Below are 144,179 nucleotides of genomic sequence, written 5' to 3' on the forward strand. Positions count from 1 at the left end.
CCCCACCCCCCTCGGCCATGATTTAAGATATGTTGCACAAGTAATTGTGATAATGTTGTTTATGTGCTGATCAAACTTGAGGGTAAGATTGAACGTAAAGCCAAGAGTTTTGGCAGCTAAACTTGGAGAGATAACGCAGTTGTCAAGTTTTTTTGTGAGTTAATCAAACTGGTTTCTATGTCCATTAAGGCCAATGACCTACATCTCAGTATTTTCAGAATTTAGGAGCACGAAATCAGTGACATCCAGGAATTCACTGCAGACTATTTGAGTATATAAAGAGAAAAGCTGATGGCCAGAAACAGAGCCCTGCCTTAATCATAATTTCACCTCAGAAAATATTGGTATAATAATATTATAGGAGACACACTTAGTTTATTTCAGGTAAGGAAGTAAGAGCCATGACAGAGATGCCAAATAATTTTTTGGAGTAGGTCTAACCTGTGATTAATGGTATCAAATCGTGCACTGACATCCAATAATATAAGCGCCAAGGTGGAATTTAAATCAATTGTGCGCACAATATAATTAACAAATTTAGTGAGTGTGGTTTCAGTCAAATGACAGGCTTGAAAGCGGATTAAAAATTCTATTATGCAGATTTTTTTATTAGAAAGTTGCTGATATAGAACTATTACTTTTGAAAAGAAAGTTAGAGACTGTTTGGTATTTATACAGAGATACTACGTAGATCAAGGTGCGGTTTCTGAAGTATAGGTTTGTTATAGCGGTCTTAAAGCCAGTGGGGAAAGTTCCTGTCGTTAGTGACAAATAAACAATATTCAGCATAGTAGATCCCTCTTAGAAGGGGCTCAAAAGGGACAGTTAACTGGAAATCAGCATATGAATAACCAATTCTTCGGAGGGAGCTGGAGATGAAGAACCCATTTTATATCTAGTTTTATCTTTTTTATACAGAAAACTTCTAGAACTGTAGAGGCTTTTCTGCCTGTTGTGACTCAGGCTTGAAGGGAATGATGGATTATGTACTGTGTATTCAGTAATTATGCAGTCCGGCTAAATTGTTTGTCATTCATATAAATGTTGCTTTCCGACCCACTTCTTGGTTAACATGTTTCTCCTGTACATATTTTTATGGGCACAGACATTTTCTTTGGCACTGGATAAGTATAATGTTTTTGGATTGTGTGTGTTTTTATTCAGGAAATAACTACTCATTTGTTCGCCCTCAGAGATTAGTCTGTTTTGCTATTTGTCTGACGGACACAAGATCTCCGTCTGATTCTCAGGCTCATATAGAGCTCAGCTGAGTGTTTTCATTCCAGGAAGTCAGCTTATGTATTGGTGAATAGTTAGTACAGAGATAGATGAGCAATGACATAGAGGGACTGACCGCTGACGAATAGACAACATACAGTATTTTTTCTTCTGGTCTGCGCCTGGCTGCAGCAGGGGTGCAGTCTGGTTTTTACTCTGTGTTTATGATTTTGGCTGTGTGTTTGTGTCTGGACAACAGCATGGCCCAAAGGCTTTGAGTGTGATAGAGAGGTTAACCAAAGGATAGCCAGGGGCCGGAGTCTGGGTTTGTGGATCGGAGTGTTTTGATGGTTTGTGTTATCTGGACTGAAGAGCCCAAAAGCTCACGAGATGCAGCCAGGGCCCTTCGGGGGCAGAGAGATATGTGAGGCCTGTTACCCTATGTACTTTAGGTGACAAGGGGAAGTGTCATCGACAGTTAAAACGTGGTTGGGAGTTCCAGAAGAACATAAACACTCAAGAAAACATTAGCAAAAGCTGTACTGGAATTAAGACAAGTCTGTTTTCACTCTGTGAAATAAGTAGGAGCAGATACGATTTGACATGCAGTGGGTGTGAATATGCATAGGAAGGCAAGGTCATCATATTGTCTGAATTAAAGGTATAATGAGTTGTGTGTGTGAAGGTTTCCAGAAAGAATCTTGGAACAAGTTGAGAATGCCATCCGCGGTCCATGCATCTGTTTCTATTGGTCCAAATGGGGTGCTAATGCAACAGGAAGGTCATGGCTAGATGGAACACCTTTAGACTATTAAAACATGCTATTGTCCAGACAGTGTTGAGTCACTGGTGGTTGATTTGAAAGTTAACACTAACCATTCCTCGTGAGTCAAACAGATATGGCTTTGCTTGGGTGCATTCTATGTTAATCGTGTGATAGATTTCTTGGGAAAGCCTGTAAAATGTCTGGTAGTTTGTGCATTTTTTGTGTGATTCAGCATGGCTCATGGCGATGACAAGTCAGCATTTGTTTTTGATGCTCCATTTGACTGAGAAAGGCACAGTTTATGCAGGTTCTGCTTTGTGCTCTGAATAAGTGAACAGTGGGAGGGTGGGAACGAAGAACTCTCAGGGTTATTGAGAAGTGGGGACATCTGGTGTGGTTGTTTACTTACCCAGTGAGGAAGTGACAAAAATGGCTTCTTTCATCCGCTTTATTGGCATATTTGTTCCATCAATATATTAATCCCATTCTTCAAACATTTTACCACTTTTTCCCATTCAAATTGTTTTTCTAATAATAGATGGAGCCTGATTATGATGGTGTACATACAGTACATGCAACAACAGCAGATAGTGTCAGTCTTTTGGTACAGTTGAGCACAGGGCCACAGGCTATTGACTTTTAATGAATCACTTCACATTAGCGATGAGTCATGGAACTGAAACATCTTCCGAAATAATTATGTGGAAAAGACTTAACTACTGCTGTCTGCTGCATGGTCGACAGCAAAATAATGTGGTGAAGTTGTGGAGTTCACATGGGTCATGGGTGTGCCTTTATCTTCCATGACCCTGATTCCCTTAAGATATCTTGTCAACAAGTGAGAAAAGATTTTCCTCATTTAGTCATTACCAAATGCTCACCAAAGCCTTATCGCATTCTCTGTCGCCGAACTTTGAAGAAATAGTTGAATATTTTTAGAAATATGCTATCTTTACAACATGATGCCACTTTCATGGCTATACACTAAGTATGGAGCCAGAGATGGGACACAATAAACGTAGCTAAGCATAACTGGAAGCAGGGGAAAACAGCAAGCCTGCAGTTCTTCAAAATTCAAAGATACTGCTTATAGCATTATTTTCAATTGTGCACAAAGAGAAATGTAAAAGCATGAATTGGTTGTTTAAGTTTGACTTTTAACTAAATGCATACTAGGTCATTTCCAGCAAAAACTTGGCAAAGGGGTCAAAAGCATTGATTAAAGGTCATAAGCAGGTAGTGTTAATAACTGCTGACCTAATGTTTAAGGCTCTGATACACTACAAAAGCTAACAGACACAGACACACACACACACACACACACACACACACACACACACACACACACACACACACACACACACACACACACACACACACACACACACACAGAGATCTGTTTATACTACATGGTTTGTTTGTATAGGCGTTTCCCCACATGTGCGCACATAGTTCACACATTTTGGTCTACACATGGGGACATCTGCGCAGACCTAGAGGACATCGGGAGACAACAGAATTGAGTATAATTTTAGCTTAACCTTTACCTAAAATAGTTATTTTAGATGCCTTACCTACTGTTATCTCAGTTTGGTCCCAGACCTCTGAATTTTCACCCATGGACTGATTTTTTTCTCTAGCTTTTCAGTTGGCTATGATTGTTAACCCATTTTAATCTTTTCAAATAGGTGAAAACGGCATTTGTGTGATAGGCCCATTTCACTGCAGACATTTTGAGTTGTAATAACTGGAAAAGCACAGATGGAACTAAAAATATTAATGATGGTCCTCCTGTTCCATTAATTTGTCCTAATAAGCCATGTCGGTGAGTCAGCATGCACAGATCCTGGGCCCTGACACTTACACACTAAATAGATTACAGCCATTATTAATGCTAACTTTTTTATATACCTGTTACTTTGCTGTAATGGCATGTCAGAATGTCTGCTGTGAAAAGGCATTAAGACACATCATCCTGTAGTGGTGGAAAACCTGATGATGTGCACTTTTCATAATGATTGTGACTGGGTCTCCTCCCAGAATTATACATCTAGAATAACAAAGAAGACAAAGAAGAGTAAATAGACTCTTCAGAGTGGTTATTCAAATCTAATTAGCACAGCATCGGCAGAGTGACAAACACATGCAATAGTTTAACAGTGATCTTTTTTTCTTTCTTTTTTTGGTGTGTGTTCCATGAACCATGAACTCTGAGAGTCCCCCAGCTCTCACATTGACTGTTTGGATTCAGTGTAACACTATTTGACCTTCACAATGCAGCCACACTCTGGCAGGGCTTTCCCTGCTGAATGCATTGAGAAATATTTACCTTCACACTCTAACATGCTGGGGTGGTCCCAGAATGCAAGGTTAATGGACATAAGTTGCAAATGCTCAAGTGTAAACTCACAATCAGATGTGTGATATCAAATTTAAATTTCACACAAACTTTTCATACAAGTGTGCACTGTTTTCCCTTCCCCTGTGTAGATAGTTATAATTCAAATGGAAACTTTGGTATGTGACAATATGTGGCACAGATGTTTAAGATCTCCTTTCGAACAAGAAAAAAAAAGTATTATGTCGTACTGTGTGAGTGTTTGGCTTGTATGTCTGGGAATGTCTTTACTCTTTTATTGTACTTTTGTGATTTATTCTTCATGCAGGATAATCATTTTCATACATGGCCAATCTATACATGATTGCAGCTTGTAAGGGTGTACAAACGGGTACTGTTGAAAGGAGTTAGTATTTTTGCTATTATCTTAAGCAAAGACAGTATGACCTCGCAGAGGCTCAATGTTTTTCAAATGGACAATCAAATCATAGCCTGGGTAGTAACGTGTGAACTTTCTATTTTGTGTTATCAAATAGCACATGCGTGCTTTCATGAGTTCTTTGCTGCCAGAATGACCATAAAAGTCTTAAGTTGTATGTCTAGTTATGGTGCACATAATGGATAGATGGGTTGAGGCTTGTGATTTCTTCAGGAGATAAACTGGCGGTGGGTTTACTTGGTTCATGTCTTTGTGTATGCACATTTGGATGTCTGGCTTTGATCTTTTCAAAAACCTTTGTGAATGCCTCCTCATTGACCATTTGGTTTTAGTAAGCGTCCTGCGTTGGTGGATGATCAACTCTTTGGTGAGACTGATGTGGGGTGATGGAGCTGTGTGCGTCATGGGAACGAACGTGGTGTGTGTCACTGGCAAAAAGAGAGTCTGTTATTCTCTGCAGGGTTTTTGAGCTCACCTACACCCACTGTATTTTCTGTTCACCCAATGTGAATAGAAAATACACACAGATACACTCATGGCTGGTAAAAATAAGCAATCTTGCAAGTTCCCAGAGACACAACACACTTCAATTCCTTACACACAGTCCTCTTTTCCTGCTAACTTCTATTGTTCTTTGGCTCTCTTTATTTCTCTTTTCTAACTCTGGTCAGGTTGAGGCCACATGTGCATTGGCGGGGCTTTGAACCCGTGTAGGATTAAGTATGTCTGTCTGGCAGTGTTCAACTGAAAACAGGGCATGGCAGGGCATTTCTTTACTCCAAAGCTGTTTCAGATCCAAAATATCCATGCAAATAAAAATATCTTCACCAAAAACAAGAAGTTTTCATACAATGAAGAATTAAATCAACTGTGGAGTTTTTTTTTTTGGTGTTTATGAAATAGCAGTATATGTTTCCAATCATCCCAGATATTCCAATCGTGCTGTTAAACATTTTGAATTACAAACAGCGCTGCATATACTGTCTTTGAGGTATTGTTGTGCACTTTTTCAAATATTGCAATATGTATATGTATTATGTTTTATTTTTGTCTTCAGGAAGCACAATATGAGACTAATACCATCTGCCATACAAGCTGAATTCCAATTTGTCCATGACTCATCAATTCTGAGAGGCTTTTAATTTAGGTGTTATCTGAGGTGTTGCAAATGTATTCATTTCAACAGATATATGGTGCACACAAACCTGATAGTTGGTGTATTTATAACACCATAACATTTTTGCATACAAACAACGCCTTATAGATCTCAGTTTGTGTTTCTTCAGCAACAGATGAAAAAGGTCTACCATTTCATATCACTTTATATGACAATTTCACCTTGCACTGGTTTTCATTTTGAATTTTGAATTGAAAAAATAACTACTCTTTTTAGACTACGATTGACATTTTATGAACTGTATTTACTAGTATCTATTCTCTCTTTTTCTGTTCATAGGTGGCATTTACTTTAACACAAAGGCTGCATTACAAATGACAACATCGAAGGTAAGTACAACACACACCTGATCTAAACCTTCTCAGTTTTTAGCTGTTGGTGACTCACAAAGAATCCGTATATGTCACATGACAATACGAGAAATACAGTCATATGAAAAAGTTTGGGAACCCCTCTCAGCCGGCATTATAATTGACTCTGCTTTCACAAAAAAATATATAAAAGTGGTATGTCTTTAATTTACCAGGAACAGCTAAGTACTGGGATGTTTTCCAAACAAAGATTTTTTGAAAAGCATTATTTGGTTGTATGAAATAAAATAAAATGTGAAAAACTGGCTGTGCAAAAATATGGGTACCCTTGTGGTTTTGTTGATTTTAATGCCTGTAACAGCATGTAAAACTGATGACTTTAAACACAAAGTTGGTTGGATTATGTTGTTAAGCCTTGAACCTCATAGAAATGTCTGTTTAATCATGAGAACATGGATTTTAGGTGCCTAAATGCAAGTTGCACTTCTCTTTGACTCTCTGCTGAAGTGAGACAGAATGGGATCATCAAAACAGCTCCCAAAAGATCTTAAAAACAAAGATTATTCATTGTCATGGTTTAGGGGAAGGCTACAAGAAGCTTTCCCAAAGGTTTCAATTGTCAATTTCTACTGTAAGGAACGTTGTCAGGGAATGGAAGGACACAGGCACAGTTGCAGTTAAACCCAGGTCTAGCAGACCAAGAAAAGTACAAGAGCGGCATATGCGGCGGATTGTGAGAATGGTTGCACACAACCCAAAGATCACCTCCAAAGACCTGCAAGAACATCTGGCTGCAGATTGTGTATCTGTACATGGTTCTACAATTCAGTGCAATTTGCACCAAAACATCTGTATGGCCGGGTGATGAGAAGGAAGCCCTTTCTGCGCCCACGCCACAGATACAGTTGCATGGAGTATTTAAAAGCTCATTTAGACAAGCCAGCTTCATATTGGAAGAAAATGCTTTGGACTGATGAGACAAAAATTAAGTTATTTGGTCTTTATAAAAAACAGATGTTTTGGTGCAAATTGCGCTGAATTGTTGAACGATGTACAGATACACAATCTGCAGCCAGATGTTCTTGCAGGTCTTTGGAGGTGATCTGTGGGTTGTGTGCAACCATTCTCACAATCCTCCACCTATGCCGCTCCTGTTTTTTTCTTGGTCTGCCATGCCTGGGTTTAACTGCCACTATGCCTGTGTCCTTCCATTTCCTGACAACGTTCCCTACAGTCGAAATTGACAATTGAAACCTTTGGGAAAGCTTCTTGTAGCCTTCCCCTAAACCATGACAATGAACAATCTTTGTTTTTAAGATCTTTTGGGAGCTGTTTTGATGATCCCATTCTGTCTCACTTCAGCAGAGAGTCAAAGAGAAGTGCAACTTGCATTTAGGCACCTAAAATCCATGTTCTCATGATTAAACAGACATTTCTATGAGGTTCAAGGCTTAACAACATAATCCAACCAACTTTGTGTTTAAAGTCATCAGTTTTACATGCTGTTACAGGCATTAAAATCAACAAAACCACAAGGGTACCCATATTTTTGCACAGCCAGTTTTTCACATTTTATTTTATTTCATACAACCAAATAATGCTTTTCAAAAAATCTTTGTTTGGAAAACATCCCAGTACTTAGCTGTTCCTGGTAAATTAAAGACATACCACTTTTGTATTTTTTTTGTGAAAGCAGAGTCAATTATAATGCCGGCTGAGAGGGGTTCCCAAACTTTTTCATATGACTGTAGTTTGACACAGTCCCCTGTAGTGTATGTGTTGTTAGTCCGCATCTTTTTGTCCACCTCTCCCACACGTTAACGCCCATCCCTGACCGAAGCCAATAGGGGATAATGCATGGTTGACACTTTGCCACTCCCTGTGAGATGTAAATCTTTTTTTTCTCTGCTGACCACCATGCTCCCAGGAAAAGACAACAGTCTTCCAAATGACACGGTTGTAGACTTCCGATTACAGCCCTGTCACTTACTCTACCGATGTGTAAACACATGATGGAAATACAGACAGAGTGACTGAGTCACTAAGCGAAATAGGGAGAGAGGTGCTAGGGGTGCGTGGGCTTCTTTTTTATTTGCCTCCAGATATCACACTTGGTCAGAGGGGCTAACATAAAAGCTGGTAAGTTAGTTAGTCAGAATTGTTAAGGTGTCTCATTACACAAGCGCTTTGGCTTTCATGGGGCATTCATTGAACAAAACAATAAATCTATAGTTTCATTATCATTGCATTGTTTCTTCTTACTTTGTGTCTTGAAAAATAAAGCAGCAGCTGTAAACTGTAAACTTTTTGATCCCTGTGTCACGTCGACAAATTGTATCCTTCTTTAATGCACCACAGTAACTCCTTCATTTTTAAATAGTACATTTCTGATTAATGGCTATTCCGATTATCATTACAATAGGTTTTCAGCCAATCACAGCATCTTTGTGATTCTGTGAGAAGACAGTCCTAGCGCTGGCTCTTTCTTGGCCTCCTGACCAAAAGTGTGATAATTTTAGACTCAAGTCTCTCACATGGTCTGGAGCGAGGACGGCATTTGGAAATAAACTTGGAATTTAACTTAATTGCAGTTTACAGATTTAGGAGGGGCAGCATTCTCTTCTTTATTTTCTTGCATAAATAGAGAGTGACTGTAGGCCAAAGACATGAGGGTTCAAAGCCACAAAGGAGGTTAAAGAACGTCAGAGGCAGTGAGGACACTTTTGAGCCTGGCTCCTTTGCTCTCTCAAAGGCTTAGCCTGGCTCTGCCCCTAATGTGAGATCCCTTTCCCCACTCACCATATCAATCAAATGTATTATTGCACCCAGGTTTTAAAGTCTCTGCAGTAACATTGGACTGTTCGTTTTTTAACTACTTTAGGCACAGCCAAGTCACAGTGTTTGCTTGTTTCAGCTGCAGATTTATATTTTAGGAGAAGCAAGGAGGATTCAGTTGAGAATTTTTCCCCATTTTTGTTCAGCTGCATCTCTAAACAGTAAATTATTCATCCTCTGAGATCCTCTAACTTTGACAGCTTCTCTGCACACACACATTTGGGTCCAGATATTTCCCATTACCTCATTACCATAATGCGTAATTGCTCCCGGTCACGTCTCGTTATCTTTTTTTCAAACTAATCCTTTCTATTTTGCTTAAACTGGCTTCCTTCAATCATCAAGGTACCTGTTAAATTAGTGATAAAATGTTAATAAGATAGTGATAGACCAACATATAATTTGGGGCTATGCTTAATGCTGTAACAGCACAATGTGATGTATTGCTTTTGAAAATGATGTAATGGAATTGTTGCCGGGATTCAGCAAACAGGCGGAGGGAGGGGATATAATGGATGAGTTTCAGGTGTGGTACCAGGGGACAGGACATAAACTGTGAACCAGTTCAACAGATTAAGAGTCTCCTCGCTCCCTCTCTTGCTGCGTGGTCTCTGGTTTTGAATGATTGAGTATCTGGGCCTCCCTCATGGTCATGGTTGATGGGATGACAGAGTTTAAAGGTATGCATGTATAATAAATACCTTTACATATGCAAACACATATACAAATACATATGCTCATATGCATGTATGCATGCGCACATGCACAGTGCATGTTATAGGGGATGTCTAGTGCAGCTAAGATAAAAGCCATATTCTGGAGACATGTGATGAGAAAAATGGCTGTATTAGCGGGCGCCCTGTGGGAAAGTATGCCATCCAAACTGCAGAATGTGCACATTAGCTCCAGACCTGAAAACAAAGTCACTTCAAAGAAGAAGAAGATCAAACTCATGAAAACAACTTGGACATGAGGGATACATCACTGGAGAAAAGGGGGCAGTTAGATGGGTATGTGGGTGATGAAGGGGCTCGCTGGGAAGAATAAGTACAATTCAAGGAATGAGACCATGGGTCCTGAGATAAGATGAGCATGTAAGCTTTTGAGTTGTCCCAAAGGATAAGCGTTAAAAAGTGTGTGTGATTTGGGGCTGAGTGATTCAGGGAGGAAATGGTGAGTGACTGGGGCCCCCTGGAAAAATGTGTTTATTAGAAAAACAGGAAGAAAGGGAGGAAGGATGGAAAGAATGAAAAATCAGTAGAAGTTACTCACTTCACTGAAGACAATTTCAGGTCAGATAAAAATGTTTCATTGTAAAAGTTCATCATAGGATTAGTTGATATGTTTGATGGATTTGTCTATAAATCATTGGTGGATGGGAATTATTAATGTAATATTGTGCAAATGAAGGTGTGAAAGGTGTGAAAAGTCATTCTTACTGTCATAACATTTGCATACATTGCTAAGTGCCCAAACAATGGCATTTAAGTCACTCTGTGTATCTACAACTCTCCCCTGCTGACACTCAAAATTATGGGATGCATGAGAAAAAAACAGCTAATGCGGCTTAGCTTCACAAGAAAAAAGAGCTATAGATAATTACTTTTTCCTCCATGGACAAGGCAGATAACACAACTACATTCATGTTCATCTTATTATTAATAAGGTGAACTAATACATTCACTGGCTATATCAAGATAACAATATAGTTTCCACAGCAATCTACCCTGGTAAAAAGTCGACAAGGGTTGTGACACAAAATACCCAGGGTAAAACCTAGAGTTGCCTCGCTGTGCCCAAATCCTGTTAATAACATAACATTTTTGTCAGTATTGTGACACATTAAAAAAAAATAAGCAATTCACATTGGAGTTTATTCAAAACACAGTGGCCAATCTGTTCAGTAGTTCATAAATGTTATTAGTTTGAGATAAGTTTGGGCTATTAAGATTAGCAATATTTAAAATTACACTCTTCTTTTTTTCTACACCTATCATTAGGCTTTTGAAACACTTATTCCTGTCAGTTCAAATACTAAACCTAACCCCCTATCTTTGACATCGGTGACTGTGATCTAAGCGCCTGACAATCCAGCACATCATCATCACATCACTGTTTGTAGACAAATTGGGGAGTGTGTCTAACAGAGGTGACCCCTCCGGCTCTGTCCTCACCCTTAACCTTAACCTTAACCTTACCCAAAACCCCAACCGTCTTCAAAATACTTCCACTGCATTAGTCAGAGCAGAACGTTAACTCATGCATAGCTCTACACCAAGGGTTTACCTTTAGCTATAAACTTAAGCAGGTAAATTATATGTCTCCAAAATGACAGTCTTTATGCAGCTTTGATTTTACGAACTGCAAGGTGACCACAGTGAGTAATAGAACAATGCGAGCTGCATTCTCCTGAACTGAATGAAGCCTTGGCTTCAAAGTTTAGAACTTTTGAAGATGGATATAATGACTACCTAGAAATACTCAAAATTATTGTCTCTGTGTTCATAACATAACATTTTTGTCAGTATTGTGACACATTTAAAAAAAAAGCAATGCACATTGGAGTTTATTCAAAACACAGTGGCCAATCTATTCAGTAGTTCATAAATGTTATTAGTTTGAGATAAGTTTGGGCTATTAAGATTAGCAATATTTAAAATGACACTCTTCTTTTTTTCTACTTACACCTATCATTAGGCTTTTGAAACACTTATTCCTGGCAGTTCAAATACTAAACCTAACCCCATATCTTTGACATCAGTGACTGTGGTCTAAGTGCCTGTCAATCCAGCATGTCTTCTGTGGTGTTTAATGTTTTGGAGTCTGTCTGTTTAAGGTGTCAGTGTGAATAGTTGGAGAACACTTTCAAGAGGGAGTGGTGTGAGCCTGTTGGCCTTCCCTCCATTCCTTGAGAGCATGCTGGGTGATTGACCGGCAAGAGTGATTCCGCAGGTTACGAGGCGTGCATACCTGAAGGGTAGGACCCAGGTTCATGACTGAACATGCAGGGTTACACACCAATCTAATGTTTGCTGTTGACAGACATGTGCTTCATTAGTGTAGGAAGGGTGTGTATTCTTCATACCCTGATCACACTGTGGAGTTCGTAAAAATCCATGTCTAATCCATCAGTTACACTTTCCCTTTTCTGGACTTCGGCACAGAGATGATTGCATCACATCTGTTTAATCATGAAAAAGTGTTTTTATTTTTTTTTATTCACATAATCGTCAAAATATTTGATGTGGGGAATTTTGTCATTAATTAAAAAGCTTTCACGGTAGGGGAGACCGGGGTAAGTAGGCTAGTAGTAACTTTTTACTCTAGTGAGAATTGCTCATCACCTAAACATATTTCAACAGTCATTTCTACATTAAATTGAAGCTTAAGGTGTTGGCTTGAAATGTGAACCCCTCACTTTTTCTAACTTATTGTAATAAAGAAGAAATTTACCATCAAAGACACTCTAACACATTGTGACAACCAACCCCATCAAGGGGTCGGTTGTCACACACTATGGGGTTGTTTGTCACAATGTTATCTTTATGGGAAAATCTTAAAGAGAAGGCAAGAAAGCAGAACTACATTTGAAAGTTTAATTTCATTGTCAAGTTGAAAAATAGGCCTACATAACTTTATGCATCTTAACACAAAATGAGCAAGGAATTAACAAAAAGGAAATCCATATTAAGACCAACCTACTGTATGTAACAACATAAAGAACAAAACAAATAGGTCTAACAATAATAGCCTACTCAACTAGGATACACACATTCACTATCTGAGTTACAGTGATGGCAAATGTAGGGTCTGCTCACTCTAACTAAGCAGAGATTGTGTGCCCACTGGTTGCACATTTTATTTATTTTTTATTTAACCTTTATTTAACCAGGAAAAAAACCTATTGAGATTAAAAATCTCTTTTCAAAGGTGACCTGGCCAAGACAGGCAGCAGCACAATAAACCACAGTTACAGACAAACAGTTACAGACAAACACACAGGGACAAAATTAAAATAGCGCTAAAAATACAGGTGAAACTCGAAAAATTTGAATATTGTGCAAAAGTTAATTTATTTCAGTAATTCAACCTAAATGGTGAAACTAATATATTATATAGACTCATTCATTCAAAGTGAGATATTTCAAGCCTTTATTTGTTATAATTGTGATCATTATGGCTTACAGCTTATGAAAACCCCAAATTCAAAATCTCAGAAAATTAGAATATTACAGCAAGAAAAAAGTAATTCAGCATCTCCACAAAGCTTGTCAACAGACAGGAGCATGTAGTGCTCTAAAATCTCCTGGTAGACAGCTGTGGTGACTTTGGACTTGATAACACAGTGGACCAACACCATCATTTCTGTATTTAAAAACCTTTTTTTATTGATTTTATGTAATATTCTAATTTTCTGAGATTTTGAATTTGGGTTTTTTATAAACTGTAAGCCATAATAATCACAATTATAACAAATAAAGGCTTCACATATCTCACTTTGCATGTAATGAATCTGTATAAGATATTATTTTTGCCTTAAAGTTGAATTACTGAAATAAATGAACTTTTGCACGATATTCAAATTTTTCGAGTTTCACCTGTACATACAACACTTCTCCCTTACCTCCCCTGAACGGGTGCTGGAGAACGTTTCCATACAAACCAAACACAAACTATCCTCTTCATCTGTTGACGATTCCTCCTCCTGTCTCTTTCTCTTCTGTTTCTTCTTCCCCAGCTGGGGTGGAGTGCACTGGGGTGCAGTAGCCTTGGCAACTGGTCTAGTTTGGGATGCACTGGGTTGTTTTGATTTTGTTGCCCTTTTTCTCTTTTGCATGCTAGCTGCCTTTCCTGCTCAATTCTCTCCTTCTCTGGGGTGTCAGTGAGGATACAGCTTGACATTTTCTTTTGTTATTGGGTTCCTTTCCTGGCTGCACCCTTTGGATAACATGTGACAACCAACCCCTCAAAAAATGTGACGACCAACCCCAACTGGAATTTGTTGCTAGCATCAAGGCCAACAACCATCTGACAACTAATTAGCTTGCTAAAAACAATCTAAACTATAGCTTACCCTTCACACTTTTTTAGGGTAACAAGTGTTTTGTTATAAACCCATTGTGTAAAAGCCTAGAAGAAAAATACTGAGGAGCTAAATATTTTCAATTTGACATGAAAAACAATAACAGTCCTCTCACCTCAAATGCAGCAGTCTAACTCCAAGGAAGACTATGTAGGTGACCTCTGATCCCAGTTGTGGATATTTACAATACCAAAATTTAACAGACAGCGCCTTCTGGTTCCGAGATATAACGATTGTGACAACCTACCCGTGTGACAAATTACCCCGTTCTACCCTATGTTGTGAAATAAGACACAAAGAGATGGTTTTCCAGAGTTACAGTAATGAAGGAGGGCTTTGACGTCTCATTACTTGTTAACATGACTAGTTAACTGTGTTATCAGCAGTAAGGTATTGGTCTTAAGGGTGGTGTCGCGTGTTGTGGTGGCTCGGCCTTCTGCGATGACTGACTCCACAGTTGCTGTGGTGCTGGCAGTCGGAGTGGCTGACATTTTCAGTGTGTCAGTGAGTAGGAAACATGGGTATGTGTAGGATTATGTATTGGTACGTTTGTGTGCATCTATGTGTACTGGTATGGTGTACAGTTATGCAAGTGTTCTTGTCTACGTTTGTGTGTATCTATGTGTATTGGTATGGTGTACAGATATGCAAGTGTTGATACATAGAATTGATATCATGAAAATGAGAAATGAGTCTGAAGGAAACATGTAGTTTTGAGTTTTGATTTTGATTTATGACCTGTTAATATTGTTTAAAGAAATGGGGTGGGATTGAACAAGTTTTTACTTCTTCCCACCCCTTTTTTCAAATATGTTGTGGCATTTTTATAGAGTGCTTGGCGGCCTTATCAGTGCAGGAGTCACTAGGGCTGACTCCTGTTGATGCATTTTTATTATTGTATTGTTGTTGCATATTTGAAATAAATCATTCATTCATTCATTCAAATAGGATTGGCATCTGTAAATAATTTGTTAAAGGATTAATTAGCGTTAAAGTTTTGAGGTTTTAAATATTCCATTCTAAGCATGAATATGTAAAACTATTTTCCGATTGTTCTCCGAACTCTGCCTTTAGGCCTTTAACATCTAACACTGTAATTTATTAGATTAAAAAAAGGCATGTCTATTTTAAAAGCTTTGTTATGTATACAGTATGTGCTAAATTTGAAACAGAAGTTTCCTCTGCTGAATTTTTTTATTTACCACGCATCTTCAAGATCTGACAATCTGCTGACACCAGCGGGTCTCAACAGAGCACAGGCATCTGGTCCATCCCACCAGGATCTTCTTCAAGTCCCGTTCAGGTAGAAACCAGACCAGAGCTTCCCTGCTTTGCTTAGATCTAGCATAAATGTTGAAACACATGAGCATCGTTAAGGATGCCCTGGTGGCTTTTTTTTCTGTGTAACTTTTTCCATAAGCTCACTGAATGCAAGAATTTGATTTATTTTAAACCTTAGGGAAACCAAGCCAGTGTTTTTTTTTCTTTACATTCTTGAAATACATCTTTATGAGGTTATTATTCTGACATACGTGAACATAAATCCAGCCTTGTGCTTGTGTTTTTGCAGTAGTCTCACAGGCTACACATGTTTTGAACACTGTTTGTAGACAAATTGGGGAGTGTGTCTAACAGAGGTGACCCCTCCGGCTCTGTCCTCACCCTTAACCTTAACCTTACCCAAAACCCCAACAGTCTACAAAATACTTCCACTGCATTAGTCAGAGCAGAACGTTAACTCATGCATAGCTCTACACCAAGGGTTTACCTTTAGCTATAAACTTAAGCAGGTAAATTATATGTCTCCAAAATGACAGTCTTTATGCAGCTTTGATTTTACAAACTGCAAGGTGACCACAGTGAGTAATAGAACAATGCGAGCTGCATTCTCCTGAACTGAATGTAGCCTTGGCTTCAAAGTTTAGAACTTTTGAAGATGGATATAATGACTACCTAGACATTCTGTAAATTATTGTCTGTGCCATTTTGTTTAGATATTTGAATGAATGTCGTAGCCTATGCTACAGTATATACAGCCCTCAAGCTTAGTCACTTGATGTTAGTGACTCAAAGTCAATATTAGCCCTTGCAAGACAGTCATTGTAGATCTCATTATAGTACATATACACCACAGGACTTTGTCTCTGAGTTCGTCCAAATGATTTATTCTGTCTTCCGTGACCTGAAAGTAGTTTAATTGTTTTATAGAATAATTTTTTTATCAACATTGCTTTTCTTTAGCTATGGTTACATTTTATTATCGCGACAGCTTTAATATAAAGCTGTGGATGCGGTTTAGACAAACATCATAGTGTTTCTGATCAATAGAAGCCTGTCTGATTTGTATTAGACATGAAGTAAATGTTCGTGGTTTCTCACTATTTGTTTGCAGTGAATACAGAGATACTTCAGGCCTTTGAAATGATGTATTGTTGGCATAAAATGAAAATTGATTTATATCTGTTTTCAGTTAAATTAAAAGCACAGACATTTACAATCAGGAAAAAAAAATCCTTTGTTGTTATTATTCTAATTAAACCACATTAAAGGAATGTGTCAACTGAATTATATTTTGCACGTGTGTCCACAAGAACTTGACATTTTCAACCTTGAATCCCTGCTGTGAAATCCTCTCTTTATTATTAATTTGTTTATGACTAAGGTCATTTGTGTTGGAAACAATTTAGTTTTATTGTGTTAAGTCAAGTGTGTAAAATAATTGACTGTACCTGATTACATACACGATGATAACAACCTGATATTGAACTAAGAAAATGACCCAGCATTGACTTTGTACCTTGCTGAGACTTACCTTTTAATTACCTTTTATCTGGGAATATGTTTGCCCCAAAGCCAAATCTTTATTCCTAAGCAATTGCTTTAGGAGACTCGGTTCCAATTTAATTTTACGGTCATATTTAATTTGAAAATGTTGTTTCCATTCACTATCACCACTTATACTGACAGTAACCATGACTTCCAAACCCTCTTCTTATGATTCCCCTTCCCTTGTTTTTTTTTTGCTGTCACTCATTTCCTCAGATGGCATGATATTAATGATACCATCAATCCCAAGATAGGGCTTGTTGATGTATCCCTCTTTGCTCAGAGCTATACACCCATATTGCTTTCAGAGAGAAGTGAGATCATAATCACCTTCTGCACGTATTCAAGGACATACATGGAGACACACAGCCACAGCTGGAGTATTCGCACACACCTATAGGTACAGTTATTAACACTGGCCCATTGTCTACACCTCCAATATTGAGCAAATGAATGAGAAATGTGTTAAGGCAAAGCCCCATGATCTGTCAAACAAAGCATTCGCATGTCATGTCCATCCCTCGCACTCTTCACTATATCCCCTCGAGTGCAGTGAAAACATTACATTATGTAACCCACAATAAGCTAAAGACAGTCTTCTTTTAAGGAGAAATCTGAACTCAAGATGAAATAATGAATGTTCTGAACTAGATCAAGGGAGGCTATTTACCAAGGACCTCGAAAGCCGAATAAATGATCTTTTTATGAAAACTCCGGGAAACAACAGCCAGTTTTCTTTCGCGCCCCCGTTTACGGTTACAGAGTTATCATTGACCAATTTAATCATAAACAGTCTTTTTGCTGCTCTATAGTAGGGGAGACTGGGGCTAGTAGGCACACTTTTTACTCTAGTGAGACTTGCTCATCACCTAAACGTCTTTCAATAGTCATCCCTACATTACATTGAAGCTTAAGGTGTTGGCTTGAAATGTGTACCCCTCACTTTTTCTAACTTATTGTAATAAAGAATAAATTAATCATCAAATCCTTACACATTGTGACAACCAACCCGAACAAGGGGTCGTTTGTCATACAATATGGTAGTTTGGGATGCACTGGGTTGTTTTGATTTTGTAGCCCTTTTTTCTTTTGCATCGTAGCTGCCTTTTCCTGCTCTATTCTTTCCTTCTCTGGGGTGTCAGTGAGGAATGCAGCTTGACAATTTCTTTCGTTATTGGTTTCCTTTTCTGGCTGCAGCCTTTGGATAACATGTGACAACCAACCCCCCAAAAAATGTGACGACCAACCCCAACTTGAATTTCTTGCTAGCATCAATGCCAACAACTATAGCTTACCCTTCACACTGTTTTAGGGTAACAAGTGTTTAAAAGCCTAGAATAAAAATACTGAGGAGCTAAATATTTTCAATTTGACATGTAAAACACAAACAGTCCTCTCACCTCAAATTCAGCAGTCTAACTCCAAGGAAGACTATGTAAGTGACCTCTGATCCCAATTCTGGATATTTACGTACCAAAATTTCACAGACAGCGCCTTCTGGTTCTGAGATATAACGATTGTGACCAGCCCGTGTGACATATAACCCTGTTCTCCCCTTATTTTCCCCCACAATTAAATAACTATTATAAAAAGTCTAACTGAAGACCAGAAGGGAGGTGCTTCACAAAAAAAAGCCAAGTATAAACCCCCCCCCCCCCCCTCCGCTGTATTATCTGTTGTGTTGTGTATGTCTACAGTATTTTGTATTGAATTCAGTGCCATTATATAACCCCAGATGGTTCTCTGGTGCCTCTGCTCATCTGTAACATGTTCATGGGTCCAGCCGGCATACACACCAGAGCAAGCCAGCGGGCCTTTCATCTTTCTCCCCTCCCTGGCCTCAAAAGGGTAAGGCTTCTCAAGCTTGACCAGCCTGGATGCAGCCAGCTGGATCTCCTCCAGGTCTGATGAGGAATAGTATACTGCTGATCTAATTCAATACATTAAGCAAACAATATGTCACCCCAAGGGACATGCTGTGGCACTTGTGGAGGCTTCTCAGGTAGAGGCAATAATCCAGGAGTAACTCCTTGCAGGTCCAGGTGTTGTCTGCCTCTGTAGGCCCCCCATACGAAAGGAATGCCATAGCCTGCCAGCTCCAGACAGCCTTTCACATTTTGAATCCCTTTAACTCCCCCCCTCTTAAGGCAGATGAGTCCTTTTATCTTTGCCATATGCTGTACAGTGGAAAGTGCATGCTCAGGGGCCGTATTCACAAAACATTTTAAGGCTAAGAGTAGGTCCTAACGTGCTGATTTAGGAGTAACTCTTAAAAATAAGGGGCGTTTCACTCCTAATCTTAGGACTCCTAACTTTTTAAGATAAGTGTAATTCACAAAGCATTTTAGCGCTAAAACTAGCACCTAAATCTATAATAATAATAATAATAATTGATAGGTTTTATATAGCACTTTATTGCCTAGGCACTCAAAGGGTTCCTGGTTCAATTCGTTCACACACAGTCATACCGGTCGTGGTAAACTACGAGAGTAGCCACAGCTGCCCTGGGGCAGACTGACGGAAGCGTGGCTGCCATTCAGCGCCAACGGCCCCTCCGACCACCACCTCAAACATACAGCAATCATACACATTCACACAAGGCAAGGTGGGTGAAGTGTCTTGCCCAAGGACACAACAACCATGACACAGGTGGCCGGCCAACCCTTGGATCGTTGACTCCTAGCTTTTATGAAAAGCTAGGAGTCCTCGAGAGGTGTCCTAAGTCACTAAGAGTAATCACAAACAATCATTTGATGGTGTTTTGGAGAGATTTAATGCTAGTGAGCTTTATAAAATGTATACCTTAATAGCTGTAAGGGTTTAATGATCTTAGTAAAGCTATATTTAGAAAGTATAGACACATTTATATTTATTATATTTATATAAAAAAATATTTATTAAGTTCCTTTTCCTGCAGTTGCTTTGGGTTTACGATGCACTGAAAGTTCCTGTTGGCGTTAGGGTTTAATTTCCTACTAGAGGCCTATATGTGGCGCTTCGTACAATCTCCTCCGTTCCACAGGTCCGCTACTGTATAGTTGCGCGTCTCGCCTTTTTCCTTCCTCATGCACCTTACGATTTCGCCGGCTGTTGTTTCACATTTATCAATTGTGAATTTCCTGGTTTGTCGCTGTCTGACTATTGCTGCATAGTCCGCCGTTGAGAGAAATACAGTGAGAGTGCATGGCATGCAGCTGTTTGATGAGGATATTTTTTCCGATTCAAATCATTGTAAAATTTAAAATTAATAGATCTATGTGGTAGCCTGGTGCTACCAGACCATTGTACTTCATTTCATTTGGGGAAAATTAAATTTGGCCGGAAGTAAGTAGGCGGGCGGAGCCAGGCTACCTATGTGGCGCTATTGTAGATCAATTGTAAACGAATGTGTGGGAAACCCTGCAGTATCTTGGTTTCATGTTAAATCAGTGTCACTTGTCATTAATCGTAGGCTATATAAAAACTAGTGCTGTCAGTTTAACGCGTTATTAACGGCGTTAACGCAAACCCATTTTAACGGCGTCAATTTTTTTTCGCGCGATTAACGCTCGTCATTGCCTAAGAAACGTGGTTTTTTCACATGCTGTTGCATCAACTAGTAATGTTAGAACAACTGAAACACCACAAACTATACATATGGCTCGCATTTAAGTTACTGTCAATTCAAACGGAACATGTCCTACAGCAGGGCTATTCAATAGGCATCCGGCCCGCGAAGGAATATTTACTGGCCCCCGCCTTGACTACCGACCGACCCAAAAAATAATATATATATTAGGGCTGTCGAGCGATTAAAAAAATTAATCTAATTAATTACAGGCTCTGTGATTAATTAATCTAAATTAATCGCATACTTTTATGACACTTTTATACCTGTTTATAAACAGCTGTATGGCCTGCTACAGTTTGATTTTCTCTCTCTCTCTCTCTCTCTCTCTCTCTCTCTCTCTCTCTCTCTCTCTCTCTCGTAACTTCTGTCTCCACAACAGACAGCGCTGCACTGCCACATATGCCTATGACGATTCATTCACCATCGTCGTACTCATAGGCAAAAATATTGACACACACACATACACACACACACGGGGCGGGCGGCGGGAGACGAGACAGCTAGCAAACAAAATTGAGACACACAGAGGAAGATTGAGAGATAGGCTACTGTTTTGAACCTATATTGTTGCACCACTAAATCAATAATGCCCAGACACTGCGGAGAATAAAGTAAGATGTCTTCCTACCTTCATGCTTATTTTCCATAGAGCCCTCGGCCCCGCCCTTTCCTCTGCTTCTCTCTCCCTTTCACCCGTGCGGGCTGTAAGCTACAGGTGCAGCTCGGTGCAGCTCACCGAGCTGCGCACCACTTTTGCACCGGGTCAAAGGGCATTATAGAAGTGCGATTAATCTGCGTTAATTTTTTTAATCGCGTTAATTTTTCTGTGATTAATTAATCGAAATTAACGCGTTAATTTGACAGCCCTAATATATATATATTATTATTTTTTGTGTACTGCACAATTAATGTACTAGCACGCGCAATGTGTGCTTGTGCATGGTCATAACTGCGCGAAAGGCCGCGATCTGCAGTAAATAAATGTGCACATGTGTCTCCAAGCGTTTCTCTATCAGCTGCTCTGTGTATGCAGCTTTGCGCGCACGACTACGGCATGTACGCGGGAGAGTTAAACGAGCAGAAACAAACCGACATTGAACTGGTGGCGATAATAAACGCAGTGCGGTTCTATGGGGATATTTAGCTGAACAGAAAGAAGTGCTCTGCAAAGCTAGATCAGTTTAAGACTCCACATCACCGTGGCAACACAACCTATCTATCAGCTCAGACAGCGCAGAGAAAAGTTTGATGAATGCATGAGAGTGATGGCCCAGCCAAGTTTCAGTGAGTTTACAGAAGTGCCACACTGTTACTGTCTTTGAAATGCATTTAGTCATTTTAAGGGGAAAACACATTGTATTTATTATTTCAACTATTGAGTTATTTGTAAAACAGCATGCTAGTGTAGGCCAACAAGATTTATTTTCTGAATTTTCAATGCTGCTTTATTTTTATGTTTTAAATTGGGAAATACATGTTCCAAAACGACCAATAAACTCTGTATTTAAAAAGAAATCAAGCAAGTAGGCTCAAAATAACCATTAATGAAGTATAGGAATTTCTGATTTTCACCATCACCACTGCATTTGTTTTAACTGAATTAATTTTTTAAGCTCTTTTATTGTAATTTTTTATTTCTTTTGATCTTTTTTATCTTGCTAGGATTTTGTGTTTCTCTGTTTTATTCTGTCACTCTGTTGTTATTGTTGTTGTTGTGTTGTGTGCGCTCGTCGGCGTTGTAAATGAGGGGAACCTCAATGCCTTTCGAGTTTGAATAAATAAAGGTTTCAATCAATTCAATCAATAGGCTATCGCATCACAGTAGGCCTATTGTCCACAATAATCGGACAACAGCCCCTCATCCAAAAAGGAACTTTAAAAAGTTGAATTTGCACTTTGATGTGCATACACATGTTAAGTGTATGGTCCATTATTTGTATTTAGTGTGTCTGCATAATATTGCACCAGTAGAAGTTTTCTTTGCTTTGTACTGTCTGCATGTTTGCACAAAATTTGTACCTTCACATAGCAAACAAAATTGCACAACTGTAAAGTCAGTGTCTGTTGTTTTTTTGTATTCAAATAAGCAGTTGTTTATTTCTGTACTGTGCATTGGCATCTTTGAGCAAAATACAGCCAAAATGTTCACGCGCCGCGCCTCCCATGACCCTGGACAGTGACCACCTTGACTAAGACATTTTCTGGGGGAAACACTGTAAGCTGTTGCACTTAGAGTAGCCTAAATTTATTTCTATGTTTTTTGATAAGCTGTTGCACTCTTAAGGCCAGGACACACCAGTCCGACTCGTTCCGACTACCCAAAAAATGGAGTCGCCGTTTCAGGAAGCTCCAGTCTTCCCGTTGCGGCCAAAAAACACACCGAGGCGACTGCTTATTTTCCGTACGCTCTGCGCTTGCGCGGGACGTAATGTCTCCACAACAGCAGGCGGCGCTAATCTGTATTGTGGCCCGAAAAAATACGAAAGCTGGAAATGATGGGACAGCTCTCTAGAGCATAAACATAGATAGAAATACGTATTTATATTTATGGACCATAAGAGCACAATTTTTAGCAGAGAGTGTCGAGCATGGTGTCGAGCAGTCAACAAGGGTTGATGCATGTGAGTACTCTCAAAACGAAACGAACAAACACATTAAAACGATGGCTAGCTGTTGTTAGCTGTTTGTGCTACCCGCCTCACTTCCGGGCTTCACTGATTCGCTAGCCCTCCACCAATCAAATTGCTCCAAATGAAAGACAGTCGGCCGCCGATTGAACATGCCTTAGACTGTCCACAATAAAAGGCCACCCTGAAATGTGCAGTTTTGTCTCACAGCAAAATGCCACAGATGCCACAAGCATTGAGGGAGCGTGCAATTGGCATGCTGACAGCAGGAATGTCATCCAGATCTGTTGCTCGTGCATTGAATTTTCATTTCTCCACCATAAGCCGTCTCCAGCAACTTCGCACAGCCATTGAAGAGGAGTGGACCAACATTCCACAGGCCACAATTGACAATCTGATAAACTCTATGCGAAGAAGATGTGTTGCACTGCATGAGGCAAATGGTGGTCACACCAGATACTGACTGGTTCTGAGTCCCCAGACCCCCAATAAAGCAAAAAAATGCACATTTCAGAGTGGCCTTTTACTGTGGACAGTCTAAGGCACACCTGTGCACTAATCATGATGTCAGATCAGCATCTTGATGTGGCACACCTGTGAGGTGGGATGGATTATCTCAGCAAAGCAGAAGTGCTCACTATCACACATTTAGACAGATTTGTGAACAATGTTTGAGAGAAATGGTACAATTGTGTATCTGGAATGAATTTTAGATCTTTAAGTCCATCTCATGAAAAATGGGAGCAAAAACAAAAGTGTTGCGTTTATATTTTTGTTGAGTGTATGTGTCCATATGTCTGCATAAGGATACCATATGGATATATTTTTGTGAATGTGAGTGCATATTTGCACAAATCTGTGTTTGTAATCCAGGGGGTAAAGGTCTATAAAATATTGTGTTGGCTTTACTCTGCTATGCTCTTGTTGTGAGTCTCAGTGCGAGGAGGTTGGCTTGACTCTCTTGTTTTGGATAATTGTATGCTGCTGAGGTCTGTGGTCCCTTACTCTGTCTCCCTGTGGCCTATGGCAAGAGCCATATTTAGGTTGCACGTCCTCCTCATCCTATCCTGTCTCATCACCATCCTGTCTGACACCCCCACAACACAGTAGGGGGCAGGTAAAGGGACAGTAACTGGTACAGTGGCCAGAATGTAGGTGCCCGAATCTGTGCGAAGTTACTATAAGACTTATCTGAACTTCTCAGTAGTGTCAGAAGTAGTGTTTTGGACCTGTTTTGTGGACTTAAAGTTGCATGATTTGGGTACATAAATGTTTTTTGGGGATTTAATGCAACCAAAAATATTTGAAACCATGCTAGCTGTACTAGTGTAATTAAATTTTTTTTTGCAGGTTGTGTTGTATTTCTCTGTGTTCTAGGACTTTGCAGTGTGTTTGTGAAATGAGAGTAAGTCATACTTTAGATGGTGCAACTGCAGTGGGACTTACACTCTTTGCCATGTACTTTTTAAGTATCTCTATTTAGAATTTCATGAAGTGGGATTGTTTCTTTTGGAATATTTAAGATACAATAAGTAAACTAGAGTTAGCGTAGCAGTTTTGAATCTAACCTTGAAGCATAAGCATATGCTAAAGTTGCACTTTCATCTGTTGCTGTGTGTAATCCCTTGAATCCCTTGAAGGACTCACCAAACTTACCCATTTCTTCACTCCACCGTTCTACTCTATCAACAAAGAATAACAGTGAAAATATTTCTAACCACTTTTATTTTTCAACCTTCTTTTAATCCGTATACAATTTCCCAATTTGTAGGCCTTCTGACTGACTTCTCCCACATGGAGTGTGTTAAATGATACAGATATAACATACTCCATACCCCCTGCACAAAATGTATCCTAAGTGGATGCATGGCACTCCACCCTGAGCGGTAAGGGTCTCTTACATCAACCAACTAAAATGAGAGAAAAGTGTCAGGTGCTTCTGATTGCAATGGTAACCATAATATAGGCCATGGTTACCATTGTGATCAGATGCACCTAATCAGAGGCACCTGAAACAAAGCTTTAGGTTGACTATTTTTAATCGTTAACTTCTATGTCTATCATAAATATAATGAGCATAGGTGTGTATTTCGAAAGGTCTGTGCGAGATTAAGCCCAAAGTGCAAAATGGCTTAACCATAAGTATCATGCATAAAAATCTGTAAGTGGTACAGTACATAGAATCTTGCGAAGCAGCTCTTAGGTGTGAGCTGTCGTCTGATCATGCATGGTTCTCAAACCACTGCCTGCGTCAACTCGCCTATCTCCTGCGGCGAATGATAGTAGGAGCAGGTGATGTTGCATACAAAGGGCCCATGGGAGAGCTCTATCTCCAACTCTCGTTTTATTTTCTCTCACTCGCTCGCTCCTTCTCTCTAACACGAGCACTTTCTCTCTCCAACTCTCCTTCACCTTAAGTTCAGTTAAGTCACACCAGCTAAGAATGTATCACTGTTGGGCTTCAATTCCAGTCATAGTCTGAAGAAATCACTCATGTAGAGCACACATGCATGTTTATAGCTAGAGGGCTACTCTTTTACTTTACCTGTAGACTCTTTATCAGGGGAGGTGTCATGATTCTGTGACCTATCTTTTATTTTGCTTTCTTTATGTGAACCCTGTTATGTTTAGTTGTTTGAGTATATCCTATATGACAGTAATGGGATAAGTTAATCGCTTTAAATGGTTCACTGAGAATATGGGGCCCATTATAAGGTCAGAATCATTATGACATCTTCCCAATTTCATCCACAGATGCACCTGCCGTGTTATCTAGACTGAAGAATGAAGGATGACAGGGCATCAGTATTTGACCGGGCGAGATGCTGCCAGACAGTTAGGTGCTCCAGACACCATTATGGATCTGGATATAACATGGGTGTTCTGGGCACTGCACGGGGAGGAGACTTTCAGAGGAAAGTGACTAAAGGATCAAATGTGACTCACGGGGAGGTTATTCCTTTTATACAGAAGCCAGAAATCCTTGTTTTGAGATTAAACATTTAACCCACATTTCAAGGCACCAACCAAGCTAAATAATTTTCCGGTGATTTCACTTCATTGCCTTTTAAAGGAATGTATTTCTGCACTGTGCCAATGAAGAGCAATCTTACTGGTGATAAATAAATAATTAACATTGAAAGTTTCCAAACCTCAACTCCTTTATTTTCCAGTCATCACCGTCATCTTTTATATTTCTGGCCCATGCCCCCCTGCAGATGCTCGTAAACCCCACTCTTGACTGGAATTGGGATGCAAAGTTTCCAATGAGTGTGTGTGTGGACCCCATTCATCATGGTCCTCTTCAACAACATTTCCCCTTACTTCAAGTCTTCTGGGATCACATCCAGAAACATCCTGTCTGTTGGAAATTATGTACAGCAATTCATAGGCCTCAGAGGATAAATCATAAAGACTATATTAGCTCTTTGACCCATCTTTCCCCAGCTCAAGTTTTGGATAAATGTGAAATGTTTTTGTGAAAAGCTTTAGGGTCTTTCTGCTAATTAGCCTAAGTGGGCGTGCAAACACACTAAACTGCGGTTATAACAGCGGTATGGTCACATTGATCAACACTGGTGATACTTAAACCATAAAGAAATGAAAGCCAGTACCTTACATATGATATTTGAACATCAGTCAGAACACAGGCCCTGATTGGCCAGCTCATTCTTTGACTAGGCCCCTCCCTACTGAGATGGGGGAAAGTCCAGGCTGATTTGCAGGAGAGAAAAAACTGTGAAGCTCACAAGATCAGGCTGGTCTCACCAGGCTATCACAAACTATCATTGGAACAGACTACTAGTCAGGCTCATATTTTTTTTTACGCTTTTTTGGGCATCCTATGAGAGCCAATTAAGTTCTGCTATTGATTAAGATTCACATACACATTCTTATACATAGCATACTGATATGTGCATATGCGGGTATGCAAGAAAACAGACAGTCACACATTACCATCAAGACTGACGGACACAGCCATATGCTGTACATGCACATATTTTGGATACTGGCCTAAATATTTGTACAGTTCATTAGGATCCACCTCTTTCTTTTGAAATTCTGCTGAATGAGGGAGAGAGAAATGGATATGTTTTAAACTAAGGCTGTTGGGGGTTGAGGGATGACCAGCAGAGAGAGAAGAAGTCGTGCCAAATTCTCAAAAAACGACACTATGACTCATAGGTCAGACCTCCGTATCTGTAAACAGGATTTTTCTCATAATTTGAGCGCTGAATCACATACTGCACTCATGCACTCTCCCCTGCTTCCCTGTTATAATCTCCGTCATTTTGTTTCAAGTTGTACTGATCTCCAAGGGAGTAGGGCAAAGATGGGCAGCGTGTCAGAAATGAATAAAGGGGGAGTGCTTGTGAAAAAAGTGAGGGATGTTGAGGATGTGGCTGATGAGAATTAGTTGAGTTATCTCATGTGTGGAGATGAATCTGGGTGGTGAGTGTAATGATGACCCTTTTTTATGTAATGTGGTCTCCCAGGGTAAAACTCCCATGAGGCTGGGATGTGTTGTGAAAGCTGTTGCTTGTCAAGGTCATGGTTATGGTTTCAGCACTGTTCTGGTTTATCTCTTGATCAGGTGAAAAGATGACTGTAGAGCTGGACTGGATATACTCTCCTCCTCCTCCTCTTGACCCTTTTGTCACTGTTTTTCTCATCAAGTTTAAGTTACATGCAGTAATAAAGGAAGTAAATATGTTATTGTATAAGTTGAACAATCAATCCAAAGCTTAGCAACACTTCTCTCTGCACTCTCTGCCTTTCTTTCCAAGAGGTCATGACCCCTGAGGAGACTCCCAGCAGGTTTGCGTTTTAACTGACACACTCTCCACCCTTTTAAGCATAGTACATTCCTCTCATTCTGGAAAGACAGTGTCAATGCTATTAAAACCTTGTGAAAGTGAAAAGCGTGCACGCGCGTGTGTGTGTGTGTGTGTGTGTGTGTGTGTGTGTGTGTGTGTGTGGGGGTGTGTGTGTGTGTGGGTGTGTGTGTCTGTCCATAATACACAATGCCACATACACTCAGGCATTTGTGAACCAACTGAATCACCTTTTAAACACCTTCAGTAGACCCTAGATTCATGGTTTCAGTTGTACAGTTCCTGAACTGAAAGCAGACTACAATTGAAACTGTATAGACTTCAAACTCCAAAAGATTTCCTTATTTTGCCGTACAGACACACACACACACGCATGCACGCACGCACGCGCACGCACACACACACACACACACACACACACACACACACACACACACACACACACACACACACACACACACTTTCTTGGAAAATAGCAGGTGTGTCTCCCTCATCTTACAGCTGCACACCAGAGCATGGGATGAGTTAGAGCTCTATGGACCAAAAGACATACTGTAAACAGTGTGTGTGTGTGTGTGTGTGTGTGTGTGTGTGTGTGTGTGTGTGTGTGTGTGTGTGTGTGTGCGTGCGTGCGTGCGTGCGTGCGTGCGTGCGTGCGTGCGTGCGTGCGTGCGTGCGTGCGTGCGTGCGTGCGTGCGTGCGTGCGTGCGTGCGTGCGTGTGTGTGAGTGAGATTTTTACAGGTTAGATATTTATAACAGACTGCAGCAGGGAGAGAGGGAACTAACTAGAGAAGAATATGTTTTGCAAGTTGAAGAAGTAGAAAGAGTATAAAGCAAGCGATTTCAAAAGAGAGAGATGTTGGTTTACTGATTGGCAGAACCTCAAGAAAGCAAAAGTGGTTTTCGGAAAACTTTAAAAGCTGTGGGGGGAAAGGAATGGAGGGGAAAAGAGCCTGGTAAAAACAAAATCTGTGGAAACAGCGCAGTGGTGAGAAAGTAAAAATTTTAGTGGAGAGAAGTGTTCTAATCTTTTCTCTCCTGGGGGCGTTTTTGGAAGCCTCGCTCATCAGTCTGGGCAGGACTCGGTTGTCCCTCTATCCCTCCCTCCCTTCTCCCTTCATTTTCCCTCTGCCTGAGTTCACTGCAGTAGAGCGTAACTAGAGCCACGCGATGACTACAGGTTGAGAAGTGAGTGAGGGAAAAGGAGACAGAGAGGAGAGACTGACACACACCACACACATTGGAGTTTGGAGTCACTGTGCAGCCCACCGAGGTGAGGTGACGGACGATATCTTGCCAGTTTGGGAGCCTGCCATGTGCCTGAGTGTGTGCATGCGTGTGTTTGTGTGCATACATGTCAACATGTCTGGATGTAAACATGTCTTTAGGTGAGAGTGTAGGGGAGAACGGGGTAAGTAGGCACACTTTTTACTCTAGTGAGAATTGCTCATCACCTAACATCTTTCAATAGTCATTCCTACATTAAATTGAAGCTTAAGGTGTTGGCTTGAAATGTGTACCCCTCACTTTTTCTATCTTATTGTAATAAAGAATAAATTAATCATCAAAGACACCCTTACACATTGTGACAACCAACCCCATCAAGGGGTCAGTTGTCACACACTATGGGGTTGTTTGCCACAATGTTATCTTAATGGGAATAATCTTAAAAAGAAGGCCAGAAAGCAGAACTAAATTTGAAAGTTTAATTGCATTGTCAAGTTTACAAATAGGCCTACATAACTAATTGTAACCTTGGCAGCTGGTCTAGTTTGGGATGCACTGGGTTGTTTTGATTTTGTTGCTTTTTTTTCTTTTGCATGCTAGCTGCTTTTTCCTGCTCTATTCTCTCCTTCTCTGGGGTGTCAGTGAGGATACAGCTTGACAATTTATTTCGTTAGTGGGTTCCTTTTCTGGCTGCAGCCTTTGGATAACATGTGACAACCAACCCCCAAAAAAATGTGACGAGCAACCCCAACTGGAATTTCTTGCTAGCATCAAGGCAAACAACCATCTGTCAACTAATTAGCTTGCTAACCACAATCTAAACTATAGTTTACCCTTCACACTTTTTATGGGTAACAAATGTTTTGTTATAAACCCATTGTGTAAAAGCCTAGAAGAAAAATACTGAGGAGCTAAATATTTTCAATTTGACATGAAAAACACAAACAGTCCTCTCACCTCAAATTTAGCAGTCTAAGTAAGACTGTAGGTGACCTCTGATCCTAATTCTGGATATTTACTTATCAAAATTTCACAGACAGCACCTTCTGGTTCCGAGATATAACAATTGTGACAACCAACCCGTGTGACATATTACCCCGGTCTCCCCTACCCATGATTAGGTTTGAATTAGAACATTGTGTAAGCGGCTGCATGCAGTGGATCTGTTTGAGCAGAGGGTTTTTTCTTTGAATCCACCTCAGGGAAGCTTTTAATTTTTCTGTGTAAACCATCATCATGTCAGGGGATCAGGCTTTGAAGCATGTGTGACAGGTTGTCCTTTCCAAGTTCCCAGTTTGCTGTGTGTGTGTGTGTCTGTGTGTGTGTATATGAATCACCATGTCAAGCGGAGCAAGAGACACATTGTGAAAGTCACTGCACTCAGGTGCACATGTGAAAATGTTCATGTGTGTTTGTTTCTCTTGGGTTCGGTTTTGATTCCTGGTTCCTGAGAGATCAATGAAATACAACAAATTGTTAAGCTGTGTGGACACCTAGTGAAGGACAGTCAAGGATGTAAAGAGTCAAGAGCTCATCTGGCCACAATATGGGATGCCTGCACAAAGTGCACATTTTGCTGTCACATTTAGAAAAGCTGGATTCCTTTGGTAAAACGATTTGTATTTTCCAACAGACATCAGATGTTATGACACAGATGAGAAGCAGAAAACAGATGTAGTGAATTGATTGAAGAGCGTCTCTGTAGAATTTGCTAGGCATGCATGCATAATATGATATACTGATCAAATGCCAAGAAGTACTGTAGCTGTGGCGGTGGCAATATATTGTGCCCATACCTGCATTTTATAATATTGTTTTAAAGAAAAAATCTAATCTCTCTTCATTGTTTCAAGTTTTTTATTATGGTTGTCTTCCTTTGCTTCCAGCCCACTGCTGACAGCTCAGAGTTATAAAAGCTACTAGGGTGTGGCTGAGGTACCTAAAGGGTGGGCGTCAGGTAGAGCAGATATAGGTCACTGTGGAATGCTTTAGATTCCTCCGCAGCTAGAAGCTTCTGCAGTGGAATACACAGAGCCGCCAATCCCAATGCCCCCACCCCGACCTCTGTTCCCTCGTCTCCCACCAGGCACTGCACTTCCCCTCCCCTGGATCCAGCCCGGCAAGTGGAACCTGCTCAGTCATGCCAGTCTGCTTTCCTTGTGCCATCCTACCACACACATTTAAAAGGATGGAAAAATCATCCTCAAAGCTTCCAGGTGTGGCATTCCCCCTGCGAGTGTAATGTTGTATAAACCAGCATGACTGATTTAGGGAGACAACAATATGTCAGTTTAGTGATGAACAACAACAGTCAAACAGCTGCCTATGTGACGTGTCTGTACATTAATAATTTGTGTCAGTTTCCGTGATAATTGGTGTGTGTTTGTGACAGATTGGCAGAAGCAGGGTTATATACTGTACTCATTTTGACTGACTTGATGATATGACATTGGCAGCGCAATTCAAACACCTCAGTACAAAACAAGCTTTTTCTAGATTTGCCCATCAGTCAGCAATCTGAATCATTTGCCCATTATCAAGGGATTATCTCCTTTTCCCTTGAGACCTTTATAGGTGAATTGATTGATTTATGAGATTGGAGGCGGCAGTGAGGTCAGGATTCCAGGTGTATAACTTTGCGAGCTGAAGGTGCCAGACGCAGATTCCACTGAGAACAATAGAACGAGCGATGGTAGACATAAAGCAAGTGTATGCTGGAACGCTGGCAGAGAGAAAAAGAGCAAGTTTAATGTGTCACTGATAGGCAAGGGAATAAAAACATCAGGCAGTTAGCCAAGGGGAGAGGGAATGATGTAAAGAGAAGGGTGTGACAGAAGAGGGAGACAGCAAAGAAGTGAGAGAAAGTCTCATGTCATCTGTATGACGGCAGTGTTGGCCTGGTGCATATAGGGCCATTCAAACGTCCAATAAATGCTGCTGGAATGAAAAGCATGTCATATTGCTGACTCTTTACCTCATTTTACCTCTCCCCTTCCTGTTCCTGCCACTCTTATCCCATACACCCTCCCCCTGGCCTCTGTGGGTCTGGTCTGGCAATGGTTTTCATCAGTCAATTACAACCTCTAAAGCGGGCCACTTTTTAGAACCACTCTTCCTATTTTTGCTCCTTTTTTCTTTCAAAGGAGGACTCATTGTCACTCTGCTTGCTACCGTTCCTCAATGTTATGAGCTCAATGTTCTCTTCGAACTAGACTAGGCGTCAATCGTGCTTGGGCACGATACAAATGAGTGCACCCTATGACAACCCTTTGTCAAACTGCCAAATTTAATTTGATGTGTTTTTAATTTAAAAGGCAAGTCAATTTCAGAAAATATGTTCCAAGTAAATCACCAACTCCTTGCATTTGTGTGTGCATGTTTAGGGTAGATGAATGTGCAGGGGAAGATACAAAGTGCATTCTCACATGGAGGAAAAGCCAACACATTCAAGGGCCTCTCTTTCTCCCCATGCATTTATCAATTAATGAAACAATAGGATACCCAAATATTCCTTCAGGGAATACAATTGTCAAACATTTAAATAAACCTCAGCTAAAAATACATTAACCCTCAGCACATTTTTCAAAATACAAAGAGGGTATTTCACAAGATTCTGAAGGACTTTCTAGATGTTGTCAAAGTGCATTAATGAGGAAATCGGAATAAATGAAAGAAAATACCAATTAAATTCTTGCTGATTAGTTTCTCACTGCCAGTTATGGTAATCCATTTAGCAGACCAGGGGCCGTATTCACAAAACATTTTAAGGCTAAGAGTAGGTCCTAACGTGCTGATTTAGGGGTAACTCTCAAAAATAAGGGGCGTTTCACTCCTAATTTTAGGACTCCTAACTTTTTAACATAAGTGTAATTCACAAAGCATTTTAGCGCTAAAACTAGCTTCTAAATCTATGAAAAGCTAGGAGTAAGTCACTAAGAGTAAATCACAGACACTCATTTGATGGCATTTTGGAGAGATTTAATGCTAGTGAGCTTTACAAAAGGTACCTTAATAGCTGTAAGGGTTTAATGATCTTAGTAAAGCTATGTTTATAAAGTATAGACACATTTATATTTATTATATTTATATAAAAAATTATGTATTAAGTTCCTTTTCCTGCAGTTGCTTTGGGTTTACGATGCACTGAAAGTTACTGTTGGTGTCACGTTTGGGTTTAATTTGTTACTAGAGTAGGCCCATATGTGGCGCTTCCATCTCCTCCATTCCACAGGTCCGCTACTGTATAGTTGCGTGTCTCGCCTTTTTCCTTCCGCATGCACTTTACGATTTTGCAAGTTGTTGTTTCTAAATTGCGAATTTCCTGGTTTGTCACTGTCTGACTATTGCGGCATAGTCCGCCGTTGAGGGAAATACAGTGAGAGTGCATGGCGTGCAGCTGTTAAATGAGGATATTTTTTCCGATTCAAATCATTGTAACATTTTAAATTAATAGACCTATGTGGCGCTATTTTAGGTTAATTGTGAACGAATGTGTGGGAAACCCTGCAGTATCTTGGTTTCATGTTAAATCAGTGTCACTTGTCATTAATTGTATATAAAAACTCTTCACTTTAATACAGCGACACGATATGGATATCTCCCACAGTGTTTCTATCATAAACTCACTCTTAGCTCTCATTCCCTCTCAGCCAATCACTGTGGGCATAAAAGGTATGAACATGACATCATCCATAGCAACAGGGTCAACACCGCCCTCTATTCTTTGCTTAGGAGTCCCTCCCATTCCTTAGTAAAAGTTGATCTTATCAGCTTTGTGAATAGGTTTTAAGAAATTACTCCTTACTAAGAACTTTTAGTGCTCCTTAGGAGTACTCTTAGCGCTAAGATAAAATGTTTTGTGAATACGGCCCCAGGTGCCATTATGCATGTAAAGGTATAGGCACTTACCTTTTACAGTGTGAGCAATTCAATACAAAATACCATGAAATACAGTAGCAAAAGCAGTGAAATATTACATTAATTAAAATGTTCACTAATAAGTAAATAGCCAGTGTGTTTAACTGTTTCAAAACATTGGCCTGGAATAACAGCCTGAGTGTGTGTGTGGTGGAGTCAGGGTTTGTAGAATAAACAGCTGTTGGCAATCAAGCTCACTGGGTGTAAAGCAGGGGGCATTGGGCAGCAGGTTGTGTGTTCACTGTGGCAAGGCTCGCTCTGACACAGATGTTGGAAGACACTCGGGCCTGTGGATGTTTGTTCCTGTTTCCCTCATTGACGGACATTAGAGCATTATGCTCGGGTCTAACAAATAAAGTGCTAATCTTGTAAATTGCAGGAAATAAGAAACAACTGGCATCAGAGCCCACAGACATAGCTGTGAGCTAAATAATTATCATTAAACACCACAAAGTCTCACATAGACCCAGGCCAAGCATTTCCTCCCAGATAAGTGTTTCCTCTCCTCAGCTAGAGCTAAAAAATCTCAACCCTTTTACTTTGCTTAGATTGTGACCACCGAACCCATTCAACAAGTCAATTATATCTACTTAAATAGCCTACTATTTAATTTACTTTAAATGTCAACCTCATCTTTTATCAGTTGGTATTTTGTAGTAGTTGGGTTACAGCTACTACTAATGTGTATGAGGAAAGTTGTTTTTTTCTATCTGGCCGGGGTTTCATTCCATTTCCTGTTATGTGCTCTTACTCATCTCATCATTAATCTCCAACAGCAATCTTTGTTTTGAATGTTTTAAGTTGTGCTCAGTGCTTCTGGAGAATGCTTGTCGTCAAAATCACTTTTTGTCAAAATCAGCAAATATATCCTCACAATCTGCTACCTGTCCTTACTGTGTGCACACTGAAAGAAAATCCAGTGTTAAAAATACACAGCCTAAGCTCTTTAAACAGTTATGCAAACACATTGTATGTAAACAAAGGGGGCCCACCTTATAAATGATGATGATTAAGGTTCAATTTTATTTGTTAGCAATTATATATAGCAATATAGGAAATCAACTTGTTTCATACACACACTCAATACTGAGTATACAGTATAACCTTGACCTTTAGGCCTAAGGCACACATCTATCAGTTACAGCCTGTAGCCTGTAATTCACCAATGGGCGCTGACATAATAACCTCCTAACAACAGCAGTGACTTTTAGTTTTGAAGGCACATAACTTACTTACAGACTCAAATTCCTGCCCGCCGATCCGCCTCTTGTATCAGTTTTGTGTTTGTTATTTTGGTGATAAAAATTATACAATCCCAACCCAGTTCAGTGCAAAGAACAAGCTGGACTCCTGGGGCCGTATTCACAAAACATTTTAAGGCTAAGAGTAGGTCCTAACGTGCTGATTTAGGAGTAGGCCTAACTCTCAAAAGTAAGGGGCGTTTCACTCCTAATTTTAGGACTCCTAACTTCTTAAGATAAGTGTAATTCACAAAGCATTTTAGCGCTAAAACTAGCTCCTAAATCTATGAAAAGCTAGGAGTCCTCGAGAGAGTAAGAGTAATTCACAGACAACCATTTGATGGCATTTTGGAGAGATTTAATGCTAGTGAGCTGTACAAAAGGTACCTTAATAGCTGTAAGGGGTTAATGATCTTAGTAAAGCTATATTTAGAAAGTATAGACACATTTATATTCATTACATTTATATAGAAAAATATTTATTAAGTTCCTTTTCCTGCAGTTGCTTTGGGTTTACGATGCACTGAAAGTTACTGTTGGTGTCACGTTTGGGTTTAATTTGTTACTATAGTAGGCCTATATCTTCGCAGCATCTCCTCCGTTCCACAGGTCCGCTACTGTATAGTTGCGCGTCTCACCTTTTTCCTTCCGCATGCACTTTACGATTTTGCCGGCTGTTGTTTCTAAATGGTGAATTTCCTGGTTCGTCGCTGTCTGGCTAGTGCTGCATAGTCCGCCATTGAAACAAATACAGTGAGAGTGCATGGCGTGCAGCTGTTCAATGAGGATATTTTTTCCGATTCAAATCATTGTAAAATTTAAAATGAATAGACCTATGTGGCGCTATTGTAGGCTAACTTTTAGTGCTCCTTAGTAGGCCTTTCACAACAAAAAGAACCATGAGCCAGTTCCGGGCTGGTGCTGGGGCCAGTTCAAAACTGGTTCCAGCCTTATCCCAGTTATGAACCGGTTGGTTTCACAACGACCAGAGCCAGCCATGGAGCTGGCAAGAGAGCAACGTCATGACGTCACTGTAAACGTGTGTGTACGTCGCCCGACGCCGCTGCTCTGGTACGTCTTTTACGTACGTCTCGTAGTAGCGGTGTTTTTAAATATGGCGGGCATGAGGTTTGAGTTGGTCTGGTTAGTCAGGATAATCCCTCCCCCGGCCGCTGGCGCAAGCAGTTCTTACCTCAAACCCTGCTCAATCCTGGGGTTTGAGTTGAACCGGTTTTTACAGCCCGGAGCCGGCTCTCTGGCGTTGTGAAACCAAAACACTGGCTCTAGCTCCGAACTAGCCCGGAACTATTTTGCGGCGGTGTGAAAGGCAAAGGCCAGGAGTACTCTTAGTGCTAAGATAAAATGTTTTGTGAATATGGCCCCTGATTTCATCCATCACCTCACCTGATTTAGATGCAGTCCCATTGAGATTGTAAAGTCTCCCAGCAGGGAGGGCAAGCAAGGTTGCCAAAGGGGATAATGCCAGTGTTAACCCACACCAGGAGAAAAGCACACTCACACAGCACAGACACATAATCACCAACTATACGTGCACAGGCACAGGTTTTCAATCTTAGCCCTGCATTTGGTCTAAATTTAAGCTCGAAGGAGAGGGAAAACAACGTTGACCCTTTTATGATAATTCATTTGAATAGGGGCAACAGAAAGACTAAAAAAGAACATGCAGCATACACATTACCATCATCAGCAACAAACATGACTTAAGTTTCCCTCCATGTATGAGTGCATGTGTAAATATGTGGGTGTGTGTGGATATGTGGTTGCATGGCTTTGTCTGTGTGTCTGTGCTAACATGCATGTGTGTGTCACAATAGAAAAAGTCTTAATTTATTGTGGTCACGGCTCTGTGGTCTCATGGACTAGATGGCCTCAAATGTCACACCCACACACACACACCTCGAGGTGACTCCCCATGGCACCGGGCCCAGTGTGTCACAAAACCACACAGTTGTACATTCCCAGACTCTGAGAGTCGGATTAGATTAGCTAAATGGAACACTTGCATCTCTAGGCGATGGCTGTGTGTTTGTCTGATTGCATCTGTGTTTATCTGTGTCTGCACATAAACATGGTGTGTGAGACTCATGCCAGCTCAAGGTGTGTGGGAAGGAACAATCACCACTGGCTGCATTTTATTAGATTATATGAATGTTATCCAGTGTGCTCATACAAGTCAGTGTTTAATGGCATGCCCATTATAGCTGTTATATCATTTGATGCCTTTGCATTGAATGGCTTCTCTGACTGGCAGTATATTATGTATGTCTCAGTGCTACCTTTCTTTACACACTTTACATTTTTAGGGACACTATTAACTTGTCACACAATTAAAAGTCCGACCACTCATTGTTTTATAAGAACAGACTTTTTTAAAGCAAATTTCAGCTCTAAATGCACACCTGTACATTATTGGAGTGGTTTCATGTCTTCCCTACTGTGAGATGGTGCCAGATTATCGGGCCTTGGCATATGATGTGAAGAAAATAGTCTGCAGCCTGAGTTTTATTTTTCAGGACCATCTTGCCTGATGCAAGAGTTTTGATAAAATAATGAAACAGATGGAGAATGGCATCACAGACGAAGTTCTTCTTTGTGTCACTGCTTGTTGTTGCTGCATATTGATCATGGAGGTGAATGTTAGTATACTATACTCAAAAAACACATCATACAGAAAGAACGACTGGCTGCAGGGTTTAGGTCTAGAGCATTTTATGAGTTTCTGTGCTTGCATGTGTGTTACCCATGTGAATGCAGATAGAGAGCCTGAAGGCCACAGACGGCAATGTGTGTGTTGTTGTAGCTCAGATAGTGTAAGACAGTGTGGCTGGTAAGGTGGCGTTGAAAGGATAATGTGGAGGATGGTAAGAGTGGGCATATTGAGGAGGATGGTGTTGATAACCCAGTGAGTTATTGAAGTTCCCTGAATAACTGCTGTTATCTACAACTGAATATGAAAGTTGAATTCAAGTATAAAGTATGGAAGTGACAGAGAACAAATTTTGACAGATGCAGCAGAGGAAAAGAACAGTAGATAGGGACGGGTTTGGGGGATTGAGTAAGGAGTAATGTGCCGAGGCAGGAAAGAGGAGCAGGATGCCACCATCTGTTAGCCACATGCACACCCCACAGCAGTCACATAAATCTCAGCCGAGCTCAGCAATGCAAGGCTGCATTCCGCCAGGCTAAAGGCACTGGCAAGCTACCTAAACAGAAATGTGCAGTTTATGCAACATACACATCCAAGTCATACATTCAGGGCATATACCATGTCAAAAGGTGTCACGATGAAACCCAAAAGGATAGACCAGGATTGATCTAGGCGAAGTTTGAGAAAATGTAGCCTATTACAAAGCCTTTCTTCATTGGGGAATTGGGTTATTGATGGCTTGCTGAAAATGTAATTAACTTGCCTGCATGTACAGAATTGAGCAAGGCTCAGTAGAACGGTTACACCATCTACACACTCTTTTTAAGCGTGCTACTGTCACAGTTGCTTCAAGAATTATAGTTTTTAGCGTTTGGCTAGAAATCTGTAGGAAAAATACTGCAGCTAGGCAACGGTTGATTTAAAGGTTGTTTATCAAGGCAAAGTTCTTCTGTTCTTCTGGTGTGGTCTCTTGGCCCTACTATACACTAGGAACAGTGTATGTGCAAACACACGGGGCACACACATACACGTATACACACAAACACACGCAGTCACAGGTCACCAAGGTTCAAGTCGAGCTCAAGCAGGGCAATGTGTGAATAAGTTTGGTGTTTCCTTTGCTGTACAGATGGGCTAGAGACTTGCAATGGCTATCCTTCCCATCAGCCCTGTCTTTTGAAAGTTGCTATGCTACATTGCGAGTGTGTTTAGCAGCTTCCACGTCAATGTCACATCTCATGCCTTGCTCCTCTAGCCAGTGTAATATGCTATACTCCATATTACCAGCATATATAATTAATGTCATATGAGCCCACATAAGTGTTGTTTGCACAGGTAGATGAGTAATGGAAAATGTATTTTTAAGATGTTTGCTTGATAACGAATTGAACAGTTTTCGTCTCCTTATTAAGTAATATATTTATTAATTATTAATTAAGTAACTTATTGTTATCCACCATACTTCTTCTTCTTACTTCTTATTTCTTCCGCCGTTTTTCTAGCTCTATCTCCTCCCACACCGTTGCACTTAGACATGCAAAAATTTCACAGAACGTGCGCCCCAACTCCACGGGGTGTGCTGTTATTCAGTTTATTGATTTTCCACAAGGGGGTGCTGTTATTAAGCCCCGACTGAAAAAAGTTTGATAGGCCACGCCCCTCACACCATAAGTCCAATTGATTTCAAAGTGTACTTGAGGGTGCTGTACAAAAAAGCCTCTGGAACCATATAGGTCCGTCTGGAAATAATAATTAGCATAAACTGAAAAACTGATTTTTAACCACAACTTTCTCAAATCTTACAGTATTGACACCAAATTTCTCACGAAGGCTCGGGGGACTAAGATACACATGTCCATAAAATATTAGTAGGCTAGCTTTAAAAAACATGGCCGCCATTTACTTAGTTTCGGGGCTTAGCAGCTAATTGGCCATAACTCATTGACCATAGGTCCAATCATCATAAACCTTGCTGGATATGTGCAAAACAGGTGTGGTAGCATGTAACGTGAGGCTTGTCGAGATTAACCCATAAGGGGTGCCACAAATGCAAAAACAATAGCTCAGAAATGCAATGTTTGACAGGCCACGCCCCTTTCCCCCTAACTCTGATGGACTTGAAATGTATTACACACATACAGCTCATGGTGCTCTACAATAAATATTTATTTTTCCTTCTCTAATTTGCATTAACTGAAAAACACGTGACATTTACTTTATGGATTTCCAACTTAATACCACAAAATTGTGTGCACAGCCTTAGGGGACCGACATACACATGTGTATAAAGTTTTAGCGAGATAGCTCAAGAAACATAGCCGCCATTGACCAAAACGTCTTCGCGAGAGCGGCCATTTGCTGCTGATTTGCCACCACAGCAACTGTCCAATCTGCCCCAAACTTGGGACTCGTCTTCAGAAAGCGCTTCGAGCCGGGCCAACGGAGGGGGCGCCGCGGATGCAGGGCTGGCGGTCAGCGCCAGGGGGGGCCCATTCTTTTGAAATCTCTGCGGGATTTTCTAGTTGATGACTGTTATTTGTTTGGATAGACTATGGACTACAATAGTTAATTGTGCTTTAAATGAGTTGTAGTTCTTTTATCTTTCCTTCCCCTTAGCAGTTCTATAGTCTAGTTTACGTTTGGATTATAGTGAAGCGGCAGTGCTGTAGTGATCCTCTGTCCCCTGATGTGACTTACAGTTGTAAGTTTGACCTTTGATCTTCAACAGCTCTCTGAAAGCCAAGTAGCGTTGTAAAACCAGAAGTTTTCCACATTTCTTTGTACTTTGTCAACAACTATAAATAGAAAATCCTTGTCTCTGAAGACACCTCATTTTATAAATTACAGGGTTGTGGAAATGTTGTCTTTGAGGGGCAGAAGGTTCTCAACTCTTGATTGTAATGTAAAGAGGCATGTTATTCTGTGAAACATCTTGCATGTCTGAAGCTTTTATTTTTTGTACCGATTTCAAGTTGTCCAAGGATCTATAGAATGTGAAAGATATGTGGTCTTAAACAAATCTACTTTTCCATCTTACTGACACATATTTTTGGCTTTTCTGGTATGATTTCACGGAACAGTAGATCAATTGAAATCATTGCTGGTGAAGAAATGATATAATAACATAGCAGCTAGAGATGAGTCACCACTAATTTCACGTTCCCTTTCATACCCACTGTTCAATTGTACCGTTGAAGCACTGTGGGTGAAAAAGCCCAACCAATGAGAAAGCCCTGTCATGACATCACAGACATGCAGTGTGGCTGATGGCTGGATAAGAACGTTCTAGAAAAAAGATAGGAAACACTACAGCAGAAGCAGGAGTTAAACGCTTGTTTCATTAGTAGTCCAGCAATGATCAGAAGGATTGGTCGGAGTGCGATATCCAGCCAAAGTCTTGCTTATGAAGCTGGATCATAGTGACACTCTGCGGTATCCTTTAGGATAAGGAAACCATACAATAACCACAGCCCTGGAAAGTGCCAAAGCTGTACGTCCATCACCAGTCCTTCATCAGCATGCTTCTACTATGAGGCTATACAGCCAAAGTGGCTGCTTGCCTTATCCTCTGTATATAAAGTAAATGAGGTAAAGTCCTTCTATAATTGAAACCTATGGGGAACACAGGGACTATGGATCTAAGGTATTGTTCAAGAAAGTATTGGTAGACAGCTGATTAATCTCCAGTTTTCTGAACACATTAACAAAATAGCCAGCTGATGAAAGCCTCAGCATGCAAGTTAAAGCTCCCATATTATACACTTTTCGGTTCTATTATACACCATATTATATGGTCTTAGTGGTCCCTAATACGTTTTTCTTTAATTGTTTGCTGAAAAAAACTTTCAGATAATTTATTGTACTATGCTGATGTTCAGCTAATCTCACAATGGCCTATTTTTTAAAAAAGAGTTGCAGGTCCCCTCGTAAATATACAATCTTTGAGCTCCCCCCGCCCCCTGTCCGGAAGCGAAGCCAGATACGCCTCGCCCTCTGTCTGTCAGGGCCGTGGACCAATAAGAAATAGGGGTGTGGGCTGCACAGTGGAAGCTTCTGGCTTTACGGTTTGTGAGGTCAGAAAAGGGGATAATTCTGACTGGAGTGTTTTTGGGGGGAGGGGTGGGGGTTTCAGAAAAGGGGAGAGTGAGAAAAGGAGAGATTGTTATTTTTTTTTATATTTTGGCAGTCTCTAGGCACACCGTGGACGCATGGATATGTTGGAACACATTTAAAAAGTGCATTTAGCATAATATGGGACCTTTAAGTATTGGTCCAGCTGGATTTGCTCCAACAACGAAGCCAGCCGGCTGCCCGGTGTCTATTCATCTTTGGTTTAAGCTTCATCATGCTAATTTAAAGTCTGGTTTACCATCATAAGTGCATTTATAAGAAATACTGTAGCTAAATATTTCTCTCTTAATGCTGAGGATTTATAGCCCAACGTATCATTATGTTGGACTGATCATGCAGCCACATGTTCGCTCAGCAGCTGCAGGACTGGGACAGCTGTGACTTCCTGAGTCCCAACTAGTGAAACTGAACCAACCAGACTAATCCAAAGCAATCTCATTCTGATTTGAGATGATGCCGTTTACATTAAGTTGTTGAAAGGCCAGAAAATTGTCACGATCAGGGTTGTTATCTTGAAACTAATTGAGAAAAGTGCTCAAGGTTGCATTGAACATCTCTAAACATGTACTGCACAGCTGGTTGTAAATGTTCCAGGTATTTAAGGATTCAGAGCTCCTGCCTGGGTATATTTAACATATGTGACACTACTCAATGAAATTAAAATTATGAATGGTTGAGCTAGAGCACAAATCTATGTCCATAACATCTACGTATCTCTATTTTGTCCATAACATGAAATTAACAGCAAAATGAATGAAAATAAGAGCACAAAACACTTGCTTGTCCCACCTTATCCAATAAGCTTGAGTGAGTTGACACTGTTGGGCATTTAAGGGATTGATCAAAATAAATTAAATGGAAGAAACACAAGTGTCATACTGCTACTGGCTGTTCCATGTGTCCGCCTCGCAAAGCAGAAAACTTGTTCATCTTCCCTCTTTTTATGTCTCTCTTTTTCTCTTTTACTTCTTCCTTTCATCTTTAGCCAGACATTTTTGGACATGTAAGATGTAAAAGAATTTTTTTTTTAAAGAAATGCAGGAAGGCAAAGAAGAAAGAGAGGACAGTTCTAAAGGAATATGGCTCGTATTAATCTGGAAATATTGCTTTACCTCATCTGAACTAAATTACTGGCCTGAACTTGCTATCCTCAGAGAGCAGGCAGAACGCCACCGGCAGCCCAGATGGGCAAGGAACGGTCGGCAGATCTGTCACAGTGACCACGGTGAGCACATGAACCCCTGGTCTCTGCTCTGCTGCCGTCCTTTTATACAGCGGATCAAAAAGTGCTTCTTTGTTATTGTTGGGTTCAGATTTTATACTCAGGGGCAGCGTCTCTGGAAGATTATCCAGAAGCTTCGGGACTTTTTCTCTCTCTATTTCCTTGTCTCTTTGCTGCAAGTGTATTGTTATGAGAACAAAAGACTGTCTAAGCAAAGATGTGAAGGTAATAAGAGCTGATATTCTTATTGTAAAATATTGGGCATATCCTTTTTGTTTAGACAGCATTTTAACAATTCTATGGATGATTTAAGAACACTGTCATCATAATGCCTGTTTGTTGTGTGAGATCCAAGTGCATGTTGCTGGAGGTTATGAAATCTAAAGTTAGACAAGTGGAGTTGGCGTATGGTGTGGCTAAAGCTTGCCAAGGCTTGTGGTTTCCAGTGGTAAGGAGCAGAGGCAGGCACAACAAGGGACTGTAGCCTCTCTCAATGCTACCCCTCGGAATTATAAGGTGTGATTGCACATGCTATAAGTAAACACTGGTCCATGCATCTGCTCTCTCCTTCAACCATAACTGTGCAGAACTAATGTACAAATATGTCACTATGCTATACAGTATAATAAGATAAACTGAAGCCTCAGACTGACAAGAGAATAATATATGACGTAAAGTCTATGGTTAGTTGCAATGAGTCAAGGAGCGCTCTGCAGATGCAGAGAGGCTTTCTGTCTTGTGTCGCTTGATCAGAAGGAAGTGGTCAAAGGAGGGGGTGTGTATTTTGTTCTCTGCGATTTATTTCCGACAGTGATCTTCAGTGAAAGAAACGTTGAGTTTTAAGGAAAAAGCCTCATCCTTTAGTCACTAAGCCAACTACTGAACACATACAGTACATACCACACTGTATATCTGCACTTCAATCATAAGAGTGGAGAATTTAGATTACAAAACATTTTATTTGTTATCTTTGTTTTCATCAGTTTTTTACCTTAAGTGGTATTTGTTAAGTGTTTTTTGTTGGATAAATATGTAAAGCAGGATTACTTATTTAGTATCTGCCCATATAAAGTCTGATTTAATATCAATATCTACCGACATAATACAGCTGCATGGTGCATTCGTAGCCTGAAGTAATACTTAGCAAATCGATTTACCTATGTTTGACAGCTGAATAGCTCTGCATTATGACAAATAAGCCTTCATCTCAGTTTTCATTTTATGGTTTCCCATGCCTATAGTAGTTTGTATAATGTCCAAGTTTAGTATAATATCTATGGAAACAGGAGTCAGAGTTGATATGTTGTGTAAAGTTTAGCTAGGATCTAGACAGCATGATGAAAACATTGAAGGTCAAATGCAGCTCCCTCCGATAGCAGCAGGTTTGAGAAGTACGGTATCCCCAAGACAAAGGTAAAACATTTTTTCCAACTTAAGCATGTTAGGTGTGTTATATTCAGTGAGATGTCTTTAACAGTTGTTGGACTCAGAAATGGTTGCACTAACCTAAACATGAGTTTTTTGTTAAATATCCTATAAATGAAGTATTTCTTAAATCGTCTGGATGCTGTTACTGCAGACCGGATCAGGACATTTCTCCTCAATATTCTTTTAAGAACAACACACATTACATCAATAAGATACAACAAGTAATGCCTACAATATATACACATACAACATATACGCAGAAGGAGCAGTCAGGGTACAGTAGCTTGCATGTGACACCCTGTGAGGGGGCTGAATTTGTTGAAATTCAGCATTTCTGAATAGTCAATGGGTTGATATGGAGAAATAAGACAATTTTGTATCCTGAGCATTAAGACATCAGTGGTGTGTGTTGCACCTCTAGACTACTCATATAGTTGCAATGATATTTGAATATTACATCAATTATTATTTTCTAACCCTCTTTTCTTTCTGCCAAGTACAATATTGTGTTTAATGGATTTGATAATTTTATTATAAAATATTTTTATCAATAATGTTTTTTTCATGAAACTTGGTGTTGCATTTACATAAAAAAAAGTCATAGTTTTTCTACAAACTGAGCTTTTGAGGTCAGCTGGCCAGAGCAGCTCAGTAAGCGGTGTGAGTTGTGGCATTGATTGATCTATAAATGAAATAGAGCCATAGGACATCCTTCTAAGTGAACATGTGGCATAAATGTATCAGATATTTTCTTACCTCCTTATTAGAGGTCCTCCACCCAATATCCCTGGTGGCAGTCTCACTGACAAAATGACTAGACACAGACGGTGTCTTGACGCATGTCATTGCAGGATGACATGTGAACTCATCAGGATATGTTACTGTTAAGTTTCCTAGCATCAATGATCATCACTTGTTAAGAAAAGAAAATAGTTTCACATTCACCCCCCAGATTGGCAAATTTCCAGTATTGTACTTCTGCTGTCACTATAGCCTGTTGCCCAGTGTGTGCTAAAGCATCAATTGACCCAGCAAGATGCCACAGATGTGTGTGACATATTGTACTGTCTGTATCTACAAACAAGCCTGCCTGATATACTCAAAAGCAGGCCCATCCTTGTCTTGTAGAAAAGATGGATTATGGTTGGTGACTCAGGTGTTTCAGTTGGCTTGCATATAGGTGACCTCTGACCTCAGGTGACTTATCCCCATGGGAGAGGGAAATGTGCTTGTGAGAGGCCCATCCGTGGGCGGCAGAGTGGTTTTATACACAGACTGGCATTATCTGAATCTCCTGCTCCACTCAAAGGACAGGGCCACTAAATATACCCTGTCGGGCCTTCCCAGGCTCCTCTGGGCTGAGGAGATGCGGCCGCTGCTTGGGCCGAAGGCCAATGACATGGCTGCCGACCTCCATGGAAAGTATTTTTAAGGTCAATTACAGGGTACAGTGCCTTTGGATGGCCGACTGGTGCTGAGGAGGCCTCATATTAAAGGTTTATGTGGAGAAGGACCAGAGAAGTCTGACTCTCCCCAGCTCCCATTGTTAACACATGCTCACCGAGACAGTGCACTCTGAAGGATTCCTTGGGTGATGCATCAACGTGGGTGTGTGTGTGTGTGTGTGTGTGTGTGTGTGTGTGTGTGTGTGTGTGTGTGTGTGTGTGTGTGTGTGTGTGTGTGTGTGTGTGTGTGTAATTTACCAAGAAATTCTCATGAATTATGCTGTTATTTAAGATTTTGTAGTGGTCTACCTCCCTCTGACAGATAAGAGGAGGACTCATTAATCATCTAATAGCAGCTATAATCTATTGCTATAAAAAAACTACATTCTACAGAAACACTTACAATTATTGCCCTCTGTACCATGGGTTGCATCAGAGATTGTTCGATCAGTGTGGTGATGTTGATTTCATGTGGATGAATGATGCAGACAGGCTAAAGTGGCTCTTTGACTTTAAGGTATTTGCCCTTGCTGGCTATCTGGAGAAGGCCTGGGCCAAGAGAACAAAAAACAATTATAAATGAGATCTTTATGTTTTCTTTTCTTTTCTTTTCTTTTCTTTTCTTTTCTTTTCTTTTCTTTTCTTTTCTTTTCTTTTCTTTTCTTTTCTTTTCTTTTCTTTTCTTTTCTTTTCTTTTCTTTTCTTTTCTTTTCTTTTCTTTTCTTTTCTTTTCTTTTCTTTGCGTCTGTTTCCTTGTTGTCCTACTGTGAAATGTGATCACCATTTACAGGAAGTGAATGTTATCATTTGAATTTGATACAGTTGTTGGTGTTTTATAATCCCGAAGGGGATGGGTCCTTGTTTGGACATGACACAATAATAAAAATTCATTCATTCATTCATTCATTCATACAACACTGGTTTCAAATTACACGAGTCAGAAGCCTCTGATATTCTGTAGGTCTGTGACTATTGTTGGTTGGGTTGAGCAAAATGGGCCAAGTCCTATTATCTCAATACTCTGTCAAATGTCAATCAGAGCATATGTACTCAGAGGGCGTTTTTTGTTGTTCCACCCATTAACTATACTGCTCATTCCAAATAATAGCACACTGCTCTTTGTTCACCTAACTGAGGACTAAACTTCTTACCACCCCAGATGCTTTCTGGGGGTGGTAGTATTTCACTCTGTGGGGAACTGGTTTGAGAACGGGAGTGTGGCTGGTTCAAGTCCAGCATGGACCAACCAGTTGTTTTGGAGTATTGCACTCAGCTGGAGAGGTTCAACTCCTGGGCACAGTCGTGGTGCCCTTACGAAATGCACCGAACCCCAGACTGCTTGAGGTGCATTCTATGGTACAGCCCCCTTGCTCTTACATCTTTCCATACATAAATAAGTGGGTGTTTACTGCAGTCTAACTAGGAGATGACGATAGAAGTTGAGGGAAATTATTCTGTGTGTGTGTGTGTGTGTGTGTGTAGGTGTTGATTGTTGTTTTTTTGGTTCATAAGCTACGGCTTCCTGAAAGCTCAACATTGCATATGGCTAAAAGTGGTGAAAACAACACTGAACTTTAAAATGCACTTTTGTGGATGTTGACCATCCCTACATTGGAGTGGTACTATAGGAGGGTGCTACTATTAACTGTTTTCATCTACACATGATCATGTGAGTATTGTTTTAAGATTAGACACTAGCCCCTTTTATACAGAGATTGCGGCATATTGACGGAACAACATCACTCCAATATGCTGGCTTTGCTTGCTCCTGTGTTATTTACACAGAAACAAGCAACCCCGGCCTGCTGGCGCATCAGTAGCCCCTTTTACACAACGTTCTGGAATGAAAGAGGTGCTTGTAAACAGCGTCAGCTGCTTTACAACAACAACACTGGCCGGTGAATTGAGAGCAGAAGTGCTGGAGCTTGCAGTAAGAGGGCCGTATTTTACTGTCCCCGTGATGTGCCGGTTGATCTCGCTACGCGCTGAGTCCAACATCACTGGGACTGTTAACCAAACTGACAAAATCAATCCGCTCACTGCTTCACCTCTGTGTCTGTGACACGTGTGTGTGACAGGTTGGCTGTGAGCTAGTCTCTTTGTGAGGGCAGAGATCTGCCAATCAGACATAGCCTACACATACACACAGTGTGTGAAGTCACGTTACTGTAGACAGAAATAAAGTGTGGATATACGCTCAGACTTAGGATAATAATAGCGGCGGCGATCCGGTCGCAGCCTAGCTTAGCTTAGCATAGCCTAGCTTTCCCATTGTACAACTCTGCAAAATTAAGCGTGGGGGTTTGGATTGAGCAGCGGACCTTATGACCAGCTAGATTATATGCCGTTTCTTTTATTTGGTGATTTTTACGGGACATCAGGCCGCCGTGGTTAATGTTAAACACACGTCCTTCAACTGCTAACATGGTCGCATGTTTAGAACGTAGGCTATGGAACGTCAAACGCCCCCCTGTTCCGCAACAACAAGCTGGCCGCATTTATACAGAGAGGCGGAACTGATTGTGTCGGCAATCTTACTACCCCCCGAGGTAGTAAAATTCTCGGAACAATCTCTCGCACCTTTCTTCCCTCGTTCCGCAACGGTCGCATTTATATAGCAGGGCCGAAATTCCGGCATATTCCCGGCTTTCACTGGCTGTGTAAAGGGGGCTCATGTAACTTGTAATTTAGCATTATATTGATTTAGGTTGCTTTCTATGGTGGTAAAATCCCTTTTCAGAAAGAAGGCAGGGTTCATAATGTTGGACTGGAACACAGTCTCAACAGAATAAAGCATACTATTTTCGTCCATACAGACACAGACGGATAATAAACACAGAATAACAAACACACTTTGTTACCCATTAGAGGGCTTATCTTAATCCTCCGCTCCCACACAGTCCCTCACACATTCACACAAGCCCTATTCTCTCTACAAAGGCCACACACACACAGACCCACACAGCTGACCAGCACTCAATATAATGAACATACAGCAAAAATGATTTTGGTCCTTTTCATGATTCATTTCAACATGACTCCAGCCGGCCATAAATACAGGCCTGTCAAAATGTGTTCTACCCCACAGGGAGGGGAGTGGTGGAAGGTACAGTAGACACCATTCACCTCTCAGTGTGTTTGGAGGGGGCAGAGGGAAAGTTGGAGTTGGTGGCTTTGGTCTCCGTGAAGAGTGAAGTATTGATGGGACAAAAGTGAAGGGAAGGATTGAAAGGCCTATTTGTGCAGATGAGGACTCTGTGTTTGGTTTGCTGTGGCTCTGCTACAGGTCAATGGCAGCTCTATCCGCCCCTCTCTTTTTCAACCCAGACGCTTTAAACAGACAAAATGAAGGCACCGGAAGTTGAGACCTAGAGAGGAAACATCAGCATGTGTTTTAGTATTTAACTCTAACACTTTATCACTCTGCTCCAGACGTAAATTAAATTTTGAGATAGTTACCCTCCAATTAGCTACAATTTAGCTTGAGACACCAGTCTAGCAATGCACAGCATAGTGATTATGTTGTTTGCACTGTGTGAACATGATTAGCAAATGGATTGGGTTTTTTAAGTGTCCTGGGATTAAAATTAATTTGTCCTACGCCAAGTTAATTAAGTAACATTAGAAAAAAGGATGAGAAATGAACCAAGCATAAAAAGAAAATCCTATTGATGTTCTTCAGTTCAGTCAGATAGTAGATGTTATTTGTGAAAGATAATTGTAGGGAGAACATAAGATTCTTGTGTGTAATTTTTTTGTCCTGTAATTCTTGTAAATGCCTTTATCAGGACCTTAGTTGTCTCTAGCCCCAACCAGTTCAACTTTTATGTATTTTTTTGTTATTTGCAATATGTATCTAACCACAACCATACCCTACAGTATATTCCATGGGCAGATATAATAGAAATTAAACATTTTAAAAATGTATTTATTTCCCTTTTCCACGACTCCTCCTAGCCCAAACCCCCACACCTTGTCTCCCTGGGAACATCCTCACTCCTGGTCCACATGGCGGGGCGAGTACACATCGCCAAGCTGCTAAGTCTACACTGGCTGGGGTGCCCCGTGTTTGCCCTGGGGGAGAGCATGTGCTCTTGGTTGCTGGGCCTTCTGGGTCAGAAATGGCACACCAGGGTGTGATGGGCTCTGCTCGGCTGGTAATGGCCATCATATGTGTGAAATTCCCAGTGCTGAGGCTGGCCACTCAGCCCGGCACCACCAGAGCCCAAAAGCTGCACAGACAGAGGGAGGGAATGGGTGTTAGACCTTTTGGTTAGCCACCATCACCTGTGTCCGAGTTGAAACCCACACTCTGATTTTTTGCTGGGGCACTTTCTTGTATCACTGCACACACATTGCACTCATTTTACTAGTCCTTGTTTCCATAAAAAACTGATGTATTTCTGATGTAATAGCTTAACATTATTGTTTTTATTGGACATTTCAGATGAAAGTATAGCAGTCAGTGATTAATTAAACAAAGTCAATCACCCTTAGCGCCTTCTAATGCAGTGTTTCCCCGCAGGATTTTTTCAGCAGTGGTTGTGTGGTCCCCGAACTCTCTAGGGGGGTCCGGGGGCATGCCACATCAATGCTATTTGATGTTTGATTGTGATGTTTGCATGCTATTTAGCCACATATATTGGCCTATTTAAAGCCCTTTCAGCAGACATTCCTAGCTGTCCACCTGGTGGGAACGTAGGCAATATCCGGATATGACACATGCAGCAAAAAGAAATTATAATAAAAAATGTAACCTAAATTGATTTGCAAATAATTTTTATAGCAGTGGCAGGAAAAATATAGCAGCGGCGACCCTCCGCTGCTGTGTGAACGTGGGGTAAACAATGAAATAGTAGTAGAGTTAGTTGGTGTTGTTGGAGATAGGAGCCCTGGGTGTGTCAGCAACATTACCTGCAATGACCCTGGTAATGTACATTCACTTTACAACTGGGGTACATATCAGATATCATCATTGTGCAATATCATTGTACGTCTTGGAAGACACACTGTGCTCTCAGTGTACTTCACAGGTTCTATGACACTTTATTGTCAAGTCTTGTTTAAGCAGCAGCCCCGTTTACCACACAGTAATGACTGTGTTTGCTTCGGAATGCAGCAACTTGTGGTACACAGCCAGCTACAACATTTGACTGCACTGCCATCTTGCCATGGCTACACTGTTTCATCCTTATTTCTTTCAGAAGTCCAGAACTGGTTCCTAAATATGATCTCCTGATGATATCATATGAGGAAAATACAAGTTGTTTTGTATTGTTGGGGAAAGTTACTTTATTTTCTATATTTAGCTTGAGGAAATGATAAACAATAGGTCCCAGTTTCATTAGTTTTTTGACCCAGGTGTAACTACCTGTTGGGAAGTTAGAATTCTCTGATGTATTTAAAACACTTTGTTTAATATTTAAAAAATAGAAAGGAGATGCCATTTAGACCCATTACACAATAGGCAGTTTGAGGATATGGGTTGAATTTGGGAAAAATGTGTTTCTGTAATGCCCTGTTTGAACTCATACTTGTTTAGACTAGTATACTACAAGCCATTAGTGTCCTGATATGCAGAGGCCTGAGGGCTAGGTTTAAACTATCTCCATATTCATCATGGAAATATTAAGGAGTCAATCATCGGCTCCATAACTTAATACATCTCACAAAGGTTTTCTAGGGTAACAACAATAAAAAGGCTCCTGTCTTTCCATACCCCTTGACTCTGTGTTTCAGGTCATTCAGTGTGACATTTCAATTTCACAACTGAATTGGATTGAATCCTAAAGTCTTATGTAATTACAGTTGTTATCAAATGGAAACTTGTTTCTGATGCACCACATACACCTTTCATTCTATGTACCACCTTTTTGACTCACCCAATCACAAGCTATTCTTGGAGTTATTGGTAGTTAGTTTTTATATTTTTGTTTTGTAGTTTGATTCTGTATGGTAATATAACAGTCCCTTTTGGACTTTCCCAGCTTGGTTGTTTTACCGAATGTATGTGATGCCAGTCAGAGCTTTTTTGTGGCTTTTGAAATCTAAATCACAGAGGAAGCCTGTTTTGGCTTTTGTGTTACAACGTTTGATGTTGTTCTTTGTCCAGACTGCCCTGTATGAAGGGTGTTTTTAACCCAGTGATGTTAATACATTTACCAATATCCTCTTTTATATGTAATGCTGTCATTTTAAGTGTCATAATCAATGCTTTCATGGACTCAGGAAGACATTTGAGGTTTTCTGATGATCTATCTCTCTCTCTCTCTCTCTCTCAACCGGAAGTATTCTCATTAAAATCATTGTTTGTTATAAGCTTTTTTGCACCAAGCAGCAAATGTCATTCTCATCACACATGCAGCCTGTGTTTAGTTGTTTTCACTAGTTTAAATTAATATTAATAATTCATATACATTTTGGAGTAACTACTCTAAAAACAAGCCATAATAACATCATCAGTTATAAAATCAAGATGCACAGCGGTTCTCCCTTCCATAAACATTGCCTGTCTGTAAATGTCCCGTGTAGATTACAGCTCAACTCAGCCCCCAGTGGCTGGATAGAATAATGTATCCTCTCAGCACATTCCCCCCGCAGTCCTAAATCACAGTTTTAGATCTAGAAGCCTAATCACATCTTCTCCCTGCAAAGTGTGACTGACAGCCTGTCATTACTGCTCTAATCCTCCTTATTATATGGCCAATGTGTGCTATTTTTATTTATTTACTATCGTTATGGCGGTGACAATACTTGATTACATAGTAGACAGTAAACAAACAACATCTTTCAGAAGGAAGATTGATCTTTTCTCTGTAACTAAAGTGCCAGATTAAAGGCATTAAAGACCACAGAGAGTCTGTCTGTGTATCTGGTTTTGGAGGATTAGTGTTTCTTAGCAATGAAATACATTCAATATTTTTGTATCCCCTTTCGCTATCATCACTCTGGAATTGTGACGGCCATTCCCTAAGTTTTCTCCATAGTTTTGCTCATCACGCACCTTGACTCTAATGCTCTCTAGATGGTAGACCACCTCACCCAGGTCCCTTAACAAACCAAGCCCATGAATCTGGTCCTCTCGTGTTACTACTGTAGTGTGAAACAATACGATTCATCTCTTTCCTATAAGCTCCTTTGATTATTGACTATCCTTATCTAAAACAACATAAACTCCATTTTGCCTGACACTCTTGGTTAGTGGTGAGTTGAAGTTCATTTTTTCTCACCATCCCTGCCTGCAATTTTCTCTGTCGCTCACATTACTCCGAACCCCATGACCTGTCACCGGTTATCTCCTTCAAATATGTGTGGTCTTCAGATAGTATATCGTTCCCTCACACTGTCTTCTCATCACCCCTATGATGGCGCCATTGATCTTCTCCCTGAAGCCACCCTGCCTTCCATCTGTCTGTGAAACCTGTCCAATCCCTAAAAGGAAGCTGTGGAAAAATAAATCTTCAATTCCTTAACTGCTGGAATCATCAGATCCTCTTCCGAGCCCTGTTGGGCCCTAGTTTCTTCTTTATAGCAAGAAGACAATACCTTTTCCCCCTGCATCAATTACCCTGGACTAAATAGCATCCCCATCAAGAACAAGTATCATTTGCACCTAATCAGTTCTGCCTTCGAACACCTTCAAGGAGCCCGCATCTTTTCAAAACTGGATCTCAGGAACTCTTACCATTTGGTCAGAATCCAGAAGGGAGACAACTGGGGAGATGGCCTTTAACATGCCCCTGACCAACCCCTTGCTGTTTTCAATGATTAGTATCCCTCAAACGACTCCATGGGTTCTTTGGATTTGCAAACTTCTATCAAATATTCATACTCAACTTAGGCGAGTCAAGTGGTTCATTGTTGAGGTTGATAATTCTCTGACCAGTTATGATGTCGGAAATCGTCAATTACTTGCCATGAGGCTTGCCTTGGAAGAATAGAGACACTGTCCGGAAGGGTTTGGAACACCAACAAACAACATGGATACCACTACCTGGTTTATTGGGAAGAGTACAGTCCTGAGGCGTGCACCTGGGTTCCCCGCCAGTTCAGCTTTGATTGTCCAAGACTTCCACCTTTGACAGCCTAACAGGCCTTGTGGGCGGCCTGGAGGTGTCCATTTAGGGGTTTCCTGCCACGGATGATCCCTTAGTGCAGTGCTTCTCAAATGGTGGGGCGCGCCCCCCTGGGGGGGCGCCGTGAGTTGTTTTGTTTTGTTTTTTAAAGTGCTAGCAAGCGCGATGTGTGCTTGTGTATGGTCATATCCGCGCGAAAGGCCACGATTTGCAGTAAATAAATGTCCACATGTGTCTCCAAGTGTCTCTGTAGGCTATTTAAAAAGAAATCAAGCAAGTAGACTAATGATAACATTAATGAATTATAGATTATCGTATCACAGAAGGCCTATTGGCATATAATAATAATACAAAAACACCACCATAACTATGTTTACAGTTAAAAAAATGTTTTGAATGAAACGCAAACCTCAGTGAATCATTTGCTCTGAGATTCACACAGACTGAGCAGTCTTTTTTAAATGTTACAAATTGAGCTAATAAACTGAACTTTGAATTTTTTTGCTGCAGAAGTTATCTCAGCTAATTTTTGTTATCTAATTTGATAATAAGGTGATTGTATGCAGAATGCTCGTGCCAGAAACTCATACAGTGGTTTTGTACAGATAAATAAATAAATATCAGCAGGTTCTCAATAGCATTTCAATTTAGGGGGGGGCGCGAAAAAATTTCTGTCCCCTAGGGGGGCATGACAGAAAATAATTGAGAACCACTGCCTTAGTGTATCCCTTGTTTATTTCCCCTCTCTTCCTGTGTCTTCCCTGTCCCTGTTGATCTCTCTGTGTTTGAGTGTGTGTGTTGTTCCTGCTCCTCCTCTCAGCACATGGATCCAGATCACGTGCACACCTGCCCTCAGCTCATCTAACAGCAGTATATCAACCCTGGCTCATTGCTAACTTAATGCCTTGAGGTGGCTTACATCTCTGGCCTCTTAATGAGTGTAGCCATATTATATTTTTTACTTCTGCCTGTTCTAGACAAATTCCCATTGCCAGTCCATCCACAGTCTGGTCGAGTGCAATAAGCCTTTCATACTTGTACCTTTTCTGTGTCTGTGTCCTGTGCTTGGGTCTGATTACACAAAATACACACACTCGACCAAGGCACTGCAGCTGTCTCAACCCAAACTCCGAACCTGGGCTTCCCCAACCCACAATGAAGGCAGCCCATAACCTTGAGTACTGTTTTGTGGACCTTGTTTAAATGTACATGTTAAAATGAAACATTATGCCACAGAGCCAGTCTGTATAGGTGTTAATGCTTGTTTGGGAGATTGCCAGAGACCTGTATAATCCCTTTTTACATCATCATGGGCTGCTTTTGGTCCTTTTGTACCATTCTTTGTTTTTTGAATTCCTTTAGATTTTTTAATTCAAAAATAATCTTGGTTTAGAATGGCGCACTCGTGTCTCCCCGCTGTCATTTTGATGATTACTGTTGAGTAATGAAAGTAACTGCTAGATCTAAGCCTTTTTGACTCTATTTAAAGTCGGTGCAGTCTCTTTCTGCGAAAGTACTTCAAACAGATCCCGATATGACAGTTCTGGTGAATGAGGTGATGTACTGTGGTGGTGTGTCTTTCTCATTTTCAGCAGGATCAAGGCTCAACTGTCATTCTGTGCCTGCAAATTAACTCTTTCAGATTCTTGGGGAATCACTACTTTGAACGTTTAGTTTTTTAGCTATTTCATGGCTATGACCTAGACCTATACAACAGTATTGTTTGGCCTCCAATGAACCTACGTTGTATAGAGTATACTGTCTGTTTTTCCTTAAATTGCATAATTTTCGCTTTGTCAGAAAGTTTTTCCTGATTACATTAGTATCTGAAACTGTTAAGTGTTACTTTATTTACCCTTCTTTTCTTTTACTCTGCACGTGGCTGTTTGTGCCCTGGCCTGTTTTTAACTGGCAGACTTGGTAGAGCTAGGTTTATGTGTGGTGGCACTGGGGGCAGGGTGCAGAGCTTGCCTTCGTTGAATGTACCCAGCCCCTCATAATTACAGACAGTAAACAGCTAGTGCTTTTAGGACGATTTCCCCCGTCTGATGGGGAGAGTTCACTTTGGTGTAAGAAGAAAAGGCAGAGGGGATGAGAAGGAGGGGGGAGATGGTGATTTTTTAGTTTGAAGACAGAAATTGTCATCTTTATTTTGGGTGTTGACGATGGAACCCGTTTGGAACGATTTGGTGAGACTTAGGAATTAGGAAAGTTTATAGACACACGAGCACATAAAGACAGACATTTTTTTCCCATCCTCTTAAATCTAACATACACACTCTTCAACTGTAATTCTTCTTGAGCAACCATCTTTTGATGTGATCTTTCTAACAGTCAGTCTTAATTAGAAGTTCCAACAACCCCTGGTTAAATCTTCTCTTTTTAATCTCCCTAAAACTGTCAGATTTATCCCCTGTCTTGCTCCAAGTCTCCCTCTGAGTGGGTCTGATTTTTTTTCCATCTGCATGTCTGTATCCTTCCTTCTGTCTTTCTCCCTCCCTCTTTCAAGTGAATCTCTGCTGCCTCACACTCTTCCCTGGGCTCATATTTAATTTTCCTCCTTCTGCTTTCCATCTTGGTTTTTTACTTCATACTTATTTAACACCTCCCACTCACATTTCATCTTTACTAAATGCATTTTCAAGTGCTTCACTGACAAAAATGTTAAGCCGAAACAACTCTGAGGCAGTGAACTCCAACGTAAAAATGTCAACACAAACAAATAACAGTTTGTGGATCCAATCCATATGTGCTGTATGCCATCTCTCTGTCTCCTCACCTCCTTCCTCATCTCTCTCTCTCTCTCCCTCTCTCTGTCCCTCTCTGTCCCTCTCTCTCTCTGTGCTGGCAGGCAGTGGGGACGGCAGATTTTCTTTGGCAGTCTGCTCCCCCCTTCTCTTGGCCGGGACAGGCCCTGGAGCGTGCTACTGGCTGGGAGTGTGGAAGGGAAGCGGGGAGGTATAGTAGGAGCAGGGGAGGGAGGGAGAGAGCTTATGGGAGGAGGGAGACTGGAGGGGTGGAGGCGTGGTTTGCAGCTGGTAATGAAGTCTTCTCTTTTCATCCTCAGAAGGCAGAGTGTGAGCGGACGGGCCCAGGGTGGCTCCACTGCTTTCTCTGCCTGTGAAGTGTGCCGAGCGCCGCTCCGCTCTGCTCTGTGTGTGCTGCTTGTGTGTCTCAGCGCCGGTCTCACCTACAGCTGAGAGACACAAAGAGAGACCAAGACTGAGAGAGACCGCTACAGTCATGAGGCTTTCCCTTATATCGGCTTCACAGCATTACTCTTGAGGTAAGACTTCAGACAGTCTCCTCTTCGTGTGCTGCTCCTGTCTGTCTCTCTCTGCTCTCCTTCACTGTCTGTCTGTCTGTCTGTCTGTCTGTCTGTCTGTCTGTCTGTCTGGCTGGCTGTATGTCTGTCTGCCTGTCTGTCTGTCTCTGTTGATTGTTGTGGTAGGGGGGTTGGGGTGAGCCAAATTAGGTCCCTCCCACTTGTGTGTGTGTGTGTGTGTGTGTGTGTGTGTGTGTGTGTGTGTGTGTGTGTGTGTGTGTGTGTGTGTGTGTGTGTGTGTGTGTGTGTGTGTGTGTGTGTGTGTGTGTGTGTGTGTGTGTGTGTGTGTGTGTGTGTGTGTGTGCGCGTGCGTGCGTGCGTGCGTGTGTGTGTCGTTGGTAGGTATGTGTGTGTTTATGCATGTGTGAGCAGGCACACATGAATATACTGTGTGTCTGTTTTTGCACATTTCCTTCACTGTTTATGTACGAATGGCGACTGAGTCAGCATTCTGTGATAGGTTTATGTTAATGGTGATGAATGGCTCCTACCGGTTAGGCAAGGAAGAGGGTCAGATAGGGGGCTGAGACATTCTGGAAAAAGAGAGATGGGACATTTGATATGGAATGGGATCCTTAGCAACAGTTGATATTCAATGAAAATTTAGTTTTCCAGAATTGCATGGGTTGGTCAGATGTAAGTTAATGTCACTCATGGTTACTTTTATTGTTTGTCTGGTCTTTTGTCAGTGTAATATACAGCCTTACTATAATACTTCCCTCTTCTTTCATTTTATTTCATTAATTTTATGAATTGTTAAATGTTGTACATGCTGATGTGACTGTGACTGAGTGTGTGTGGGGACACGTGTGGAAATATTTATTAGGACTCTTGATTGCTGTTTAAAGTAGATAGATGTAGCAGGCAAAGGAGGCTCATCTCTGTAAATAAAAAAACTACATGAGACAATCTGTACTCATCTGCAGCCCAGTGACACCAGGCTTTGAAGTGATTTCAGTGGATCTGTCCTCCTCCCCGCTGGGCAATTCAGATCCGGCCTGCAGCTCACTCACTTTCGTACACATTCCCTTGGAAATCCATCCATCTGTACTCTTTCACTCACCTCCTTCGTGATCCTATCCACCCTATAAGTTCCTACACAACTTGAAGAGGCCTTCACCTCAGAGCAACACCTCCTGTATTCTCATACACAGTATTCCTATGGTTTTATTCTTCATCGCCACCAGTCAGACACACTTCTAGGGGAATGGGTCTTTTCCAATACCTCTCTCCCGGAAAAAAAACCTAAGCGACTTTCCATTAGCTTCTGCTGGGCCATGAGAATTATGGTTTCTCAAATGAATAGTGTACAGGGGCCCGGCTTAATTGAAAAAACACAAGCATGGTCTGCCATGGAGGAGACGGTCCTTGTGTCACTGTTGAACTGTGCGAATGTACTTTCCAGAGCTGGCGAGGGGGAGAGGAAAATACAAAAAGAGCATGAGATAGAGGACAGACAGAGGGCTGAAGCAAATACAACTATGAAATGAAAAGGACTGACTGAAAACATTGTGGGTACTATACAATTTGAATTGGGAGGTAAATAAAGAGGGATCATCAGGGACAAAGAACAGTATAGAAACATTCATTCTGAAGAAACCCAAAAGAAGGAGAAAGCAGAGTATGTGCCTGAACTTTCCCAGTTTGGCTTTATCTGGTCTGTCAGCGAGATCAATGTGTATAAAAGGTGATTTTTAGTAGGATAGAAGGCAGGAAGAGGCCATCATGGGACAGTTTGCTTGTCATTAGGCCCCAGTGGGCAATAGAACCCACAGTAAAACCGGCTTGACCTGCAACACTGCATGATTTTCCCAACAGGGATTTATCATAACACCTAACCCTACTAAAGCAGTGTGTTCAGCTGTGAGGGTGTATGTATTGTAAACAGACAACCAGTGAGAATTTCGATTAGTTTGGTCTATGTTGCTGCTTTTTGCCATATGCACAATACTTGACATATCATATCGGTGTCTGCCTCGTTATCTTTTATTGTGTCTGCTGTCTCTTCTGCCTCCCCTTTCCTCGCCCTTCCCGCATCTTATATACCCCACCCCTCTCTGCTTGTGTTTGTGTGACATTATTGTGTGGCAACCCCATATGGTGATGATTGAGACCCTGTCATTGGTTCAGACGGCACATTTGTCACACACATGTTTGCCAGCCCCTGTTGTTACTAGGGGCTGCAAGGGAAAACATCTCTTGTTGACTTGTCCTCACTGGGTGGCTTATTTGTTTGTCGGGCCAAGGTGACCCCTGACCCCGCCACCACCTCCTGCCTTGTTGATGTAACTCTAGACTCCATGATAGTCTGAATGCCCTCACACTAGTTACACCACCACCAACAGGACACTCGGCACATGATTACTTGAGGGAGACGTATGGAAAGATCAACAGTTGCAACAGTAGGTCTTTTGAAGTATGTCTTCTAAGGGAACATCTTCGGGGGTCCTGTGATGAGGGAGTGTGAGGAGGTTGATAATTGAAAGATGACCTCAGAGAGTGGGGTTTAACACTCACTTTCTTTAACTTTTTTTTGTTAGTACACATGTGTATTTTCATTTTACCTTACCTAAGACTATTGACCATAATCCTCCAGCAAGTTACTGTACAAGACCAATTCATTCTTGTTTGTCGTTTTATTGTGGGTGATGATGGTTCTAAGGTTTGTTTATTTCTCAGCTCAGCAGGTAGTGTTCAGACCAGGTTACATAAAACAGGGGTGATTATTCTTTCCTTAATTCCCATGTTGAGTGATACGGTCACGACGTCTGACCTCCCTGGCAGCGCTGAGCAGATTTTCTTTAGGCTGCAGACAGTAGTGAAAGCTGACCAGTGACCTCACTCTCAGAAGAACAATTCTCCTGTCAGTGGCTTAATCTTCCCTTCATCACCACTGCTATGGTGTTGAATAATAACTGGTTGAGAAATATCCTCAGGAGATGATAAGTGAATGAAAATACATCTTATTGGTTTAATGATTTGATGTCTGCGGGCTTGGATAGGAAGCTACAGCCTGAACCAGCTTGTCTGCGACACACAATATATCTTACTGCTACGCTCATTTACATCTACAAACAAACACATGTAATATTTCCACCCCAGTGGACAGTGATGATAAAAGAGATCAATTCTATTTCAAGCATAAGGCTTAGAGGCAGTCACCAATTGGGGTCATACAGAGGTAGGCAGAAATTCCTTTAGTAATCTGATGTAATCCAACCTATTCAATATTTTCCCTGCAGTTTTTTGTAGATATGAACCAGATAATCCTTTCTTAAATATTAGAAGAGGCTTTAACTTTTGAATTATCAAAGAAACAGAGAATTTGTTAACTGTGTGACACTTCCAAACCATTTTGTTTTCCTTAAAGTTTTAATGATCGCTGGCTTAAGCGTACTGTAGGAATTCCTCTGGGAAGCACACCCTACTTTATTATTCTTTATTGCTAAAACATCCGGATTTGGCCCCTGGGAACGGCACTCCTCTCTCTGTATCGTTTGGAGTAGAAAAATGAAATAAATAAAAAAGTGTGGCTTCTTTAAGCGAAAAAACAACAACAAAGAAAACACAGCACCAGGAATGGGAAAAAAGAAAGGATAGCAAAAAATGCACCTAATGGCATCGCATTGAATAGTATTGAATATATAATGAATTATCTTATTTAAATTTCATTTGATAGGCTTCCCTGATTCGCTTCCAGTCACTCAACTTTGGAATCATCTGAGTTGGTGCTAAAACCTTTGAACACAGCCAAGCCTTAATCCCTCTGTCCATATAACTTTCAGCTAAATTTAAATTCATAATTGAAGAGTTGCCCTCGTGATTAAAAATCAACATTTTGTTGCTGTTGTAAATCATAACTGAAAAATATAGGCCTGCGTTAATTAACGATTTACAAATTTAATTTACAGAAAGTAGATATAGGGTATGTATAATAAGCTTGATTCTGGGTCAGCCCCCACTGATGTCTCGACGCAAATAGTATCGTAGTATGAATGAATGAATGAATGAATGAATGAATGAATGAATACTTTATTCCGGACTCAAAGTTCCATATAAAAAGACAATACAAATAGTAGTAGTAGAAACAGAATGTGTATCCATTATAATACCTACATTATATATTTTCTACTTTTGTTCCATATGCACCCCTCTCAGCTTTGCTCCTTTCATTTTATAAATTCAGAACAAAAGATAAAGTGTTGTTGCAAGGGCCTTGTATAACATCAGGAAACTCTCAGAGTTGCTTGAGCTGCCTATGCAGGTCTATTGGCATCTCTTTCTCAGCTCGGGTCTGCTGTCACCATCAAAATTGCTCAGCTTGGCAGCACCTGTTCACATACAGCATACTGTCTCCTCTAAAGCAACCTTGAAGGGCTTTAAAACTCAGAAAGTGTTTTAGAGTTATCAGTTATATTGTTCTCCCTTCTGTGTGGTGCCCTCATGAGCTGGAAGCTCTGTTAACCTTGGTTAGCCCACATCTCGAATTGGGCTTAAAAGTAGGATTTGGAGACTGTGGCTTCTTAAAGCTGAACAGACTCAGTGCAGTGCAGATGTGAAAGACATAACTGGATTTAGAAGAGAGTCCCTCAAGTTCCATCGTTCCAGCTCTCTCTCTCCCCACCGTCTTCCTCTCCACCTATTCCTCCATATCTGTGTCCTCTTCTTCAGGATGCATTCAGCATATTTTTCCTCCTGCCGTACGTCTCCGTTTGTCAGGTCACGCCTTCAATCTAAAGGGCCCCCTGAGCACAAATTACTTGAAGATATGTGTGTGTGTGTGTGTGTGTGTGTGTGTGTGTGTGTGTGTGTGTGTGTGTGTGTGTGTGTGTGTGTGTGTGTGTGTGTGTGTGTGTGTGTGTGTGTGTGTGTGTGTGTGTGTGTGTGTGTGTATGTGTGTGTGTGTGTGTGTGTGTGTGTGTTGGGGTGGGGGGGGTGGGGGGTAGGTGTGTGTGTGTGATACTGTGTGTGTACGTGTGTTTGTGTGTTGTCTCGTACGTTTTATGCATTCTTGACTTTAAGTTCAAGTGTGTCTGTCAGATTGTAGGAAGTATATTATGTGTCTACTGACAAATAGCTGTTGGATTAGCTGCCATGGGTTTATCAGACACTTTTTTCCAACCGACAGAAAATTGGCCCCTGAATATTTGCGTCCTCCTCGGCTCCTTCGGCAGTGTGAATGCTGCAGACCAGGAGCCTGTGATTGCTTCCGACAGTGACAACAACAACAGTCTGCCTGAGAGAGCTTTCTGAATCTGCACAGAAAAGTCAGAGGAATGAGACAAATAAAAAACAAAAATAGCTTTCCCCTCTGAAGCCCTTTGCAAGCTTTCTGGAACTTAAAGGTTGCATTCTTAATGTCGGATTCGCCCCATGCAAGTAACACCGTGGGAGTTGTTTTCCATATTAGTCAATACAAAAGTGTGTACTGTAGTGTACTTTTTGAGTAAAAAAGTAAAATAAGTTGAGTAAATAAACAAGAACAGATGAACAGACATCACTGTACTACACAAAGAAAGGCAGTAGTGCTTCATATTTAGCATTGTGCCGAATGCTTTGGGTCTGCAGTAGTGACATAAGGTATTTGGGGGGAGGAGAGCAAAGGGGAATCACCAGTAAATTATAGCTCAGGCACATCCCCAGACGCCTTGGCCAGGGTCCTATAGTTAAACAGCTTTAGGACCGCTTTCCCTTTTTCAACCCTTTTTCCGCTACATTCCTGCTCTTCCCCTCTTGCTGCTGCGTTTCGCTCCAGATGTGGCATTGTTTGGACACATTTGTTTTGGGCTTGGGCCGGTAGACCTGCGAGGAGTCTGATGTCATGCTCTATTTAAAGGGAAAGCCATGAGAACTGGGTGGAAAAGGAGTGCGCTGTGGTCTCTCACTTCAAAGCGTCTGTCTAGGACTACTGAACACTGTCCTCCGTGGCACAGCAATTTGTGTCATGGACAGATGACCACATTCATTTCTAAGTGTTGACAGACAGGTCATTTTGAAAAGGTTCAGAGAGGACGCATAACTTTTCACAAAGCGAGAAAAATGTATTATTTTGTTGTTTTGTCTCACATTGCCTACCGGGTTTCCTGAAGTTATCTCAGTTTCACTAGGATTGAAATAATACAGTTTTATTTGAAACTTGTTTTTTGACTGTTTATGGGAAACCTGATACGATCGCTAGATAAAGGGGAAAGGATGATTCCCCTCAATTGAATCAACAAACATGACAGTTTTGTTATGGGTCAGATGAGTCACAGGCTGCCTAAACTTTTGTTCTCTAATTAGCTCTGTCAGTCAAGGAACCTGGCACCTCATGCCATTGAAGAATGGGATAATTAATCTATTTCTATCTCTCTCATTGGTTTGGGTATCTGTGTGTGTGTGTGTGTGTGTGTGTGTGTGTGTGTGTGTGTGTGTGTGTGTGTGTGTGTGTGTGTGTGTGTGTGTGTGTGCCTGTGTGCACGTTTTGTGTATTCTGCTCCGCTCTAGATAGGAAAGAATCCTCTGTTTGTTGAGTAAAGAATGACACATTTTCTTCATAGGGAGGATGAGGCTATACTTTCCTCGATGACTGGGGTTATTGTGCCTCCTTATTTAAACTTTCTGCGTTGTTGGAGAGTCAGTAGCGACTGACTATGGGGCTCTATTGTCAGATTCCCCATGGGAGCTCTGCCTTCAGGACTGTTTGGCCGTCAAACACACATATATTTGCCAGGTCCACTCTAGTGTCCCCTGGTTCAAACAGCTATAAGCCCTAACCCCGCTAAATATTTCCGGTTCAAACGGGCATGTTTGCTAGATCTTCATTCCTCACTGTTCCCTCTCCTTGCTCCAGAGTGTTTGCTCAAGGAGTTCACAGTGGCTTCTTGGCCCTCCAGGATTTGAAAGCTGGAATGGCGTGAAGTGCTAGCAGACGATGGCCGTCTTATAGAGACACAGAGAAAAGGCAAAAGCAGCCTATTTCTCTACGTATGTCCTCCCGGTGACCTACGTCGCACTGCATTAGTGCAACAGGGCCCGACAATACTTAGGATTTCAATCGCTTGTTTTTTTAAAAGCGTTGTTGCTCTAAGACTCTCAGCCGCAACTGTTTTAAAAAAATAAATCACTCAGGTTTAAAAGGTTAAACTGTCATCCTATAAAAGCAGCATCTTGAATGTTTGTAAAAGCAATGCTTCCCTCACCTGTGTGGTATGACAGCCTCTAAAATCCAGGTGAGCTTTTCGTTTGTCAATTGTTCAGGCATAGCCCTTGTTATTTTATTCCAAGATTATTCAAGGACCTCCACTAAAAACAAGTTGACAATGTAGATAGAGTTTTCCCAGCTTTTGCGGCACACATATAATTCGTTTTTTGTATTTTGAAAGCAATAATATAAAAATGCAGATGTTTTGGACCCCAAAACGTGGGCAGCTTATACTGTAGTTTATTACATTGCAACGTCACTGTGGTCAACATCAAAGACTTGGACAGAGACATGTTTACATACTTGAATGCGCGGACATTTAAACAGGCTTTTGGATATCTTATATTTACATGGACTCCGTGCAAGAACTAGAATGAAAAAGATGAAATAAGGAAAATGTCTCTCTGTGTGTCTTGTCTCACATGACAATCTCACATACAAACAGTGTATCTGGCTGTGGACCAGTGGAGCACCCAGTGTCCCCTCCAGCCATATGGATAAAGTATTAGTGAAAGCATAACAGTTCAGCTCGGGGTCACGAGGTCGAGCACATCTAGGTGATCAGTGCTTCCGCTCCAGATTCTGTTTATGAGTATGTGTATACACACTATGCAGTCTGTCAGACAATTGTATACACCCTACACCCACCCCAGGCTCACACAGCTGGCACAGCCAAACATTCATAGACTTTGTTTTAGGGAAGGTGGAGGGTGTGTATGTTTGTGTGTGCATGCATGTGTGTGAACTCCCTCTACTGAAAGGATCTTCAACTACCACCCACACACTTAAACAAATCTATATACTCAAAAAACTTAGACATTGACATCTAGTCTAACACTTTGTGGGAATGAAAACTCATGCAATTGATTCTAAAAATCTGGAAACACATTTAGACCGACTGGATTGAATGTATTTACTGTTGGCAAAATGCTGTAGATTGCTTCATGTTTCTTAAGTCTGAGCCAGAACGTAGCACTTTGCAGTCAATCTATTTGGATCTACAACAGCCTGTATCTCTTTAAAAAAAAGCTCTTGACTTTTTACATTCCCCTCACATTTGTCAATTTCCCTCAACATGAGAGTGGATCGAAATGTATTTGAGTTGCAAAGTTGCAGGAAACAGAAAAAGAGCTGCAGGATGGAATATATAGATGGTCACAAAAAGTGGGGCAAAGATGTGCAAACACTCACTTTTTATAGGACTAAAACAGGTGGCTGGGCTGTTGAAATGGGAGGTATGGATGGGTTAAAGAACGGGGTGGAGTAATGACAAACTTCATTATGAATTAAAGTTAAAGATTGTCATTTGAGGGGAGTGTCAGACTGGTTGAAATATGCCTTCCATTTGCTTGGTTCTTTTTTTGTATTTGTTTTGTACTGTTTTATTGATTGTATCCCAGATTCCCCTTTTCAGTTTTTCAGTTTTAGTCACATTTGCCAAACAATACATTAGTATTTCACTGATTACAAAAACATGAAAGCTATCTATCCTAGAAAAAGTCTCATTTAAGCAATACAACAGATCTGGAGGCAAATGTTGGCTTCCTGTCACAGTGGAAGCAATCTTATTTCATGAAGCATATTTCACTCTGCCTGAACATTTTTGTCTTTATGTAATCTACAGAATGATCATCCCTGTCAACAGAATTTACTGGCTGACTGACTGTATGCTAAAGAGACATTTTCGTGTGTGTGTGTGTGTGTGTGTGTGTGTGTGTGTGTGTGTGTGTGTGTGTGTGTGTGTGTGTGTGTGTGTGTGTGTGTGTGTGTGTGTGTGTGTGTGTGTGTGTGTGTGTGTGTGTGTGTGTGTGTGTGTGTGTGTGTGTGTGTGATAGAGAGTGTGCGTGTGTGGGTGCAACTGAATACAAACACACCTACATGTGCTTTTGTTTAAATGGCCCCTTGTGGTTTCTCATAGATATCTGTTGGTTATAAATCTCTGCAGTAGAAAGTTGATGCCCACCCGTCAAGAGTCGGCCTCAGCACAGTAGTGTATATCTCATTTCCGTATTTGCATGTAGACCTAAACTGCAAAGGAGAAAAAAAGGGTTTTGTTATGTGAACCATGTGTGACTGCTGACGCAGATGGGAGAGGTTAAAGCAGGGGGGAACTCTCTATCTGATGTCAGACAAGAGATTGACAGTCTGTGAGATGCTATCAAGTCGAGACAACCGCCGAGGCTGAAAATGACCACTGATACTGGGGATACGTGTTTTTCTAATCCACATTAGCCCTCTGGGTTCTTTCTGAGGCCATAAACCAAGTGATGTACATCATTCTACATGATCCCACTTTGCCTTCAAAAGATTTCATCTTTTAGCCAGATCTAGTGAGTGGGCTTTTGCAGCTGGGCTAAACTAACACAGCTTCTCCCCGTGAGCCACCGTGGTATTACAAGTAAATGCAACAGATACAGATAGTGCACCGTGGAGGTGGATGTATTCACAGATTATGGGCCCGGTTCTCTCACAGTGGGATAACAATGGCCTCATCAGAGTGAGTTGAAGTGGGTTGGTGACTTGGTGTTGCTTTGGGTTGTGTGGTGTTTGTGTAGCCCTGGGAAGGCTTGTCCTGCCACATGTTAACACAGTTTTTAAATAATATCATGCCGACAGCATTATCATAAGGATGTTGACTCTGGAAAGCTATGTATGACTCAGATTCTTCAAAGTGTCATCATGCCATAGTTGTATATACTAGATTTTGACTAGAATGTATAGGAAGATTAAACAGATTTATATTTTATTTGATCGAAATGGAGCATTTTCTTTGTATGTGGCAGCCATGTCCACTGTAAGGATATTTCTGCCTATGATTCGGGGGGTGGGGGGTGCACTGCTCCAGGTATGCTAACAACATAAATGCTCTCTAGCCCTGGGGCTGAAAGACTTCTCCTGCTGCAGGTCTGAAAAAGGAAACCCCTGAGCTTTCAGATTTCTTGTCACAATAGAGAGCTTAATAGGCTTTTTCTTTTTCTTTTTCTTTTTCTTTTTCTTTTTCTTTTTCTTTTTCTTTTTCTTTTTCTTTCTCTGCCTCTATCTCTCTCTCTCTGTCTCTCTCTCTCTCTCTCTGCTGCTCTTATTTGAGAACCTTAAACACACATACGGTTCTTATTTGTCTTGTAGACATAGGCAGTACACCTGGGAGAGGGGCTAGGGAATCCCCTGCACTGTGTCACTATCTAGAGGGCACTGATGTTATCTTTGACACTCTCCCTGCTTCTGAACAGCTCATCTGTCTGTATTCTCTTCACTTCTGCCACTCTTTCTCTCTCTCGTCTCCAGACATAAACACAGACCCCCGTAGTCTGTGATGCTTCAGGGAAAAACCACGTCAGTTTGGGCCCTTTTTAAAAATCCACATGCCGCTGTGAGACGCTAGACTGGCAATGCGATCCAGGCCCATCTTTTGGCCAGAATGTCAGACTCAAGATGAGAGCAGCGAAGGGAGAAAGTGTGTGAGCAAAGCAGAGGTATTACTATCAGGTTTCCCCTCAAACTACAGCAAAGAGTGGGCCTGAGCCAGAGCTGCAGTTGGGGCTCTTCATATTCCCAGAAGCATTCCTCATGCGCATTCTGCTTATGAAATAACATGCTTGGGCCTCTAGCTATTTGATTTCATGGAAGAAGTCTACCATTATTGCTGACATTTTGTTTTCCATGATTTTTCCTAGTGAGCGAGAGATGAAGGGGAAGGATAAAAAAAGAGTGGGGGTGGTGGCAGTGTTTTGGTGAAGCAATCGGATACATCCATTTCTGTCGGGAGAGCAAGCTTCTCCCAGTTGCGCCATGTGTTTTGGATAAAGTAACATATCCCACATATATATTTACGTGTGATCGACAATTAGCCCAAATGTGTTCCTTGTTTTTCTGACTACGGCTTCCAACGCATCAATAAAGTAGGCCTGAGAAGGAGCAATTTGAAGTGGTTTGATTTGCTGTAACTCACTGGAGTGCTCTGTGATTAGGCTTCATTTTCTTCTTTGGTTTGTCTTTATCACTTTCCCTCCTCGTGTTTCACTCTTCATTTTACAACGACTGGCTCTCACTCTTTGTACTAACTACACTGTGAGAATATCCTGAAAGTTCACAGGCAGAAAGTCTTTGATCAAACACACACCGGCCCCCGCAGACAAGTTCAAACACAGGCTGTCAATCAGATACTTTGACATTTTCTGTCCTCAATCCATGATTTATCTGGACTGCTGGTATTCGACTGAGTTCCCAGGGCTGGACGGTCAGGCTGTGATCGAGGACATTATAAACCCTTCAACAGAACTGCTCTGTGTCACTTATTATTCAATATCTTACACAGAGCTTCAAGTCAGGATGGACTTTAAGTGAGTTTTAATGAAAGATTTCCTGCTTGATCCCTGCCTGGCTGTTTACCACGCAGTATCAACCACTCCTTCAGAGCGCACTCCATCAAATTAAGGGTGAGGGAAAAGCTGCAATGCTAAAAACAGAATGGTTTCAAAGGAATGGAACCAGATTCAAGGAAAGTAACAGGAGCTGTATCCGACTTTAGACCCCGGCGTGGGTCAGTAAGTAAGTAAGTAAGTGGGTCAGTGAGAGTAGGACTAGTAAAATTCAGAGAGCCATGTCTCCCCCTCTCACTTCACCAGTCTAGGCCAGAGATGAGGTGATCCACATGGTGGGGGAAGTGTGTGTGTGTGTGTGTGTGTGTGTGTGTGTGTGTGTGTGTGTGTGTGTGTGTGTGTGTGTGTGTGTGTGTGTGTGTGTGTGTGTGTGTGTGTGTGTGGTGTGTGTGTGTGTGGTGTGTGTGTGTGTGTGTGTGTGTGTGTGTGTGTGTGTGTGTGTGTGTGTGTGCGTGCGTGCGTGCGTGCGCGCGTGCGTTTCTGTTGGAGGGGAAAGTCAGTCTTTGGTTTTGGTCCACAACGGGAAAACGATGAAGTAAGCTCACCAGTCACCTCCAGACACCTGGATAAAGCACTGGCCTGATCTATACCTAATGCAGTTTTGTGTGATTTATTCTGTGTGTGTGTGTGTGTGTGTGTGTGTGTGTGTGTGTGTGTGTGTGTGTGTGTGTGTGTGTGTGTGTGTGTGTGTGTGTGTGTGTGTGTGTGTGTGTGTGTGTGTGTGTGTGTGTGTGTGTGTGTGTGTGTGTGTGTGTGTGTGTGTGCGCGTGCGTGCGTGCGCGCGTGCGTTTCTGTTGGAGGGGAAAGTCAGTCTTTGGTTTTGGTCCACAACGGGAAAACGATGAAGTAAGCTCACCAGTCACCTCCAGACACCTGGATAAAGCACTGGCCTGATCTATACCTAATGCAGTTTTGTGTGATTTATTCTGTGTGTGTGTGTGTGTGTGTGTGTGTGTGTGTGTGTGTGTGTGTGTGTGTGTGTGTGTGTGTGTGTGTGTGTGTGTGTGTGTGTTCTTATGTAGTGTCCCTGAGGAAAAGGTCATGTGAGGACAACTGCGCTGAGGGTGTAATGACATATCAGTCCCTTGTTTTCCTGCAGCAGATGTGTGTCTTTTGACAGCTTGTTTTTTTCTCCCAATCCTTGATTTGTGTCCGGAGCTGGGACTCACCCATTTCATGCTGCACAGACGGAACAGAGCAGCCCCCACATGCAGAGGAAGGAGCTTGGTCTGTCCAATGATGTCAGTGTTTTGGAGAGGATGAGTGTATGGGTTGTGGGGGGGTAGATGAGTCTGGCGGAGGGGGGAGGGAGTGTGGGGGAGGTAACATGAGATCCCCCACAGAGATGCTAAACTCCATTACAGACTGAAAGAGAGGAAAGAGGACTCTTTACAAGGATGAAGAAAAACGTTCCACGTTTAATCTGTTTGCAGTCTAAAAATAACCTCCCCTCTCTGTCTACTGCCCACTGGGGCAGGCTTATTAAAGAGGCTGTCTCCCAAAAAGAGAGAGTCAAAGTGCTTCAGAGGACCAAACAAAAAGAAGAGAGTAAAGTAACAATAAAGGAGGGAGTGAATAGAATAGAAAATGGAGCGCAAGTGGGAGGGCAGAGACACTGAAAGAGCAAAGCAGGCAAAGACGGAAAAGTGCTGGGAAAGACGTGGGACAGATGAATCTTAGAGAGAGTGAGTGAGAATGAGTTCATGACGCTCTAGAGACTGCTGAGTGGATCAGACTCCTATGTTGTCAACTGTTCCCTCTCACCACGCCTGTCAGCCAGCCAGCAAGGCTTAGTGAGATGCCATTACACACCTATTTGGCCCCGAGCCTTTTGTGAGTCTTGGTGCAGCAATAAAAGCACCTAGTGCTTGGAACTCTGGAATAACAGACGAGCCTTTACAGGGCCCAGTGGCATGGCCCTTCTTTGAGAGGTTCACCACACAAGCAGTGAATCACGCACCACATAGTCACCCATTCTTCAAATGCTTCCCTATACTTTCCAGTCTCAGTGTCTGACTCACAGCTCACTACTGTAGCAGTTGAGCCAGCCACCCAGCCTGATGCGTAATCCTCCACTCTGTTACTGTTACGTTGGTTCTTTTTTTCCTAACTTCCAGGAAAATTAATGGAACAGGTGAGTGTGTTGGTTTGTTTTCAGTAGGAACTGGGTATTTGGGGATGTGTGCCACAGACTTATGAGAAACATCTAACAAAGAGGGGAAGGGGTTCTAAAAATACTAGACACTGTCTCTCTGGGGCGGTGAGATCCTCCCTCGGAAACTAAAACAGTATTCGGCCTCATTCACTTTCATCCATCTGCCCAAGGGTGGAAGACTTCTGTAGACCACACACGCCCATGGTTTTGTCTTTCTCAACAATTTGGTGCAAATCTGGCAGAGTTTGGACCTGGTGGATTCACTGTGCTCATCACATGCTGAATCTGCTGTACCTCACACCACCCTTCCTCCTACCCACATTAGAGACCTGACTCATTTGATTTCAATATACAAGCTTAAGCAGGGTCAAGTAAAGGCATCCCGTCATCCTTACTGAGATCCTTCACTCGATGACTTAAATGATAGAGCTTGGCCACACAATCACAGCGGTGAAATGACACGACAAAGCGGATGACAACATATGGGCCCTTCAAGTCCAGAGCAAGACCACGCAAGAATAGCCCAGGTTTGCTGTGATGTCATTTTCCCCTCTTAAGGCAGGGGCACCCGCCCCCCTACCACCATTTTTTATTATTTTATTTTTTTAACAATTGAACATCAGTTGTGTGTCTGCGGAGAAATTGCATCACTGAAGTTTTTCAACCCTTTTAGAGGAGCAGTATCAGAAGTCTGAGAGGATCACACAGCAGAGTACTGGCTATGCCCTATGACCAACCAAACGTCATTCATAAGTTCTTCCTAGCCTAGTGCACAAGACCTAGTGATGTGTGGACTGCTCAACTCTGTAGTCATGACACACACTGCTTCCCTCACGCATTCTCTGCTGGCTCTGCTTCTTTAAAGGAATGATGTTCACCATAGAAAGAAGGCTATTTCCAATGTAAGATAAGAGTGTATTCTAGGGTAGATTTTCCATTACTACAGTATCTCTTTACTGTAGACTTTAAAAGACCCCTTCAAAAAACCCACAACAGAGATTTGGGGTTTTCGCTTTCAAAGGTTTGCGGCTTTTAACGTTTAAAATCCTCTCAGAACTTTACAACCTTAGATTTTAATTGGCCTCCATTCCTCTGCCTGCACTTGGCGGGGTGGATAAGGGATGCAGAGAATCTCTACTCTCTCTGGTTGAATAAAAAACATCAGCTTGGACTATGTTGTTATTCTTTTCCTGGAACTGTTGCATACACTCCTCCACATAGTTCTCAGTGCATGAACCTGAAATGTAGTAGCACGGGAAGGGGTGTGCTGTTTCAAAGTGAAACGTGTAAAGTGATATATCATTTCGCCTTTTGAAATAATCTAATTAGTTTATGCAAACTGAAAATACCTCAGACATATCACTCCTCAATGAGTGAAATCATAGGAGGATTTTAGGATGACACAGACATGTAAAGTGACATCTTACATGTTAACACATTTTTTCTACACATAAAATACTTTGTTATTACTGAGTATATTATTTTCATATGTTTTTGCTCCTGATTTTGACTGCGTCTTTGACCAACATCAGGGTATGTTTTTGTGACCAATGGTCTTCACATTAAGGTTCCTAGAGACCCAGCCTGTTAGATTAATTGCTTTCCTGCTGCCCCAGAGGAGTAAGCTTTGCCAACACAAATGGTTGGGCACGCGATGCTAGAATGACAAATCTAAATGAGGGCAAAAAGGCAGACCACAGCCCTGAGACCATCAGGGCTGTGTTTTTTCTTCTTGAGATGCATGAAAGCAGCATTAAAAACAAAACGCTGAGCTGAAAGGTCAAAGATGCAGGGTTACAGACCTTGTCCCTGTGTGTCAGCCTTTTAATGGACTGTGACAGGGCTTCCGATCCCAAAAGCCTGGCCAAATGGTTTATTCATCAGTGCAGCTCATAGGCGCTACACTAGCACATTTCTCGTGCATACAGTGGTTGACACATAGATTACAATGTGCTATCCTTACCTCAAAACATGCAAATGGAAATGTTTTTTTCGTCTGATTGATGTGAGCAAAGAAAGCTGGCAAGCTGTACAGTAACAACGACTAAAGTCATTTCATTTGCGTTATTGATTGTGAGTTTACAAACTGTGAAAACATCATTATACCAGTTTACGGGGAAAATATAAACATTGAAAAAGATAACAGCATTTCTGACTTCAGAAAAAGGCATTTCTTGTCGTTTGTGACTCATATATTGTATCTTGTCTATGATTCAAGCGCTGGCCATAGTCAACACATTGTTTCAGTGTTTGTTTAAAGCTTTCCAAGTGGTGATTATGTGACTGTGTCTGATATGACATCACATTCTTTTAGTTTGACCTCCTGTGGTTTAAAACCAGTTGGCTAAATCGAAGTAGAAAAGCAAAGCCTGTAAATCATTATTCCTTCTCAGATTAGATTTTCTTTAAAACGCATGTGCATGGAGCATTATGCTCACACACATTGGTGAGCATGAGCGCTTGCCTGCGTTTGAAGGTCAAGAGGGGATCCTTGGTGGTTGTTTATGCAGAGAGTATGAGGAAGCAGACTGACTGTGAGAACCTGAGTCTTGAACACTCAGGGTTTCTTGTCTTTCTCAGTCACCGAGGAGTAAAGTGTTTGACCAGATCTAGATGAACAGCAGCTGTAAAAATAGGAAAGAGAGGGAAAGTATGAATCATGTTATGGAGGACAAGATTACTCCGGCTTGAATATACTGTCTTGCTGCCCCATGAAGACGATTCAAATGGAACCTTGGTCAAACCTTATCAGTGAGCTCTCATAGTGAATGCTCCGTAGGAAAGCCAAGTTTGGTAAGAAGACATTTGTGACTTGAGACAAGCTAATAAAATTGCAGTCCCAGGGATTTTTTTTTTCATTCCCCTCAAAGAACTCTTGAGATTTCTTAATCCTCTGCCTTGAGGCTGATGCACCAATCCACACTTTTGTGCTTGGAGTCTCTGGTGTAGCATCATCTGACAGACTTGGAGTAAATCACACTCTTTCATCCTACATACCTTCAGAAAGGTTGATACATCACAGGAGGGCAAAAAGTGGTGTTATCTTTGTCAATTCTACGTTGATACTCCATTAAATGCTCCTGAACTGGTATATTTTCCATAATGCATGGATCAAGAAAAATATTCCTTAGTACACAGCATTCTCTTTGGGCCGCTCTTTGGCTTGGCCCAACCGCCTGCCTCACACGCAGGCATGTGAGGCCAGAGAGGTTGGGCATGATTGAAGCACAGAAGCCACTTTCTCTATGTGAGCCTCCAGCACTGGTCTCCAGTGAGCCTGAGCAGGTCTGAGGGGAACAGCGTGCGCTCTGCCAGGGGCTTTGGTTTGTTCCTCATCCACCAGTCAGCCACTGACCTATAAGAAGGCCTCCTGTTCAACATGGCAGAGGCAACGGGGAGTGTGGAAAAGAATTTGCAGATGACTGAGTTTGTTGATCAACCAGGAATTAGCCATGTAAACACAGGTTTGGTTCCGTTAAACACACTGCAATGATTTAAGTGAGCTCAATCAGTAATACCAAATGCTCTTTCTGACAGCCGGTAGTGATTGAGCCCTGGGAGTTGAGAATCTTGATGTAACCTTATCATCCATGCAGGTGTCGGCTGAGCCAATTGAGCCTGGTCCCTGCAGGAGTGTGTCTTTCTGGTTGATTCAGTAGTGGTGCTGTGATCCTGCTGAATCAGTGGACATGCTGTCTCTGTAGTGCTGTCATGTCCAGCATGGATAGGATCAATACTAGTGTTGTTTAGTGTTGGGACAGCAGCGACTGGATCAGTACTGGTTCTGTTCCAGCCACTATGGGTCAGTGCTACACACTCTCTGTGGCTGAGTTGTGGCTGTATGAATGGCTTCATGCAGTGGCCGTACAGAGCGTCATTCTTCTCACCCTCATCTGAGGCTGACATCCGAGGGGGAAGCCCAGGGAGCCGGCAGCCTAAATGTTTTTCTATCCCCCTGGTAGGAATGGACGTATCGGGTGCTGTTTTAATGCGTTTAAAGTAGAAAAACAAGGCAGTGTCCAATGACCCAAGGTAGAAACGACAAGGACAGTAGTGAAAACAGACTGCGGCAGATTGGCCCTTGCCGTGCAGTATACAGGGGGGAAAGAGAAAACATCCAGTCCAGTGACAGACTCATCATTAATGCTTTGGGTTTGTTTGTCTTCAGAGTTATTTGCCCACTTTACCGTTTCCCCAAGAATCTTAAATACCCCTTCCCCCATGGCCCTCATTGGGTCCCTGCTAAAATAGTCCAATTCAGTGGCAGTCCAACAATTCCAAGCTTCTGTCCTCCCCACTGTTTCTTGGTCTAAATGGAAACAAAGTGAGCATACCAGGAATAGCAGCACCACTCTGACCCCCAAACCCACCTGCTCCCCTCCCACTCAGACAGTGCACACATTCTACCGCTGCATCTCTACTGTTAGGGTTTATATGCAGTGACAGTTTTCCACAGATAATTACCCACTCAAAGATTAATTTACCAGTGACACCTCTGTGTACGTCTTGTGCCAAGCTTTTGTTTTTTTATATATGACCCTTGCTCCTCCCTCGTCCTTCTTATGTAACTAAACTGATGCCAGAAGTGCGTCAGTGTCAGACACACAGACATCTTACAAATACTTAACACCAGCAGGTTTCACCTCCCCAGTCTGGGGGCAGCACTGACACAGCGTGTCTGTCAAGCACCACTGAAAAGAGGGAATGAGCCTCCAGTAGATCTGAGTGCCCCAGAGAGTAGGATATTTGTGATTTCTTTTTAAATAAAGCCATCCTGAGGCTGGTAGGGGAGAAGCAGGGAGGAGCATTGGGGAGAGGATGAATAGGGTCCTGTGCTCAGCCCCTGGGTGGACTGAACCCCTCTGTTTGCGCTTTTTTGGGCCTCGGCACACAGGGCTGCCTGTGAGGAGTGGGTCGGAAGCAGGAAGTGGTTGTGTAAGGCGATCTGCAGATGCAGCACAGAGCCCCTTTTCAACAGCGGACCCCTTGGTCCCATTCTGCACAGCGACACATCAGGTAGTCCTCCTGCTGCAGCCACAGCAGGACACAGCCCACACAAGAGATCAATAGGCCGAGAGATGAGAGGAAAATATAGAAAAGAGGACAGAAAGAGGGGGTACAAAAACTGGGAATGATTGCAAGGAAAATGACAGTGTGGTCATCTGCTACAATGATAAGATTGTATAAGATTTTTATCGGAGCACTGCTGAGGTCCCTGCCAAAGTGTGACATCGATGAATAACGGGACAAACTCTTATCCATGAAATGTTCCTTTTTTGTGAAGCAAGGGGACTGAAGAAAGTGATATGCCGTTAGTTTACTGACATCAGAGATGGAAGGTAAAGCTACAGGTGTACAGCAAGATCATCTTTTCAATTGCACATTATAGAGGAACCAGTTGAACCGTATCTGTCCATTACAGAAAAGCGGCCTTATTATTCTTTCCCGGATCTGAAGTAGATTGGCAGTCAGCAGTCAAAGCCCCGGGAGTTGGAATCTGTCTCCTCTCCTCTCTGCTTGACTTCCTTCCCTCTTCCTCACAGCTCCACTCCCTCCCTCTACCCATCATGCCTTTTGGATATCCCAAGTGACCTAATTGTTTTAGGTGAAGTGCTGAAATGCTGCTGTATCTGATTTCAGATCCTGCAACTGCTCAAGGTCATCATTTCCCCCTGCATGGTATTTATAGATAGTTTTTGCAGCTGCAAAGGGCTATACTCACAAAGGTGGCTCCTTGACAAAACACTTAGTTTAAACACTGAGCAAGAATTTGAGGCACTCCAACTAGTCCATCACTTTCCCCTTCATTTTGCTTTAATTGTCTTGGCTATTTCCAAACCATTACCATAAAGTGGTTGTGAGCAGGATGCATACCACCTCATATCCCACAGCGCTTGAAAAAAATAAACCCAGTAAATGGATAACGTAAGAATCCTGCTGACATGTCACTAAATGACAGCTCAACTGAGCATCACCTGGTATGAATGAGGCTTTTGTTTGAACAGGATTGATTGTGATTGTTTCCAAGCACTATTTTAGGTTCAACTTAGCTGCTGAAGTGGACCAAAGTGTCGGGCCCAAAATAGAGTTATTTAATGGTGTTTGGTCGGGCAGGGCAGTTTTTGTGACTGAGTGCCAATCAATGCCAAAGTGGCAACTTCAGTAGAAGTCTGGGTGTACTTAAGTAATAGAGAATGTGTAACTGAAACAAAGGTTTGTATTATTGTGACAAAGATGAGTGTGATGAGGTGATCTGGACAAATCTATGTCTCTGGCAATTCATTTAGCTCCAGTCGGCCTTTGAAGGTCTGCCCAAGCCACGGAAAGCTTTGAGAACAGAGACACAACAGAGAGGAACGTAGACAAAGTCCAGCTCACTATAATGCTAATAAATACAAACAGCTAAAACAACGTGCTTCACTGCCAAGCCCTGCTGTTTTGTGACTATGTATATTTTTGAATACTACTTAGGAAAGCCTGCGACGTAATTAGGTCATTTGGACATTTCCCTGGACTATTTAAAGGGAGGCAGGCAGGCAGGCAGGCAGGCAGGGTGAATTTGGAAAATGCTGGTCTTGACTCACACACACACTGTGCCTGGAATTCCCTCTTTACCATTGGCCAAGGGACTACTGATTTTGGCATCGGTACAAATTGGACTGAAGAATAAAAAAGGGGAGAGAAAAATGTTACTCAATATGTTTTTTTTCTTTGCTACCCTTTCTACCCGTCCTTTACCAACAATATTGGAATAGTGCTGGAGAAAGAAACTAGTCAGGTTTGCCCCAAAATGCTTAACTTCCAAGTTACCCCAGTTCATGATCTTATTCGTTGAGTAAGCTGTGTTGCTTTGAGCGCCAAGCCTTAACTGTCAATCATGTGCTTCCTCCAGTAACATTCATCCTAAATCTTCTACAAGATGATTGTGTTTCCTCCCAGCACCAAAGCCCCACCTGCTCCTCTGTTGATGTGACCTAATGCCAAACTGAAGCGATTTTATTTCATGTGCGTGCGTGTGGGTTGGAGAAAGAAAGTAAGATAGAAAGACAGCAAGGAAGAAAAATGAAGGAGAAGATGTTGAGAGGCAGGTTGATGCATCTGGCACTGGTTTGAGGCAAAAAGTCTGCTCTCCATTTCGTTTAACAGAATCAATTTAATTCATTTTCTGCAGCTTAAAAAAGTAACCAATAAAACCCCACCAACAAACTGCTTGTCAGTCACACAATGTACACTGAAATTATAGATGAAAGCTTAATTTCTCCACCCACATAGAGATGCACGTATATACAATTATACCCAATTGAGTGTATGTACTCACACGCACTCACTGCATTCGTGTAAAGCCTGAAACGCTCTCCTTGTTTCCTAATTGCAAACATGAACTTAGACCAAAGGTTCAGTCACAAATAGTGCTTTTGTATATCCGCTGGCGCTGTGGTCTCACAGGGAAACTGTATTTCATGAGAATTAGCATTGTTTCCTTTGGCATTGATCTGTGCTGCATTTATGTTGCCTGCTTTCCCAAGGTTTAAGGAAACCCCCTTTCATGGTCACATGTTTGAACTTGACTGTCTGTCCCCTTGTCTGCATTTATATGCACAGAAGGGTTTGGAAGCGAAGGTGTTACCCAAAGGTAAAAGGTGATGAGTGTGGCCTGTGTGTGTGTGTGTGTGTGTGTGTGTGTGTGTGTGTGTGTGTGTGTGTGTGTGTGTGTGTGTGTGTGTGTGTGTGTGTGTGTGTGTGTGTGTGTGTGTGTGTGTGTGTGTGTGTGTGTGTGTGTGTGTGTGTGTGTGTGTGTGTGTGTGTGTGTGTGTGTGGTATGCATATGTTATGTAATTGCAGGACACCTGCATAGCACATTCATAACCTTTAAACTTCAGGTATGACCTTTGCTTGTAAAACTTAGATTGACCTTTCTTTGGGCATAAATCCAGACAAGAGGACTGAAGGTCAAGTTCCAACTTATATAGACCGGTACATATATATTCTCCCTACACGTCACTCACTCCATCATTCTTTTTCCTGTAATTTGTCATAAGAAAAACACTAAATTGCTTAGAAAGGCAGCTGAGAGACGAATCCACCAGGACGTCACAGTTTAACAAGTTTACACTTTATTTGGTCTTTACTGTACTTTTAACTCATTTATATCACTAGAACTCACGGAATGCTTCAAATTCCAGATGCTGGTAGGCTTTAGTTGTTTTGCGAGAAGAGAATATAGAATGTCTTTGCTGTTCAAGACATTAGCCATTACTGTGAAGCACCAGCCTTATGCCACATGCAAAAATCATTATCAAGCTTTTGTGACACTGCACCCTTTAGTTCTTCCTTCCAAATTGGAGCATGTGTATCGCTGAATAAGTGTTCTGCCATTTATGCATGACGTAGGAGGGTAGAGAAGCTTCTGTCAGGAGACGTGGGGCCAGTGAAATGAGAACACAGTTATCTGTCTGTGCATGCTTGTGTTGTAGGTGAGTTTGTTCTTTCTTTTTGATTCATGGAAGACAGGGTGACAGGTCAGTTGGAAAAAGGCTCAGTCCCCCTGAGGCAACTGCCACTTGTGTTATAACTCTGCCTCTGCAGGCCCAGTCTCCTCTCTGGACTCCTACCTATGTGGTATTGGGGTATTGGCCCTGAACACCTCTCACTGCCTCTGGGCTTCCTTGAGGTAGAGAATGTGCGAATGTTAATGGAGCTAAACATGCAGTTGCTACATAAATAAAAGGCTTCCTCTGTGATACATTCTCAAATTACTTTGTCCAGACTGTGTTTGCATAAGGATGTGTTTTGGATTTACACTTACTGTCTGGCAAAGTCTTTGAGCTATCTGGCACGGCTGAATTGTAATGGGAGAAATCTGAAAAAGGGTTGTTGTTTTTTTTTGTTTTTTTGACTTCTTTGTTTGTTTTGTTTTTAGCTGGTTTGGCTCTCTTGAGCATTTAGCAGCATAATTAAAACTAAAGGGTTATGATTATCTTTTAGTGTGTGCCATAAACTGTTGAAGCCAAAACTGCCATATTTCAGTCTTCACCTCCTGTTTATGTGTTTGGGAGTCCATCCACCACATCCACATTCAATATTTTGAATCTGGATTCAAACTATTGACCACCGTAAAATGGCACACCTGCTAGTTACATTTAACCAGGGTTAAATTACTGAGAATTGATGTGTGGTTTGGATAAAATAGAATATTAATTGAGTGTGTCTTATCCTCAAAAACAGTACCAACTAGCCAGTACGGGTTAGCTTTTTAAGGGCTTATCTTCTTAGTTTTTGCTTAATGTAAAATGTGTTTTGGTTAAATTTTCACTCTTTACTATCCAATAGTATAGCCTCAGACATAACTGCGATAATTAAGTTGAGGTTACACGGGGCTCTTGCGGATTCATCTTTCTCCAATTCCATCTTAAAGTGTCTTTTACATTTAATAAAACTGCTGATTTGGTAGAGGCAACTAAATACTTTGGCCTCGGCGTAAGAACGGACAAGAAAATATTGATACGCTGAAAAAAGGAACGCAGGAGGAATAAAACCCAAAAGAATAATTTTCTCCATTAAGGAGGAGGATATCATGGTTATAAGCGGGAGTTGGTAAAGTGGAAATTGTGTCTAGCTTTCCCTTATTACCTTAATATCCTGTTCTACTCAGTCATGTTTAAAAGTCTATCACACACTACCCTTTTTTTTTCTCGGCGCAGCCACACAAGAAATGTTCCCTTGACGTGCAGAAAATAAGGGAAATTGTGTCAAAAAGAGGAAAAAATAACCTTGAAGAACTCTAAAACAAAGATTCCATCATGTTTGTGGAATGCTGTGGTTAGCAATATGGAAACAGACTGGCTCCAGAATCCAGTGGTTAGAAAAAAAATTAAGTAAAAGAAAAAACTCGTCTGAGAAAAAGGAAAAACTTGGGAGGGGGTACGATGAGCCTCTGGAATTACACACCAAAACCTCCTTGGAGACACACACACACACACACAAACAGCCCACATATACTCCTTCCATCTTCCCCACTGCGCAGCTAACCACATTGGGTTAAAGGGTGGGGTTGGGGGTGGTGAAGGTACGGAGGCACGTGTATAACAAGCTCCCTTTAGTACTGTGCTGCTTACTGTTTCATTTGAAGTTCTCAAACGTTTGTTTTTCTCTGGCATCTTTCAAATGTTCTGAAAATTTCTGACAAAATATGACTGGTATACGGAAGAAGGTAATTGACTCATTATTATGACTTGTAAATCATATATTAGGAAAGTGTATAAACTAGAAATAGACTACTGTTTACACTTCTTCATCCAGAACTCTATTATTATTAATAACTGTGTGGTTTTATACTTGTAAAAAGCAGGCTGGGCTCTGCTCACATCGCTTGACATATCACTGCTCCGAGTCTGCCTTTTGAAAGGACTCATAGCGCAGAGATCTTTAAAGGCAAATTGCTTGCATAATGGATGTTTCCAAAAATACAGAGGAGTAGGCAGGCACGCTGACCGAGGTTTTGGCAGCCTGCCCTGTAGCATGGGTCTGGGCCAGGCGCTCTCACTGTGCATTCCCTTTTGCTGGACTCGTAATGCTGGGAGAGGTGTGAGGAGAGCAGTCTGACAGCCTTTTATTCTGCCACCTGATCCTCCCCCCTACAGTCCTCTGATTACACAGCCTACTGGGCTACGCAGCACACTGAATACCCCCCACCCCTCCCCCCATCCCTTTGTATGATTTCCCCAACCTTTAATAGAGCCTTCCCTATACTACGGTTGTCCAGATTTTTTCTTCCTCTTCTCCTCTCCTCTCCTCTCCTCTCCTCTCCTCTCCTCTCCTCTCCTCTCCTCTCCTCTCCTCTCCTCTCCTCTCCTCTCCTCTCATCACCCCTCATCTTCATCTGTCTTCTCTTACTCAGTGGTCTTTGGGACTACTGTGTGGTGATACTTCAGCGAGCGAGCATCTGGAAAAGTTGAACACGTTGGGAAATTCCTGCTAATTTGGCCAGTTATTGATTTACATTATTATAAAGGGCGCCATTGTTTGTGGAAGGGAATTGCTTGAGCCGCTGCTGCCCTTTCTTCTGGCTCTAATAATGCTTTGTGTCTCTGGAGAGTCCAAGTCTTCGGGATCGTAACTGCTCTGAGTGCTATCTAACACAAATGTTAAATTGCTGCACTGTCAAGATTGCGTATCTGAGCCATGGTCTGCTTTTACCATTTATTTCTGTCAGCTTTGGGATGCTCTTTTTTTCAAAGACCACACATCGACAGAAATAGCTCAGAAGAAAGAGAGGCTGAGTCTGTTGTCTGTTACTTTAAGTGACTTTGAGAGATACAGAGCTTATTGGGGGGCTTTGGCCTCTTGGAAAATAGAAATAGCAAAGGCAATTATGAGCTCAAGGCACTGATGTGATGAGTCAACATAGAAATGTGATACCAGCATATTTGCACTCAAGCCAACACTACATACATCCTACACTAGAATGACAGGAAAAAAGAATTTCAGGAAATTGAGTTTTCATTCAAGCAGCTCTTACCCATTCCTGTAACTCTGAGGGAAACCTATACATACCCGTTTAAGTAATGAAAAACTCTAGGTTAGTTCTACTTTATACTTGCACACTGACACATGCACCTATACCACAATCATGCCATTTCTTCAACACTCAGCACTCTCCAGCATCAGGGCGGTGTTGTGGTGAAGCTATATGGGGCGCCACTGCTTTAGAAACTTGGTGATTTGACAGGAGGCCTAAAGAACACACACACACACACACACACACACACACACACAAACACACACACACACACACACTGCCTTAATTGACTTGTAAAACTCCACTAAAACTCACTTTTATGGAACAAATTTTAGACCAGTCACACAGAGTTTGATATCAACTTGTGCCCAGCTTGCAATTCTGTCACCGCAACACTGTCTTTATGTGCAGTCCAAGAGCAATTTATACTTTTCAAGATAAAACTGACTAAGCAATGCCAAAGACGCCACCAAATTGGCAAATTGACATGTGTAAAGTCTGTGTGTGAGAAGCAATTCTGGCTTGTGTGGAGAAGGTTGATGCAAGGGGAAGAGTTGTGGAGCTGCTCAGGGGAAGTGCACAAGGCATTTGTTCAGATATTAAGGAGCCCTTACTCTTTGCAAACTGACAGCTCAGGCGTTAGTGCTACTTCTGTAAGGCCCCTGTGATCTTCATACTGCTCTTTCTGTTGCTGGAAGCATTCATCCCTCAGCCCCGAAACCTCAACGGCCGGTCTGGGCAAACACAATCGGGGCTATGATGTATGATTGTGACTGTTGACTCTGCAGAGCTGGATCAAGCACTTCCTGGTGGAGCTGCTGGCAGAGCCGTTCACACCAGTTTCCCCAACCGGTGGTAGAGATAGCTACAGACACTTCGGCTTTCAGATACTGTGGAGCTGTAGAGGGGATGTGATTTTTCACAACCAGGCCTAAACTCAGCCAGGTCTCAGCCTCAAGCTTCCCTCCCAAGCTGCTAAATACCTCTTGGAGGTTTACCAGAGGATGAGACAAGGAAACACATGGCAGAGAGTGATCCTTACTGGGTAAAAGTGGAGGCTCGTATCTCACTATTCCATTTGCCAGCAGGCATCTGGACACATTGGCTAGTCGTCAAATAACCTTTAGAACCCAATGGTATTGGCCAAGCCATTTATCTGATTTCTGCTTCCCCCAAACTGTCTGTGAGACAGGTACATGTTGTGTATTTATTTATGAATAAATGTAAACTTCAGGACCACATGTCTGAAGCAGGGGGCCCTAAACCCTTTTAATCCACACCGCTGGGGCTGTAAACCTTACGCTTTAAAGCAGTCATTAGACTTATTCCAATACTAAGGCAACCGTAAATGTCTTCAATGGAGAAGAGGAGTATGTTTCATCATGATGGTGGCTTGGTTATTTTAACAGGGTTCACAAAGAATGTGTTTATGAACAGTCTGTCATCATATCACTGATCATCAGCACTAATGTTATGTCAAACATTGTTTTCTTATCTTTAATGCTGGGATGATCAGATGGAATCTTGTGTTACAGAGAAGAAGAAATAAAAAGTGTGGCCTTTTTTTGGGAGCATTCACTAAAGAGCCTTCACTATAGAGGAAACACTTTCCTTGGGGAATATTTGAAATTGCAAAACAATTTCTTGCATTTGGCTTTGGGGACTTTCCTCACATTCAAGTTGTGCTGATCATCTGACAATATATCTGCAGCTACTTTACTCCCAAACTGAGGCACTAAAACAACAGGAATAAAAGAAACACTACATTTGGTTGTAGAATGCAGTCCTTTAATTAAATCAATGCATGACCGTAAGCTAGCTAATAAAGGGTAAGCCCCTAGAGTGGTACTGAGACATTTAGGCATTCAGGAAATTGATGGAAACATCTTAAAGCTGATCTTAAAATGACCCCAAGAGTACTAAACAACAAAATCTCCTGAGAGATTGATGAGGATAGGGTTTTGGGGGAACATAATTATTGCTTTTCTGAAGAGGAAAAATATACTGAAACACATTTGGTTTATCAACTTAATTACAGGACATTGAAGTTGTTTTGCATGCATATTCCAAGTATCAATACATTACAATTCAAGGGATAATGTAAACATATATTCTCTTTATTGTCTGATAATTAGATTTGCTACATTCCTGCATTAATACTGGAATTTATTTGTTCAGTTTGTAATCACTCTTAGGTTAAGAGCCCCCAAAAGTAAAGCATATCAGCACACTATAGTCAGGAATGTGTCTTGCTCAAGTGCCCTTCAGCAGGGTAGATGGTAGCAGAAACATACGCTTTAACCCAAATGCTCTGGCTAAATGGTGGTCTCTCTAACCTCTATGACAGCCCACACATTGGCTTTATTTGTAGCCAGGAGAAGTTTGGTTACCTAGAAATTACATTTCGGTGCTAACTCCAAGTTTCATCTGGTCTGACCTAACAAAAAAAAAAAAGCAGAAGCAGTGGAGGGCCAAAGTAAACTGGACCTGAGAAGCTGTGTCTGGAATGCATAAGGAAAGGCTACAAATGTCAGTGTGCCCACAGTTCTGACTGACTAATCCCTGATATTCCTCCATGATCTAAACCTGCAGCCCTCTATAGCAAAAGAACACTGAGGCATTGTATCCCTGCGTTTAAGGAGTCTGTGATTCATTTACTGGCTGGACTTTTTGGATCTATGTTCTGTATTTTTCGTATCCTCAGTACTGTAGTGAGATCCGTCACTTAAATAACAAACTGGTTTTCTTTGTGAAATAGTTTTTGTAGAAGACTTTGGCTGTGATACTTGTACTGCTAACAATTTGACCACTAACTTGTTTTTATTTTTTATTGTTGTCAGGAATAAAGTATTATAGTATCAGTACTTTCTCCAAGACAAAGTATGCGTTTGGCAGTATCTTGGAATTCCCTATTGATAAAACTGGTACTCTGTTCAATGACTGCACCACTGTGAAATGCTGCAATAGTGCTCTCTGCTGGCAAAAAGTGGGAACATTTAATTGTACTTGAATTCACACACATATACACACACACACACACACACACACAATACGTGTATTCTGATTCGTATTTTTATACTCGTAACTTTTAATAACGTTATTTGTTTATTGTATAAATTCCTCACATCTATTTTCCATACAAAGGCCTGAAGTAAGAATGATGTTATTTGCTCATTTTATGAATGGTGGAATGAATGCTTCACTTAGTATTGCCAGATTATATTTTAATTTGTGTTATTATTATTTGTATTAATTTGTAAACAGTAAAAGCTTATCAACTGACCCTCTCTCTTCTATTTTCTTGCCAGGTCTGCTTACTCTGATGCCTGAGCAGCGGTTCACCATGAAAATGAAGAGATGAGCCTGCGACGAGCAGCCCTGTCCCTGCAGTTCCTGCCACTTTACGTTTGCTGATTCACTACCCAGAAGAGGATGCCCCTGTCTCCCAGATAGCACTTCTGAGGACAAGGCCTTCACAGCACTCATTGTGCACCATGGCAGGAGAGACTCAGCGAATGCATGCTGTCAAAAAGCTGGACGCTGGGTTCAAACTGCAGGATGAGGGGATGCCGATGGAACAGAAGAGTGACAAAACAACAAAGGATTCTTCTGAGCACTTTCCAAGCACAGTCACTGAGGCAAGAGCCAGCAGCACAGGGGCCAAAGTTGAAAAACTAGAGAAGCAAAGGGACTGTCCTCAGCAGCGTGAAGCTGTCATACGGCCACAGCAGACAGGGAAGATTGACTTCAGGTCACTGCAGAACCAATCAAAGTTTGCCACTGACAGGAGTTGGTCGAGTTGTAAAGGCAGCCCCCAGTCCCCGAGCGGAAAGGGCCGCAACCGGGAGAAGGGAAAGCGGTCAGGAAAGACTGAGAGGGGCAACCCGCATCAGCTGTACAGACTAAGCATTACGAACCCACGCTCCAACCCCACCATTGGCATTGCCTACCCACAGCAGAAAATCTCGCCACCCAAGAAGTTAGAGACCAGTCGTGGCCCAGTCTCGGGCAGCTACAGATTCCACGTTTCTAGTATACCAGAGAGAGAGGCTGAACTACAGCAAGAGGAGCTCAGCTATAGCCACTGCTTCCAGGAGGCTTCCTCTAACATTACCTCCCAAAGCTATACCTCACAGGCACTGGGTTCCTCGAGTGGAACGTCCTCCCACCCACATCCACCCCTGTCACAGCAGCAGCAGCAGCCTGCCTCAATGGAGAACAACAGTGCACAGCCCGGCAGCCAGCTGATCCTGGCTGAATTTCAGCTTGGTGGTTCTAATACATGGCAGTCTCCTGAAAGGACTTTTAATGGTGCTAACTATGGGGTTTCATCCCAGAAATCCACAGACACAAATAAGACAAGTGCCTTTGTGTCTGGTCCATTTCAATATGGATATAATTTTCTAGAGGAATCAGCGTCTGACTCTTTTCCCCGTGAACAGAACCCCCAATCGCAAGACGTTACAGACTCCTCACTGGGCTCTGTTAATGTGACCCACAACTCTTTTTCCTTTGCACCTGGAGAAGGGCATAATATTGCTCAGAACAACACTCAGTTCAGTAATGAACAGCAGCCAGAGGATAGGAGCTCTTACCATCAACCACCACAGTCACAGTTTATACAAGGGGTGGCATCCTCGTTCCAGTGTCCTAGGAATTTAAGTGAGGACTCAGCCAGCAGTGACAGCTCTGGCTCCAGCTCACATCAGTCAGAGCACGGGAAGACCTCTCTGCCTGAAAGCACAGACACAATTGGACGGGCAGACAGTATGGATGCAGCCATCTCCTCAGGGAGTAATAGGAACTGTCACCCAAAAGACACAGCTGCCAACCAAAGAACACTTATTCAAGGAAGTGTACACCACGCAAGAAATATTTCACAAGGTCCTGGCTCCCAAATGCACTTTCCCAGCAAAACATTTAACAAACCTCCAGCCAGTAACATTCACACAGGCTCAATAAATATCAATAATAAGGTTCTCAATAGGTTACCACACTCATGGGAGGGGCCTGATAAGACATATTCATCAGCTGACCAAAACACAATTCAGTATACTGATATGAATGACAAGTTTCCGTTTCAGAACCAGCCTGCATTTGACCAAAGGCCCAATTCATCTAAAAATAGCAGAATGCCCTGGCAGCAGATACGGCCAACCACTGCCTTGCCAAACCAAAACAGGCTTGAGTTATCAAGGCAAATAAGCAATCAAAAAATGGCTTACATGGTTTCTCCCTCTGACTGGCAAGATGATAGTAAATCGCATAAACATAGCTCCCTGAAAAACTCATTTCTGAACAGCAGAAATAGTGATGCTTTTTCAAACAAAAGACAGGATACTGGAAAACAAGGCAGTAATACTATCTCAAATTTTAAAGAGATGAGCCATGCACAAGTATGTGAATCTAAAAACAAGGCAGTATATTTTGGACTCAACCAGTCTCTTCCAGCTGCACCATCAAGAAACTATACTTATCCTCCATTACAGGTCCCACCTATGGGACTTATGATGGTGTCACCTTATGAGTCTCCTTTGCCCTCACCAGTCCATAACCCTGCATCAAGTAGTACCTGCTCTTCCCTCTCACCGGCATCCACCAGTCCTGTTGACAACAGTTCAGAGGACAGTCAAATGTCAAAATCAGGAACCTCTCACCCATTTTATCACCATACCCAAGGCAAAACGCAGTTACCCTCAGATCACCTGAGCTCTCACCCTCACCAGTTTCATTCTAATGCTCCGCGGAACCTTCCTTATGTGCCTGACAGAGCCAAAGACGACATGATGAGCTACATGCAAAACAGCACACATCCAAAGACAACTATGGATGGAAACAAAGGTTACATGGACAGTTTTGGGGTGGAGCATCACCAGCCTCCACCGCCATACTCTGCACATCAGCTAGCGACCTCATTGGCCACAGCAAATCTTGACCAGTTAGATGTGCTTCTGACATGCAAGCAGTGTGATCAGAATTTCAACAACCTGGCTTCATTTCTAGGCCACAAGCAATACTGTGCTCAGCATACCTTTGCACAAAATGACCTCAAAGAAATAGCAAAGATGGAGGATAGCAGAAAGTTTCTTGAAGAACCAGCAAAAGTTGTGTCATCTGGTTCGAACATTTCAATGTCGAGGTGCCCATCTGACCTTCATCTATCTCTGTTGGGCCTCAACAAAAATGGAGAACTGATATCTGACAGTGAAACCAAAGGAGACAATAAGGATGATCCAATGAAACTCAACTTGTTTTCGGGCCCTGTCCCTCTCCCTGACCTGGAAATGGAGGATGCAAAATTAGACAGCCTAATTACAGAAGCCTTGAATGGACTGGGATATCAATCAGACAACGCAGAGATAGACAGTAGCTTTATTGACGCATTTGCTGATGATGACCTCACCACTGTTAAAGCCACATCAAACAAACAATGTCTAAAAACCAAAGAATCTCTTGTCTTTGAGAGCAAAATTAAACAAACAGCAGACATTGACAGGTCTTTCACACAGGGAAAATATTTTCACAACACAGATGTTAAGAGCCCTGAGACGAATAAGCAGTACACAGAAAGCAAACTTGAGACAATATCTCTGAAACAAGACAAGAAAATTAACATAAAAAAAGAAGTTTCTCATAAAAATTCAAGAATTGCCCCGAGGGAGAAAACAAGGGAACAAGACAGCAAAGTCAAAGAGTTAAGAGAACTATGCAAGAATGAGGACACAAGTACACAAAGGTTTCTCTTATCCAGCAGGTTTTCTGAGCATTGTGGTGTTAAAAGCTCTCAGGCCAGCTCTGCACTTCAGGGGTCAACATCCTCAAAGGTCTCCACATCGCCAACCTCAAGAGCTGCACTAAAGGAGAGCAAAAGGAAAAGCACAGGAGGAGGCACCTGGAGCAAAGAACTTATTCACAAAATAGTTCAGCAGAAGAATAAACTTAATAAGCTTCATGTTAAAGGTACCAAAAACCTTCAGTTTTCCTTAGTGATGGAGAGATTGACTCCCACTGTACAGAATCCTGCATTTGGAGAGTACGACTATGTCTCTGACTCAGATGATGAATGTGAGCCTGTGAAAATAGCAAGCCAAGGCCGGTTGAATCAAAGTAGTCGGTGTAAATACACATACACTAAAGAGTGCAAATGGCGAGCAAGGACTGAGAGGGACCAGGCGGCATGGAGACATGAGTCAAAGGAGTGTTTTGAGGTGAAAAAAAGCGAGGAGGTCTCACTCTCGCCTGAGAAACATGGCTCCCACCAGAGACTCAGGAGGAGGGGTAGCAGGTCATCCACAAGCAGTGAACTCAGCACATCTGTAAGCGTTTCAAGCGATTCTATCAACAGCCCCAAAAGCACTGACCGCACAGACTCAGACTGTGAGAAGAAGATGGACATTAAAAAGAAAGAGTCTCCAGAGCTGAAAACCTACGAAAGGTCCTCCCCACAGAAGTTATGTAAAGAGTCCAGCGCGCTGGCGCTGACATTCACAAAATCTGTCAGGAAGTATCATGCTGACAAAGCCATTTTTTCTGTTAACAAAGAGAGTACAGAGGACCTGAAAAAATGTCATTCAAATCCAGAAGTTTCTGATCAAGATCTATTCTCTCAAAAAGCAAAAGACTTTGAAAAAAGTAACAGCTCTCCTACGAAATCAAGAGATCCACTGGTGTTCCACATAAAAGAAAGTGGCACAGCAGTCAGTTTAGATAGAAACACCTTACAGAGAACAGACAACCTGTGCTCCAAAGAAGCACAAACACAGTGTAACAGCCCAGATAACAAGCCACTACAGTTTGATGTATACTCTTCCTCCATCAACAAAGAAACTGAACTCAATATTGTCAATAACACAAAGAGCAAAAACAGAGAGGGGCCCCAAGCCACACCGCCAGAGCTCTCAGAGAGTACCACACTTACAAAACAGAGTGATAGTGTCTGCATGGTGAAAGAGGTTTCTACTTTAGTCAATGACCTAGACACACACAAGCCTGCATCTCTTTGCACCTCTTTGATGGATGAGGTATGTCTATCTCCAACTGAAAGCCACGGCCAGTTGATACAAAAAGATCCGCTCCACCTCATGCCCTACCCCCTGGATCAAGAACAGGGACTAATGAAATCCCCACTATCATTTGACACCTCTTCAATGTTTGAAGACCTCACAGAATTTAACAACGGCCTTTACTCAGATATGCCGATTCATAAAGAGAGTTTCCATTCAATGGAGAATACTGCTGATAAAAAGGAAGTATATGTGTCGTCCTTCTCTCCCTTTTTGGAACAAAGAGACTGGAACCTCATAGTTAGCCCTGTGCTACCTGATGAGATATCTCATTACAAAAGCAACTCTGAGAAATCACATGAAAAGAAACTGGATTACAATCACGTTCCTTTGTCTCTGCCAGACAAAATAATTGACTATGGAGCAAATCTCAACAGCTGTGCATCAGAAGATGAGCTTGAGATAAAAAGGATTGTGAATGAGCTTGAAAACCAGCTGCAGACGACTAGACTGGAAAGTCCACCCTTACAAGCTCAGGATATCCCCAAGCAGCTGCAAATGAGCAAATTTTCACCATTGCGTCTCAGTGATGAGTCAGGGAGTGAAGGTGCCAATCTGGATATGAGGTGCCCGGTGCAAACTATAGAGGTACCAGTGACCAGTTTGCCCCCAGAGCCTTTCACTGAGCCATGGACCAGTCCATTCCAGTTTGAGCTAATGGGTGGACACCACAGTCCCCACACTCCAATTCACAATGAACGAGGGGCCCTCGAACATTTTACTGAAAAAGAAGATGATGCACATAATTTGATCACCACAGCCTCACATATTGCACACACACAGCTCAACCAGGAGCAGAAAGCAGAGGAGAAAGAGGATGAAAAAGAGACCCCTGTAGAAACAAAGGAAGAGATGTTAGAACAGGAGAGATATACAGAAAACCTTATGAAAAGCCTGGAAGTGATTTCTGACTCTATATTCAAAAAAGAACCCATTATATCAGAACACACAGAGCCGGATGTCACCTCTATCACAAGTCAACAGCATCAAGAAATTGAATGTCGGGTAACTGATACTGTTGAGAAAGAAGATCAACGTGAAAAGGAAGCAATTACTGGGACGGAGAATATATTATCACCTCCAAATATCAATGAGCGGAAGGATGATATTAGATTCATTCTGGATGAGTCACAGTTATCTCTCTCTAACAGCACTGACCCCACCGTGGATAGAAACCAGCCAATTTCACCGCAGCCAAGTGAGCCCACGGAAAACAATGACAGCAAAGCTGAGGCTCAAGTCACATCTGAGCAGGATATTGCTGAGAAAAGTCATTTGATTGAGTCCGCTTACTGCTCAAGTGTGATGACAGAAGACCCGCATTTGGTTAAGGAGTCCAGCGGAAACAGTAATGCAGCTGGCAATTTGAATCACTTATTTAAAAACAGTAGTGACGGTGCAGAAAATGTGACCATAGCCAGCTATGAGGAAGCAGAGGCAGGGAAGGTAATTGCTGATCAATCTGCCAGCCATTTATCACCAGCTCTGCATGGATCCGGGCTAGACATCGGTGATAAAATTCTGAATGCGATTGAAACAGCACTCGAAGAACAATCCACTGATAAACATGATAATCCTAACAACAATAGTTTATCAAATGCTGGTGAATTGAAAGTGGAGGGCTCAGACAGTGTTATAGCTGTTGAAACTGAAGGGCAGGATCATTTCATTGAACTCTCCTCTGAAAACCGCAGCCCTGCTAAGACTTACAGTGCAAGTCCAACAACAAATATGTCAGTGATCGCCACAGACAAGCCCTGTAGTCCGATACTCGTGGAAAACAACACAGAGAGTACAAATCAGTGCTCCCCCTTCCGAGACAGCTTGTCCATAGAGGGACAAAGTAATCAGTTGATTCTGTCACATGCTGATGGCATCATTGACATTGATTCCTGCAAAGTTACTCCATTGAATGATTCATTAAAACCTGAGACGGGTCTTGCCTTTGAGACCATTCGAAAGGAGGAAGAGATTTTAAATGTTCAGGACATCAAAGAAGATCTTCCTATTGATTTCATGGCAAGTCACCAAAACTCACCGATCAGAGACGAGGGAGACGAACACCAATCTCTTTCACTAAACACTGTGCTACCAACCAGTCCTCTTTTGTCAACCTCTCATCAAACACCCATGCATACGTTGGAGGAGGGTTCATGGCAGTCACAAAGCAGTTCTAATATGTCTGTTAACCAAGACTCAATTGAAGAGATTAAATCCCCCATTAAGAAGGAAGACAGCAAAGAGGTCAAAGAGGCTTGTGAGGAAGAACTGAACACAACAGCTGAGATGGCATATACTTTGATAAGCCCACCTCCCCTGGATCTGGGAATCATTGTGTGTACAAGCTCAACACACAATCCAAGCTCTGACAACCCTATTCCCTCGCCACTTCAGATGACATGCCCAGTAGAACCACCATCAGATGATCTTGAAAAGAGAGATCCAATAAAGGATTTCAAGCTCAGCCCTCTTAACTACAACAGCATCTCAGATGATCCTCCACAGCTGAATCAATATGACTACATACCAATTTCACCAGCCAGCAAACCTGAAGAGGATATAGACCTCAAGCAGAATCCCGGCGATGACTGTGAACCCTGTGAACTGAGTGTTAACCCTGCACTGATTTTTAACAAAACTGAAACAGACAAAGACACAGAGGTATCACAGAACTCTGACCCTGCAGCCTCATCAGATGAAGCACTGCCCCTCCATCAGAGTATGAAGTTCACGTGTTTTTCATTGGATCTCCCTCATGAAATACAAAGCAAAGATTCCTCAGCTGGTAACGTAAAGACAGATTTGGAGGATTGCCATGATTCAGTTGGACCTGTTGAGATTTTGAATATTATTGCTGACCCGCCAGGAAAGGTTGAATCAGAGAATTTTGATTCTCATAAGGCTTGTCCTGAGGACAGTACACTTTTCAGAAAAGGGATTTCAGAGGGTTCACACACTGAACTCGCGACCTGTGAAAATGAACAACTGCCAGACCAATCAGAGAAGCAACCAACAATAGAGACTGACCAGTGTTCAACAACGCACCAAGTACAAACAGAGATTGCACAAAAAAAGACACAAAACAACACTGAACAGGGGAAAGTGCTCTGTGAAATATGCCTCATGAGTTTCAGGACTCTGCCGGGGTTAAAGAGACATAAGGCCATGAAACATTTGGTCAGAAATAAAAAACACATTGGCTTGAAGAGCACAACATCAAGCCATCAGGGGACTGCGGCTTATGAAGCATCACAAACTACAGAGAAAAAACATGAAGATGATTCACAGAACAGTTACTCAACAGAAATACACAGGCTGCCCGAGACAAGTAGCACTTTCATATCTAAAGCAACAGCGATTGGGTCAATCCTGGAGGAGATGGCATCTGAGACAAGTGCAGTTACAGTGGATGAACTAGGCAAACAAAACTCTCTGCTGCCAACAAAAGAGAAGAAGAACAACAAAGCTAGAAAGAGCAAAAACAGTGAGGTAAACATAAAGCCAGACCCTTTCTCTGATGAACTTCTGAATATATTAAAAACAGACATACTGCAAGCTATAACACCTGAATTAAAAAGCAGTGGGCTCGCCACCAGCTCTGGCTTTAACAAAACTGCACAATCTCCAATAAAAGAGACAAATGTACTTGAATGTAATGAAACTGTACAGCTCAATCCAATCACTGATTTGGAAGAAATGAAAGAAACCAAAGAGACAGAGATGGCAAATAGGGAAGTATGTACAGATAATATTGTGGAAAGTGCTGTACCTGTAGACAATGGTGTAAACAGAGAAAGTGAAGAGTCCAGAAAGACTGTGGAAGAGATTTGTGAACAGAAAGGATCAGAAGAGAGCCTAGCCCAAGAGATTCTAAGAAAAGTGGCAGTTGAGGTAAAGTGTGAGAAAAACCACAGCCCTTCAGACGAGGTACATCCTCTCTCCCCTCTCAGTCCGGACTTAAGCCCTGGTCTGAAGGCCTTACTTGATGATGACACCACATTTTCCCAGCTGTTCCCCAGAGATGAGGACGTAAAAAGGAAAAAGTGCCCGAGGGTGTACAGCAAAAGAAACAAAAGACAGAAGCTATCGCCTGATTCTACTTCGACTCAGAAATACCCTCCTACAGAAACCTTCATGCTAAATAATGATCAGTGCATGGAAAACCAAACAGATCCCACATTCACCGAAAGTCAGACTACCAACTGTGAATATGATGCGATATATATTGAGGATTCCACCATGTTGAACATGTGTCACAACAGCACATTAAATGCAGATCACAAGCCATCGTCAGATGTTAAACAAAACGATCAGCAGGAAATTCATGAAAATATTCAACAGCTCGGCAACAGCCTCTTGAATCCAGTTGAGAGCACCATTGATAAATCCTCAGTTGAATGGGTTGGCTCCAGTGACTTTGATGCAGGCTCAACGGTGACCTCGGACCCCAGCACCTGTAGAGCAGAATTGCCAACTGCACCCTGCCCTCTGCCCCTGCCCTCTGTCCCCTACACGGTGGAGCCATGTGTCACAAAAACTGTCCAAACCTTCCAAAGCATTGACATCCAAAATGTCAACACCACGTTTCAACTGCCCGAGATTCAGTTCTTTGACTCTAATAAAGATATCTCAGTGGATCCTCCTATTGCATCCATTGACGTGGAGAACAGAGAGGATGAAAAGTCAAAGAAAGTAACTGAGCGGCGAGGCAGGAAACGGCATGATGGCGGAATGAAAGTCAAGGACAAGCAGTACAAGTGCAAAGTGTGCTTCACTTGGTTCCTCACCCTAGGTGAACTGAACTTTCACAAACTCTCCCACAACCCCTCTCCACCCCCAACTTGCTACATGTGTGTCCAACGGAAGTTCAGCTCCAGGGAGCAACTGAGAGACCATCTGAGGGAGAAACATGCCAAGAACAAGACAGGCATCTGGACCTGTGGAATGTGCTTGAAGGAGATATCAGACGTGTGGATGTACAATGAACATTTACGAGAGCATGCCACTCAGTTTGCCCGGAGGGGTCAGACTCAAGGCTCCATGTTAGGCATTCCAGGCAGCGTCATGCAAGAGACAGCCGTTAAGAAATTTATCACCTCAATCATGCAGCACCGCCCCAGCAAAACAAACAGGGAGTCCACCAAAGCCACTAAAGATCAGGAAAAAGCGGTGTCTGCAGACAACACTGATGGAGAGAGGAAGACCTCTGGGGGGACTGAGCCAAAAGTTTGCAAAACTAAAAGCAGCAGTGAAAAAATCGGGAAGCAGAGCACATTAACCCCACTGGAGGTCCACCATAAAACAGAGACACATAAAAGTGTGGAGATGCATCCCAACTGCAAAGACCCCTCAAGAGACTGCCACCACTGTGGGAAACAATTCCCAAAACCATTCAAACTCCAGAGGCATTTAGTGGTTCACAATTTGGAAAAGATTTTCCTGTGTCACAAATGTCCTGTCACTTATCAGGACGCCCAGGAGCTTAAAGGCCATCTGAAGAGAGAACATGAGGAAGTGGACGAGCTGGATTCAAAACACACCACCCTCTACACCTGTGAGCTCTGTGCTGATGTCATGCATGTGATTAAAAAATCCTTTATCTGCAGCACATGCAACTACACTTTCTCCAAGAAGGAACAGTTTGATCGTCACATGGAAAAGCACCTGTCAGGGGGGAACAAAATCTTCAAATTCCGAGGAGTTCTCAGACCTGTCAAATCATCTGCGTCCGAAGAAGATAAATGTGAATCGCCCCCAAGTAAGAAGAGGAGAACTCTCTCTGACAGTCTGCAGGAAAATAACTCAGACAGCGTCAGCTCGCCGCGCTTGAATCAAAACCCTGAAAGCAAGTCTTCAAAACCCTCTGTGTCCACAGCAGACGACTCCACACAGACTATAACAAAGGAATACCACAGTGACACAAACAGTATGAATGTGAAGACTGAGGCCATTGCAGAGGACTACTCTGAACTACTTGTGGAGCTGGAGAAATGTATTCACGTAGACTCTTCAGAGTCTGCTACACCAAAGGAAGAGGAAATTGATCCAACCACCTCACCATTGCTTGATAAAGAGGGTAGTGGAAAATCAACTTCTGAACCATGCGACGTAAAAGAGGAGAATGAGTCAGTCATCATTAGAGCAGAGACAACTTCTATGTCACCATCAAAAGAGATAAGTTGTGAGGGAGAGATGCTTTTTGAAGCCAAGGGAAGTTCTGCTGAAGGTGAGACTGAAGATAACACCGATTCACTTCCACCTACTGAGGACTCTTTAGACAGTCTGATAGAAAATCAAAAAAGTTCAACTACGCATGTGTCAGCAAAGCATGAATTATCTGCCGATGTGATGGACCAACAGAGGGATGTGGAGCCGTGGCATCACACGTCCAAAGACTCCAGTAATGACAGCAAGCAGCTGACTTCATCCCAAGGTGCTGAGCAGGAAAGTAGCAGTCAGACGAAAAACAAAGTTGCACCAGCCAAAGCGACTGACAACACTAAAAACAGCACTACTACTAGCAGCACTAAGTCTACAGAATCCACACCTGTCCTTCAATCCAAGGTTTCCCTCAACGCCTCAGTCTCAAATGAGGACAAAGAATCTGTGAGACCACAGAAGAAGAGGAAAGACATGAAATCTCCCAACAGCCTTCAAAGGGTTTCCTCTCCAGCCACACAAGAGAACTTTGGTGTTGACCTTAGGGCCAAAAAGAAATTTCGCCCCAGCAAGTGTGCAAATCCCTCTCTGCAAAGAAAATCAGATGGACCAAACGACTACCTTGTGCTGTCCTCAGTGCGAGACGACGTTGTTAGCAATAAAATAGTTTCAAAGTGCAAGACTTCAAATTTGAGTTTACAGTCAAAAAGAAGCTTGCTTGAAAGCTGCACACAAAAGAAAGCTGAGCTTGTGACTCCTCTGAATGGGGATTATAAAGCCAAAAAGGGACCTGTGGGGCGGCCTTTGCATTCTCCTATTTCTAAAGTGTCTTCAGTTCCCATGAACAATTCTTTGAACAAATCTAGACCAAAGATTGGAGTAAGATCAATGGAGGGCCATTCCTACCGGACAGCAGAGTCCCAGAACCACCTCCTAAGCCAACTTTTTGGACAAAAACTCACAAGCTTTAAGATTCCTTTAAGGAAGGACACATCTGAATCTATTAACTGAGTAGGGCATGATGGATCTGTGAATAAAGGACTGTAAATTTCACATTTATAAATGTTTAAGACAATTCGTTATGGTGAATGAGATTGCACAGCTATTTTCTGTGAAATGCTATCTTTAAATACTTATTTAGTCACTTTATGTCTTCTTTGTACATGTGTTTTTATTAAACAAATGTGAGGACGAATGGCAGATATGAAATATAGATATGGGTCAAAGATGAATATGCTAGATGGGGAAACTGTTTTTATTTGTTGGATACTATCTGATTCAGAGATTATATTTCATTCACTTACGTAAAGCAAAGGAGAAAAAAAAGAATACTTGAAAATACAGTAGAATATTTTCTTCTAAGAAATGCATGTTAATTTTGCATTCATTACATGATCTTATTGGTTTAAGTCTTTTTGCAAAAGGACCAAAGGACATCGTACCTTAGCTGGGCCTATTGTCTGTGCACCTTTTATACATGCTCCCTACATATAAATGTTGTATTATTTTTAACTTTACTGTACTGCATTGACATTCATTATATTAGCCTTTTGTATAAACATTACCTGGTGCTACATTGTGTTTAATTGTAATGTGAATGCCAATGTTTTCGGAAGGGAACATAAGATCTGTAGCAGTTACAGTATTTTCATCCAACTGTTTTTACTGGTTATCTGTACTTTATCGACGATATGTGCAAACCATCCAAGTACCTTATATGTAGGCCGATAGAATATTAGGAAAGCTTCCATTGTATAAAACTCAGGTGCATACAAGGACATCACAGTCCCAAGACCTGTATTCGGAGTTCTTCCCATGCACTGATAATACCACACACACATCACAAACTCAATCATGTGTGTCTGTATCTCCAACTGTTTATTAATTAATAGTATTTACTAAGACAACAAAGGTGCTTTATCTTGTTTATACTGTATGTATCTTACATTGTACAATATTGTAGGTAGTTTATTGTTCGGTGTAATGCTTCATGTCAAAGTTTTATTTTAATAATGTGCAAAAGAATCGGAGTGAGAAGAAAGGGAAATGCTGTGCCTCTTTCAAGTTGTAAAGTGTTTCACTAAGTGCCTCTTTTATTGTTGGTTATTAAAGATCTGAATTGGTATATCCTTGCTCTTTGCTTCCTGTGTCCATGACTTGTATTGCAAATGTTCCAACTTCCATCCCCGCGGACTGCAGCTGTCACCAGATGCATCACACACTGGAAGCAGTAGAGGCTGCTTGTGCCTGGAGGCAAAAACAGGTGCACACACAACAAAGTCTGACTTAATTTATTTATCTTCAGAGCGTCATTTCAGTTAGCACACCCATCATATTAAAGCATGAGCATAAATGTAGCATTACTACAGGGAAACATTTCAAGGGAATACTGTGACATGTATCCAACCATATGTTGCCTCAATGAGCACTCTAGAGGCAGTGGGGAGCTCTCGCATTTGTCATGCTTCTGTCATGTTGCTCTCTCACCACGTGTAAAATGGCTTCTATTCCTACACGAACATTTTACATCATCACATAGGAATAAAAAGCCATAGTACAAATAGTGGCATACATGTAGATACACATGGGGAGGAATGTTCTCACATCATCCACTGAATTACGATGGAGACCTTAGAAAAATGGCTGTAACAAAAGAGGGGAGAATGATAGAAGGGGAAGAGAGTAAAGGTACACAGGAAAGAAAGAAACAATTATTTTATTTGCCATCCTTTAAAGCTTAAGTATTCAGCAATTGTGTGTTATAATTATAACGTAATTACTGTGAGGCTTCAAAATGCATTAGTACTATAACTACGTTCATGCATTCTTGCATGTCACAACAAGGTTATCATTGTATCCATTTTATGAAAATTTAACGACCTTTAATCCATGTTTTGGTTCTGACACTTCAGAGGAAGTGTGGAGGAAACAGAACCACAGTGTTGTTGCTGTAATAACTTCTCAATGTAATTTAGTGGGGATTAGTTTGGTAGCACCCACATAAACTATATTTTTAGACTCACTGACGACAACAGAAAATACAACAAGCATAACTCTCATACATTTTCGACCTGAATCCCTGTTTACTTCTCTATTTGACTCCACTCGCTGTATTAAAGTTTCTTTGGTAGGAAGTTATTCAAATGTATTGGTTTGCTAGCTGATTGTTTAATATTGTCCTTTGTTACAATACAGTAAAACGCATCTATAAAGATTTAATTTAGGCATTTTGCCAAACTAATAGCTTTCTCCATCCATTATAATTTGTACAAGAATTGACAATGTTCAGAAAATGTTTTGGTCTTATAAACAAGTTGGATAAAGCACTTAGAAGCATTTGTCTTCCTTAATTATGTAAATTTTTATTAAATTTAGATTATATATATATATATATATTAAACATTTGAGATATTGTAAACATTGTTTCATGATCTGCTCCACCACTTGATTAAAACATCTATTACATGCAGATGCTTAATATTCACCTTACACAAATCGCTGAGACTTTATACATAATGAACAACATTAGCAGGGCTTACTGATCTACCCAGAATTCTGTCTTTTTCTCTATTATCCAAAGAATTTTCAAACAACCTCAATGCTGACAGACAGTGATTAGTCATTTTGGTGGGATGATTATTGGTCATTTATCAGAGTTATACTAGTTTGTGTTTTTTCTAAATCATAGAGCTAAATGTTTGTGTTTATGGACCTGTGAATGTGAATGTAGAAATCCCAATGCCTCTTTTGTGGATTCACATCCAACATAAATCAAATGAAAGTCAAATTGGGAAGATGGATGACCATCTGTGTTTGTGTGCGTGTGTGTGAGTGAGAGAATGGATGTCATTATCCAAAGGCAGTAGTTTCCACATGAATTAGAAAATAAAATAACTTTTACGAAGAATTATGCTTTAGTTGAAAAATTTACTGATATAAAAAATAGCGAAAATAGCAGAAAGCTTGATCTTAGAGGACACTTACTGTACTATGTATTAACCTAATAAACAATCCAACAATATGGCTACAATGCCATCAGAGTGACCATGTAAATTTGGCACAATTATATAAATGTAGATAAATATTCAATTAGACACAGGATCCATGGTTCATTCTCCAAGCTATGATTACATTCATAACACTGCTGGAATCAGGGCTTCAGTGAAGAGTATGGTGCATGAGGGCGGCCCATTGAGACATCAAGAAATGATAATGAAATGCCTCTGGTTAAAATGCCACACTGTACAATTATACAGAAGTCAACTAACAGTGTCACATGCTTTTTATGTACATTACATTTTTCCAGTCTAATGTTTCCCTATGTTGATTCATTTTCCTTCTCAGATTGTGCTGACAAAAGTTAAACTGTTCATTTATTTCAAATTACCCTTAAATATACCTGGATTTTAACCCGGTCCTCTTGGTGTAATTGGGAATGTGTGCACCTGTGCTTCTCCTCCCGGCCTTCCTGGTCAGGCAGCTGTGTGTTGAATGAGACAAAAATGAAAGCAGAGTATGTTTGGTCACAGTTTGGAATGTGTCACACAGTGTGAGCAGGAGCCCCACGTCAGGCAGGCATCCTTTTTATCATCTCATCTCTGAGAAAAAAAAATCTCCAGAGGCGCAGTCACGCAGGAGCATGACAGGAACGCTTTGCACTTTGAAGTAGAGTGACATTATCGGTAAGTATGGTCTTGAAATAGCATCCCCTCTTTTTTCCCCTCTCACCTCATTTCTGTGTCTCCCTGCTTTTGTCTCATCTGATCTCCCGACTTTCATTCCCTCGTATACGTTCTTCTATAAAGCCACCCTCAATTTCCTACTCTTCCTTTGCTCCTGCTTTCTCCATAAATGTCCTACTCAACAACACATCCCAACTCTCACAATTTTCACTTCTGCCTCTCCCCATTTTCGTCCTTTTCCCCCCTTTATGTCGGTCATTTACCAGTTTTTTTCCTCTCCTTTTCTCTTCCTTGTCTAGTTCTCGCCATTCTCCATTTTTCTAATTTGATCCCTCCATGTTGCCCCCGCACCTTTCCACCCCCCCCCCCCCCCCCCCCTTGCTGTGGACGGTGCTGTTGGTCGCCTCTCAGGGAGGTCGGGAGATCAGGGGCAGATAGAAATGGGCCACTGGTCAGCGGTAATGACACAGGCTGAGGGGGGCCACTTGGGTCGCCTCTTTGGAGAATGGGATGTTTTGGCAAAAACAGAGAGAGAGAGAGAGAGAGAGAGAGATAAATAAATAGATAGATGGATTTGTCGCATGAAAGGAAAAGGAATGACTGAGAGAGCGGCGTCCCTCTCTGCACGGAGGGAGGGAGATCGTGATGAATCTCCACCGGGGAAGATATCTGAAATCATTTGTGTGTTCGACAGTGTGTATGAATAATTGAATATACACACGTCCCCCATGGTGTGAACAAAGAGGACAAAGACATGTTTGAAAGAAAGACATCAAAACACAACCTACCCGCCCCTTAAAGAATCATCAAATGTGAGTGCCTGTAAGGGAACTACACTTCCACATACAATGCTATATAGCACCTGAGATGGGAATCAAAGGAACTGGGTCACTAGTAAGTAACGTCAAAATGAATTACCAAGCAAAAGAGAGGATGCAAAATAAATCAGGCAGAGGAGAAGATAATATGGAAGACGAAACAGTAAAGCCAAGCACACTTTGGATATTCCTAATTAATGGCCTCTTAGCAGGAAGCCGTGTTCCCTGACTGCCAGCGGAGCCCTTATCTATTTGTCATTGCAGAGAACAGGGAGAAGGCTGCACACAAAAGCTAGAAGTACCTGTTTGATGTTCCAGGTTTACAGGAATAAATGGGGGTTGCTCTGCAGGCTCTATGCAAACAAATGAAAGCCTGTTGGTGTGTGTGTGTGTGTCTCTGCAGCGACTGTAACACTGCACCCAACAGCAGGTGTCTTCAGAGCGGCTGGCCTCACAGATGACACACGGTTGATTTTACAGAAAGTTTGTCGCCCAAAACTTTATAATTAGTTTTCTATGGCCTGGTTTGGCAGTAAGGGTAATTCACTAATCACATATAAGGGAGCCCAAAATAAATTCCTAGTTTATACCTCTTTCTTACAGAAGCCAGTCCACTTTTAATAAAGGAAAGCTTTATCTCGTCATGGCAAATTGCTCTTCCCGACAAGACCTCTTGAAATGGATCAAACTGCAATCATGTATAGGTGAGACAGACTTTCCCATAATGTGCATAGAACAACATAGTACAAGTACAAAAGACCCTTTATAAAGAATGCTGACCTGCTGGCCAGTAGGGATGCCTCTTAGACTCTCTCCATCCCCCCGTGCCTCCTTCACCAGCCCTTATTACTTCTCCGCTAACCTTCCTGCGATCCCCTCCTCCATCTCTTCCACAGTATATACGCTCCCCCGGCTTCTTCTCCTCCCACTGTCTCCGTGGTAATCACAGAGAATCTGAAGGATCTACCCTGACATTTGATGTGGCACAAAATTGGATTTCTAGTGTGATTCTCTCCCCCGAGCCCCTACTGGAGTGTAATCCATGCTGTGACTAATTGAGTGGTATGCCAACAGCCTGAGTGTGTAAATGGATGGCTGCTGGTGAAATGTGTCTGTGACCTGCACTTTTTTTTTTTTTGTCTGATTGCCTGCGAGTTCATTAGACGGAGACAGGAAAGGGCTCGCACACACACACACACACACACACACACACACACACACGAAGAAGTCCTGGCTGTGAAGGATTGTGCAATACAAAGACATATTTCATCGTTTGTCAATGCCATCTCTTGCCTATTGAATGTGACCCTGCATGCGCTGTTATCTGTCTGCCTGTGACATTATTAACAAGTCTCAGCAATAGAAAATCCATTCCCCCCCCCTCTGTATATTACAGAATACATCCTATATGCAGGCTGAACCTGTGTACAGGGGACGTGAAATAACCAGGTCTGACAATGACATTAGCCCTTGTGCATAGGCAAACCTGTAGTCCAAAGTGAGAAACAGAGATGTCAGGTACAGATGTTGCAGGATGACTCACCACAGCTATGTCACCTGTATGCCCACCACAATCGACTAAAAAAAGCCTTTTCTTTCCATGTCAATAGGTTATCTTGGCACAAAATCCCCACACTCTAATCTCAAATCTCTGTCATGCCCTCTGCTCCCGGGACCCGCATCTGATTTAGATGTGAATAATTTAAGATGTTTTCCTCCCCAGGAGGATTCAATACAGCAGTTTCCTCTTCATTAAAAACTTTCCACTAGCATTACTGTGTGTGTGTGTGTGTGTGTGTGTGTGTGTGTGTGTGTGTGTGTGTGTGTGTGTGTGTGTGTATGTGTGTGTGTGTGTGTGTGTGTGTGTGTGTGTGTGCGTGTGTGTGCGTGTGTGTGCTTGTGCGTGCCCCATCATTTACACTGAGCCCTCTCCTCACACACCCACGCTAAAAAATACACACCCATACAAATTTGCAGGCTGGGCTACAGAAGTGTGTACACACACACACACACACACACACACACACACACACACACTCGGACACACACACATACACACACACTCTCTCACACACACACACACACATACACACGCACATGCTCCAGAGGTTTGCTGTGACACATTCTACAAACATGATAATTACTTAGAACAAATGAGATGCTGGCAGCAATTTGAGACATAATGGCAGGCGGCACGCAAAAGAAAAAATTACTAATGAATGAACTCAGAGATGGATGATAGCGTGGAATATTTACCTGCAGGATTTCATTCAACAGACTCCCGCCTGCTTCGCCCCTCTGTCTGTCTCTCTTTCTCTCTTTGTGGATGCGATTGCCCCTGCCAGCCTCTTTGTGGTGGAGAGAGTCTTCACACTGTCGAGTCGGGGACCGGGGCTCAGCTGCAGAGACTGACATCATCCCTTTCAGAGAGAAGGTTTTCCCCTCCCGCTATCTGCACCCTCTCTCTCTCTCTCTCTCTCTCTTTCTTTCTCTTGCTCTCTCTCGCCCTAACTTAGCCACTCACTCACTCACTCTGTACAGTAATACCATCCTCCTATCTCTCCCTCCCCTGCTCCTCACATTCTCTCTCTCACTCGCTTGCACATATTGCTACTATTTTTCAAAGCCATCACATGCGAGGAACCTTGGCACTATACAAATACAAAAAAAAAGAAAAACGATGGCTCTATATACACAGTAACAAGTGTTAAACTATAGGGGCTTTCCTAGCCACAGCCAGTCTGATATTGTATTTTACCAGTCTCATAATCAAGCAGGTGAATCATGTCATCCCCAGAAGTAAACTTGACCATTGGGGGGTTTTCCTTAGAAGGGTTTTATTAATAGATGTGGTTCCCCTGCTGGTCTTTCACAATTAGCCTTCACTCTCTCACTCTCTCTCTCTCTCTCTCTCTCTCTCTCTCTCTCTCTCTCTCTCCCCGCATCGCCTCTCCATCTCCGTTAAAGATCAAGGATCTGAGGAGTACATCAAGACTGAAGCCCCTAATGGGCAGCCTGCTTTCACCGGGCCAATTCCTTTAGATCAGCGGGGATGAGAAAGGAAAAGGAGCTAAGCAAGAGTCAGCCTCTTTTGAGTCTATTGAGATGGATGCCTGCTGTGGCTGCTGGTGGTGCTGGTGGTGGGGGGGAAGGCTGTTGCTGTCCATGGTGCTGAAGGAGACATCACTAAGGACAGCAGTGACCCTGCAGACCCACAGAAAATAGCCTTGAACAGCGCACAGATGGGGAAAAAACTGTTTCAGCTGCTGCAGAAACCTTAATAAATACACATGCACAGGCCTCAACAAGGACACACACACACACACACACACACACACACACAAACACAAATACATACACACACACAAGCACATGAGTGCACATCGACAAACGTAAGCAAGCACACATACATAGAGGCTTACGTCTTACCTCCCGGCCTCTCCCCCAGGCATTTCTCTGCGTCTCAACTCATTTAGGCTAACATTCATCATTGTAAGGTAACAGTGGCAGGTGGGATTAAAATGGATTAGCCCTATTAAAGAAATGTGTGGTGCATATTACACCCAGAGAGCCACACAACCACACACAGTTATCCAAAAGAGCCACATGGGTCAGTGGTATTAGGCAGAGCTCTATAGCCTTAGTTCTTAGACACAAAGGGTATATTCAAAATGTTCATTCATGTACGCACACAGACACAGATGCATGCAGTCTGGTAGAAGCACAAAGCATTGAGGTAAAGGTCTAATAGGGTGGCTTGAGCATGGGGAAGAAGTATAGATGTTGTGCATACTCCTGCTTTTCTGCCACTCACACTGTGGACTCCTTTTTGTTGTCTTAACTCTCGCCTCAAGAGGTAGCTTTTAGAATCTCGCCTCCTTGTTTCCATAGTGACACTTTCCCTCCTTTGTGCAAGAGAGTATGTGTGTATTTCAGAGACACACAGAGAGGAGAAAGACAGGCATAGGGAGGGAGAAAGGAGGGGGTGACAGCAAGATAACTTGGATCACTTACATTTATTCACTACAAAAAGAGAAAAGGAAAAAAGAAATCCACTCCACCGATTTTGAGCATCAGGGAAAGCCTCATCTGTTCACTTTTCATTTCGGGTTCATTTGCTGTCAGCAGGAAGTTGTTAAACTTTTTGACTAATGGCTTTGCAACAGCTCGCAAAGACTGTTTTTGCTTAAACTGTACTACTGATACTAACAATAGTACATGCTCAAATTGCCTCTGAGTTAATTACTCAGAAAATAAATTTTGTTCTTCTTTGCAAGAGTTTTTAATTTATTCATAACAGCTAAAGGCAGATTGTGGGGGCTGCAAGTGCATCGGAAAATAGCTCTCACACATTTAAAAAAACAGACCAATTTAAGAAGTACAAAGTTGAAGAAAAAATACACAAATACTGGATTAGCATCTACAACACTGGAATACCTTTTAACAAGATATTTATACAAAGAGATGGATTATCATCAAATGACAGAAATGTAGTTAAGAGTCAGATAAGACAAGAAGTGACCAGTCTGTTAAGGAACCTCATTCAACCCTAGAGTCCAATTCTTTCCTCTTTTTTTACCACATAGTGTCATTCAGGAATATTCTCTGGAAGTTTCTGCTGAGCTATATTGAATTTAAATCCAGGAAGAAATAATGAAAAACATTCAGAATGACCTTCAAGGGGTACAACTATTAGCTAGATAAAATACTACCTAATCTAAATCTGCGGCGCACTGTGTATAATGAATTATTAATTATGGATATTAAATGGCTGAATTTATCACTTTCACAACAACCTGGGTGGATTTAGGAGATTGATGGCATGAAAACAGATGCGTTTGTTGCGTGCGTGTGCATGTGTGTGTGTGTGTGTGTGTGTGTGTGAGTGTGTGTGTGTGTGTGTGTGTGTGTGTGTGTGTGTGTGTGTGTGTGTGTGTGTGTGCATTAGCTGTGTGTGTGTGTGTGTGTGTGTGTGTGTGTGTGTGTGTGTCTGTGTGTCTGTGCACTCTTGCACATTCAAAAGTATATATATACTGTATATATAAGAGTCTAAATCTTGGCACAGAGAAAAGACTTAGCTGAGGAGCAAATCCCTTCTCACCATCTCAGCTAACTGCGTTCCACATCAGTGAATCAGTATCAGCAGCGAGGACACTGGAGGCTGGGCTGAGACGGAGGGTTGACCACACATAAGGGGATCGTCTCAACTGAGACGTCTGCCATCTCGAGCTATCACAACTCTTGCGGATACACCTGAGAGAAAAAAAACCTAATGAAATGAGGGATGAGGTAAATGAAGCCTCTAAGAAAGGCTGAACTTTTGTATCCCCACTCAATCATCATTGAGAAGCACAGAGTGTTCACACAATGTCGAGAGAGAGAGAGAGAGAGAGAGAGAGAGAGAGAGAGAGACAAAGAGCCAAAGGAGCAGTAAGGAAAATGCAGAAAAAAGTGGTGAAACAAGGTGCTGACCTATGCTTAAGTGGCTCTGAACTGCTCTCAGTAGCAGGTTGAAGTCTCCTCAAGCCAATCCATTTAAAAAAGAAACGTCTATCACCTTACAACCTACCTGCCAGACTCTTTCCACTGTAGACAGAGGTAAGGCCATGTTGCATGTAAGGATTTGTTATCACAGAGTTATATTGAAGTTTCTCGTCCATGTGATTTTGAATCTGTGTGCACCAGCGAGGAATGTGTGTTTGGGACTCCAAGCAAGTGGTGCATGGCCGTAGATGACTGTGTAGTCTCCTCCTCACTTTTCTATTTGGTCTTGAATCAATCCCCAGAGTAGCAATACCTATTTCTCTCTGTATAATTGGACTGGATGACAGGCACATCTGAACTCAGCCGATTAAAACCTCTCCTGACAATAGTGTCTGGCCTTGAGGAAGAGATGACACTGACACACACACACACACACACACACACACACACACACACACACACACACACACACACACACACACACACACACACACACACACACTCACACAATCATGAATACAGTAGGTGCCTAAGATATACTGTAGATAAGCAAAAAGGCACATTACACACACACTTACCCACTCATTTTTCACACAAATCAAAACAGCTAGTGTGCAGGAAGGAGAGGCAGAGGAGATGAAGTGATATAATTTGCAGAATGACATAATTTGTAGAATGATCTAAAATCTTCCCCCACGATAAATCTGATCCTTAGAGTCAGAAATAAGGCGCTGATTGAATTTATTGCAGCTCACACCAAATATTTGCTATCAAACTCTGTATTCCGCTGGCTCTGCATAACGATAGTGTGACAGACTGTGAGTTTGAATAGCTGCCAGTGAAACAAATTATTATTCGGTTTTCCCTGTGTTCCTGCTCGCCTATTTATATCTGCCTGTGAGGGTGTGAACGTAATATCGTACATCATGATGAATTTAAACCCACACATGAGAAACCACACGGATCACACATATGCGAACAAAACAATACGGACACATTTCAATAAAGCACTCTGTAAAGCCAGATTCCCAACTTGTGCCCCCCAAGAGCTCAAAATGTCCCTCTCTCTCTCTTAGTGTATTTGCTGTTCGCTTTGTCGCCAGGGAAACCACCATTGCCCAAACATCCCGACGCTGATGGACACTAAAAAAACATTAAGAGTGTCTTCCCCACTCTCCCTCCCTTAAGCACCTCACTTCCATTTCTCTCCCCCCTGTCATCACTTACATCATCTGTTCCAGCGAGTGAACATCTCTTAGAAACTGTGCTACACTCACAGGGTTTTTTGGTCTAAGCTAAAATAGAGATAAGTGTGTGTGTGTGTGTGTGTGTGTGTGTGTGTGTGTGTGTGTGTGTGTGTGTGTGTGTGTGTGTGTGTGTGTGTGTGTGTGAATTCAAGACTTTGTCAGATAAATTAAAGTCCCTGGTGGAACGCTACGTGGTGCCTTAATCAATAACGTTGCATGGCCCAGAGTGAAATGCTTCTCCGAACAGAACATTGATTTATCTTCCCCATGTTGGCTATGTTCATACTCTCTAATGACACCCTCTGTGCCACATCATATACTATGACAAAGGTCTGCGTGTACATGGACGTACGGAATAGGCAGAGGAGTATATAATAGCAGCCATAAATCAGTATTATGACACAATGTTCAAAAGTGAGAGGTTTTGTCATTGTCCTTTAGAAGCCCCTTCACAACCTGAACATGGCCTCATGCATTCCTTTCCCCACAGCGTATAATACAACACTAATTCCAAACAATGATTTATTTCTGCGAGAACGCTCTCTGCGGCCTGTGAGCAGACTAACTGCACACTGGGAGGATATTTGTGACTAAATAAGAAAAAGCATTAATCACACATTTGTTCTAATCATATAAAACCAAGAGCAAATAATTTCTTCAAGAATGATGTTGACTTACTGTATATCTTTTTACCAATAGCTTATTTATAGTAAACAGTAACACTGTGCTCTCTGTGTTTTTTCAGCAGGTGGCACATTATCAGGGGTACATCTACATTTTAATGCAACCCACACGTCACAAATACTGAACCTTTTGGAGGCTGAAGAAGAGATGTTGATTCAACTCTTTGGGAAGTTTTGGGATTGTTACCATTGTTTGTATATGTATTAAGAACATGTGTATTGTGTAGAAAGCACTTGTGTTCCAGTTGCACGTCTCCACCGTGGTCACTGAGAAATGTCCTCTGGTGTATTTTATTCCCAGTTTGGACTGTACATCCTTAAGGTAATACATCAGCTGCCTCAAACAGAGAACAATTCAGTATAACAATGCACCAAATAGGATTGCAATTTCCTCCTGCTCCTTACTTCCAACCTGCCCTTTGTTGCAGAGGGCAGTTTCATTGTATTCGTATACTGGTGTAGATTATTCTGGAGATTAACGTTCATTGTTCTTTGAGTAATAAATTGGTTGTAAAGTAAATATGTTCAGATTCAGGGATGAATTCGTCTTCACCATCACTTCTCTCAAACTAACTTTCCTCACAGAGGGTATGTTCCTAAGTATTCAATAAGGCTTCTTACCCCTGTTAAATTGCACTGTCCATTGCATGTAAATTTCAGTGGATATGTTTATTTTTTTTAAATACATTGACCAACATTTTTATTTTACACCACATTATCTATCTATAGAAGATATCTCCCAAAAATCTATCAAACGTGCTTCCTTAAAGGGTCATACTCTTGTACATATTTGTTCAAGCTATCTCTATTTAAACATGCAAAACCGTGACATTTGTCTTACCTTCTGCTTAGAACTATGTGGATACCATGACTCATCTACCTGAAAGTAGTCTCTCCACCACTTCGTACACACTCCAACACCTCATTGAAATGTTCATAGTACAGTTATGGTAAGCTGGACAGCATCATAAATTGACAAATTACTTTGTTTAATGTGATAGGCTCATTGCAATTCCCCTTAGGTCTACAGAGCATTTGAATGTCTTTCAGCTCAAGGTTTAGGTTTTCCATCCCAAAACCTTTGTGTTATAATAATTCATTGCTTCCACCTGCAACAGGCAGCTTTTTTCAATGAAAATGCTGTGATTAAAGCATTCTATGTTGCCTTCTCGGCAACAAACAGAAGAGGAAAAAAAAATAAACACAACTTCAATTGAATGCTAATGCTGCTGTGTAGCTGCTGGGTGTGTATGATTATACAGTGATTATATGTCAATGTCAGCTCTTTGGCTGTCCCCAAAGTGGCCAAGCAATCAATTAATACTGCTTTAAAGGTTTGAGTCTTCAGCAGGAACCAATTGGCATGCGGCCACATGAGCGCCAAAGACAGTGCAGGGGCGGTCCAATATGCTAAGAGACTGATTAACACATTGTTCGCTTTGGTCTTTTCATTGAATAAACTGACTGACAATTAAATGATACAGAATACCACCATCCTCCAACATCTCCACAAAATGCAATCATCAGAATGTGAATACTGTGTCCATCGGATGGGAAATCAAGCCCCTTGTTATAAAATTTGTATAGGTCATTTATTTCTAATGGGGAGAGGAGTGAGAATGATGTAATGATTTTTCCTACAGCTTAGTGTATCCATCATGATACACACTGGTCAGCAGCAGCACGTGGTATGATGTGGCTGAGGTGTAAGTGGCTTTCAGAATGCAGGATAGCCTGTCAGCCGGGTGGACCTTAGGGGAACAGTCTTAACACTATGTCTGGTTGCAGAATGGCCCTTACACACCTCCCCTCTCCCTATCTCTCTTTCTCTCCCTCTCTGTCTGTCCGTCTCTCTCTCTCTCTCTCTCTCTGTCTCTCTCTCACTCTCATTTCCTGTGTGTGCGTATGAGGGTGCCTGAAGTCGACATACAAAAAAACATCTCTCTTGTTTATTGTGTGTGTGTGTGTGTGTGTGTGTGTGTGTGTGTGTGTGTGTGTGTGTGTGTGTGTGTGTGTGTGTGTGTGTGTGTGTGTGTGTGTGTGTGTGTGTGAAAGTGAGAGAGAGGGAGAAGGTGTTAGTGGGTGGGTGTAAATCTCTGTCCAGCAGCACACTGGGATGGGTGTTTGGGGACTGGTTTGGAGAGCTGGCTCACGGGAGCTCAGATTGATGAAGTGATGGTGATGGATGGAGGTAATAAAGGCCTGGATGTCCTGTCTGTTGCCAGTGATGAGGCTGGTATGAATCACCCGTCTGGGGCCGCCGAACCGAACATGATGCTGCTCAATCCCCGGGCCTTCCACCCTGCCTGCCACCCGATACTCTCTGCCTGTGGACTTTACCATCATTACTAGAATAGTACTGCCTGAATGGAAACAAAGTATAAAAATGTAACAGCACAGCCGCCATTACTGTTACAATCTGCGCTGATTCCTGCTTTAGACGATATTATAAAGCTTTTTTATCCATCTTGCAAAAAAAAAAAACACATTGTGCGCACACACAGCTCAAAGCGTTTGCACTCTGTTCATTAATTTTGTGTCCAAACATTACTTGTTGAGTGATTGCAAGGCATGCAAGAGAGAGAGTGAGAAAGAAATCCAATCAGCTCAGCCAGCCACTCCTCATGAATAGGGTCATTTGAATAAAGAAGGGCATGTGAAATTGCAGTGTTTGTGTCAACATAACAAGTTTATGATCTCAGATGATAATTGGTAGTTAGATAGCGGGGCTGCTGTGTTGTGGCCCGTGAGGTTCAGTGGCAAGGACCTCCTGTGATACAAAGAAGCAGCATGAGGGCTTTCAAAGTGGCACGATGCTGTAGGCAACACAATTAATCAGCGCTCCATGAATATTCATCCGGCTCTCTCTGTTTTCCTCCAGGGCTGCTGAAAACGTGGCTGTGTTAAGTCTCTCCTGTGTGTTGCAGGTTTTGAAGACACCTGAACTTTCTGGCCTCTCATTACCAGACTGCAATCTTGCTGCCCCACACTCAGCTTGCCTGCCAGGGAGGGAAGCTCATGCTTCATTAAAATAAAAAAGGAAATTCTCTCGCTCTGTGCACTAACAAGGCAGAGGTCAGACTGTCGGATGATTGTGAATCCACCCCCTCTGCACACGTTTCACAGGGGTCAGAGCTGCATGGAGATTGTGATTGAGCTTGCTCCATATCATGTGCATAGGCCAAACGGGTAGATGGATTTTTACCTGCCTGTGGTTGTGTGGTTCCTGAGTGGAACCAGTCTGAAGCGTGTTGTTTGCAATTTAGGAACATTTGCTGCTGTCTGCTCCTCCCCTGCCCTTCTATCTGACAGGAGCCAAGAGTGCCACCGATTGGTTTGTGTAGGGGCATCTTTTCAGCGCTTTTATCAGACTGGGAGCTTTCTCGCTGCTGTCCCCAGATTACAGTTTAGAGAGGGGGCGCTTGACTGACAGGCCTTGGCTTCGGTGGTCCCTGGGGGGGAGGAGGGAGGGATTTGTGATGGCTGCACTGACTGACTGGTACTTCTCTCACAATTTTCTCCAGGCATGGGTTCAGACTGTCAGGCTGAGAGAAAGCTATACCTGCATAATTCATTAGGTCTCCTCTCTTTTTCACTCTTGGCTGCTATGCGGCAGACACTGTAGCCCCATTGTTTAAGAAGAAAGAGTAATGGAGCTTGTCACAATATGTTAACAGAGTTTATTGTTCACACAGCAACAGTTTGGAAACATCTTCACCCACTTTGAAACAGGTTATTCTGCAGCTCCAGTGAAGAATAAGTTTGAAGGAAAGACAACATCCAAAAGGGCTATCAGGATAAAAAAAAACAGCTAATAACATAATGGGCTAACAGCACAAACAGGGTTAATTAATGGTCATCTCTGCAGTGTCAGTAAACAGATGTGGCTCTAAGACAGTAATCCAAAACAGGATGCAGCTGTACAGGTCTCCACCATAGCACACATTGTTTTGCAGCCAATTATCCTAGCATGTGACACATACACAGGCCTGTCCTTCTAATGCGTGTATACTGTCTCTAGTCATGATCTAGCAGGCATTTATTTCTTGGAAAACAGCAAGGGAATATATTTCATGGCTGATGCTACATGACATTTCCCTTCACAGAATATCACTCAACAAGCACTTCCTCCAACTTCTGTCACTGTGACAGTAAATACGGACAGGTAGGAAGAGACTTGATGTGAAACTGTGCCAACACAGAGCCATGTTGAACTCTAAAACTCCTAGAATTCATTATAATATACCAAAAACTCCACAAATATGTAATATGGTTGTGTTTTAGTTATTTTGTCTGTGTTTCGGGATGATGATTGGTTACAATCACAATATTCAAAGCGCAGATAATAACATAGAAGGCAACACTCTACATGTGTAATTAGTTTATTCATTTGTGCAATCAAGCTAAGCTTTTGAGTATTTGCTTTCATACAAGTAAAGTGTTCAGGATCACCTTATTAGTAACCACTTATAACTAATATTTTGTTGTTTTCGAATACTCAACAAAGTTACAGCTTACAATCATTGCAAATATATTCAGAGAGCAGCACAATTTGAAGAAATGAGTATGCCAAAAAAGCATCAGACAAGGGAGAAAAAAAATAAGAGTAGCCCTTAGGCTAAAAGGAGCAACATTCAGACTCATTATGGAACTGTACTGTTCTATACTTCCAGCATTACCACAGAATACTAGCACTGTCAAGCGATCCCTGTAAAGATGAAATGCATTACCCATGGGTTCTGCTTTGCTTGACAGAAGAAGGGTGGTATGGTAAAAAGAGCCAGCAATTAAAATAGCAGTAATTGGACTTAAAAGTGAGGAAGTTATGTACATTTGTTTACTTGCAAAAAAATGCAAATAATGGCAAGAATTTGCACATTAATATGAAAGTGAACAGAACTTCTTTGAAGTTTAAAGCCTGCTCTTAGTATAGCCTGGCCCAATCACGCACACAGCAGAGGGCCGAGGTCCCGCCCCTTGGTAATTTAAATGCAATTTAAAAATACAGACTGTAATTTGACCTGAACATTAAAAATATATTAATATTGCAAAGTTAACAGTAAATGCAGAAAAGTATATTCACTCAAATATGCAACATATAGTTGTCACACTTTCTCCTTTCACAACACTTTGAGTGTTTGGGGCATTAGGCTTCATCTTTTTTTAGAAACATTCAGAAAATTAGACCACCACAGAATTGTACTTACTTTTTACGAGCTGTTGAGTTTCTTTCACTAGACCTACAAGACCATCATGTACTTTAGAATAATTCACATTAGACCATTACTTTTGTACACTTTTTTTCCACATTGGTTTACTTAGTAAAACAACAATTTGTGCATTTTGCCTATATATCTCTATATTGTAATGCATCTTTCCACCTCTTTAACTGATACATCCTTAAAACCTCAATCAATTGTGTGTATCTCCTCATTTATGAAACAGGTTGAGACACCATCCACAGAGGAGTCTGTCGAGAGAGAGAGAGAGAGCAAGGAGCAGGAGGTTGATTAGACTACTTTGTCCGTCCTGACTGAGCATACCATGTTAGAGGCATTTTTGAGCACATCCCACAACATAATACTATAGCTACTACAGTATAATATTTTGTAAATATTATTGTATTATATGTCTGTATACTTGTTCAAAATAAACCAACATTTTAATTTAATTCAATGGAACAGTCATCTTTAAGGGACCGTGATAAATGTGTTCTGGTGGGCGGTCGATCAATTGTGGTGGGCCGGTCTGGGTCCAAAATGCCAGAGCCGATTTATTGTCCCAGTCCAGCCCTGCTGCTACCTATCCGTACTGTGTGTGTGTGTGTGTGTGTGTGTGTGTGTGTGTGTGTGTGTGTGTGTGTGTGTGTGTGTGTGTGTGTGTGTGTGTGTGTGTGTGTGTGTGTGTGTGTGTGTGTGCGTGCGTGCATGCGTGTGTGTGTTTGTGCTGAAAACGATGCCACATTAAATCTCATAGATAGATGTGGAACAACGGGAATGGGTAGTATGGGCATTGTCACTACCTGGAGCTTGCTTGTACAGAGCCTGGGTCTGTTGAAGGTGGCTGTGCTGTTTGGGCTGTGGTAGCCATGTAGTAGGATAGGGAACAAGTAAGTAAGTGAGAAAGTATGTTTTTGTTTCAGATTCAGATTCAGAAAACTTTATTGTCTGTCGCAACAGAAAATCGTCTATGACGTGGCTCGACATACAAACACGATAATGTAATGATAGGCATTCATACAACAACATTGATTTCTGAGAGCACACACAGTGTGTATAGATCTTAAAACAAGTATAAATATTAAAAACTGTAAAAATAACAAGATAAAAGGATATGTGCAAAGTGTAAAGTGAAAGTGTGTCAGGGTTCATTTGTCCATTGTTCATTGTTTGTTTAGGCTGTTTATGGCAATGGGTATGTATGAGTTTTTGTGTATGTTTTTCCTTGATAGGGGTACTCTATACCGGCGGCCTGATGGCAGAAGTTGGAAGGACTTGTGCAGGGGGTGGGTGGGATCCTGTGAAATGAGGTTGGCTTTCCTTTTAACTGCCTGGCTGTGGAGTACTGATAATTGAACTTGAGTTTTGCCTGTTATTTTGCTTCCTTGATTGATGATCCGGGAAAGCTTTGATTTGTTTTTGACAGAGGTGAGGGTGAACCAGGATGTGATGTTGAACGTGAGTACAGATTCTATGAGTGATTTATAGACAGCTGTTAAAATGTCCTGTCTGACATCAAAGCTCCTGAGTTTCCTCAGGAGGAACAGGCGTTGCTGTGCCTTCTTGTACACAGAGTCTGTGTGCTGGGAGAAGGACAGGTGGGTGTCGATCTCTGTGCCCAGGTATCTGAAGGCCTCTACCTGATCGACTGTCTGCCCATTCAGCCTCAGAGGTTCAAAGAGAGGTTGGGGGGAAAGATGTTTGCCTCCCCCCACAACACAGCTCCTTGGTCTTGGAGATGTTGAGCTCCAAAGAGCTCTCTTTGATCCACAGCATCAGGGTGTTGACCTGTTGATAGTAGGCAGCCAGAGAGGAGTGATCCTTGATGTCGGCCACCAGGGCCATGTCATCTGCATACTTAAAAAGAGAAATGTCACTGTTTATTTATAATGTTTTACAAAAAGGTTAAAAGAGGATGTTATTGGCAGTGTGAACGCAGTAAAGATGGTCTCCCTGCCGAGATTTCTGTATCTATTTCAGAATGTGCCAATTTATATTCCTAAATCTTACTTTAAAGGTGAAGTAAGCGGTTTATTTATATTAATATGTGTTAAATCGCTCTTTATTCATACGGTAATCACTTACACGATGTACGCGTTTCATAAAGTCAATCTCTTAGTCAGCTGCTCTGCATGTAATAAACAATTAAACTTTATGTAGTATCCCGAAATGTTATCCAATCACAAGAGAGAACGCTACAAACCGACACCCGTCCGCACCCGTCTCACTCATGGTCTCACTGCCGGTGCACGCCAGACCGACACATGGGTGAATGTTTATGCGCCTACAATGGCGGCGCAGGTAAAAATCCTTCCCAATGTCTGTTTTGATGGTTTTTATCATGTTTTATCACACTTATGGATCTGAGATGATGCTAGATAACTTGCTGCTCGAAGACCGCAGTGCATTAATGTGGTGTCGTTGGGACGAGCGAGGGGACCGCTAACTGCAGTAACTGACAGGAAGTTAGCTAAAAGAACCATTCCGCTTACAGCTCCTTTAAGTCAATTGATTCTATTATAATGCCTTTCATTTGGGGATATAAAGCACATAGGATCTCAAAAGCCCATTTTCAGAAACGCAGGGAGCATGGCGGACTGGGGTTACCATGTGTTTTACATTATTACTGGGCTGCCAATACTAGAGTGATGGTGTATTGGCAATTTACATATGAAAAAGGCATTAGACCTGATCTGCCCCCCTGGTTGGCAATTGAAAAAAGCTTGGCCCCAAAAACTTCTCTCACTGCCCTCCTTTTCTCTTCTCCCAGACCGCCTGCCTCCTTTAGAGGAGACCACTTTACCTTGTCCAACGGTCGGAGAATTTGGAACCAAATTAGGAAGGCCTGTGAACTATCGAGCACGAACATACATGCCCCAATCTGGCAAAAACATGCCTTCCCCCCATCGTTCACAGATTCAGCATTCAGAGATTGGAGTCAGAAGGGAATAACTAGTATCAAAGTTTTCACTGTCGAAAGCTCAATTCTTCAGGTATCTACAGTTAAGGAATTATGTCAGACAGAATATACCATCCTTTGAATCCCTGCCCGCAGATGACTCATTGTCCAAAATTTTACTGGGCTCACCAGAAGCTAAAAACCTGATTTCATCTTTTGTGGGAATATTTTTAGACCGGCAGGACAAATCTACTTTAAAAATAAAGCAAGCCTGGGAAAAAGGCTTAAACATTAGAATAGCTGACGATGTCTGGGAGGGAGCGCTAAAAAGCATAAAATCCTGCTCTATAAACTCGAGGCTTCAGTTAATTCAATTTAAGGTCACACTTAGATTGCACTATTCTAAGGTTAAACTGCATAACATTTTCCCAGATCTTTCGCCTTTATGTAACAGATGTAAGATTGCCGAGGGTACACTTGCTCACCATTTTTGGGAATGCCCAAATCTTTACAACTTTTGGTGTCTTGTATTTCAATGGTATTCTAATGTTTTAAATGTGTCTTTAACTCCTGATCCGGAAACCGCCCTGTTCGGACATTCCACAGCCCTGGAAAAATTGGACCACAATGCACGCATAATCATGGTGTATGGCATGGTTATTGCCAAAAGATGTATCCTGAGGCTGTGGAAGTCCGACTTGGCCCCCCAATTCGAAACCTGGCTGAGGGAAATGGTGGGCATTCTACATGTGGAAAGGCTACGACATGAGCTGTCAGGTCACCTCCATAAATTCCCCGCTATATGGGGCCCAGTGCTGCGGCACTTAGGGAACAGAAAGGTGTGAGGTTTGCCCCAGTTTTGTTTTTGTTTTTGTTTTTGTTTTTGTTTTTGTTTTTGTTTTTGTTTTTGTTTTTGTTTTTGTTTTTGTTTTTGTTTTGTCTTGTTTCTTGTGTACTTATAGCTTATTTTCTTAATCATTTTGTCTTAGTTATTTATTTCAAATTTTTTCTGTATTCCTTGTCTGTTTATGTGAGGGAGGGGGGAGGGGAGAGGGTGTTGGGTGTTGTGTATGTATTGTATGTGTTTACTTATTCTGTTTTTTTTGTCCATATGTAAAAAAAACATAAAACCACTAAAATAAAAGTTTAAAAAAAAAAGTGGATGTCATCATCGAAATCGATGGACAACCAAGAGAGAAAGAGCTGAAAACAAGCATTCTCCAGAATATCTGACTCCACCTTTAATGTTCACTTGAAACTAAGGTCTGCAACTGAGGCAACACCACATATCACATCACACAGTAAAAAAGATCTTGTATAAATCCATTCGTTTATCAAGGATGAACCTTTTTTTTGGCTGAATAAGCTAAGATAAATTATTTCTGCAGTTTAGGTCCCATTGGTGTTTATTACTTATTATGTAATACAACCAAACCTATATGGTGAAGTATAGCTGCATTGAACCTGTGTCATCATGCAGGCATAATAACAAACAATCCATCATGTCAAAACTGTGCAGTTGATTGTTTTATTCCCAAGAAGGATACAAGGCACTTGGACATAATAATATGAAGCAATGAAGCATAAAATTAAAGTTGCACACCCTCTAAGAGAGAGCTTCACAAAACAAATATTCACCAAATACCTGTTAATAGGCTTTTATTTTAGAAAGTTCAAAATATAACTCTAATGAAACACTGTTTATGACATTATCTTCCAGCATTGAAGTATTTGTCCATCAGCTCCAAATATTTGAGGGCAATGACAACAGAAATTAAAACAATTTCACTAAAGATTAAGACAGAAATAACACCTCCATAAATGACTGTCAATAAGGGTGACATGTATATCAAAGATGCATTGCTACAAGCAGCAACTGCAGGAACTACACAAAATGGCCGCAAGTTTCTTCTCCTAATTGTATTGTATCAGTGATTCTTCAGAACCGGGACAAAAGGCTGTCTTCCATATGTAACTGCTGTTATCTTTCAAAATAAAAATATTCAAAATTGTAGATGTTATTAGGGATTAAGAATATAATGTCCGGAGCACAATTATCCCCTTAAATTTAATTTGATCATTATTATGTCAAATATATGACACTTGTTATCTTCTCACGACACCCAAAACAGTGTGTCCACAGAGAGGGTTTAAATATCTCATATGCAATAAAACCTATTATAAGTGTACTTTAATGATTAAAAAGTGCTTTTATCATCAAAAGCAACACTAAGTAATCTCTCATATTAATAAAAACTGTTTTTCTTCAACATATTCATGTTTTATATGGTTTCAAAGTGGTAGGACACTTTTTGTCACCACAATCAGACAATCCATTAAAATGTAAGAAAATCAGCCAAAATAAGGGGCAGCTGTCTCTATGAAGGACCTCTTGTCACATTCTACCTCTGCAGAGTAGATTAGAGTCAGACAGGCTCTGATAAGTGTTGTAGTTTTAAAATATTTTACACTCCAAATCTTGAAAGTCCTGCGTCTCAACCATGATACGTCAACACCGACTTACAATTTCTGAAGAACATATTTGAAATGTTTCGATCATTTTATTTTCCTGAAGTAGTTCATACTAGCACCTATCATCAACAGAAAAACCAAATGGCTACTAGAAAAACTAAATTTGTTCTGTTTAAGAAACGTTAAATATGTCAACACCTACAGATGTCAAAAAAAATTAAATTCATATACATTTTGAAAATATTTGTTGTGGCCTCTGTCAGTCTTGGTGAATATCTGTGATCAATATACATCACAAGGGTCTAGCATAAATTGAGGGAAAATGAATTTGTGTTTTTGGTGTCTGACGATATTGACACAAAATAAGGAATGGCAAGCTAAAAAGCCCATTTTGATGAGGAATGGCAAGGTAAAAAGACCATTTTGATAAAAAGGACAAAAGCTGGGAGGTTGTGTCAAAGCTTAGCTCAGTAGCTTAGAATATGTTGGATACATTCATATAATTTAATTTGCCTAAACATAGGGTTTGTATTTTCTCAACATTGCACCCCGTTTTGTCCCACTTCTCAAGAATCACTGGTATAACATACAGATCCCATCTGAATACTTTGCATAATGCAAAATCTTCTTATCAGGGGTTGTTTTCAGGTGATTTTGTATTAAATATGTGTTAAGCTGATCATGTATTATTATAAATTATTATTATTTATGGATTTTGTCCTGTTTGTGCTACTGCACTAAGTCAAAGGGCTAGGGACTGGATAATGTTTAAATTTGGGATTTGCACATTCTCTGTTTAACTAATCACTTTTGATACCTTTAGTCCATCGAGGACACATTTGTAACATACTGGTGAATGCAGTATGTCCTTTTTATGGATTCTTAGCTCTTACAATATTAAATTATAATTATAATAATTAAATGATTGTATCCGTTTCCAGTAATATTTTTTATTCTTTTAGAAAAGACAGAAAGTGTGATTTATTTACAATGAGCCACAAAAAAGAGACCACTTAAAATATGTCCTATGGCCCCCTCACGATTCATTTTCTTTAAACACCTCAGTGATAATCAACTTGACAGTGCATGAAATGATTTCTTCCTAAGGAGGACTGCTTGTGCATTTTAAGCATTGGGAGTATTTCTGCTTAGAAAAAAGAAAAGGAAATAATTCTCTCTTGATTGATCAGATTTAGCCCTAGTGTATGGTGGTAAATGGACAAGACTTTTAAAAGCTAAATGTAGGCTCACTCTGTCTTAGAGTGTGGGCACAGAGATGGATTTTGTGTTCAATAAGACCTGCCAAAGTGAGTGAACAGTGCCACCTGCTGGGGAACAGCAATGTCATCTTAGAACAGAGGTAGAAACAATGAAATAGATGAATACTATAAAATGTAAATGTACATGGCTTATTACATTTTAGTGACAATATAATAATTATGTTATCATATCGAGCAGGTGATTTAACCATACACTGGAAATGGGCCTATTGATTTTTTTTTTTTTTTTTTAACAGTTTGAATAAAGAACAAAGACAATTTAAGAAAGAAAGACAGAAACAAGTCAAATTCCTCTTTACTTTGTTCTTTATTACACATTAAATAGGAGTGGTGAGATTCATGGCAAAAATAGACTCATTTGAGATCAGCTCACCACTCTACACTGCCCACAACAGGTGTGTTGTAAAGTGGTCATTCATTCACTTCCCTAGAACCTGGACCCAGACACACACACACTCTCTAGTCACATACACAGAGCGGAGTGAAACTCCATTAAAGCAACATTCATTTTAGACACACCAACGAAATGAAGAACAATTTACAAAATATGCACCTTTCAGTATCACAAATACAAAGGTTGTTAAAATATGATCCAGGTATTTATGATACATTTCAGAAATCAGCTGTTGGCACGCAATAAAGGAAGAGGAACATTTCAAAACATTTCAGTAAAACTACTTTTGAAACAGTATTGTTACAAGAGGGTTCCATGATTAAAATTGCATTACCAGTTATTATCTACTTCATTAAAAAAAAGAGGTAATAATAAACTGGGTCAAAATTCATTAAGCCTGCAAATCATGTCTGGATTTTCCGTGTCAATAACAGTGCTCCCCTAAAAAGCAGTCTGTGCATTTCTTGAGCACGCACACACACAGGACAAAGTAAATGTTGTCTCGGCTCTTTCTACCGTCTAAATGTAGCACCTAATGCAAACATAAAAGGCAAATAAAGTCCCCAGGTGAAGAGCTCGAAAATACGATGGAAAAAGGTGACCGGTGAAATAAATGAGGACTTTTTTTTTTCTTTCTAAATTCAGACAATATTATCTTTAAACCAATTTTATGGCAATTAGTGCCTCATTTACAAACATCAGTTCCAGTTACATCATCGCAACACACAAGCTTTGTGAGAGAAAATGACTAATTCTTTTGCTGGACAATCATTTCTGTTGAAAGGCAGCCCACCAGACAATTTCAACACTTGAAATTAATAATAATACAAAAAAGAAAAATCTTTCAAAAGCATCGCAAAAGGAAGTTAGTGAAAATCCATTTAGACAACATTTTGAACAAACTCCTCAACCCCAAGTGTAGAGAAATATTCCTGAAAGCTGCTTAATGATGCACTCTGCTTTCTAGCCAGTCCCAAGGCAGGGAGCTTCTAAGGGAAAATGTGCAAGGCATGACACATCTGGCCAGCTACTGGTGAACCAACATCGAATAATGAGCTGATTAAAGACCTATACTGTTAGAATACGAACGCCTCGATCAGGAGGATGTTAACAGAACTTCTGTTGTAACAAATAGCAATGAAATGAGAATTGTCACGATGAATTAAAACTAGCCTTAGTGTGAAGAAAAGCAGGAAATAAGTAACCAGTAAGTTTGAAAACAGGCTTTTCGACGAGGCATGAATCCCTGCTACATAAAGAAACTTTGGGCAACACAAACCCTGACTGCCACTCCTGATTTTTTGTCCAAAAAAAATCTGAACTTGTCATTAATCAAGCAAAAGTGGCCAATTTCTTTCTCACTAAAACAGGTTTCTGATAACTTTTTACAAACCTACAAAACTAAGTGAATGATGTCCATTTTAGGTCAGAGATTCTGCTCTCTGGCCTAGTGAAAATGGATCAACAAGAGGCTGTTTGAAATACCCATGTCATCTTGGACACATTGCATGCAATAAAGAAGAACACCACCACATCTCATTTAGGGAAGAAAATCAAATAGAATCACTCTCCACACAGTACAAAAGTGTCGACAATTGCAAATTAATTAATAGCTAATTAGGGTGTTAAAAACAGTCGGAGAAGAGTAGAAGTTTGCATGCATACTTATATCAGTGACTTAACTAAATCAAACCAAGAGGTCATTAGAGAGACGGGGAAATGACACAGTGACTGGGACATTTGGATCTCATCTGGCTGAGTGTTGGTCCTTTCTTCGCCTGTTTTTGTCTACGAGAATTGGGATGAAAACTCATTCTTTGGCATCCCATACTTAAAAGGGCATGACAGAACTTTTACAGGGCGTGGCCTTTTTAAGCAAATGGGGGGGGGGGGGGGGGTTTAAACAACAAATTTTAAATTGCTTATGAATAATTTGTCAAACATGAGTTGTGATGCAATTGAGGTCACAGCTCTGCGGTTCTATATAATTATCCAAATAAACATCATCATTCTATGAAATCAAACAGTCTGTTGTTGGACCAACAAATGTGGTCAACTGGCACTAAACTGAAAATAAAGCTTATTGGTGTTAAGAGTAGTAGCAAATAACAGAACAGACAGGAAAATCGGGTCAGGTTTAGTATTGGGTATAGTGGGTATTGAGAAAGAGGCTAATAATTTAGTGTAATGTACAAAATGTATTACTTTAACTGTTCAACATAGTTCTTTTTTTAAGTCTGTCTTGAAAAGGGGTGATTTATCACATAAGTGTACACTTTGTCTTGGACTTCTTTTTCTTCTTTTTGCCCTCCTTGCTCATCTTCTCCTTATGCTTCCGGATTTCTCGCACTAATGTGTAAAAAGCATCATCAACACCCTGTGGAGGGAAAAAAACAAGATTTAATTAATAAAGTAACAGGTTAATATGTGTTATACCAGAATATAGATAGTCAGATATCAAAATAAATAAAAACAAAACACAATTAAGCCTGACATCACTTTAAGTTGTGATTTTATTCTGAAAAGAAATTTGAAAGGCTGCAAAATATATGGTAGGGTATTTCCACTATTAAAGTATAATTGGAACCGATTACATTTCAAGCCTCAACTTGCCAAAGAAAGAAAATTAAACACCTTTTCAACATTTTTATATCTATTGCAGTTTAATATTTCAATCATTTTACCCAATTTAAAACATGAAATTAAACCTAAATCTCTCAATATCATCTTGGATGATGTCAAAGTCCATTTTTCAGCAGCTTGAACTATTGGTACAACACAGAGTGCAAGTAGAGTTATCTATCCAGTTCAGGAATAAAAGAATAAAGTATAGCTAAAACATAAGAAATGTTGTGTATTTCCCACTGACAACACAAACAGTAGCTGCAGTTACATGAGCCAATTTCGTTCCCTCTCAGATGTCCTGTTTATATTTCATTAGTCCATGTGCAATCCACCAACATAAAAGGACTAAATATAAAAATAAATAAAATAAGATTGACCTGTATCAAGCTCTTAACAATAATACTGGTTTACTGCTGTGGGTTTATACTTAAAAGTTTTATAACAAACAAAAACATATTCTACCAACAGTGTGATTGAACAGAAGGCAAGCCTTCTGTGTAAGTGTAGAAAATGGTCTCCTGTGAGAGATGCAACACTCTGAAAGTCTTCCTCAGTTGAACAGCTTTGATTCGAGTCTAGAAGCAAAGTGTGTGATTTTTCCGAAAACCTTTTTGAATGAGCAAATTTCATTTGAGTTTTTAAATTTGGCATAATTTATATTTTTGCTGAGCTCTTATTCTGATCCATTAGTGAACACTCCATGTAAACGCAGCTAGTGTCTGTTGGTGCCACACTGACAGGCAGATACGTGAGTATTTGGAACAATTTGCACAGTGCAATAAACACATGTTAAAAAAGGCAATACATCTGCAAAGAGCTGCAGAGTAAAGAGCCTGAGGTCACTTCAGGTTGTGACAAAGACAGCAAGGAAGAAAAGAGAGAAGACTTAGGGGATTTGTGACCGCAAGACAAACTCTCACCCACAAACACAGACAATGCTTTTGTTTACAACATCGGACAATTTCTTAGACCACATCCTCCTTGAAAACATTTCAGCACATGATTGGGCTCCAGATTCACCATAATCTCCTTTAAATCACACATGCTGGCTCACCAGCCCACACCCACTCTCCTCATGTTGATTTCAGCACATTAGGACGCTTTCACACTGGAACGATTTGCCTGGAAATATTAATGTTTTTTAGTTTTTGAGTGCAGCCCAAGAATCTCTCACGACGTCGACCTGAAGGGGGTGGCCTGATTGGCTTTAGACCAACTGTAATGTGGCTTGTGGGCAATCAGAGTGCAATCTTGAGCAGTGATTCTGGAAAATGCTTGATGTCACAAAATCCTTTAATCGAAATGAGTGAATATCTCCTCAATATCCGACAATTTTCACAACAAGCGCTCCCCAGAATCACTGACACCACCTTTAATTCCAGCACCTTAATGGAGGAAAGAAGTACTCAAATCTACCCCCAGATAGGAACCAAATGAACAGCCGACCGGCAGGATGAGTATCGAGCATGAGTTCAGAGTCAAGTAAATGCACCCAGTGTGAAAACGGCCTCAGATAATAAATCAGCACAAAGACACTGAAAAGGGAAGATCATCAGGAAGATCATCAGCTGTTTCAGCCTCCTGTTAGAGCTTCACCACGGCCCCAATAGAAACCAGCAGGTTAGCTTAAAGAACCCATAAAGCACCAGCTCTACGTGCGTGTCTTCTCCCAAAATCACCACTGACATACACATATATATACACACACACACAGAGCTGGTGGGCGCGCGGCTGCATACACTTACCCCTTTCACATCACAACACACTTTTTAAGCTTGATACAGCGCGGGGTCTTTTCTTCCTTGCTGAGCTTATTGAGCCGGTACAGCCTGATCTCCCGTACCAGATTGTAAAAGGCATCTTCCACTCTCTGCGGTATAAGACACAACTTGACCTCATTGTGGAGGAATACAGGAGGACATACTGTTTGGGTGCATGTGTTACAGCGTACAGGTACAAAAAGCAGCAAAGCACACCCGATATTTTTTTTTTGTCGTGTCTAGCTGCGATGTCTGACCAAACTCATCTACATAACCTGATACTCCACCACAAATCCATTTTGTGAATACCAAACACTCACCTGCTGTACGCTTGAAAAGGTTTGGCAGATTTCTCCCTCTCAATGGAGAGGGGCTGGCACTAGTTCTAATTCCAATAGGGTTTTCATGGCAGAAAAAAAGTTATCAAGGCAATCTTAAGAGAACTTGCCATTTGGTAGGTTACAATAATTTTTAGGGCCCGACCGATATTGATTTTGGAGTGCCGAAGCCGATTATTTTCAGAGAAAAATTACGATTAAATCGTCCAAAAAAAAAAAAAAAAAACCCCTCAAAATATATATTGAAAATTTACTTTTTTGAATCCATAAATATATATATATACCTTTTACTGTTGAAAATATGTACAGGAACGTTTTCTATTGCAATACGCATACCTCTGGAACTCCCTCCCCCCAAACATCAGCATCTCAGACTCAATAAACTCATTCAAAAGTCAACTCAAAACTCACCTCTTTAAGGAAGCATAATGCACCTGACTCCAATTCAAACCTTATTTTAATTTTTTATGTATTTTGTTTTCTTTTTCTACATGTATGATTCTCTATGATGTAAAGTGTCTTTGAAAGACCTCCAAAAAGGCACTTTATAAATTCTGTCAATTATTATTATGAACAGTCAAGCGATGACCAATGCCTATCATAGGCCAATGTCAAGTGTGAATTAATCCAATGTATTACACACCTGCTGCTGCTGTAAATAGGCTATAGCATTAATGCTATTTGTTTATGCTACCTCCAGGGCAGCAATACATTTCACACAAAAAAAAAAAAAATCCAAAATATGCGATAATCGGCCGATATAATCGGTCGGGCCTAAAAAATACTATTAATTATACAATTATTTTTTTCTTTTTTTACAAACATTACTGTTGGAAGCCTACAGTGGGTGAGTGACATGGAAAATATTATCTTAACTGTCTAACCTAAAGTACAAAGAAGAAGAGCATGCATTAGGAGCATATTGATTGTGCTTTTTAACTGCATGTCGGAGATATCCCAGAGAGGTCGGATGAAATCACTGAGATTGGGGGAAACACTGGGTGGCTTTGATTGCAAGAGACAGATGCTGTTCCAAGAGCAGCAGCACAGTGTGGATTTAGAAATGATTGGTACCGTCGGGTAGGAAAAGGTGAACGGAGAGCAGCAAGAAATCAATCAATCCATTGTGTCATCATTTTCCCCCGAAACCAGAGGGGGCCGTGATTCACCCCAGGTCAGAGAGACCAGGAAAAGGATGCGTTTACAGGTCACTTTGTCAGCCACCGAAGCTCACAACACACACACACACACACACACACACACACACACACACACCATTTGACAAAACCACACCACAGCAAATCTTCCAGCAGCCAGTCACAGTAACAAGTAAGCAGAATCATTAAGCCCTTGTGAGAAATTACCGACAGTTTGTCCTTTCATGCAGACTCCTTAAACACATTTACTGATTTGCAGATTTTCATAATGTAGGATCCTTTTGAAGATGGCCCTGATGATAATTTGATATATCTAAAACAAATAGCATGCACTGATTACGTAATCAACTTTAATTAAAACAATTACATTAACTAAAAGAGGATTTAACAATGCGTAGCCCATTGCCAGAGATATTTCCAAGCAACATTAGGATAAACAAGGCCATTACAACCACTGAATGTGTAATAAATCAATAGGACCACATGACTCAAGACCTTTTTTTCCCCCCATTGTCCAAGTGAATTATCAAAATTACACTGAACTTAATCTCTCTGGATTCATAAAATAAAATGTTCAAGGGTAAAATTTATAATTTATGTAAGTCCTGCTGTGTCCATCAAGCCAATACCCCTGAGACCACATGCAACTTCTCACCATTCAACATGCTCTACAGACCTGCAGAGGAAAACTCCAGCATGTAAGTGACAGACTGAAGAGTTAAAGGGATTGAGCCTATGCGGGCGTGGCCCCTGTCTGTGGCTGGACTCTCACCTGTCTGGTTTTGGCTGAGGTCTCGATAAAGGGAATGCCGTAGCTGCGTGCTAAGTCCTGAGCCTGCTTGGTGTCCACTGTCCGGGACGGGAGATCACACTTGTTCCCCACCAACACCATGGGGACGTCCTCTGAGTCCTTCACCCGCTTAATCTGTTCTCTGGACAATGACAGACACAATAGAAATGTTATTGGAGTTTCATTCAACCGAGGTCGCACTCCCATGGTTACGAAATTCAATATTAAATGGCTTTCATCTGTTCAGAGTAACTTTAGATAAGGCCATAATCATCTTTAGTCACACCGGGGACTCATATTAATGTTGAAGAAAAGATGAAAAGTTGCATTTTGCATAATAGGTGACCTTTACAGCTCATCACAGTGCCTTTACACTGGGTCCAAAGGTTGCACACTGTTTGAGTCTCTCAGCTCACCTATAGTGGTGAATGTCCTCGAAGGACTTGGTGTTGTTGATGGCAAAGACACAGAGGAAGCCCTCCCCTGTCCTCATGTACTGATCCCTCATGGCGCTGTACTCCTCCTGACCTGCAGTGTCCAGGATGTCCAGCAGACACGTCTCTCCATCTATCACTACCTGCTTTCTGTAGGAGTCCTGGAGGAGGGAGCGGTCAGAAGTGTGGGATTAAATGGGCCACAACTTAATAAAACAAATATGGACATTGCTGTAGATCACACAGTTTAAGAATTATTATTTTTCTTTATATTTAAGTGACCATGAGGTCACTGGTTCGATCCCCGGCACCAGACAGGAGGGTGTTATGGCCTCCACACACATCCTACCTCTACTGCGCGTCTGCATCTGACTTTTTTTTCACAGACCGAGTAATCAACCTAGAGCGGCCACACATCCAACCTCGGACACGCTGCCGATGCACGTCGGAGGCGAGTCTGCAGCGACGCTTCACTTTACCTCAGGAGGCCTATTTTTTCTGAGAGACGCGCGTCTCTCTCGGGTCTCTCTGCTTTAACTGATAGAAAAATAATCTGTTGAGAGTCATATTGACTTCACACCGGCAGCTTTTGCTGTACGTTCACCATTTCTTGGTGTGTCCCTTTCAAAATAAAACTTTCAACAAGCAGAAATGTGTCAAAAAAACTAAACAAAAAAAAGGCAAATATTAGACTCAATATAAATCATATGCATCATAAATGAACTATGAAAGAACTTTATCTTAATGGAATTGTCTATGAAAACTGTATGTAGAAAGATAGGGCTTTTAGAAGCAGCGCTGCAGCAGCAGCTGCTGAGGCGTTCCATGTGTGGCCGAAAAAAGCGAGAGAGGCAGCAGTAACGGATGACGACGCGCTCCAGAGGTAAACGCAGGATGTGTGTGGAGGCCGTTATTTGTTAAACTAGTGGTGGCTGATATTACATCTACGGTGCACACCATCTCTACCATTGTGTCCTTGAGCAAGTCACATAACCCCAAAACTGATCCAGGGACGCGACACTGCGGCAGACCAGACCCTGAGCGATTACCGTGCGTGACTAACCTTGCATGTGCTTTAATTGACAAAATAAAGACATAACTTAAGATTGTTGCCCTACACCGTTTTCCAGCAGACATCAAAATCCGAATGAGGTCCTAGCTTCCACTGTGTTGTAGCGCTCCGGATTTTCATCTCACATTGTCGGCCACACTCAATCCGATCCAACAAGAATGATTACCCGCTGATCCAGTGTTATTGTTTCAGATGTTTTCATGTATTCAAATAATCTTTAGTGGCGCTCTAAACTGCAACAGCACATCAATATTTGATAGAATTCTTAGCAAGACTGTGTTCACTCAGCATAAGTCAGCCCCCCTGAGAAAGCAGGCCGGCAGACACACATGGAAAGTCATTAAAAACCTGTTTGGTGCCTTTTTAAGACTTATGCCTCATTTCCACCGAGTACAGCGGTTCGGTCCGGGTAGTTTGGCTTTTCATTTGCCAAAAGTTGGGTAGGGTACGGTTTAAGCGCACCTTACCGCTCTGAGCCGCTCCTAATCTCAGTACTCCTCCGTTGGGGTACTAGCCGCCTGAAAGGGTGCCGAAAAGGCGGAGCTACACACTGCCGTCATTTGATTGGTCGAAAGAATCATTTCCGCCATGTGTAGTCATCTCGGCAAGAGTGAAGAGAGTCTTGTGTTTTGGCGAAAATGTGAGCACAGCACTGTTTATTGTGTGATGTGTTTCCTCGTCAATAAATTAATCAGTTGGTTACACTGTGTCCCACTGCTAGTCGCGTAGCTGCCGCAGCCAGCGCTGTTCGCTCACTGTCTATGAGTTGCACCGAGCCGTCTCTGTGTGTTTACGCCATAGATAGTAGTAAATACACGCTCACAACAACACGGGGGGAATAAATAAAGAAGCGGCTGGTTTGACCAAGCAAAACGAGAGACCGCTGGCTTGACCACAGTTGTTCCACAGCCCGATAGTTTGACCCACATTCTGGCGGCGGCTATCGCAGTCCAGCCTAAACCCCGCCCTACCAGTAAGGGTAGGGTCGGCGGTGGAAACACCACCGAGATTCTTAAAAGTGAGCTGTCCCGCTCTGACCCGACCCGCTCTACTCGGTGGAAACGAGGCATTGAACAATAAGAACCTGCTGCAACTGCTTTTTAAAAAAAAAGCAGTCTCCTTGTTCTGCCCCTGAACAAAAAATACACACAAACCACGGACAGTCCTTAAGTGCACACACATACATTCAAAAAAGCACGCTCACAAAGAGAGTTCCTTTACCTCAATGGTGGGGTCATATTCATCCACGAAGTGATTCTGGATGAGCTGAATGGTAAGTGCGCTCTTGCCAACACCACCAGCTCCCACCACTACCAGCTTATATTCTGTCATGATTCACCTGTGGGACAAACAACAACGAAAAAGCACATTATTATTATTATTATTATTATTATTATTATTATTACTACTACTATCACTCAGATATTTCCACAGACCCAGACAGTCAAGTGGCACACTATCAGTTCATCTGGGGCACCATCAAAGCCTTGAAGGAAAGAGTTTAGAAGTGTATTTCTCCTATGCTTATACCTCTGCATTACAAAGTAAGTAAGTAAGTAAGTAAGCTTTATTTATATAGCGCCCTTCACAGACCAGGGTCACAAGGCGCTTCACAATACACATTTATATAACAAAGGTGTTATGGGTGGTTAAACACTCTTTTGAGACAGAAAGAAGATTATCTGCAATAACCTACACAGACTAACTCATAACGCTTCATATGAAATGTTTGTTTTGTTAATTTTAAGTAAACTCTTCTTGTTATCATGCAGCAGATTCACTGAACTAGACTTCATGCCACCGTGGTTTTTGATTGGGCTTTTCATTTCGAAATTGCACAATTTAGTATTCAAAAGGAAGCTTGCAGAAGAAACTGAATCACCAACAAACACCTGCAAGAGAGTATGTGCAAATGAGCGAGTAGTAGTACTACAACACTGAGAAACTGCAACTGAATTTAGGCAGCTATAACATTATAATCATTATCAGTAGAGCTGCAACGATTAATCGAGCAATCGATTATTAAAATAATAGGCAACTATTTTGATAATCGATTAATCGTTTCGAGTAATTTTTTAATAAAAATGTGAATATTTTCTGGTTAATTTAATCCTATTATGACAGTAAACTGAAATATCTGTGTGTCTTGGACATAATACATTTGAGGATGTCAACATGGGCTTTGGAAAATTTATCAACATTTTTCACCATTTTCTGACATTTTACGGACCAAAACACTAATCGATTAATCGAGAAAATAATCGACAGATTAATCGATTATCAAAATAATCGTTAGTTGCAGCCCTAATTATCAGCTCTTAATTATTAATCAGGCGTGATGAACTCCTATTTAAAACAATAATCTATCTATAAAGCAAGAAATGTCTGTCTGTGAGTCTGTGTGTAGCCCAATATAATAATGAACGGACACAGAAATAAAAAGGGGTTTCATATCACAAATACTATTTTACTTTTAGTAAAATAAATAAAAAATAATTAAATTAATGTCATGTAGTAGTTGTAATAAAATTAAAGTCTAAATCAAACAAAACATTCAGTGGCCTTTTCTGAGTAGCAGCCACAACAGAAAGTAGCCCCAGGCAGAAATCTATGACATTACATTAAGGCTCCAAAATTGACAAGCAACTGGGAGGCTCTGTGCTGTCTGACTTCTTTGTGGAGCAGCACCCATCAATAGTGGCAGCAGGCCTTTTCAGAAGTTACACTGCATAGTGCTGCTCAAAGCTCTGCACAGCCTGCATGCAGTCAGGGAGGAGCTCCACTGCATGTTATTGCCTTTTCTAGACAGACAGACACAAGAATGTGGTTTCATAGGTATTTGGGCAACTAAGGTACGCTGTTACTATGCTCATTAGTGTTCTCATCACTTTAAAGTGCTCCCTGAATTGATCAGCCGTATCATGTAATCCTACATTACGCCCAAGACAGTCTGCGATGCCCACATATTACAGTGAGGCAGTTGTGTCCATTAGGAAACTATCTTATCTTTACCTGAGCAGATAAGCCTACTGACAATGTAACAGACCATTAGAGCAACACTTCAAAAGTTGTTTGCTATGCCTAGACATACTATCACTTTTAATTGTATCAACAGGCCGAGAAAGTGCCTAAGGATGACATGAGCAGTTAGTCGTCAAGTCAACAAGCAGGGATGCAATGGAGGGACACACACCTACTTATGGTTCAATTAAGTAAACTCAATATATTTGTCTTTCTCTCATTGGTGTTTTAGTAGTTTAAAAAAAATTATACCGAGTAGGCCTAGGCCAGCATGAAATTGTGTTGCGTGCGTCACACTTTGGTAAAGTGATGATGTTTACATGGTCAAAGCAGTTCCTGAAAAGTATGCCAGTCATGGTTGTTGGAGTGGCTTATGTCACAATATGGATGGCATTCATTGTGTATCCACCTCTATATATTAAGGCTACATGACTGACAAAAAGCTTATAGAATAAGATGCGCAATGGAAAACTACATAATTCCAGCAATATCACACCAGTAGATCAACCAACACGGTGAGAGCTAATGGGAGACTTGGGCGGCTGATAAACTGCCATATAAATATTTGGCTACTTTGCAGTGTGTCGCCTCCTATGTGAATATGCCGAGGTTTAAGCAGGCCACCCCACTTTCTAACGATAGTCCTTGTTTAAGAAAGCAGGCAATAACGCATAGGGGCAGGCTTAAAAGTCGAAAGGAATTTGATTTAAAACCGCTGCTCTGTGCCTGCAGGGTTGCTAGATTGGCTGGGTGAAAACCCCTAACCAGGCTGCTGTGCTGTTAGCTAGCTTAGCATTAGAGCTCGCCTTTAGCCTATACAGTAAGATAACAACCCCCCGTGGGCTAACCCTGGTGGAATTTACGAAAGTAATTCATTAATGCAGCATTGTCTGCAACATGTCCGCCAACACACTCCGTATCATTCATTCAAAGGTGAATGGTGCAGATTTTGAAGCCGCCATTGACAGGCTAGCCCAAGGTCTGCATTGCAGGGCCAGACGTTGGGTTAACAATTGGGCGTAGTTTGCACTAACAAAATGAACAGCCTATTTCCACTCTAATGATATTATTCAGAAGTTACACAGCGGATACGTGCCTATCTAGTAAATGAGTAGATACAATGTTGCATCAAACCCTAAAGCGACACACATGTAGCCTATGAATCGTATCCATTTGTTTTACCTTTTAGCGAGTGGAGTTCCGCGTCCGAAGTAGCGACCAAACAAGTCAAGCTGATAATCCTCTCGTTTCACACGATCTCTGCATTTCCTATTTCACACCGAAACGCCCGCATTTAAGTCGGTCTTCCTAGTAAAAGAAGCAAGCGGGAACATGCAAAAAAGTGGGCAAATTAATCGATTGAACTTTCCATTTGATCCAGCGTCCGGGCCTAGCTGTTCAGGTTGGCCTCCTTTAGAGAATATGGGCGGATACCGGGGCGCACTTTACCCAGAAAGCATAGCTGGGGATTTCAACCGGTTTGGGGCATATCAATCGAATCTGTGTCGCAATATGGGAAAGCTGAACACTTTCTTTTGTGCTCTGTAAATCTTCCATTGCTGTTTAAATGTATATGACTGTAGATTTATATAATCCCTGATCACCTACCGTAGGCTAATGGGCACGTCGTGTAGGCCTATGTGCAAATGGAAACAAATAAAAAATCTAATGTGAAGCCAGACATATTTATTCACGTTTTAATGTTTTAATGATCACAGTATTTCTAAAAAATCTAGGTCACATTGTGTCCGTTTTAGGACGTCTCCTCTCAGTAGTGTGGTATCCTGCTGCTGCCTGCCGCAGACTCAACAAAGCCTAGGGGGCGACTCCACTATATATAGGCTCTAAATATAACTGGATTGTGCTGGAGGGACGTCATTCCCAGGCAAGGAAATGATTTGGCAATCCCTTGTCAGTTTCCCAACGTGTTCACGAGGATACCTCCTGCGCACTGCAACTGCATAAAAACATGTCATGTTCGTTAAAAAACCTCAAGTAACGTAAGGATGTTGTGATAAATGCATGTAATAAAGTACTTTTTACCCACCCTATGCATAGGCCTATATAGTTCATTACGATGTTCAGTTCGAGGTATGTTTTTCTTAAATGACTAATCCTATCATATGATCATTAATAGACTGACACAATTATTAAAATAAGCCTTAAATACCATACAGAAAAAAGTACAGCAAATAAAAGATGCAAAAAAGGAGCTTAAATAGAAATAGTAAAACACGACTCTGTAGCATTTTCTTTTACTCCGAGCTACAGTAGACACGCTAGAGGTCACTATATGTCTGGCAGTTCTCCAAGCTGAAATGCCTCAGTGGAAACCGCTGCTATGTTTGTTTTGAAAAGAGGTGAAGGAGAAAATGATGTTAATTGTTGTTTTTATTTAAATATGTTATATAGGCTATAGGCCTGTATATTCCACTTTATTTTATTGTAAATATTTGTTCATTTGAGAGGCTTGTCATTTAGTTATTAATGAATTAATGAAAGAGCATCAACTGTGAGATTAGTCATTGCTCCATTTTTGAGATTTAATTTTTTTGGTGAGAGTGCCTCTTCAACTACATCTCAGAAATGCACACTGCATTTGCCCCACTGCATTTAGTTTTCGATCCATGATCCTATGATGCATCTTCAGAGATTTAAATGTCCAACAGGATGTTAAATAAGCTTATGTAAAATAGGTTGACTTATTTTGATTTGAGTTAAAGTTGGTGTAATTTCACATTCATGATTCTTCACAAATTGTTTGCAGTTGATCAGAAATTGGTTCCTATCTGTAATCAAATTAATCCCTATATGTTGTATATCTCCACCATGGATATACAGTTTTATATCATGGTACATTAACCAGACTAAATGATGACTTGGATAACTCAAACCTGCTATGCCACACCTAAATAAGTCCACCCGAATCACTTAGTCTAGACATGACAGTTCCAGCTGACATTTTATCATAACAAGGAAGTCTCTTCTGGCACAAGAGGGCAGTACTCCTCCATTTTTAAATGGCCCCAGTGACAAAGGTTCATCAGCTGTTCCAGCTATTGTGTGAGTGCCCTTTTAATTCATCCTTTGCAAATACAATAAGAACGTTTTTTTTACATTACTATATTTCATAATATTGTAAGAAAAACAGTTCTACCAGTTATTGTATATCACTCATTATTAATGAATTCATTAAGAAAGTTTCACAGTTTTTTTCCATGGGCCTTATCCTACTTTGCCTTACACTCACACTAGAATATGTTATTGTATATGTATATAATATATTGTGAAAAATGTTTCATGTGTTTCAACTGCATTCCATTATTTGCCATTTTCAATGTTAGATTTGTGCGTTGACATTATATTTCATTATATTATTATAGCCTTCTTCTATCTTCAAGATGTTTGCTAGTTGCAAAATGAAGCGCGGGGGTTTGGATTGAGCAACGGACCTTATGATCAGCTAGATTATACGACGTTCCTTTTATTTGGTGATTTTTACGGAACATCAGGCCGCCATGATTAATGTTAACGTAAGTTATGAACATAACTATGGATCTATGAGACCGACCGATGACCGTCACTACGGTCTAACCGTGAATGATACCCTCCATTCTACCTATCTTTCGAGACCATAATATCAACAGAGTCGTATGACCGACCTTTAGAGGCGGGCTCGGAGTGTATTTAGCATCCGGGGGAGCACGCCTCTTCCTCCTGCCTGGAACGCCTCAGCACGTTCCGAGCGACAGGAGATAGTGACGGTCATCGGTCGGTCTCATAGATCCATAGTTATGTTCATAACTTACGATCTATTTCGACCTCCCTCAGACCGTCACTACGGTCTAACCGTGGATGAGTCATATCAACAATGTCGCGAGGAAGAAAATTCCCCGTCATCAGCCCGCTCGGTGGCAGACATGAGAATAGTGGAGCCCATAGTTGCGGATGCAACGTTGATCCTATAAAATCTGGTGAAAGTGCATGGAGTGCTCCATGAAGCAGCCGCACATATATCACCTAGGGCAACTCCTCTTAAAGCTGCCCATGACGTGGCCACACTTCGTGTAGAGTGAGCCACAAGGCCACCAGGCATCGGGAGTCCCTGCGTGGTGTAAGCCTGGGCAATCGTCTCCACCAGCCAGTGGGAAAGACGCTGCTTAGACACTGGGTGGCCCAACTGTCTATCAGCATAACACACAAACAGCTTAGTATGTGACTGCCTCAGCTGCTGAGTACGGCTGACATAAGCCCTCAATGCTCTTACTGGACACAATGTATGAAGAGCAGCTCTTCCTTGGCACGCTGGATCAGGGTGAAATGCCTCCAGTTCGATCGCTTGATTGACTGTGTCTGGCCTTACCACCTTAGGTAGGAAGCAAGGGTTTGGCCAAAGAGACACCCCCGCGTTCTCGGGCTTCCACCTTAAGCACTCGTCACTAACAGACAGTGCATGTAGCTCACTCACCCTTTTAGCTGAACATATGGCCAAAAGAAATGCAGTTTTCTGTGCCAAGAACTTTAAACCCGACTGCTCCAGCGGTTCGTATGGGGCAATAGCCAAAGACCTCAACACCAAAGGGAGGTCCCAGGATGGGGCTCTCAAGCTCCTGCCTGGCCGCAGGCGGTTAGCGCCCTTGAGGAACTGAGACACCATGGGGTGCTTTCCCACAGAAAGACCTCCCACTGCCTCGTGAAATACAGAAATAGCGGCAGCATAGACCCTCAGGGTGCTTGCTGCCCTCCCCAGGTCCAGTAGGGACTGCAGGAAGAGGAGCACCAAAGCCACAGGACAGGTGACCGGGTCCAACTCCCTATTTTGGCACCATGACGAAAAGAAATTCCATCTTTGTTGGTAATTGGCTCGTGTAGAAGGTGCCCTGGCATTATTTATCGTCTCCAGAACGGCTTCACTCAAATCCTGAGAGATGGACTGAGGAGGGGCCAGGCCCATAACTGCATCACAGACGGGTTCGGGTGCCAGATTTGGCCCCGTGCCTGAGAAAGAAGGTCTGCCCTGCGGGGCAAGGGCAAGGGTTGACCGTGAACAAGACGGAGGAGGGCCGGGAACCAATGCCTCCCCGGCCAGTGTGGAGCCACTAACAGGACCCTGTAGCACCCCTGGGCAATCCTGTCTAGCACATGGGGTACCAATGGAAGCGGAGGGAAAGCGTATAGTAACCCTTCTGGCCACTCTTGAGACAGTGCATCCAGGCCTAAAGGGCTGCACGGTTGCTTCAGGGAGAACCACCTCTGGCAATGGGTTGTCTCCCTGGATGCAAATAGATCCACCTGGAGCTTCCCAAAGTGAGCTGACAAGGTCACTACAACCTCTGGGTGTAGTCTCCATTCTCCCGGGAGAGGTCCGGACCTGGAGAGGAGGTCCGCCGCTATGTTCAAGACCCCCGGTATGTAAACCGCCTTGAGTGAGGCCAGGCGTGGGAAGGCCCACGTCAGAAGCCTCTGAGCCATCTTTAGGCAAGAGAGGGACCTTGTGCCGCCCTGATGGTTGATGTTGTACACCGTGGCAGCATTGTCTGTTCTTACAAGGACATGTCTGCCCTGTATGAAGGGAATAAGAGCCTTGAGGCCCAAATAAACTGCCCTTATCTCCAGCACATTGATATGTTCTGTGTCCCAAGGAGGCCCCCAGAGACCCCTCACTGCTCTGCCTTCCCAGACCGCCCCCCAGCCTGACTGGGAAGCATCCGTAGACACTATGGTCCGCCTCGAGGGGAGATTGCCCAAGGGGGCTCCCTGTGTGAGCAACCTGCTGTCCCGCCATGGACGCAGGGCTCTGAGACATGGCTGTGTTATCCGGAGCTTTACATGTCTGTCCCTGTGTGGGTTTAGGTTGAAAGCATTCAGCCACCGCTGTAGGGGCCGCGCTTTGAGGAGGCCCAATGGGACCACCACCACTGCTGCCGAAATCAACCCCAGCAGTCTCTGGAGGTGGATTAGTTCTAGGCGCTTGCCTAGGCGAAAGATGCGCAGGGCCCCCAGAATTTTCGCCACTCTCTGAGGGGTGAGTGATGCCCTCATTGTGAGGGAGTTCAGACATAGTCCTAAAAAGACTGTCTCCTGCCTTGGCATGAGGTTGCTCTTCTTCAAGTTGACCTGGAAGCCAAGAGACTGAACGTGGGACAGGACAGTCCCTGTGTCCTGCACTACCTGCTGGCGAGACGGAGCGCAGACTAACCAATCGTCCAAGTACGGCATGATTTTTAAGCCTGCCCTCTGTAGGGGCATCAAGGCAGCTGCCACCACCCTGGTAAATACCCTGGGGGACAGGGAGAGGCCAAATGGGAGGACTTTGAACTCGTAAGCTTGTCCCCGAAAGGCAAAGCGTAGGAACTTCCAATGTTCCTGACAAATAGGGACGTGAAAATAAGCGTCCTTGAGATCGATAGTGGTGAACCACTCTTTTTCCTCTATTGCCTCCATGATGTGCCTTGTGTGCAGCATCTTGAAGGGTAAGGTTTTCATAAAGGCATTTAAGCCCCTGAGGTCCAGAATGGGGCGCAGCCCCCCGTCTTTCTTTGGAACCAGGAAATATATTGAATAAAAGCCAGTGTGCTGTTCGCTGGAACTTACTTTTGCAATTGCTCCTTTTTGTAGCAGTGTGGCGATTTCCTCGGCCAACACATCTGCCTGGACTGGGTCCTTCACGGACGTTACACGGACCCTGGAAAAAGGTGGGGGCCGCCGCCGAAATTGGAGCCTGTAACCCCTGGCGACTGTTGACAGTACCCAGGGGTCTGAAACTTTCTGCTCCCAGCTGTCCAGGCGTAGCTGGGAGTGAACCCCGGCGGCTGTCCCACCAATCCTATTCATGACCCTGCCGGGGCCTTTGGCCCCTCGGGGGACGTCTCCTTTGGGGAGCCCCTCTTGATGTTGAGTGGGACAGAAACCCCTGCTGCAGTGGCCTTTCTTTAGCACCGCTGTAGCCCTGGTTGCCCGGGTTCTGACGTCTGTCGTGCACCCAAGGACCTTGACGGCCCTCAGCAGTCTGATATGGTTGCTGCCGGCCAGTCGGTCGCTGCCCTGTCCTCCCAGGGTGAGTAAACGTGCGTTGCACACTCTCCCTGGCTCGTGCAGTTTGTTCAGCCTTCCTCAGCACATTCTGGGAGTCTGAATGAAACATTGAGCCTGGCTCCACCGGCATATTGGTGAGCTCGCTCTTAATATTTGCTGGGAGGTTCGTTTGAGCCAGCCAGATCTGCCTGCGGGTCATCATGGCTGATGACATAGCCGCCCCCACATCCCGGGTGAGCTGGGAATGGGTGGATAAGGCCGCATCTACCAAGTTCCTGGTGTCGCGGTCAGCTGTACTAACAGTCTTCCTGATAGCTGCCAGTAGGATAGCCAAAGCATTTCCTGCAGAAGCTGCACGAGCAGCTGCATTGTAGGTCCTGCAAACCAAGCGGTCCGTCTTGTCGCACTCCTTTCGTGGACACCGTGGGTCAGCTGTGACCTTCTCTGGGCTGAGAGAGGTTAAGGCTGCCATCTCCTTCTCCACCGGAGGCATCTCACCCAGTCCTGTCTCCGGCGGGTATCGTGCCTTAGCCATCCTCCTGCAGCCTGCATTAAACTGAGGTGCTTGGCTAGGAGTACTCCAAGCTTTCTTCAGCATCTTGCAGTAGTCTTCTGCTGCTGGAATAGCCACTGAAGGACGGGGTTTTGGAATGCCAGCCCAGACCCCCTCTGTCTGACTTGGGACTTCCACTGGGGTGTCAAGTCCCAGGATCTTGGCAGCACTCAGGACCCTTGAGAGCACACTATCCTGACCCGGCTCTTCCGAACACTCATCTGCAGAAGCAGATCCCACTGGATGGGATGAGCTGAGGCTGTGTGGCTCTGCAGCAACCGCCGGTTGTCCCTCCTCAGCGAAGAGGGAACCCCGGGCATAGAGGGATATAGAGTCCGGGTGGTTGGCTTCTGGCTCCTGGTACGATGACATATGTGCGGGGGATGTTCGACCAGAGGTGTGAGCCTCAGAGAAAGCTTCACTCTGAGAGCGAGTTTCAATTCTGCCCACCCTGTCTGTCAGGCCACGAATGGCAGACAAAATTTGCAGCTGTATATCCTCCCGTCCTGCCGCTGCCACTGGGGTGGGGCCTGGACCTTCTGGCTGCAGAGCCCCTCTTGAGGCTCGTCTTTTGCTACGGCCATGGGAATGCTCACGTTGGCCTCTTCCCTCTCGTTTGCGTGAATGGCTGCTCTTAGAGTGGTGGTCCTGTACCCTACCATCGGTGGGAGAAGGAGCACCTGCCGCAGCGCCGGGGGGGTGTTCTCCTAACCAAGCCCTCCGAGACCTCTCATCCAGCGGTAGGTCCAATGCAGCTAGGCATGGGGACTCCACATCCTCCAAGAGGTGAGCCCTGCCCAAGCATGGGGGACACTCTCTGTGACCATCACGGGGGTCCATGGTCGCTCCACAGAAACGGCATGTCTGGGGGGCCATATCTTATTCTTTTCTCTATATTTAATCAAATTCACCCACAATATGTATGCGGACATACAATGGGGGACAACTATAAGAACCCAGCCTTCTGCGCACAGAGGTTAAGGGGCTTTAAGTTGCTTAACAGCTCTATTTTATTTTTATTTTATTTTCCTTTCTTCTTCCTTTTTTCTTCTCTCAATTTTCTTTTTCTTCTTCTTTTTCCCTACAATGGGGAATAAATAAAGAAACCTGTTCAGGGAAAATTAAGTTGATCATCAAAATCAAAATCAACTCTGAATAGTACGAATCAACACTCTTGGGACGTACGAGGAAAATATATAAATAAAGCACTTCTAACGCCGGCAGGCAAGGCTTTGTTTATTGTACTTATTCTTAGTATTTAACAAAAAGTGTATTTCGCCCCAACCCTGCTTTTCCTTGCAGGCTAAGGGGAGAAGCAACAGGTGTTAACAATCAACAACAATCAAACACCATATGCTACAAAACTACAGCAGACCAATTCGGTGCGCCAATAGTTACAACCTGTAATCACAGGGAAGCCAATTTAACAATCCTCAGGGACACAAGGCACCTGCACAATAATGTGACGGATTACTAGCTTCGTAAATTTTCAAACACAACTTACCGGTCTCCTAGATGAGGCGAGAAAGGCATAGAGGAAGAGGCGTGCTCCCCCGGATGCTAAATACACTCCGAGCCCGCCTCTAAAGGTCGGTCATACGACTCTGTTGATATTATGGTCTCGAAAGATAGGTAGAATGGAGGGTATCATTCACGGTTAGACCGTAGTGACGGTCTGAGGGAGGTCGAAATAGATACACACGTCCTTCAACTGCTAACATGGTCGCATGTTTAGAGGCAATCCCCTTTTACACAGCCAGTGAAAGCCGGGAATATGCCGGCCTTTCGGCCCTCCCCCCAGCTGTGTAAATGCGACAGTTGCGGAACGAGGGAAGAAAGGTGCGAGTGATCGTTCCGGGAATTTTACTACCTCGGGGGGTAGTAAGTTTCCCGACACGATCAGTTCCGCCTCTCTGTTTAAATGCTCCAGCTTGTTGTTGCGGAACAGGGGGGCGTTTGACGTTCCATAGTCTACGTTCTAAACATGCGACCATGTTAGCAGTTGAAGGACGTGTGTTTAACATTAACCACGGCGGCCTGATGTCCCGTAAAAATCACCAAATAAAAGGAACGGTGTATAATCTAGCTGATCATAAGGTCCGTTGCTCAATCCAAACCCCCGCGCTTCATTTTGCAGAGTGTATGAGTCTATTTCTGCCCAGGAGAAGTTGTACAATGGAAAGCTAGGCTAGGCTAAGTAAGGGATAAAGTATGGCGAACGGGTCACTTGCTAGAAATAAAGACCGACAAGCTGAAGCAGGAGCCCGACGCGCAGCGGAGGGCTCTTGTTCATCTTGAAGGTCGACCTAGTAACGGGGAATAGTCTGCTCGCCCCGCTAGACTGTCTGCTTCAGCTGACTGAAGGCTCCGGCTCAGCTGTTAGCCACAGAGCTACTGTTTTGCTAACACATTCCGCCGCCGCTATTATTATCCTAAGTCTAAGCGTATATCCACACTTTATTTCTGTCTACAGTAACGTGACTTCACACACTGTGTGTATGTGTATGTCTGATTGGCAGATCGCTGCCCTCACAAAGAGACTCGCTCACAACCAACCTGTCACACACACACACACACACACAGAGGTGAAGCGGTCGGATTGATTTAGTCAGTTTGGTTAACTGTCCCAGTGATGTTGGACTCAGCGCGTAGCGAGATCAACTGGCACATCGTGGGGACAGTAAAATACGGCCCTCTTACTGCAAGCTCCAGCACTTCTGCTCTCAATTCACCGGCCATTGTTGTTGTTGTAAAGCAGCTGACTGGCGCGGCGCTAAATGTTTACGTCACACCTGACGCTGTTTACAAGCACCTCTTTCATTCCGGAGCGCTGTGTAAAAGGGACTACTGATGCGCCAGCAGGCCGGCGTTGCTTGGTTCTGTGTAAATAACACAGAAGCAAGCAAAGCCGGCATATTGGAGTGATGTTGTTCCGTCAATATGCCGCAATCTCTGTGTAAAAGGGGCTTATGGAACGTCAAACGCCACCTTGTGCAACAACAAGCTGAAGCATT

At 42.0% G+C, this 144,179-nt stretch overlaps 2 protein-coding genes across 4 annotated transcripts; one reads left to right on the forward strand and one right to left on the reverse strand.

The window, feature by feature from the left end:
- The first annotated feature begins 6,247 nt into the window (after nucleotides 1-6,247).
- On the forward strand, nucleotides 6,248-99,326 carry znf469 (zinc finger protein 469). Of its 2 annotated transcripts, XM_080027784.1 has the most exons (3): nucleotides 29,249-29,339; nucleotides 57,488-57,706; nucleotides 86,289-99,326. In XM_080027784.1, the coding sequence occupies exon 3, from the start codon at nucleotides 86,475-86,477 to the stop codon at nucleotides 98,211-98,213; it is 11,739 nt and encodes a 3,912-aa protein (XP_079883910.1). In that variant the 5' UTR covers nucleotides 29,249-29,339; nucleotides 57,488-57,706; nucleotides 86,289-86,474; the 3' UTR covers nucleotides 98,214-99,326. The 2 variants fall into 2 exon arrangements, with proteins under 2 accessions (XP_079883911.1, XP_079883910.1); XM_080027785.1 differs by lacking the exons at nucleotides 29,249-29,339; nucleotides 57,488-57,706 and adding an exon at nucleotides 6,248-6,267.
- Nucleotides 99,327-122,274: 22,948 nt separating this feature from the next.
- On the reverse strand, nucleotides 122,275-135,000 carry kras (v-Ki-ras2 Kirsten rat sarcoma viral oncogene homolog). 2 transcript variants are annotated; one of them, XM_080028088.1, is made up of 6 exons: nucleotides 134,760-135,000; nucleotides 131,778-131,895; nucleotides 129,467-129,645; nucleotides 129,033-129,192; nucleotides 126,751-126,875; nucleotides 124,619-124,757 (listed from the first exon to the last, which is right to left on the reverse strand). In XM_080028088.1, exons 2-5 carry the CDS (start codon nucleotides 131,886-131,888, stop codon nucleotides 126,756-126,758), a joined length of 570 nt encoding a protein of 189 aa, XP_079884214.1. In that variant the 5' UTR covers nucleotides 131,889-131,895; nucleotides 134,760-135,000; the 3' UTR covers nucleotides 124,619-124,757; nucleotides 126,751-126,755. The 2 variants fall into 2 exon arrangements, with proteins under 2 accessions (XP_079884215.1, XP_079884214.1); XM_080028089.1 differs by lacking the exon at nucleotides 126,751-126,875 and having other exon boundaries at nucleotides 122,275-124,757.
- Between the last annotated feature and the right edge of the window lie 9,179 nt (nucleotides 135,001-144,179).

This window comes from Ammodytes marinus, assembly GCF_949987685.1.
Source record: "Ammodytes marinus genome assembly, chromosome: 5".
Classification (NCBI taxonomy): Eukaryota; Metazoa; Chordata; class Actinopteri; order Uranoscopiformes; family Ammodytidae; genus Ammodytes; species Ammodytes marinus.

Coding starts and splice junctions, on each gene's coding strand:
- znf469 (XM_080027785.1), top strand. CDS start 86,475: ATGGCAGGAGAGACTCAGCGAATGCATGCTGTCAAAAAGCTGGACGCT.
- kras (XM_080028088.1), bottom strand. CDS start 131,888: ATGACAGAATATAAGCTGGTAGTGGTGGGAGCTGGTGGTGTTGGCAAG. Junction 129,193..129,466: donor GAGGACATTCACCACTATAG/GTGAGCTGAGAG, acceptor GTCATTGTCCAG/AGAACAGATTAAGCGGGTGA. Junction 126,876..129,032: donor CCTCAGCCAAAACCAGACAG/GTGAGAGTCCAG, acceptor CTTATACCGCAG/AGAGTGGAAGATGCCTTTTA.